General features: G+C 40.5%; 4 protein-coding genes across 5 annotated transcripts; 2 read left to right on the forward strand and 2 right to left on the reverse strand.

The window, feature by feature from the left end:
• Positions 1 to 6,432: 6,432 nt before the first annotated feature.
• On the reverse strand, positions 6,433 to 16,415 carry dctn2 (dynactin 2 (p50)). Its single transcript, XM_061687094.1, has 14 exons — positions 16,149 to 16,415; positions 15,796 to 15,864; positions 12,779 to 12,875; positions 12,625 to 12,686; positions 11,604 to 11,702; positions 11,339 to 11,499; positions 10,892 to 11,051; positions 10,049 to 10,114; positions 9,858 to 9,896; positions 9,644 to 9,721; positions 8,889 to 8,960; positions 8,702 to 8,804; positions 7,308 to 7,399; positions 6,433 to 7,055 (listed from the first exon to the last, which is right to left on the reverse strand). The coding sequence occupies exons 1-14, from the start codon at positions 16,182 to 16,184 to the stop codon at positions 6,969 to 6,971; spliced, it is 1,221 nt and encodes a 406-aa protein (XP_061543078.1). The 5' UTR covers positions 16,185 to 16,415; the 3' UTR covers positions 6,433 to 6,968.
• A 1,322-nt stretch (positions 16,416 to 17,737) lies between these two features.
• On the forward strand, positions 17,738 to 84,522 carry kif5ab (kinesin family member 5A, b). 2 transcript variants are annotated; one of them, XM_061687092.1, is made up of 29 exons: positions 17,738 to 18,157; positions 39,469 to 39,556; positions 42,962 to 43,035; positions 43,272 to 43,376; positions 43,636 to 43,684; positions 45,044 to 45,099; positions 46,528 to 46,615; positions 46,711 to 46,835; positions 48,299 to 48,403; positions 49,453 to 49,601; positions 51,185 to 51,333; positions 54,346 to 54,518; positions 55,930 to 55,998; positions 58,397 to 58,603; positions 59,740 to 59,886; positions 61,078 to 61,266; positions 62,848 to 62,965; positions 65,026 to 65,087; positions 65,816 to 65,925; positions 66,902 to 67,003; positions 68,409 to 68,469; positions 68,556 to 68,627; positions 69,566 to 69,670; positions 71,322 to 71,541; positions 73,056 to 73,272; positions 74,771 to 74,820; positions 77,819 to 77,846; positions 78,906 to 79,021; positions 79,892 to 84,522. In XM_061687092.1, the coding sequence occupies exons 1-29, from the start codon at positions 18,029 to 18,031 to the stop codon at positions 79,909 to 79,911; spliced, it is 3,183 nt and encodes a 1,060-aa protein (XP_061543076.1). In that variant the 5' UTR covers positions 17,738 to 18,028; the 3' UTR covers positions 79,912 to 84,522. The 2 variants fall into 2 exon arrangements, with proteins under 2 accessions (XP_061543076.1, XP_061543077.1); XM_061687093.1 differs by lacking the exons at positions 17,738 to 18,157; positions 39,469 to 39,556 and adding an exon at positions 41,172 to 41,246.
• A 1,744-nt stretch (positions 84,523 to 86,266) lies between these two features.
• Positions 86,267 to 98,998, forward strand: soat2 (sterol O-acyltransferase 2). The gene is made up of 15 exons (XM_061687958.1): positions 86,267 to 86,853; positions 86,975 to 87,033; positions 87,118 to 87,239; positions 87,752 to 87,796; positions 88,395 to 88,502; positions 89,634 to 89,916; positions 90,661 to 90,736; positions 92,253 to 92,337; positions 92,874 to 92,919; positions 93,010 to 93,139; positions 94,883 to 94,980; positions 95,913 to 96,011; positions 96,521 to 96,656; positions 97,617 to 97,762; positions 98,871 to 98,998. Exons 1-15 carry the CDS (start codon positions 86,769 to 86,771, stop codon positions 98,925 to 98,927), a joined length of 1,575 nt encoding a protein of 524 aa, XP_061543942.1. The 5' UTR covers positions 86,267 to 86,768; the 3' UTR covers positions 98,928 to 98,998.
• Positions 98,999 to 103,124: 4,126 nt separating this feature from the next.
• Positions 103,125 to 115,361, reverse strand: igsf8 (immunoglobulin superfamily, member 8). The gene is made up of 8 exons (XM_061688557.1): positions 115,229 to 115,361; positions 114,997 to 115,137; positions 112,376 to 112,756; positions 110,633 to 111,094; positions 108,145 to 108,323; positions 107,515 to 107,767; positions 106,691 to 107,134; positions 103,125 to 105,981 (listed from the first exon to the last, which is right to left on the reverse strand). Exons 2-8 carry the CDS (start codon positions 115,037 to 115,039, stop codon positions 105,854 to 105,856), a joined length of 1,890 nt encoding a protein of 629 aa, XP_061544541.1. The 5' UTR covers positions 115,040 to 115,137; positions 115,229 to 115,361; the 3' UTR covers positions 103,125 to 105,853.
• Positions 115,362 to 144,179: the final 28,818 nt, after the last annotated feature.

Consider the following 144,179-nt stretch of genomic DNA (forward strand, 5'->3'; position numbering starts at 1 on the left):
ACACATTATACTGGTATTGCTTGATTTGGTTATCGTATTGTAGATTTTACGTTTGGACTGATTTGCAATACGTTTCATCAAAACAAAATGTTAGACAAGACAGACCCAAATCCACTGCCAAATCAGCAAAAAAATAAAATAAATATATATATATATAATATTTGTACAACTAGTGCAAAATGGGAAGCATATTATTATTGATAGTGATATAGAATCATATATATATATATATATATATATATATATATATATATATATAAAATATGTGTACAACTAGTGCAAAATGGGAAGCATATTATTATTGATAGTGATATAGAATCATATATATATATATATATATATATAAAATATGTGTACAACTAGTGCAAAATGGGAAGCATATTATTATTGACAGTGATATAGAATCATATATATATATATATATATACATACATACATATAGTATGAACACTGAAACTTCTGCTGGTATGCATAAAACCGTATGCCTAAGAGTTGCAGATAGACATTTAAACTTAAAAGGAATTAAAGACCATATGGAAATGTGCTAAAAAGTAAATTCACATAGTCATATTTGACCAATGAGAGCAAATTGACAGTTAAAAAATATGACATAAATAAATCTAAAATTATTATTTTATGCTGGTATTTTTTCATTAAAAATATAGTAAGCCTAAGTGCTCAGTATTAAGTCATCAGTTGAACTTCGCATTTGTCATTATATTGTCATTACTGCTTATATTTGAAAATGCACATTCACATACATCAACAACATAAGTAGATCAGTTTCACCCTCCTGTCATGTTGACAGGAGATAAAATCACTTGGGAAAATAATAACATACTAAGTGTTAGCACAAAACCTTCAGGCTTACAATCATAATTCTGCCACTGCGGGGACCCCGGTTCAAGTCACTAACCGGCGGAAGAAAAAAAAAAAAAAAAAAAACAGAGTATGACAGGATGCGGCATCGTACTGTCCATCCTGTGGTGTCCTTGAGCGAGGGGCACTTCAAATCGCCCTCATGCTCCAGCGTGTGCCACGAATAATGTCTTTGCTGTGTCTGCTACTGTGATAGGTCAAATGTTCGCGCGTGTGTGTTCACGTCAAATAAGATGATTCTTTTTTTGAATCGCCTTCTTTCCTTCATTCATTCCATCCTCCCTCCTTTAAATACATTTACGATAAAAGTGTGCATTACCTACTTTTGCCCCAGCATGTATAATCACAGTTGTTTTACTAATGCCTACATTTTTTTTCATCTATGGTAAACAAAGCCATGTGTTCCCTATAAATGACGACACACACAAAAAAAGTGGATTTCAGTCGTTGTCCGAGGGCCGTAAAAGAAAAGCAAACATGAATCAGATAAATGTGCATTGTGTAGCTTTTGTGGGTTCAAATGCTTTTATAACCTGAGCTTTTGTGTGTTTTTAGGAGATGATTTAAGTGCTGCACGTGGCAGTCCACGGGCCGTACATGCTCACCTATGCTCTAGCTATTATTAATAAAAAATAACCTGCCTGTTATATGATTATCATTAATAATAATAATTTGCCTGTTATGTGATTACCAAAGCAATTAGACAACTACAGTGATCCGTTTGGCCGGACTTGGTTATTTCGAGTTCCTGTCACTTCTCGGACATTTGCGGTAACAAAGCTCGACGTAAACAAGCCGTTGACGCCCCGCAAACCGGAGCGCGCCAGGCAAATCCGAAAGCCTCGCGCGCTCCCGCGGCGGCAGGGGCGCGCGCCCCCTCATAGCAACAGCGGCGAGCAGCGAATCGCGAGCTCAAACACTTGTCTCCGGGACCGGCTTACAGCACCGGCAACGCGTCACGGCTCGGGTGGCTGTTGCTGAGTAGTTCGGCACACTTGGACCGCCATAACCCCCCTCCACTCTCCACCCTCCACCCTCCACCTCCACCCGGCTGTCTGTTGACTTTGTCAGGATCTGGGCTCTCTTCATTAGCTAGACCTTGCTTGCACCAGTTTCATTTGTTTTTAACAATCACACGCACGACGATGTTTACTTCATTCAAATTATTCTACCACGTGACATCCAAGTCAAAGGGACACTTTATTGATCCGATATACAATTTATAAAAGATATACATATATATCTATAAAAACAGCCCGAGAGTTATTCACTTCACAATTGCTTTATTGCTTATTATTTCGAGCTGTTTCTGATATTTTGACCCCCTTGTGTCACTAAATAACACGATTGAGCAAATTACTCCGTTCTAGGGTCAAAACTCATTTTAAAACTTTAATTTGAAATAAAATTGTGACATTCCAAGTGTAATAATAAGTTGGCCACTTATAAGCTACAATAAGACTAAAATGACATCTGAACCATCGAAATTGAACACTTGTCAGCGGGTTAATGTTCCCTATACCTTATGTTTTAAGAAATGTAAGGTTTCAAAATGCCACAAGTGTAAAAAAAAAAAAAAGTTATTTATAGTAAAACTAAAATACAGTAAAAGACAGCCCATGGAACCACCAAAGTTGAACATAATCGTGAAAATTAATCATTTCCCAAGTCTAATTCATCAAATCTTATGTTTGAAGTAATATTGTAACATTCCAAAATGTCATAAAAGTATAAACATAAGTTTGGTGCCATACAATAAAACTAAAAGTGAACGAGACCCTCGTGGAACCTCCAAATTTGACCACAATCAAGAAGTATTCCCGTCCAGGTTCAAACTCATTTTAAAACGTCTTAATATTTCAAATGCCACTGCAAAAATAAGTTAGGTGTTGTGAAATAGTAATAGTAAAAAAAGTAAAAAAAAGTAAGACACCCTGTAAAACCTCCAAAGTTGACGGTGCCAGAGTTATTCATTTAACAATAGCTAAAGGGCACTCAAGTGGAACCTCTAAAGTTGAGTTAGTTGCGCTTTACAGGTTGTAGCGAGTAGCCAGACGATTTCCTGCATTGCAGCAAGTTCCATTTCCTGCTGAGCACCATGCTACCTCAGTCAAGACTCACGCCACACCCAGTCAGCTCACCCCAGCACACACACACACACACGGGCACCCCCCCATCCCCTCGATCCCCCCCCCCCACACACACACCCACACCCACACCCATCCATGAATGCGTGCACACACAGCAGCTGTCGGAAAGCATCCAGGCTCCGAGCCTCGACGAAGCGATACAGCTGTTAATGTGGTGATAGGATAAAGCCTGAAGTCTAACATGGCTTCACAAGGTACAGTCTCCTCCAAAAGTATTGGAACGGCAAGGTCAATTCCTTTGTTGTTTATTGAACACATTTGGGTTTCAGATCAAAAGATGAATGAGACAAAAGTTCAGAATTCCAGCTTTTATTTCATGGTATTTCCATCTAGATGTGTTAACTCAGGACAGAGCACCTTTTGATTGTACCCACCCACTTTTCAAGTGAGCAAAAGTATTGGAATATGTGACTGATTGGTGTTTCTAGTTGCTCAGGTGTTGTGTTGCCTTTTAGAGTGACTGCCTAAACATTAGATAGTGCTTGTTTTTGGCTTTGGCTTTCACTTTTGAAAACTGCATTTGCTGTTAAGCAAACATGAATGCCAGAGGGAAGTCTATGAGAGAAAAGCAAATCATTTTGAAGCGGAGAGAAGAGGAAAAATCGATCGGAGCTATTGCACAAACATTGGGGATAGCCAATACAACAATTTGGAATCTACTGAAAAATAAAAACTACTGGTGTACTGAGCAACAGACATCGAACAGGTCAGCTAAGGGCAGTTGATGACAGAAACGTGAGAGATGTGAAGAAACACCCAAAGACAACAGTCAGTGACATCACTGCCGAACCTCCGCAGGGCAGGGGTGAAGGTATCACAATCCACTGTTCGAAGACTTCGAGAGAAGAACTATACAGGCCATACCACATGATGCAAACGACTCATCAGCGAAAAAGAATCAGAAGGCCAGATTGGATTTTGCAAAGAAGTACAGCGGTGAGCCACAAAAGTTTTGGAACAAAGTTTTATGGACTGATGAGCCCAAGATTAACCTCTACCAAAGTGATGGAAAGGCCAAAGTATGGAGAAAGAAAGGATCTGCTTATGATCCAAAACACATAAACTCCTCTGTAAAGCATGGTGGAGGTAATGTCATGGCTTGGGCTTGCATGGCTGCTTCTGGAACGGGCTCACGAGTCTTTATTGATGAGATAACTCATGATGGTAGCAGCAGAATGAATTCTGAAGTCTACAAAACCATTTTGTCTGGCAATTTACAGACAAATGCATCCAAACTAATCGGGAGAAGCTTCATCATGCAACAAGACAGTGACCCAAAACACACTGGCAACACAACAAAGGACTTCATCAGGGGGGAAAAGTGGAAGGTCTTGGACTGGCTAAGTCAATCACCGGACCTTTATTTGATGACCGCACCGCAGCTTTATTTGATGTATGAAAAACAATGACATCAGATCAAATAATTTTCAAAGCTTTTCAAAAAGTGGGCTTTGTGACCTATGATATACAACATAACTGTCATTTGAGGTTCCACACGGTTCAGTTTTAGGGCCGCTGCTTTTCACTTTGTAATCGTTGCTCCTAGGGTCTGCCTTGAGTAAGCATGGGATTTCCTTCCATTTAGAAGAAAGAAGCCTTCTCCTCGCAACCTCTTTCTGAACCCAGCTGTCTCAAACTTGGGTTTCAAGTTGGACAGTGATTTTTAAAATGGATTGCACCACTGTATTTATGTGGAATATTATTATATTTTTTTTTTTTACTAACTACAGTGGTGCCCTGAGATACGACTTTTTCAAGATATGAGCAGTCACTTGAGATACGAGGAAAATTTTGAGATACAAGCGCGCTTCAAAATATTGTATTTGATGTGGATATCTATTTTTTTTTTTCAATCTAAATAATAAAAAAAAATAATTGAAATTTTATTTGAATCAGTGCGTGTTTTAATTGGGATTTTTTTGGGAGGGGGGTAATAAATCCATGCGGATAAATTTTTGAGTGTGGATTAGTAATGCTTTTTTCAATATGGATGTGTATTTTTTTTTCAATATGGATATTTCAATGTGGATTTTTACATTTTTGTGTTTTAAAAATAATTTTTGTGGTTTTTTTTTTTTTTTTTGCGGATAGTTTAATAAATAAAATACATTTTCTTTAACGTGGATTAAAATTATTTTTGGAATATGCAGTTTTAATGTATTTTTTCAATGTGCATTCATTTCTATGTTAATCAAAAATTTAAAACATGTTCTTTAATTGTATGAAGCAGATATATATATATATATATATATATATATTTACAAATTCTTTAAAATAATTTTTTTATGTACTTGTTAATGTGGCTTTTGTTTTATTGGCAAGTATGGATTTCAATGTGGATTTTTTTTTAAAGACAATCATGGAACGGCATCTGTAAAGCTCAAGTTCGCGGTGGTGTCTTACGGATGTCAGTTTAAGTAAAACAGCTCGAATTTAGCTTGCTTTTCGAAAACACACATTGTGACATCTACACCAACAGGAAACCGCGCAAGGCTAGCACCAACGTTGGTTTTAAGAACCCATCCATCCATCCATTTTCTGAGCCTCACTAGGGTCGCGGGCGTGCTGGAGCCTATCCCAGCTGTCATCGGGCAGGAGGCGGGGTACACCCTGAACTGGTTGCCAGCCAATCGCAGGGCACATAGAAACAAACAACCATTCGCACTCACAGTCATGCCTACGGGCAATTTAGAGTCTCCAATGAATGCATGTTTTTGGGATGTGGGAGGAAACCGGAGTGCCCGGAGAAAACCCACGCAGGCACGGGGAGAACATGCAAACTCCACACAGGCGGGGCCGGGGATTGAACCCGGGTCCTCAGAACTGTGAGGCTGACGCTCTAACCAGTCGGCCACCGTGCCGCGGTTTTAAGAACCAATCGTGAGAAACGTAGCATTGGAAGTGTCCCAAACTTAAACTCACTCCTCAACGAGATTCATTCATCATCATCAGTCCTCCTGCTCTTACTTGACAGTAACAGTGTTGTGTGATCAAATTGAGTCCAGATGGTCTGGCAGTCTGATAGATGAGCACATACACATGATACACTGCATGTACAGTGAGGACACGCCCTTCTCTATTTTAGCTGTGTAACACCCTGGAGGTCTGACTTCCTTTACTAAAACACATTTTTTTAAAATAGACATAATAAAAAGTTATATGTCATGCGGGCCCAGATGTGTGCGGGTAGGTGATTATTTTAGTGGAGCAATTGATTTTTATTTTAAAGAAAACTGGACTGGCGACCAGACCAGGGTGGACCAAGTTTCTCTTACTCATGATTGATCTATAGATGTTTTTCCTCCATATAGTTTTGTGTCCTTTAATACGTGCTATGCTGCCACCTACTGCTTCTCAACGAGTATAACAGTTGGAAGAACTCTACACTTGGAATACATACAAATCGAGTTAATCTGTTTTATTGATCATATTCCGTGACCATTATACATTTGAATTGTAGGCAATGGCAATGCAGATTAAAAGTGTGTGTGGTGTGTCCCAGTCATAATATAAATACAAATAACCGACTGAGCTCAAGCAAACAAGGTAATTTGGATATATTTACACATTTTTCCTTCTGGGGCCCCACAACATTTATTTTTTTCCTAAACATCTCTAATGTATCCTTCCAACATTACTGTGAGCCATTTAACAGGATGAGTATAAACTACAGTGCAAATCCAGTCTCATCTTGAATCGTCAGTTCTACTAATCATAAAATCCAAGCAGTCAGTTCAATTAAATTGAGGAAATTTGGTCTTCTTTTCAAATCATTCCCAACATTCCACTTAGTGAAGAAGGCATAGGTGGAGGAAGAGAGCAGTAGGGGGGGGGATGTAAGGGGTGGGCAGAAGAGTCAATGTGGGACTCTCATTTGTCCATGTTGACACCCAAATGATTTGTTTTGTTTTTTTATTTTATTTATTTTTTGGGCCAGTTTTATTTGGACACCTTTTTCATCCGCTGGTCGAGCGTGGCGAAGTTCTCCTCGATGGCCACCAGGTTTTCCTTCATTGTCTGCTGGACCTGACACGAGAAGATGGGGAGGAGGACGTATTTGATGTGAAGAAGAGCAACTTTTTGAAATCCGACACGAGGGCTGTATGTAAAACTCACAAATGTTTGATGTTGATTGACACTGTCATAGAGTAGCTATTAAATGCTGGTTGACCGATTTTGAACGGTCACCATCACAAAACCTTTATCAACTGTGCATAAATGTTTTAAGTCACATTGTAAAGGTTCCAGTGTCATCTTATGGGGTGGTGCGGTCTTTACCTGTGTCAGCAGTGTGTTGTTGTCCTTCAGAGAGTTGTTGATCATCTGCTGAGTGGTGTCCAGATGTGTGAGCAGTTGACCAAACTGCATAGCTGTGTGACACACGCAAAAAAGATCTTCCTTAAACATTGACTTTTGAACGGCTTGTATACAAACACAGCAAGTGCTGTGACCACGCTCGTAAAAAAACAAATCACATTTCCTCATTGAAACTAAAATACTATTGAGCCATTCCAGCCCCACCAAACCCCCAATTTTTTTATTATTATTTTTTTTAAATAGGGAAAATAGCACTCTATACCATTGTACTTTATACAAACAGAATGACAAGATAATTAAATAGAATGTAAAGCATTAAACAGTTTGTGTATCAAGATTTAATGCTGCAATCCAATTCTGCTGTGTTGAACATCGGGAGGCATGAAAATTCTGTAGTCATGCACACAAATGAAGAATAGACTTCGACAAATACTCACTAGGTTGCTGTAAAATTATTCATTCTGTAGAGGATAAAGAATACATGCCTGTGAGTATTGTTATATTATCTGCCTACAAATGTTGGTCCACCATTTGTGTTCAAATATCCGTTGCTTAAAGGGTTGTAAAACTGCAACTATCGATTCTATCCGTTGACAGCATTTTCTATTTATGTTAGCATTAAGCTAGTGGGCTGTTCTTAAGGCAACATAGTTTGATTATTTTAAATACACAAGGTATAATTGTCTTTGTCTTATGTTTAGTTTGGCAGTAAACATCAACTGGAAGTGCCATTAAACAGCTTGAAACCTCTTTCCAAATTAAAAGTTCACTATTATGCCACATTGCTTACTGTGACACAGGTTGAACTGAGTTCACTGCCACAATACAGTTTACTCTGTATGGCCCGTCAGTATCTGGGTTGGGGTATAGAGTCGCTCATTTGAATGAGACCGGGCCCGCCTCTCAAAATGGGCTAATTTCAGCAAGACACGAAGTGGGGGTGTAAAGATTCTTGAGGCATTTTGACAAAAGGATGTCAAAGAGGATGAGAGAATTGGGAACGTTTTTAAATCGTTAAAATAAATAAATAACAAAACTCGCCTTTATGATGAGTGTAAACATCATCTTGACTGATAATGTGACAGCTCAAGGCTTGGTGATACAATGCCTTGTTTTACAATGAAATCATAAATACGCATTTCATTCTCACATTGTCAAGTGTTACACTCCGTTTGTACACGTTGCCTCAGACGGCGATGACGACATTAGTACGCATTTCCAACTATTCGCCCCTCCCCCGCTAACCTACATATATTCCACGTCGGTGAAGTCCCGCGGGTACCGTGGTTCCGAGCGACGCTACGCCAGCGCGTTGGCAATATTCCACGCATTGTTGGGTCCTGAGAATTTGTCACCTTGCTCGTGCAGCTCCTTGACTGTGACCAGCCTCTGGACCACCTGAGGCACTGATGTGGACGTGGCCTCCCACTTCTGCACCGCGTCATACAGCTGTGACAGCTACAAACACATATTCAAGCTTAACAAAAACAGCAAAACCTTTGACTTGCATGCGAGTAGATCCAAAGTCAAGCAAGCGCTCACCTTGTTTTGTGTGTCGGCATCCTCAATGGCTGTTTTGTGTTTGGCGATCTCGTTCATCTTCCCGAGCACACTCTTAAAGGGAGGAATACAATCCAATTGTACTCGTGTTAGATACTGTACATGACGCCCTGTCGACACAATTTCATTGAATAGACTGGAATCCTCAAAGTCAAATAATGTGAAAATAGTGCTATTTTCTTGTGCTTTTGTGAGTCTGTTTTTATGTAGATTCAACTCTCTATTCGTGGGGGTTCGGGACCAAGAATGGCAAAGATTGTTGAATAGTAGATGGCCCTGGCCTTGTAAACCTTTATGGGTTGTATTATTTCCTTCACACCAGGGCTCGGTCCCAGTCCACCACGAAAAGCGGGGAAAACACTGTGGCGCCTTTCAACTGACCCAATGATACGTAACAGTAACTTATTGGATGTGAATGAATGATTTTAATACAATAATGAATCATTTTGGCAAAAAAAAAAATGTAATCCGTTTTTTATTTATTTATTTATTTTGCCTACAAGAACATCCACAGTTATGAGGAATTACCTACAGGTTATAATTTATATTATTGGTAAAAAACAAAATTAAAAAAAATATATTTTGAAATGATTTATCTTGATCTTTTGTATCACAACCTGGCATTCTATCATTGTGTATAAAACAATTATAACTAACTTTTTCTTTATTTTCCTCATGACTGAATGACCTGGTATAACTGTCCATAAAAGTTTGCACACCCTTGGTGCAAGTCGTACCTGCAGCCTGGCCTCCACTTGATCCAAAGTAGCAGAGTCCAGCGCACTGACCCTGGCCTGGAGGAGTTCCAATGTATCCTGAAGCAAAAACGGGTCTGAGTTAATAAGGAAATATGTAGTAAACTGTGTGACAGGAAGTGATGTCATCTCTGAAGTGTGACCTCGTTCTTTGGCTACGGAGGGTGGTGACGACACAGTTAAGTGGACGACTCACCGTCAGACTGACTCCTTGCATGCCGGCGCTCAGAGGACCCTGCAGTGGAAACGCCGAGGAGGACAGAATACATCAATCACATTCATATAAATCAACGTTTGAGGTTACGTATCCATAGGAATGGGAGCATGAATACACTTTGCGTGTGAGGTTTGAAGAGAGGGAAGCAGACATGGAATCAGTGCCAGTACCTGCTTGTCTGATGCTGAGCCAACAGCCATCTCCAGGTCTGCCAGACGCTTCTCCAATTCTGCCATCTACAGAGAGAACGGCGTAGCGCAATTAAAAACACTCGTCCACTACTGTCAGTTCAGCACTGCCTTCCCAGCAATTGTTTTTTTCAATGGGTGATTCTCTTAAAGTGTGGTACTAGCACAAGTGGTACACAAAATAATTACTGAATTAAATGTTCAAACTGTGTATATAATGTTACAGTGGCTTTAAAAAAAAAAAAAAAAAAAGTTTTTTTTTTAAAATCCAGTACATTTGTTAAGTATAGTTCAGCTGTACTTAACTTTTAACTACAATGCATTTGCATTTAACCTTTTGTAACTGTTTGTTTTATTTGATTACATTTAGAATGCATTTTAATTGAATCATTTAATTTTTTTACTGATATTTTAGCACAGTGTGAATGTTAACTGCATCAGTGGCTTACAATATTAAATATACATTTTAGGAATAAAATCCCTGCCTGTGCTTACTCCACTATTCTAATGTTGGCCAATATGGTAGTATTTGGAGAGCTGTGAATTTTTGGGGGGGATGTAATTGTTGTAAAAAGATGGAGAATCGCTGCTGTAAAGTATGGAAAGCAAATGTTGAATAAATGCAGTAAAAAAAATAAAAATAATAATAATCAGTGTACATAAAATAGTGAATATTTAAGGAGTCTTGCTGGATTTTCATTCTCTTGGGCTCCGATTGGCTGCTGGTAACGGCACGGATTCTCGGACAAAACACTTTCAATTTCGTTTTCAGTCCTAAAATGTTTTATTTCTTTTTTTTTAGTTTTATTTCTTATTTTTTTTAACCTTGGCAGACTCGTTGAACTTCTCCTGCTCAGGTCTGCTGTGCAGCTCGTAGAGGACCACTCCGTCCGGGCCCTTGGCCGACGCCGACACCGGCACCTTGCCGTCTCCCGCAGAGCAGCTGCGACTGCCCTTGGCCGCCTCTAGTTGTGTGAGCAGGCGCCTGAGGAAGGAGACGCAGCCAAATGGTTACAAGGGGGTTCCTCGGTGTACGATGGCGTTCCGCTCCTACGGCGGCAACGTAGGACACGCTGTCGTCTATCACTAACGCGGTAGTCAAATCATCTACAGTAAATATTTGTTTGAAAAACATTTCTTGGCCATGAGTATAAAAATAATCCAATGAAAAGTAAGTTCTGTGTTAACCGAGTGTGCCTTCTCGTGGCACTTTAAAAAAAATGTTTTATAATTACTTCATTCTCGGCAGGCTGTACACGTGGGGCGGCTCACCTGGCCAGCGCTCCGTCCGGATCTGCCAGGTTGATGTGCGCCTGCGGTCCCAGCAGTGAGTCAAGGTGAGCCGAAACCAGATGCTGCTTGAGCTGGGCCGCCTGCTGTGCGAGGACCACCGGGGTCAGGCGCTCTTCCGCGTTGTTTTCCTTTGTGACGGCCTGGCGGAACAGTCAATACGTGACATTGTAACAGTGTCACACTAATAAGTGACTACAATTCAATGAGTGTGTGTGTGAATGTCTTAGTGTGTGGGTGACGCTACCTGGATGGTGTCCACCTCCTGACAGAGCTCCTGGATCTCGTTCACCAGGCGTTGGTATTTCTGCTGGGGCGTCTCCTTGACACCGCAGCCCTCTCCCAGCTGCACCACAAAAAGGGAAAAATACAGAAAATAAGGTTGCAAAGGGATGGAATTTATATGGGAAGTTAAGCTGCGGAATTGGTATAGGTCAAGCATAAATATAGACATTTTGCTTTGTTGTGAACATACATACATGGGAGAAAAGAAATTGGAGTGGTCCTGCGACTTTAGTGATAATAAGCAGTATGGAAAATGGATGGATCAATTGAAATGGTGCATGCGTGTCCGCAGTATGATTATTCCATGCGGAAAAATTATCCCTGTGAAGCTTCGAGGCAGAGGTTTTGACCTTTTCATTAAAATTGAAATATTCCAGTTATTCCAGTCATCGCTTCAGCCCGACAATCATTTTCATTGAAGAACAAAATCATGAATGTTGAGTTCAATATTAGGTGGCCCCCCGACCCAAACCATTCAAAACCTAAAAAAAAAAAAAAAAAAAAATGCAGACCTATCCAAAAATACCAACAAAGTCTCATTCACACAGTGAAAACTCAAAGGTTTACCAAAAAAATTGTCTCTTAGTTCTGGTAAAAAAATAATACATAACACTTAAAAATAAGATTCATTATCTAAAAAGTAACTTATTTCTAGACAATTTTCACTTTTTTCAACCAATTTAACCTGAAATTAGTAGAAAAAAAATTGCCAATAGTTTAAGGGGGGGGGGACTTACTCAACTGAATCATCAGTGCATGTGATGGAGAAATAGCATGAAATATGCTCGTTTTACCCAGATTACGCTAAAATGTATTTTCCCTAACTATATTTAAGTGCCCTATTAAGATTCAACCTTCAAAATCCTGGTTTACTCATATTTATTTGTGTACATTCCTGTTAATTACAATGGAAAGTTTACCTTCTGTCTGATGGAATGCCTCCTAACAGATTCAAAGGTGTGTCCCGAACAGACTGTACTCACAATTTCAAATTCTCCAGACTCGTAGCCCACTCTTCTGCTTTTACTAATTCTGTCTGAGAAGTCTGCAAAGGAAAGCGAGGATGAGACGAAGCCTAAATCAAACGCCAGAGCAGTTAGTGGACTTTTTGGGTTCATTCATTATGTAGAAGCTGACCCAGTCCCTTGGTGTTGACATGCTTGTCCTTGAATTTGTCGTAAGCTGCGTTTGGGTTGACCACAATTCTCTCCACGCTGTCGCTGCACAGCTCCTCCTGTTATCGGGGGAAGACAAAAGAAAGTCAGACGTGTGTACACAGAAAATATATATGCAGAGGGTCCTTTTTGAGGTTTACGAACGGTGTGTAATGAACTACTTTGTGCAGCAGGGTACGAATACATTGTCATGCTCATTTAGCGCCATCCCTACTGTTTATCAATGGATTGTTTTATATTTATGGCCTAGAAGTGTTTTTCACAACAACATAGGGCTTCTGCGTTGGCATACGTCAGTGATAGACTGGACGCCACATTCCATTTCACGTTTAAATTCAGGTTACGTCTCCAACGTAGGAATGGACCTTTCTAACCGTTGTAAACCAAGGACCCCCTGGATTTTGGACATCATAAAAAAAAAAAAAAGATAAACCTGGCAGCTCAACTTGATCACCGCCACCCAACAATATGTCTTTAGACAGATTTCCTTTGAAATTAAAATGATTGTCATAAATGAATCACAAATGAATGACAACATTAAAATGATGCAGATTAGTTTGGGGCTAAATTCCTTGGTGATTTCAGTATGATTAAAAAGCAGTGTAGGACTAAAACTCATCTTTAAAATGTTGAACTCATTATGAAGTCATGGAACACCAAGTACACGACGGTACGTGAATGGAACAAGGAAGCAAACGTGTTGACTGTTTTATAAGTATGATGATGAAGTGAAGACTTTGGATTAAAACACCGACAGACAAATAACAGCAAACGAGGCGACACTGGAAAGGTTACACTGATGCAGGTCGGGAGGGGAGGAAGCGGGATGGAGACGAGGAGGGTTAGTCAGGCTCTTACCAGCTCCTTGGGTTTCCAAAGAGAGTTAGAAAGAGCATAAAAACAGTTCCGGGTGGGAGAGAGAGACAACACATTAATGTGGTTATCACACACACACACACTCACACACACACACAAACACACACAACAGGATCAGCTTACTGGGAGCAGGGAAAGAAGATAAGAAAGAAAGCAGTGAATGCTTCAGTGAGCACCCTAAAATCATCTTAGGATGGCTCCATTTCTTTCTCTCGTCCCCCAGTTGTGACACAGTGTGAGGTAGGGGCGTTGGCGGGGGGGTTCTCTTTTTCACTCTATACACACTACAAATGCATTATTATGGACAACCGCCATGTATCTGGGCACACAGCTACAAGATTTTCTCATGCATTTCCAAACATAAAAGTGGAGCACATTATATCCGGATTTACACCGCGGGTCCAAGTGACCCATTCCAACTGAATGCCTATATCCGAGTCTATTTCCATGTACATTTCAAGTGCAGATGCCTAAATTACATGTCAATAACTCCACAAGCAGTAACACCAAGCAGAGGGAACAAGGAAGTAAACAATGATATATAAATAGTACATATATTAAATTTAGATGGCCTGGACTGACTCTTCCGCTATTGATGTAAAAATAAATGAAGGTCAAGCTTACATTGACAGGGTACATCCCATCTATGCGTTATGTTTTTTAAAACGGCCATGACGTATATCCCAAATGTGGCTCTTGAGCGCAGGAAAAAAAAAATCTCAATCGTTACTTACCCCATGCAGTGTATAGTAAATGAGAATAATTTGAAGTATCTTTCGTGACACCAGTTCTGGAACTTTCCTGATACACCTCGTAAAGTTCACGACACAGTTTTAGTGGAAAACACTTGTGTCACATGCATTACGCCTGATATTAAGATAAAGTGCTATTATGATGTAGAGCGCGTGGAGGCTTTTAAACAGCCAAGTTAGTCAGAGCGAGAAGTAACGTTGGCCATGAAGCAGCTGCTAGAGAGCATGACAAGTTAGAGAGAGGAGGTGGAAATACAATTTTTAATACAACACTCCTTTCTTTGAACACACACAGTTCATCCTGTCTTTCTGAAAAGTATAAAATAGCAACACAAACATTAAGAAAACTATTCAGCCCTTGCAATTAACAGTTCAGTCTCCTAATTCCCTTCAAATCAACACAAGGGAAGAGTGGAAGTTTGATTTATAAAATCATGCAAGTAAAAGCACAGCATTGAAGCCCACTGGGAGTATAAAACACAGTCAATCTTACTTGTAAAAGCTAGGGTCCGAGGAGAGGTGGGTTAGAGTCAAAACAACAAGGGTATTGAGAAGGGAAGACCAACATGGAAGGGAAAATGCCAATTAGGTTTTAACTCTTCAAGTTAGAAGTCCAAACATTTGAAATCTGTGCTAAAAAGCCCCGTTCAGAGCTTACGACCCCAACCAATATCATGGCATTGAGAAACAACACAAAACTATGCAAGTCCACCATACGGAACCTAATTCATAACTAGAAAGAGACCCAAAAGGTTAGTGAGGGCCTTGACGAGGTGGATTTATTCAAATTCACAAAAACACAACAAAGTATATTTGAATTGTAATATATATTATTTGGGAAATTGAAAATTAAGAAAATATCCATCCATCCTTTTCCATAACACGTTTACCTCAGAAATGTAAGGCAGGCGTGCTAACCTTCAGGCTACTGTGCTGCCCAGTATTAGAAATCAATACAAAAAAATTAAAAAGTGCAAGTGGTATGTAGGCAGGTACGGTACATTATTGAACTTGTAGGAAAATTCTGGATGAAGTGCCTTGGGTGAGGCAAAGACCCTGCGCTCTGATAAATGTCTGGTAAATTGAGTAAGACCACGACATGAGGAAAAGCGATAAGATTGGCAAATAAGACTTGGATGCAAGAACTCATTGCAACAGTAAGAATGCCTTCACATTCCTTTTTTCCACCTCACCATTTTCAATGGGAACTATTGGTTAATTTTTTTTCTCATGCAATCTTTCTACACAGAAGCATTTTGTTTATTTTATGACGAATGTGGGACGAAAATAGACACCCTATTATTATGATTATGATTATTATACAGTATATATTTTAAAACATGCGACTTACCGACTCGAACTGAGCCTGGTCATCTTCTGGCAGGTCACCCGTCTCGTACACATCCGGCTCGTTAAACGCCTATTTAAACAACAAAATAATAACAATTGGAACAAACAAAAAAATACACGGACAGCAACATCTTTTAGCCTGGCCAACGCCCCGGCTCATTTAAACACGATTTAGCTATTTCTTTTCCTTATTGTGGCTTTCAGCGCACCACAAGTACAACATTTAGCAGGTAAACTCTTACAGTAATGTATTTATAACTGTTTAGAATGCTAATAAAACAGCTGAGTCAAGGTTAGCAAAAGCTAGTCGTGTTAGCCGAAGCTAGGCTAGCCTGCTAAGCAATAGCCACTTACAATTCCTGGTAAATTGGCGTATTTGGGGTCAGCCATTGTCCGTGACAGTGACACAAGACGAACGACGGCGACAGAATGTTATTTATCGATTAACTGAGCCGAAATGTAACAAAAGGCAACAAGCGGACGCTTCGCAGGCTGATGTGGTCACTTGCTCGATCTGACAGTTTGGGCGTTCGGATTATGGCACGCGTTCGCGCAAAGGCGGTGTTGTCGTCGCTCCACCAAGAGTAAACGCGGGAGGCGGCTTAACCCGGTCTACAAATCAAACGCAAAGCTAATTGTACACCCGTTGCGCATGCGAAGTGTTTCACCAAGAGACAAATGTACGAATTTCGCGTTAAAAAAAACATTATCTTGTATTGCTAATCAGTATGAAAAGTCTCATTCAATATTTCTTTTTGTGTTTTTTTTTTTACAATTGTTAAAAATAACACTGACGTTTGTTTGCCTGTCATAGTCTGGTGTTGTGGCAAAAATTGCCACGTGATGGCGCTAAAGATCCACGCAAACTCCTCAATCCCATCAGATTTACACCCTTGGCCCATTTTCAGATTAGGTCCATTAATACTTCGATATAATGCCACCACATTTGTTACGCCTGCACATCTACGTAATAATATGCAGTGAAAGCCTTATTGAGCAATCTGAACACACACTCCAAGATACCCCTTCGAATTTAACTGTCATATTTATTTATTTATTTTTTCCACAAAAATGGAAAAATATTGGAAAAAAGACTGAGTTCTCCTTAAATGAATGGACATAATTTATCTATTTAACCCAAAATAAAACAAAAAAACTTTTAACTCTTTTACATTAAACATGTAAAAGGCTTCCTTTATCATATAGGTGGGCAATATATGGTTTATGGGTCATATATAGTTGTAAAACACAATAAAACCTCAGTGGAATTATTTATTTAACCCCAGAAATACTCTTAATATATAATAATACACATTTCTTTAGTTGTTGCATCACATTTTTTCCCCTTTTTTTTTTCAGACCAGACTATAAATATTGTATTTATTTAACCGTCAAACCAACGTAGTGTAGTGCCAACTACTCTCGAGGAGGATTTACTCGATGTTAAATTATTTTCTCTTAAGTATCGGTGACTGGTAACAGCGCCTTCACGAGTTCCCGATACCTTGAAATAAGGCCGGTATCGGCCTTGATACCAAAGCATCGTGGTTACATTTTCCTGTGTTATGTGCTGCATGTACCAAAAATATTAGTAACAAGCAGTGCAGCTCTCCAGCCACAAAAGATTAACACATTGTTAAACAAAGCAAAACTAAGCACTATTGTCTTTTCAAAAGCACATTTTTATAATTGCACCCCACTGGCTTTTGCAGGTGTTCCATATGAAAATTAAAATATCCTAAATTTCTAGAAGTGAACTTTCCAGTTTTGGGGGGGGCCAGATGGTGTCAGATCACTTCTTCTTCATCTAGTGGTGCTGATGAGAGGATGTCGAATGCCCCGCCCACTCTTAGAGAGAGCGAGAGAAAGAGCGAGAGAGGGGAAGGGAGAAAGAGGTGGGGGAAGAGAGGGAGAGATGCAAGCATGCTGCTTTTTGCAGACGCTGTCGACCGGACCAGTTTGGACTGTTCTCCCCAATGCAACCCTCCGCCATCTGTTCACCACCCAATTGAGCCTCAGGGTTGTTTTCTTTCTTTCTCTTTGTATTTTAACCCCTTTTCGTTTTATCCTCCATGCTTTTGAATTTAAATACCCCCCCCCCCCCAAAAAACAACAACAACATCATTGTAGATAGTCTAATCTTGCAAATGCATCGCCTTGTGTGTGCGTAAACCAGCATCCACTTGGGAACAGGTTGCAGGGAGCTTCATTTTATTTTTATTTTTTTTACAACAATGGCTGACAGTAATGCAGAATGCAATATCAAGGTGCTGTGTCGTTTTCGTCCACTCAACCGCTCAGAAATCCTGCGTGGAGATAAGTTCATCCCGGTGTTCCAAGGTGAAGACGCCGTTCTCCTTGGGGTAAGTTATTAACATGATTTATTTCATTTTTTTCTCATTGTCATTATGTCAGTTAATGCTAATTAATACTGATGACAGCTTAAAAGCTTCTGAAGAAGTCATGAATCAATATTCCAGTTTGCAAACTATAAATAAACGGGCATGTCATGTTTTATAACATTTTTGCTCTGACCTTAAGTGTCATGCTTTAAAAATGCACTTTAAAGCATCAGCTTGTGTTAGAATTGATCAAACTGAGGTCCCAATGCAACGCCTGGTTGTGAATTATGAGCTGCTGCCAGTCTAAAGGGAGTCCTGATTATACGTGTGGTTCCATTCTGTTCGGGGAGCTCCCCCCCCCCTCTTTTTTACAACTGTCGATTATACACATTGATTTGGAGCAGCAGACGGGAAAGCCACAAGAAGCTGTACACATCTTCAATTGCATGCAGATATGCACCATCTACCTCATGTGCCTGGGGATTGCCCATGTGACAGTGCAGGCAGCAGGTGGGGCATTTTGGGGGAGTTTAAATGCAAATGTCGTCATTGTTTGAATGGGAGGTCTAAATCTCACCCATCTGCTGTGAGGATGAGTGGAAGGGATGGTGGGGACTGCAGAAAATTGCAGTCGGTGTCCTCACACACGTACACCCATCAGCCATGATATTACGACTCAGCATCCATCCATCCATTTTCTATACCACTCATGAGAGTTGCAGGTGAGCTGGAGACTCTCCGAGTTGACTTTTGGCGAGAGAAGCGGGGTACACCCTTGACTGACTGACAATCAATTACGGAACACAATTATCCATTTTCTACATCACTTGCCCTCATTAGAGTTGCAGGGAACAAGCATATTGTAAGAGACTTTTGGCGAGAGAAGTGAGGTACATGGGGAGAACTTGACTTGCTACCCGGTAGTCCACTACACTGGCTTTCTATCAACTGTGGGATAACTATGTTAATTTCATTTTTTTTTAAAACACATTCCGAATGACTGTTTTGCTTTTTCTTTGGCTTTTTGTTCTCTCCACAGCAAGAGGATATCATATACACTCGGAGCTCTCACACAAAGTAGGCAGACTGTCATTCAAAGCAATCAGACTCCTGCATTTACCATCCACGACAGTAAAGAATGTTCTGCAACGTGACTCATCTTCGCATTGCGCCTCATGTTAACGAGGACATAAAAAAATGGACGTATGGTTAAATTAGCCAGCGGTGGAAGCGCCATTCTTTTGCAGTCTGGTAGGAGAGGTAGCTAAAATAACACCACAAAAGTCACAAGATTTATTGGTAAATTGGCAACACTGAGTTGTCGTTAACCCTTAGCTCTCCTCTACGGTAACAAAAGCCGCACATCGCGTTTGTATAAGACAGAACCGCCCCCCCGAAACAGATTGATTTGAACCAAAGTGTGACAAATCGATATACAGCAGTTCCTTGACCTACCAGTTTAATTCATTCCGTAACTCTCATATTTCAAATCATCTTTACCCCTTGAAATGAATGGAAATGCCATTAATCTGTTCCAACCACACATTATGCGCCTTTGTGTGTGTGCCTTGACCACTAGGGACAGTATAATACAGAGAAGAGATATACACAAATAGGACGCTTACAACTGCTCAGTAAGCTGCAGTAATATTAGTTGTTTTTCGCAAAGGGTAAAGAATATGCCTGTGAGTATTGTTGTATTGCTTGTCTACATGTGTTGCCGCAACACGCAAATGTTTTTTGCTAAAAGGGTGATAACTACTACAACATTGATGGTAGTTTCGTTAGCCCGTCAATAGTGTTTTGCATTGTGTGTTAGCGTTAAGCTAAGGGACTTTGCAATAAACAGCTTAAAGTCTCTTTTCTGAACAAAGAAAAGAGACTTTTTTGCTCGTAAGTCAAGGCACCACTGTACTGTAATTCTTATCATTTTTTTTTTAGTTTGATGGATAAATATCAGGGACCTGTTATGAAGAAATAAGAACTGTTTTAAATTGTGAAAAAAGGGCATAATACTGTATGTCTCCTTTAAGACTTAATTCTAACAGTGGTTAACTTATTTTTGGGTTTGTGTATGACCGTTAAGAAATGTTATTTCAAATAGTGCCTTTAGAGTTAATAATGGTTTTATGATGGCAACAGTTTGATCCTGCAATGGATTACTTAAAAAAATGGTTTTAAAAGCCAAGGCTAAGCTGTATTATTTATTAAGGATTTAGAGCCAAATGACTTGTGAAAGGAAAAACAGCCTGCAACAAATTTGCACTTTCTTCTCCATTCTGACAAGTGATCACAAAAGCATTTCCAGTGTTGATCTTTTTGCTCTCGTAATTACTTTTTTTGTGGGGCAAGTGGAGTGTGAGATGTGCTTAGTTCTGCAAAAAAAAAAAAAAAAAAAAAAAAAAAAAAAAAGAATTTTCCCTTCTGTCGCCTTCTGTATACTCCGAATTACTTCAGATTAGAACACACGTTTTTGGTCCACTTAGAGGTGGAAGAGGCAGTGATCTGACAGAGTTGTTGATGGCAGGCTTGGAGGATGCAGGCTTCCCAGATGTGAAGAGGAGTCTTGTTGTTGTGCTCGGATTGGATGGAAGAACGTCTCACGGGAGGTTGGGGGAGCCTTGGAGAACACGAGGAAGCGGTGATGCTTGACTGATAAGAAGTCTACATTCACAGTTACATACTGGCACACTCACAGCATCAGTGACTTTTTTAAAAAAATTTTTTGCATCTTTCTGCAGTGCAGCTAAATAAGGTAACCCCGCCCCATGTTTGAAAATTGAGCCCCGAAGCCAGTTTCAATTGGCAACATGAAATTCGCTACACCTGTCTATCATGAGCAGACCCACAAAAAACTCTCAAGGACCCATGCCTTAGAAGTCAGCCGTTTTTCTTATGAAGCAGCCATTTTAGGGTCATTCTGGACAGTTCCAGGGGCCCTTTAAGAATGAATTTATCCTAGAGATTCTATCCAATTACGACAGAATTCAAATTACGTACAGAATAAACATCATGGATTTTTGTATCGTACTTATGTTGCAGATTTCTTGCTATATCTGGATTTTGCTGGGATTATTTGTCACTGCAGAGCAGTGAGCGTGAGCCAGGAGGAAAGTGTGCGTAAAAGACACAAGTTTGGGATCATTTCATAGTTAATAAAATAAACTTGAGTAACATGTGCCTATTACAAAGTACAACTGTCTTACATACATAACTAACCACTAGTTAGAACAATTGGTAATCTGGACATTTCCAAAGCAAAAAAGATGAACTCGTTCCATAGACGTTGTCCCATTGCTACCAAATTTGAATTGCGCATAGGCTACTAGAAAGATGGCCCATGATACATTTTCAAACATTTGAGGTTTTGTCATTTCTTGTGGGTGGCGCATGGTGCCAAATTTGGATGACACAGGAAGTCATGTCAAGTAAGCGGATTCTCATTCTAAGCAGAAACACTCCGTCACCATACACAGCCTCACTTGTTCTAATAGTGAAGGTAGACTGTTTTAGTGTTTTTACAGTGGTTCACTTCTCTTTACACTTAAGAATGAAGAATGTAAACAAACTACTAAGCTACTCACCTTTGCATAGTAATCATTTCTACCTAGGAACTGATTATGACTTCCATTCATGCGGTTATACGAAGTATTTCATCGATAGATTGCGCATCGTGGACCTAATGTTGTGGCAGGATACGTGTTGTTTTTCACATCTCAGTTTTATCTTTTCATGAGTGAGGGGACTAACCGTGGCATGACCTTTTCAAATAGAACTGTCAGTCAATAAACCTGCCCGATGACAGCAGTGACACTATTGCCTATACTAGTATACACACAGCAACTCTCATTACGTCAGCAATGGAAAGACACTGAAATGCCACCTGAGTCCTTTTGTTCCCACGTAACCCTTCGGTGTAGCTGTAATATATTGAATATGAATTGACAGTCAACATTTATTACATATTCCGCCCATGGTGGCTGTAGTTTTACTGTGATGAGAGGTGTCTATAATATAGATTCTAAATAACGTAACCAAAATATAAGACACCCGTAGTAAAATGCGGTACACTGAACAACTGTAAGTTAACATTTTTTGTAACAGAAGCCCACATTTGATATGAGCAAAAGTAATGGAACAGAGAGACTTAAAATTGACATATTAGTTGCAATAACCTTAGCAAAACTGTCACCAAACATTTCCATTTTTCTTTTATGAGTCTTTTCCAGGCTTTCACAGCAGCATCTCTCAGTTATTGTTGTTTTTTGATCCCTCCAATCTCCTTTTTAGCAGACACTTGCATGCTCACTAGGGTTTAAATTTGGAGATTGACTTGGCCATCTATCTATCTATCTATCTATCTATCTATCTATCTATCTATCTATCTATCTATCTATCTATCTATCTATCTATCTATCTATCTATCTATCTATCTATCTATCTATCTATCTATCTATCTATCTATCTATCTATCTATCTATCTATGTCTCTGTCTGTCTGTCTGTCCATGTGTCTTTTGTACACATGTGCATCACATTTGTGCCTTAGTTGTGCTTTTCTTTTTTTTAGTAGTTGCCCTCCAAGTCAATCCGACAACCAAACCGGCAAATTTATTCGGCCTTCGCTCTACCTGTGTGACAAAAAGGTCCTGAACGCTTCTGTTATTAGTTTTGGTCTCCGTGCATGGCAGCCGTTCAAATAGCCGCACTCGGCCCGCGCTTTCCTCAGGCTGCTCAGCCTTTGTTTTTTTCTGCACTCTGCTGTAGCAACACAGCTGTCAGCAGTATTTCACTGTCTGCAATGATGCGCCATCACACAGGGGACCTTCTTCTAATATGCTGGTAAAAGGGGTTGCGGGTGGGAGGTGTGGGGAGATGGGTGCCGTGCTTCAAACTGAATGAAGAAAAATGGCTGCCTCCAGATCGCAGGTTTTCCCCCCCTTTCTGGTATTGATTTATTGCTATGAGTGGCTATACACTATGAAAATGGATTGTGTACATCACACCTGGAGCACTACACAACGACAAGATTTAGGACCGAGATGAGTGTTATTTCCCGACAGTCTTTTTACTGTCGACATATCTCAGCATCCTCTGGAGTCTTTTTTGCTGCGAAATGAAGTGATTTGATAGTTCGTTTGCCTGGCAATTGTTGCGGACCCTCGTGATTTAATTCCAGCGACATGCTTGAGTTGAGTGTAACTGAAGTGGCATCTTTTTTGTTTTTTTTGCGCAGTTTATAAGATGGAGAAAGTGTTGGCCAACGCTTAACATTTTCCGCTGTGGTGTAGCTCTGGTGGTGCTTTTAAAATATAGGTCACCGGCTGTGTGGACGCTCATTGGCAGTTGCGGGCCATTACTCTCTCAATTTAGAGGCTCACTTTTGATGCCCCTGAGGACGGCCCCCGGATCTTAAAAATTATTCTCCCGTAAAATTACATTCTCAGGTACTGCAACTTTTTTTTGCTGATAACGGTGTGTTTTTGTATTGTTTTCAACAGTGAGAATAGCTCAAAACTCATATACTGCAGTAGGTTTTACTTCCACACACTCAAATGCATTGGGATAATCCATAAATCTGTTCACTATAGTGTGAGATGAAGCCTATCCCATATGATTTGGGGAGAGAAGTGGGGTTCACCCTTGACCGGTCACCAGTCAATCACAGCCATCCATCCATTGTCTGTACTACCTATCCTCATTAGGGTCTCAAGTGAGCTGGAACTCATTCCATCTGACTTTTGGTGAGAGAAGTTGGGTCAACCCTGGACCGGTCACCAGTCAATCACAGGGCACATCAACCCATATTTTTTTTTATACCACTTATCCTTAGTAGAGTTACAGGTGAGCTGGAGTCTCTCTGAGCACAGTTTTGGGGAAAGAAGTGGAGTCCACCCTGAAATAGTTGCCATTCAATCACATGGCACGTCCATCCATTTTCTTTTCTGCTGCTCCTCAGGAGGGTCTCTGATGAGCTGGAGCATAGCTCAGCAGACTCTTGGTGAGAGAAGTGGGATCCAGATAGAAGTGGGTTGCCACTCAATCACAGGGAACATCCATCCATCCATTTTCTACACTTCCTATCTTCACTGGGTTGCGGGTGTGCTGGAGCCTTTCTCTGCTGACTTTAGGCGAGAGAAGTGGGGTCTACCCGGGACCGGTTGCTGGTCAATCATGAAGAATATCCATCCATCAATTTTCTATACCACGTCCAGTATTCTCATTAGGATCACAGGTGAGCAGAAGCCTAGCCCAGCAGACTCTTGGTGAGAGAAGCTGGTTCCCCTCTGGTGACTTTTGCTTAGCGAAGTGGGGTCCACCCTACACTTGTTGCCATTCAATCAGAGGGCACGTCCATTCATCCAAATGGTGGGCCGTGTTGCTATTCTAACCTTTGATGTGGTCATATAATGCTTTGGGGTCAATGGATACACAATACTTATTTTTAAACACATACAGTATATGCCAACAAAGTGTATTATGTTTGTTTTTTGGCTGCATGCATCACATTCCGCGGCTATGTAATAAAGTGCTGCCTCAATGACTGAAAATACAATCCACGCTTTAAGTGTCTTTTCGGGTGTCCAGTTTCCGCTAGTAGCAGCATACTCGCTTCATCGCAACCCCCAAGCTCCGCACCCGGTTGCCAGGGTAACAAAAGCCGTAGTCAACACTGGCCCCACAGTAGAGGGGCCAGGATGGGCAAAGGTATAAAGTGTTATGGGGTATTTGAGATTTAATTTCATTTTTGCATGTATGTTATTCGAGAATGTATTTTACTCCACTGCAACATTCCCCACCCAATAAATCAAATCTCTCCACAAAATAGCCCCAGTCTGACCTGTACTTAAGACAAATTAAACCATATATGTTTGACTGTAAACATCACTGGCTTGTCAATTTGTCAAAGAGCTTTTAAGGTGAGACTGTGAAGTGATTGCGAGGTGCTGCTGAATTGTTTGCCCTGAATTTGCATACACTAACCCGTGTTAACCGGTCCTCTGGAAATGTGCGCACAAAAGAGCTATTGATCCACTACTTTCTGCACGCCACTTACAATTCTATGAATTAGCTCTCCTTGGCTGCCATTCCCCAGCGTGCTTCCAAGACTAAAAAGCTGTATGTTCAGTAATGGTGTTAATTGACTGAGCTATACATGGCTTGGAGTTTCCACTAAGCAGTCCAGGGCAGTTTGTTATGGTACGGTTTGGGGCTGTAAAATAAATGGGGTGACGCTGTGCAACCAATAGGGATGCAGATTCGAACCACGTTTCCTTGATGGAGAAAGTGAATGAGCAATCAATTAATCATGGAGTTGGAGAATCTCTCTTGGAATATTCTGAACTCCTGTTTCCATACACATTTTTGCAAAGAGTAGAGTAATCCTGCCTGGAGGAATTGCTGAACATAATGGATGTAGTGTAGCTCACGCTCTGTTCTTTGCTCTGTAGACAGCAACGACATTTGAATTTGTAGGTAAGTGGCAATGTGCCATAATCTATCACTAACTAAATGTCTTAAAGAGGGGTTTGCAATTTCCCCCAAAATCACTTCACAGACACATACTGACACACACACCTGTGTCTCTGATGCACAAAATGGGGCCAGAAATATCAGATTTCTTTCACAGAGTAGTAATAGTCTATAAGAAAAACTCAAGTAAACCATGAGTAGTTGACCATCCCTAATGTTTTTTTTGTTTTTTTTTACAAGTGCCTACTACTGTATATTAATAGTTTAAACTGTAAATCTACCACAAACTATGATCCTAAGACACTTGAATATAATTAAAAACTCATCTGACGACATTACCTTTAAAAATGAATGGCTTACAGATCATTTAAATTTGACCAAATGCAGAGCAAAAACATGCAGCAAAGAATCCAATTTTTGGCAAACAACCTATAAGATAGACTTTGCTCCTTCCCGACATACAAAGAACAGTCGAGATGCATCACTTCAACATACGTTCTTGACAACAATTACCTTTGGCACCATTTTGAGGCATCTTAGGCCATTTTAAAAAAGCACAAAAACACGCAGAGAACCGCAAACCGAGAGTGTTTCATCAAATAGCTGCGGTTAGGTTCCTCAGAGTAAAATGCCAATTCATGAAAAGCAAAATGCGAATACAGCAGGGGCTCACTGTAACCTAAATTTGTACATAAATTGAAGCCGCTGTAGTCTATGACTGCATTAGCATAGGTCAGTGATAAAGTCATGATTACTGTAAATATTTGGATGAAAACACTTCTTGGCCATGAATATAGAACAGTCAAAAGAAACATGACGGCTCAACATACTGAGGCATTTTTAGCTCCACACTTTAGGCACTGCGGTTGATGTAAAATAAGTGGTACGGTACGATATGGATCACTTATTTGGGCACACAAATATACACTATCACGCCAGCTGATCTCATACTCCTCGCATCAGCCTTGCGGTGTCTGCAAACCAAGAGCAGAATCACAAATGGATTATCCGAGCCCCCCCCCCCTCCCGAGCACACTTAAGTGCTCTAATGCTCTCCTTACGCAGCACACACCCGATCCAATAAGGGCACTGTAATGGGATTGCTGTGCCGGGTCAAGACGTGAACTCATTTCTCCTGGTGGTTGCCACCGCCGCCGCTTGGCTTCGGGGCTGATCCGCTTCCTCCAACTTGTGGCCCGTAACTTTCGCTGTCTATAACACCTCGTACTCTACCGATATATATTTTTGGTCGTATTTCGTAGTGTAATGACTCCAGGGCTCGTGTCGCCATGACACAGTGGCCATTTTTTGAAAGTTAGGTTCTACTGGGCTTTAACGCTTCCAAAGGGGACGCTGCTATCCATCAAGTATGTGAGGCAGACGTGCTAACCATTGGTCAGAGTTAATTCTGTTGATGAAGTTCCATGGATGACAACTTAACTGAGGTCTTGTGAGGTATTAAATAGATAAGAATGTCGTTAAATTATTTTTTAAATAAATAAAAATGCATTATTAATGATACATTTATTATATTGATAAATAATCTAAACAATACAGCGGTGCCTTGAAATACAAGTGACCACAATTTAAAAAAAGAAAGAAGAAAAAGAGGCTTCAAGATGTTTATAGCCACTCCCAGTTCAAATTTACGGTCAAACTAAACAAAACGAGAAAATTACATTGTATTTAAAACAACCACCGAATGGGACAACATGGATTTAATTCTTTTAATTGAATTGTGACATTACTACATGTTTCTATAAAGTACAATATTATGGAGTGCCATTTTTCCTCATTAAAATACACGTTACAACAATATTTTTTTGGGAGGAGGATGGAACACATTAATGGCATTTCCATTCATTTCAATGGAGAAGCACCACTGTAATTGATGTTTTCTGTTATATAAAGGTCATCAAATATTGTATATTGTATATCTATATTATTATTAAATGTTATATATTTCACAATTGAACAATGCACGGAAAATTGGCTCGATTGTTTTGAAGTCGCAAATACAAATGCTGATTAACCTTTTCTGTTGGTAGAGGAAAAACCCGACCTACTTTATCAAAATATTTTTTTAAAGATTGTATATCCCTTCCCACGCACCGTAGTCTAAATAGGTTGCCAGCATCCCCGCTCCTTTAATAAACAGTATTATATTAACCCTTTTCGTTCCGTTAATGTTATTCCACTTGCACATTTGTCAGGCTTTGATAAGCTTGTGCCACTTTTAGCAACATGTACCCTGACCGTATCTCTCCCTGCATGGCAGAAGAGGGCATGACAAGCATGGCTCTGGGCTCGAGGGCGCATGAAGGCAACATCCTCTCACCCATTAGTGCATTGTGGTGCCGTGGAGGCGGCGAAGCACATGGTTTAGCGTGCGTATGTGTGCTACATTAGCTTGGCAACAGGCAAAAGTGGACAGGATAAAATGGGCATCGCTGCCCTCTATGTGCCCGACTGCTCCCTTAATTAATCACAGATCAATGTATTGAACGCGCTGCTTTTCAGTTTAATTCCCGCCTGTGTTTCTTTTTATTTTACAATCCAAATCAATCCACTAACCCAGCTTTTAGTTAACATTTGTCCTGTCTTGTTTCTGGCCCCAGAAAACCTTTTATCGCATATTTATTTTAATCCGTGGTCCCAGCCGACACCCCTCCAGGCTGCGGGCTGCGTGATGCTGATGTGTTGCGGCACCCAGTTGGCATGAAGTAGAGCGAATGTGCGGCCTTTTTCTTTTTTTTTCTTTTTTTTCTCTTCACCTCCTGTGTTAATTTATTTTATGCTAATGTTTGATGTCGTGCTTGTTTTTGGCCTTTTATGATCCACATGACCTCACTTCAAGGATCAATGATCATCCATAGTCTAATCTGCTTGTCCTCATTAAATTTGCACATCAACTGGATCCTATCGCAGCTAATTTTTTGGCGAGAGAAGCGAGGAACACCCTATAGTCATCGTCAGTCAATTGCAGGGAATTTTGTTATTATCTATCCATCCATCCATTTTCATAATGCTTAACCAAATTTGCGGGTGAGCTGGAGCGTATCGCATCTGAGCGTTGGCGAGAGAAGCGGGGTGCACCCCAGACTGATTGCAGGGATTATTGTTATTATCTATCCATCAATGTATTCGTTATAGTCCTTGTCATAATTTGGGTCGCCGGTCAGATGGAGCCTATCACAGTTGGCTGTTGGCGAGAGAAGTGGGGCACATCCTAGATCTATCACCATTATATCGCAGGGATTATTATCATCCATCCATCCGTCCATCCATTTTCTATACCGGTCATCATCATTAGGGTGGTGGGTGAGATGAAACCTATCACAGCTGACTTTTGGTGAGAGAAGCGGGATCAACACTAGACTGGTTGCCAAAAATCACAGGGCACATCCATCCATTGTAATAGAACTTGTCCTCAATAGTTTAGCAGGAAGATGCAGTCCAGCTGACTTTTGGCGACAGAAGCGAGGGTCCACCCTGGACTAGTCGCCAGTCAATCGCAGAAATTATTATCTATCTTAGTCTCCATCTATTTATATAACTACATCCACAGTGTAGCCACTAACATCATCGACAATATGTAATGTAGATTCTACATTATACGTTGTACATTCATCCCTTTTCTACAGTGCTTGTCATCAGTAGGGTCGTGGGTGAGAAGTGGGATCAACACTGGACTGGTTGCCAGTCAATCGCAGCGCACATATAGACAAACAACCATTCAAACTCACATTCACACCTATGAACAACTTAAGTCTTCTCTGAACCTCAAATTCTCCTTGGGATGTGGGAGGAAACATCCACACAGAAGTGTTCCAGAAAGTCAGACCCCGATCTCCTGACTGAGGCGTTGATTGATGAACCTTAATGTTACGGGGACAACACAGGATAGAGATTTTGAATAATTCAAGGCTTCCATCTTTTTGAGCGTATTTTGCAGGAAACCCAGTGCACAGTGCACAGTGCACAAGTCACGCTTGGATGAATTTGTTGAGGAGGAACTTTCCCGGAGACACATCTCCAATATAAAATAAAAAAGACCCGGAGGAGTGGAAGCAGTTCCTTCCACTTCACCTGTAAGGTTCCCCTCCATTTTTCTTAACCAATTCCATTTTATGCTAATTCCCATTGCCGTGCGTGTTGTTTTTCTTCTGCCCCGAGGCCCGATTATAATCCAAATTACCTCACGTCACGGCTCAACGACGACAACAAAAGAATAGTCATGATCCCAATGCTAAATTTGAGAATTACAGCTCGCAGTGCTATTTCTTAGAGTGATCCACCAGCCATTTCCCCCCCGAGTAGCTGCCTAAAAGGCTTCTAGAAATGAGTGACATGTTTATTATTTCACGATAGCATTTATCAGTCTTTGTATTATTCATCTTTAGCCAGATGTGGTCATCAGCAGGGCTCCCTTCTGAAGGCAGGAAGCATGCTTCTTCATCTGGTGGTGGAGGATGGCTAACGACACTATTGCAGGACCACACGCTCACACGATTTCATTCTCGCAGAGAGCAGTTTGCACTTTTTTGCATTATTGATCGACCACATTAGTCACTGCTGCCGCGCTAATTGAATTAACTGTGGAGGACGAATGATGCTTTTCTTAAAGGAGACTTTTTCTTAAATTACATTATTTACCATTTTGAAAAACTTTTCAGGTGTCTTAACAACAGAACAGCCCAAGGATCAAGAATTGTACTATACTACTATACACGACACTACACTATGGGTTTCACACTCCATGTTTTTCAATTTTTCCAACCTTTATTTAGCCAGGGCACATTTGCATTTACATTAGAAAAATCTCACAGCGCACCACCAGATAAAAATGTCCTAAAACTTATATAGCGAAAACCAGTGATTTCCTTGGAATAGGGACTGAAAAGCCACGAGTAATTGACGTCCCCACACTAAAAATGAAAAATGAAAAAATGAAACTATTGTAATGTTGTCTGAATGGCAACAAGTGGAGACAGAGGTTAATTGTAACTTCTGCCATCTAGTGGAAGAGCCTTTAAGTGTTTTGCCTGTCACTGTACATCGATAGCATAGATAGATAGATAGATAGATCAATAGATAGATAGATATATAGATATATAGATAGATAGATAGATAGATAGATAGATAGATAGATAGATAGATAGATAGATAGATAGATAGATAGATAGATAGATAGATAGATAGATAGATGAACAATGATACATTATATGTATAATTTCCAGACCAATTAAGTAAATTGGATAATTCCCTGCGGCACAGCTGATGATCTCTCAGAGCACACATAGGTGCTGCCACACAGTGGTTGGGAATCATATACACTTTTGCATGTGAGGTTTTCCTCTCAATGGTGCATCCCGTTTATGGCCCGACCAAAAAATGTGGCCTGGATGATTCTACCTTAGGACTTTGTTTCTGACTTTACACATTCATTTTACACACTCAGCAGCATGCTTTACAGATTGCAACCTCACGGTTACAGTCTAATAGCGTCTTTCCCTCGTACGGCAACAAAATCATTTATCGTAGGCTGAATTAAGCCACTGAATATGCGGCGTGAGATTAAAGCATACCATAGAGCCATTTGTCGATCGATATATTGGATGCTTTACAGTGTGCCGACATCCAATACGGACTCCCTCTCTGCGGGCCTAATGAAATTGATTGAGCAGCACAGAGAGCAACTCATTTCTGTCTATGTTAAATAAAACTTTGTGTAGGGCTTCTATAGGCATCCCTAGCTATTCCTGTGTGTGTGTGTGTGTGTGTGTGTACATGCTGGAGGGCTCCATCAAATTTGACATTGCGGGCAAGCCTCTGCAGCCGTCAGCGTTGTCACGTTTCATGATGAGACGTCTTAATCATCTCTGCGTCTCTTCACCACTGTCAGAGATGAATGGATGGATGGATGGTTGGTTTATAGATAGATAGATAGATAGATAGATAGATAGATAGATAGATAGATAGATAGATAGATAGATAGATAGATAGATAGATAGATAGATAGATAGATAGATAGAACACAACACCAATCCCCAAACTTAAACCCAACAAAGCACGAATTCTACCTGCTAAGGAGGAGACCGAAGGGAGTAAGCTCTGCTATGATGTGTATTAAAAGATAGAAAGATGGGCAAATGAACCAAGCTTTTATTTTTAATTTTTTTATCCTTTTCTTGTCTCGTCACCCTCAACTGAATGCCCCCAAATTATTCTTTCCACCGCCTTCTCCCGTCCGTATGTTGGCTAATATTAAGCTGATTTTATTGTGTGAAAAGTTAATAAGAAACAATTCTTGCTTCTTTTCCTCCCTACATTTCATTTCCTCCCCGATGAATTATGCAGCATCTTTCTCCCTGATAAACTCGTTTCTTCTCTGGTAGTTGTAGATTTTCAATGGGGAAAAAAATAATGCGAGAAAAGAAGTCAAATTGAAGCTGCGAGCAGCCTTTTCCATTGCAAATCCTCGACATGATCATCAAACTGTGACGCCATGCTCCACCACATTAAATGGCCTAGGCGAAAAAACTTTGCAATTTACCATTGCCCATCTGACTAGTGTTGGTTGAACGGCTAGAGATTTTTTGTAGTTTAGTTGAATATAATGTGATGAAAGTTGAATTGAAGTTGATTAATTCATGACTGTCACTGATATTGCTTCAGCACAGTGCAGTGGTCCTTAACCTTTTCTGTGCCACTCACCGGTTTAACATAAAGACATATTTCAACAGACTGGCAGAGAAACAAATGGGAATTTTTTTTTTTTTTTTTTTAAATACAACTCACTCTAAGAGTGAATATTGTTGCCTGCGCAATATTGGACATAATATTTTGGCAATGAAGATTGAGCTTCACTTTGTGCCGCAGTCCTCCTTCATCGCCGCCAGTCCCATGGTCACCATGGTACGAATATTTTAAGACGAGCGGTGATCGGAATAGTCAAAGCTAGCGAGACTAACCTCTATTCTTATCCACAACCAGCTTATTTTCGTACTCTCTGACCCGCGCAGATGTATGCAGACTGTCACCTTGTTGGCCGGACGTTTCGCTGCTCCTCAGAGCATTAAAGTCCGGCGACAGCTGTAGATGTGCGATCGAACGTCCTTCTTAAATTGGCCGACTGGAAGATGAGATGCCAAAAACATTCAATATTGCGATTAGCCGACTTCAGGCTTTACACTTCGATGCTGAGTAGTAACGTCGACTAATCGGTTCAACCGATACTCTCCACTATACCTGCTTCTGATTGTGGCTGATTTGGGCAATTTCCTTTGGAGGAGTACATCAAAGTATGAGTCCTGGAATTCACACAAATTGGCTGCTTCAAACCAAAATGGCCAACTTCCTGGTCAATAACTTGCATGGGTCCTTCAGACTTTTTTGTGTCCTGTTAAACTCGACATGTCCACTATGTTTCACGTTGATCGATGAAACTGGTATGAGGGAATACATTTTAACCTTCTAGGGGGCGCCATTGAGTGAGTTTTGGAAGTTCTAGTTCAGGAGCCCTAAAATACATAAATGTTGCGCTTGGCAAAATCTGTGAATTTTCTGGCATTTTATGCACTGAGAAAAAAGGCCATTCTTTCCATTCTTTCATCAGATAACTAATAACAAACACATGGATTCCAAGCGGCATCCACAGCAGTTCATTTTCCTTCTTTATCAAGCACCATGCACCACCACCAGTACACACTCTGCCCTGAAGCCTGTTTGCCAGTCAACGTTGGTTCGCTGGACCTCTCAGAGGACTTAATAAGGGAGAAAAAAGCAAAACTGAACCTTCTGCTAATCCACTTTGACTCGCAGTCGCAACGAGGAGAGCTGCTAATGATGTTGCCTGGTGTGGCTGCAAGCCTGATGAGTTTTTATACATATATATACATAGTAGCCAGTGGACATTGTGCAGCATGAACTCTTCCCAGCAGAGCGCACACACACGCGCAGTCACTGACGGAAACAAAGGAGCAGTCGGTCAAGACGAGGAGACGAGCCACTGATCACAAACGGCGGCCTCCTCGTCTGCTTCAGCTTGTGTGGGTGATTTAATCTTTTTATCTCGCACGGCTCAGCCTTTCAAATATTTTGCAATATGTCTTGAGGAAAGTGGAAAGAGGGAACGCTTTGTGTCGACACATTCCTCCCGCAGTCAAGTAGCGGTCCATTCCAGGACGCTGGGTCCACCTTCATTTGGTTCTTACCGCATTTCTTTCCATTCATCCGTTTTCTATACCTTGTCCTTAATACACACACGTTCAACAATTTTAAGTCTTCAATCCTATTTACAATTTTTTGGGGGACAATCCTACTTCTCCCACCTAGGGTATGCTGGCATCTCGCTGCCATCCGTGCTTGATGCCAGTCCTTCTTAATGAATACATAGAATAGAAGAATACAATATAGTACATGCAAAAAAAAAAAAAAAAAAAAAGCCAAAGGAAGAACTCAAGCGCAATCAGAATGAACACTTTGATGCATACTGAGGAGTTGAGGTCCCAATAGGTTTGCCCAACGAGTTTATTACTGTAGCTCCAACCAATAATTACCATATCCACCAGGTATTAGTGTCTCTTGTGTGTGTGTGTGTGTGTTTGTGTTTACTGTAAGTGGCATTTCAGTCTCGGGTAATTTGTCACCCTTTTGAAATGACACGTTGGCCTTTCTTGGCAAGTGACCTTTTGTGGCTGCGTAGATGGAAAATAATCTGTAAACAGATACTGATGATTTCATTTTTAATTAGCTAAATTACTTACGTACGATAATATGCATTCTAACTCACTGAGAGTGTAACAGGGACATATTTATTAGTAGTGCCTTACAATACAGTAACAAGCCATACTTACTGTAAACATAATGTATTATGGTGTTTCATGTCTTGTGCTCATATTTTCCTTTTATTATTATTTTTTTCATGTCTCCTGTCTCCGATCTCCTGCTTCATCTTTCCAGTCTCATGTTTCATATTTCTCCTGTCTTAGGATGTCTCATATTTCTTGTGGCTCAAGTTTCATTTTTCCTGTCTCGTTTTTCCTATATACTGTCTCCTGTTTCATGTCTCATGTATTGTGTTTCATATCTCATGTGTCATTCCCCTGTCTCATCAGTCACGTTTCAGCTCTCATGTCTCAAGTTTCATTTTTTATTTTATTTTTATGTCTGTAATGTGCTTCCCTGACTGTAATTGTAACAGGTCCAATATTCTGGCTGATTTATTAGTACCTGTAATACCTTCAATCACAGCCAAAAAGCACTCTTATTTAAGAGTTGCTCAAGTACTATGCTCCACCTCTTGTTAAACACATTTCTTCGTCTTGATGAGTCCTAATTAGCTCCCTTTTTCTTTTTTGGCAGCCGCATGCTCTTTAATTGTATTGATTATTCCCGTCACATGAAAATGACTTTTCAGCAGGATTATGCAAAAAGGATAAAACGAGCGTGCTGCGTTTCCTGAAACCTTCGGTCGAGGGGAAGGGGGATCCTCATTAAATGCAGAGGCATATTTAGACGTTAAATTCGTTTCTGAGTTCCTCGGCCGTTTCTTGTGTAAGACACCACTTTCTCCACTGTCTCGTGTGTCAAGTTTGATGTTTCATGTTTGGTGCGTCATGTCTCATCATTTCGCCTCATTTCATCATGGCTTATCATGTCACGTGACATAATTTCTTCCTATGTTTCATGTCGTCCTGTCTCATGCCTTCATGTGTTATCATGTCTAACGCTTCATGGCTTCATCTTACGTTTCGTGTCTCAAGTCTGTTTCATTTATCATGCTATCATTTATCATGTCACCATGTTTCTTGTGTCATGTCTCCTTTCTCATGTCATCCTGTCTCATGTTTTATGTCTAATATTTCATGCCATCTTATTATGTATCATATCAGAAAATGTTTTATGTTTCATTGTGTCTTGTTATTGATCCTGGTTTATTTCTCATGGTTCATGTCTCATGGCCTCATGTTTTATGGCTCGTCGTCACGTCTCTTGTTTTTTTTTCTTTCTTCTTTCATGTCATCATGTCTTATTGTGTCTCATGGTCTCTTGTCGTGTCTTATCACGTCTACTGTTTCATCATGTTTTATCCTATATTATGTCTGATGTGTCATGTTTCATGTCATCATGTCTCATGTTTCATCTTTGATGTCTCATTTTTCTCTCATTTTTTTGTACTCTAGCCTTCCTTCCTTCTCTCTCTCTCTCTCTCTCTCTCTGTCCTCTCTCTTCCTGCATCCCGTCTCAGGCTCACACCTCTTTGTCTCGTGGCAGACAGCAGCAGATTGTTGTATTTACTGTTTATCTGAACCTCTACATATAAATGCCAAGTTTCTGTTTTTTAATATAATAACATGGTACTTATTGCGGCCAGTTGTAGTGCATTTTTGCTACATTTACAAGAGACAGTTGCAACATAAATTTTCTCAAGGACTTTATGCTTCTTCGGTTAAATGAAGACTTTATATTGAGTGCGAATGGCGTTTTATCTATCTGTGCCCTTCGATTGGCGAGCGACCAGTCCAAGGTATGCGCTTTTGTTGCCAAAGCTTTACTGGAATAGGTTATCGATCATCCATGACCCTGAGAACAAGTGCTATATGAATGGTTTGATGGGTTGATGAAGCGTTTGGGGACAAGTGCTGTAAAGAAATGATAGTAAAAAAAAATGATGGTAGATCTAATGACAATAGATAAATGTGATTTTTCCGAGTATCCAATCGAAACTGAGCATTATCATTTTGTAAAGTGAGTGCTTTGGATAGAATAGAATAGAACAGAATAGAACTGTATTGTCACTGTCTCAGGAACAATGAAAATCAGTTAGGCATCTCACAATTTGCAGCGTTGAGGTAAAGAATATATTGTATGCACACAATGATCAAAAAGACACTTATTTACAGAACATGCAGTTATTCACATCAATACAATACAATACGTTGGCTCTCATTGGATTGGGCAAGTGTTGCAACTGTTGTTGTTGTTGTAAGGAAAAGCTGTCCCCTCCCTTCCGCCGTCTCCTCCCTCTGTCACAAGCATCAAATCCCTTTATGCAACGCAGCAGCTGTAAAGTGGGAGGTCATTGTGTTATGCTGCTCCCACTCTATGTCGAACTCATTCAGCTGAGCGGAACAAATCCCCCCCACCCACTAATGCTTGCTGTCATCATTTTTCATAGATTAGTCCCAATCCAATGCAACGCAAAGAGATTCTCCCTGTATAAAGATAGAAATACTCCATTTTGATACGTTTATCTAACAATATGTTTACCGTTGTGGTTCTAAAAGGCTTCCCTCGAAGCCGAGAAGAATCATGCAGCCGGAGCGGCCAAGTGACTCTTCAGGGAACGACGGGCGATATTGAAAGGGCGGCAAACAGCGCTTCGTAGGTTCAGGGAACGTTCGAAAAGAGACGATGGCTAAGATTAAGTAACAAAAACCATTGAGAGCGTCCTTTACTGAACATTTGCCAGAGTCATTATAAAATCGCTCAGTGGCAAGACAAACATGTTCTCTTGGCAGGCAAGAACATATTTGATAATCTGATTATGTTACCAGGGAGATTAAAATGTCAGTTATAATATTTGGGGTTAATATATTTAGCTACATAAGGGCGCAACCCATTAGGCAGTAGCACTACAAACTACAACCACAATGATAAACACATATAGATATGACCTTATTATTACTTCTGTCCTGTCTCATGTCATCATATCATCCTGTTTCATCTCTCATGTTTCATGTGTTATCGTGTCTCATATGATCATATTTAATGTCTCCTGGTCCCATGTTTCATCTATCACGTTTCAGGTCTATGTATTATCACGCCGCATGCCATCATCACGTGTTTTCATGTAGCTTGCCATTGTGTTCCATGTCTCGTGTGTCATTCTCTTGTTTTGTTTTTTTTCCACACTCCTTGTTGATGCCGCTGCTTCGTTTTGCAATAAGTGTTTCGGCAAAAGCTAAAGAAAAGTTAATTCTGTTGTGCTCACTGTTTTGTGAGACGTATGTAGTGAAAAAGGCTAAAATGTACTGTATGTTGAAAAAGCTCATTCCCGTTGACATATGAGATAAAAGGGTGTTGTTAAATTCAATGTTTGCCGACTTGACTCAAAATTATTGTCACTTCACCATGAATCAATGCCAGGCCTTCATTGTAAACAAGACAAATATCTCTTGTGACACAATTGATAAATAAAGACTTTTTTTGTGATTGAAAAGGCTCAATATTACTATGATTATTATGACTCACAATTGAGACCCGGTTGCCACATGCTGCGCGGCTCCTCTGTAGTATTACTGCGGGGGATTATCTGGTGTTCGCTGTAACTCAAAGGATGCAATCGTGGCTCACAGCGTCACCACGGATTGTATGGCCGTTATCGAAAGCACATACTGTTCAACGGGTCTTTATATATGGCAGATTATGTAACAATGAAAAAGATGTACAGTACTTGTCTAAATGAATATACACTGGATGAGTGGCATCAGATTTGTATTATTTAAAGGCCTATATAAGTATAGGATCACACTGGGAATTGAAGTGTTTTACATGAACAAAGGGGGAACATTCTCTCGTTAACGGCCACTGAACAAGATGGCAGTCCTTTTCCTTCTTATAGTTTCTTTCTTAGTTAGCTAGTCAGTCGTGCAGTAATTTACAAACATAGTCAGTAAATTAGTCAGTTTGTTAGTAAGTCAGTCAGTCACTCAGTTTCTAGGTTAGTCAGTCAGTTTATTAGTTGTTGGTTCGTTGATTGGTATGTTACATAGTAAGTCAGTCACTCATTTAGTCAGTTGGGTAGTCAGTCTTTTAAATTGTTTGGTTACTCAGTTAGTCATTTAGTTCGTTAGGCAGTAAACCAATTGGTTGGTTAGTCAGTCAGCCAGCGAGTTAGGCAGGTAGTCAGCCAGTCAATCATTCACTTAATTACCTATTCATGAATTCATTTATTTAGTCAGTTAGTCAAGTTGGAAATTAGTCAATTACGGTAGTTTATTAGTTAGGCAGCCAGGCAGTCAGTTTATTTGACATTGTCCTTTTGTCCGTTCATCAGTCAGTCAGTCACTTGGTCACGTAGTGACTCGTTTGGTTGGTTAGTTAATTTAGTTGAACGATTGAGTTAAACAATCAGTAATATATTTAATCAGTCAATTGGCTATTCACTTAGTTAGTCAATCAATTACTGTAGTTAGTTAGCAAACTAAACAGCACATCAATTAGTCATGGAATCCATAATTTAGGTACTCCCCCCAGTTAGTAAATCAAACAAAAGTTATTACTTACTGTAGCTTCAACTCTGCTTAGATCTTACGAAAGGAAATTACAGTTGTACATGTGGGCCTTTCTGTCTCAGACTCTTTCGTAACTAAAATGAGGGGGGGGGGAAGCTTCACTGGTTGTCAGAAAATGGATGAATAGATGAATGTATTCTGTTTTGAATGAGTGCTTCAGTGGCTTTTGACTGACAAAGAAACTCATTTTAGCTGTTTTCTGGAGTTCATCTCGTTTGTTTGGCTGCCTGCATTTCCCCTCCTCGCGACACTATCTGTCCTCCTCGCTTCATGGCTCAACAAGTCCTTGAATGCCGTATCTAATGGCTTCACCTCCGTGCCTTCTTGCTCTGTGCGGACTCACGATTCACAGCGCTAAAAGAAAACCACACACACACACAAGCACAGTCTTCCGTAAAGCATGTGCACTGAGTGCACAGAGGCAATATTTACAATACATGCTGGCAGATTTGATTGAAACATCTTTTATTGATGACGGCTGATGACGGCTGATGATGACCTGTTCCTTTTTAAATAAAGCAAAAAAATAAAAAGCGTGAATGTTGTGTGCCTTTTACAGGGGAGGTGCTACGTGTTTGACCAGGTGTTCGCCACCACCGCCACCCAGGAGCAGGTCTACAACACCTGTGCCAAGCGCATTGTCAAAGGTGAGCCCCTGAAACGCCGTTTACGCAGTTTATTAGTTGGTCAGTCTTAGTAAGTCAGTCAAGTCTGCTTTTTCTTTTTCTTTTCTTTTCTTTTTTAGTTAGCTAATCTGTCTGTCTGTTAGATAGTTAATTGTGAGTTTATTAAATGGTCAGTCATTCTGTCACTTTTTTACTTAGTTCCGTCAATATGTTTGTTTGTTAGTCAGTTAGTTACTTAGTCAGTTTGTGAGTTGCTCAGTAAGTATATTAGTTAGCCAAGCAGTCAGAGTTTGTTAGTCAGTCAGTCAGTCATCAGGCAGTTTGTTCATCAGTCACTCTGTCAGTTTGTTAGTCACTCTGTTTGCTAGTCACTTAGTTATTTTGCCAGTTAGTTCATCTGTCATTCAATGAGTCAGCCAGTTTATTTGTTAGCGAGTTAGTGGGTTAGTCAGTCAGTCAGTTAATCAATGAATCAGGCTCTCAGTCAATTGGTCAGTTTTGGTCAGTGGGTCAGTTAGTTAGTATGTTAGCTAGTTATTTTTATGTGTGACCTTCTACCTCCTCTTTTTGTATTGTAGCTCCTCTCTCCAGTGACTATGTGGGGGAGAACGACGTCGGCAGAGCAAACACACGTGTTTCCTCAATTACATGACTGCCTGCAGGACTGCAGTGAAACACTGTAGTACTTTATTGTAATTTAATGTAATTTTTCAATTAAATGAGGGAGACTGACATCATTACGGTGGCTCGAACGAGGCAGATGTCTCCTCTTATGCCGAGTACCTGAATTCATTCACTGGGTGCGGGAATTAACAGCTTATTAAAACAATTCAAGTGACGCACGCGTTTCAAAAAGCACACAGTGTTGATCACAGTCAGCCATTATCCATGACAGTCTTTCATCTGTCACCTTCCCCCAACAACCTGCATCTCTCTTTTATTTCCCACCTTCAGGCTCACATTTTTGCACCGCGTTCCCATCAAGTGGGACGCTCCATTTAACCAGACGCAGCTCGGAAGGGATTGATTTGTCAAGTTACATTCATTCTACGGCGTTTCGGGGAAGATGAAAAGTCAAACACGACTAGAGCATAAAAGTCGGAAAACGTGAGCTAAAGGATTTAGCGCACTGTACCACCGGAGTGGCAGGATCTTTGCAATTATTATTTTTTTTTTTCTTGTTGTTTATAGAATGTTTATAGAATTTCCACTTTAGTGAGTCGTCAGTCAGTTAGCTAGTCAGTTAGTTAGGTGGTTGGTTTGTTGGTTTGCTATTTAGTTGTTGTAATTAACCAACCAGTCAGAAGGTTTACAAGTAAGCTGCTCAGTTAGTCAGATACTTGGCCAGTCAATTAGTCAGTTAGTCAGTGCATCGGTCTGTTTGTTAGTCAGTCAACCAGTTAGTTAGTCAGCCAGTGATTCCCTTTGTCAGTCCTTCTGTACATCTGTTTGTCAGTCAATCTGTCAGTCAATTACTTAATGAATCATCTATCCATCCATCCATTGTCTGAGCCGCTTCTCCTCACTAGGGTCGCGGGCGTGCTGGAGCCTATCCCAGCTGTCATCGGGCAGGAGGCGGGGTACACCCTGAACTGGTTGCCAGCCAATCGCAGGGCACATAGAGTGCCCGGAGAAAACCCACGCAGGCACGGGGAGAACATGCAAACTCCACACAGGCGGGGCCGGCGATTGAACCCCGGTCCTCAGAACTGTGAGGCAGACGCTCATTTCAATTTTAATTTCAATTTTATATTTTTTCCCCCCTCCATTTCCTTTCAATTATAATGCATATTTTACTTAATGATGTTCCACAGACATTTTCCTGAAGTGGTCTGAGCTTTTAAATTTGTAATTGCAGCGACTCTAGGTTTTCGATTATCTGTAGGGCTTCATCACCTGCCAAGTAGCAATCAAGCAAGTTATAGGTACAATTTTGTGTGGAGTTTGCATGTTCTCCCCGTGCCTGCGTGGGTTTTCTCCGGGCACTGCGGTTTCCTCCCACATCCCAAAAACATGCGTGGTAGGTTGATTGAAGACTCTAAGTTGCCCGTAGGTGTGAATGTGAGTACGAATGGTTGTTTGTTTCTATGTGCCCTGCGATTGACTGGCGACCGGTTCAGGATGTACCGAAGATAGCTGGCATAGGCTCCAGCAGCCCGAGAACCTAGTGAGGATAAGCGGTAAAGAAAATGGATGGATGAATTGATGGATGGATAAATATTTATTCTTCCCGTTCTTTTCAAATATGATGCTGGAAGATGGTAAGAAGATCTATTGAATTTTGACCCAATACACGATGAAAGGGAAGCAATGATGAAAGAGAAAAATGTCTACTGAGGTAAAGATGTGATTGGTCTTCGGTGGGTTCACTGTGCAGTTCAAGGTGATGAGCTTCTTCTTCTTCTACTTCTTTGAGTCTTGTTTGGCCTTTACCCCTGGGATTTATTATGAGCAGTGGGAGACTCAGCACTGCGTTGCTAATGGTTCTAGTGTATAACTTTTAGACAGGCGGGTGGGTGGTTTTCAAGGCTGTACACATGCAGGGTGACCTTGTTTGAAAACACTTTTAAATACCATGCAATGTTTTTATGAGGCATTGTCAAAGATATTCATCACCTTGCACAGGCAAGGTCAAATGCAGTGTCATGTCAAACCAGGCTTAATCCGTATTTGATCCAGATTTAAGCATCAATATGAGAAAGAAAATCCCATTTATCGTATTCCAATCTCATCAGAATAGGTTCTAATGTGTGGGGTTTGTATAGGACTTCATTACATTTTGGTGTCTTGGACTAATCCACTTTCTAGTGACAAAACCCACACCGACTTAATCGCTTGATGCTTTGCTTATCAGAGGTCCCTCGCATGGCATCATCCATGACGGTGCTCCTTCTTTGTCACCGAAAAGCCAAAGAAAAAGCAAAACACGGTCTTAGAATGAATCTTTCAATGCTTCAAAAACATCATCCATGGCGGCAGTCATTCCCTTGGGAAAAAGTGTCTCCAAGAAGAAAGTGAAATGCACTGTGATGCTTGCTGATCTGATGGCTGATGTTAATGGCATGATAATAAGCATGACAATTGTCCTTCTTTTGTAATAAGTGTTGCAAGGAAGCACCTACGGTCGAAGGTTGTGTGTAAGAAAGGCATAAGAAAGTCAACGTTTGAGAGCGGAGATGACAGCTCGATTTTATACACTTGGCAGTTATTTTATTTTTAATCATTCAAATTTGGCAGGGTTGTTAACAACACTCTTTTCTGTCCTGCGTCAAATTTCTGTTATTTATTTTCACTTTACAAGGGTGTTAAGTATTCTCAATTTCATTCATTTTTAATTCCAATTTGTCCGACTGCTTTTTTTCCCACCACAGTTCAGTTCAGTTGTAAGCTTTCCCCACTTTCACGCGCCTCTGATCTCCCTCTCAGATGTATTGGGCGGATACAACGGGACCATCTTCGCTTACGGCCAGACGGCCTCGGGAAAGACTCACACTATGGAGGTACAGTGGCAGCTCATCAATAATTCAAACGTTACATCCCTTGTGGCGGCAAATAGAAGCGGACTTTTTTTTTTTTTTTTTTAATGACTGAAGCTGACTGTAAAGCCGCTTCAATCACATCACCTTTCCCCGGCACTCTGCGGGGAAGCGCTTTTTACCAGTCCCTACGGGAAGCAACTCAAAAGACTCCCCCACACCCTTCCACCTCCTGTTCACTCACATCTCATCTCTTATAGGGAAACCTTCATGACCCTCAGGGGATGGGCATCATCCCCCGGATCGCAGAAGACATTTTCGAACACATTTTCGCCATGGACGAGAACCTGGAATTCCACATCAAGGTCGGTTTCGACTTGAGGGACTGTTCACGCTTTGTCACACAAACAGTACACTATGTGCTCGGACCTGCGATGTAATAATCCGGCTGGAGCGTAGTCGGTCAAGCATCAATAATTCACCGTGTTTAATCCCCCAGTATGTGTTACGCTGGAGGAGAAGGCCGTGGCAGAACAGATGAGTCCAGCGTCAGTGTTCTATTATCACTTACAACTGTTTTTTTGTTTTTGTTTGTTTTTTTCCCCCTTAATGTCATACTTGCAGGTATCCTACTTTGAGATCTACATGGATAAGATTCGGGACCTGCTCGATGGTGTGTGTTGATTTTTAAAAATTTGACCATTGAGAGGAATTACATTTGTCATCATTGTTTAAAAGTCCTAACCATTTCCATTATAAACCCTTTATCAACTGTACAGGCGGGATACAAATAATGGTTCATCCATCCATCCATTTTCTATACCACTCATCCTCATGAGGTTTTTAGGTGAGCTGGAGTCTATCCTGGTTGTCTTTTGGTGAGAAAAGCGAAATGAATCGCAGGGCTACATCACAGGGCACATCTTTGTAAAACGACCATTATGACATTACGACAATATAGTCTTCAATTCCAGCTGCTATTTGGCGAGAGAAGCGGGGTTCACCATAGACACCAATTGCAGGGTACTTACATGTACACTTATGGACAACTCAAAGTGTTCAATGAATTGACCATGCATGTTTTTGGTGAGAATACCCAAAGAAACCCCATGTTAGCATGGGGAGAACGCACAAATGTGAGTGTGATTGTTTTGTTTGTTGAAATGTGCCAGGTTGTATCCCGTTTCTCTCACCAAAAGTCAGCTGGCATCGAATATTCTAAACTAATTCACACAAATGTGAGTGTGAATGTTTTTTTGTTGTTGTTGAAATGTGCCAGGGTGTATCCCGCTTCTCTCGCCAAAGGTTCGCTGGCATTGAATATTCTAAACTGACTGTAATGGTGAATGCATAGGTTGTTTTGTCCATATGTGCCCGGTGATCGACAGGCAACTAGTCCAGGGTGTTCCCCACTTCTCTCGCCAAAAGTCGGTCGGAAACGGCTCCAGCTCGCCCACAATCTTAATCGGGACAAGCGCTGTAAAAAATGGATGGATGGATGAAAATTCAAGCCATCACTGCACATTATTTACGTCTGATGCAGGCCCAGACAGGCTTTGATTAGCGACAGAAAGCCCAATCTGTATGAGGAGGAGCAGATAAGGAACATTAAAAAAGGCACAGAAAAAGAATGATGGATTTACAATCATCACACAAACACTGGCCGATGCGAGCGTCGTTGTGCTGCGAAAATGTAATCACAAGTGAGGAATGTGAGCCAGGAAAGTGTGGAAATGAGCATAGCGACTCCACTTAACCTCTTGTGATTTGCACCCCCACAAAAGAAAAGTTAATAATGAGAGCCACGCTCTTATTAACAAGACCATATTCTGACTCAGGCTCACTGTGATGCGGCACAGAGAGAACTACAACCACAAAACTAGACGTATTGCTCTGTTAAAACAATAAGCATTTAATACTGCGCTTGTATAGGTGTACCTAATATTTTGGCCGCTCTGTGCACAAGGCATAGCGAGCTGCTAGAACGACGCAATGCTATGACCTTGCTCTTTCTCGCCCCACTTCTCTGCAGTGACCAAAACCAATCTGTCAGTGCACGAAGACAAATACAGAGTCCCTCATGTGAAGGTGAGTTATCCTCCACGCGCTCAAATGTGGGTTTGATTTATCCCTCTTTATAATGCAGGTGTACAATACTTTTAGTGTGCAAGTCATATTCATATGACTTATAAATTTATTTACTTTAAAAAAGTCTTCATTCAAAAGTTTTTTGCCTCTTACTGCCTTCATGTGTGTCTTGATTGAGTGAAAAACACACTCTATTGAGTTGGGATCAGGTCACCGACTTGGCCATTGAAGAATATTCCATTGTCTTGCCTTTTAGAAGGTCTTCAATTGTTTCCTTCAGTTGTGTCTTAAGTGAAAAACATATTCTATGAGGTTGAGATTAGGCTAATGACTTGACCGTTTCAGAATATTTAATTTATTTGCCTTCAAACCATCTTCAGTCATTGCTTGTTTGTTGCTAACATTGCCATGTCTTTTGGAAGAGAAGAGGTTGAGATTATATTCCACTTCTTTGACTTCAAAAAGTCTTGAGTTGTTGCTTTTTTGAGGGTCTTGCCGCCATCACTTTTTTGTTTTCAATAAATGAAAACATACTTTATTTGATTAAAATTGGGCTACTGATTTTGCCATTAAAGAATATTCCACATCCTTGCCTTCAAAAAGTCTTATTTTGCTGCTTGTTTGTGCCTCTTATTGCCTTCACTTGTGCCTTCAGTGAGTGCAAAACATGCTATATTAGGCTGAGATCAGACCACTGTCCTGGTCATTGAGGAAAGTTCCCTTGTTTTGCCTTCAAAAAGTCTTCATTGTTGCCTTCCATTGTGTCTTAAGTGAGTGAAAACAATGCTCTATTAGGTTGAGACCAGACTTTCTTGGCCATTGAAGAATAGTCCAATTATTTGCCTTCAAAATTCATCATTTGCTGCTTTTTTGGTGCTGCTTGCTGTCTTCGCTTGTGTCTTTAGTGAGTGTAAAACATTTTCTATTTGGGTAAGATTAGGCCTCTGTCTTGGCGATTGAAAAATATTCCACTTCTTTGCTTTCAAAAAGTCCTTTTACTTTTCACTTCATGTGAAAAGTATGCTGCATTAAAATGAGGTCAAACCACTGACTCGGCCATCTCTTTGAGGAATATCCTTATTTGCCTTTAAAAGGTTTTCACATGCAGCTTGTTTGTAGGTCTTGCTGCTTTCATTTGTGTCTTCAGTAAGTGAAAAATATTCTCTAATAGGTTGATACTTAACCATATTTACACTTGTTTGCTTTCAAATGTTTTCACTTGCTGCTAGTTTGTAACTATTGTCGCCCTGTTTATTAACTGTAAGCATACTCTATTCCGTTTAGATCTATCTGGCTTGGATACTGAAGAATATTCCACTATATTTGCCTTCAAAAAGCCCTCTTCAAATTTCTTTATCGTGTATGTTCTATTTCCATGTGTGTGTTTTCTTATTAACCCAGACTTGCGCGTGTCCATCTTCCCCCAAGGGTTGCACTGAACGCTTTGTCACCAGTCCAGAAGAGGTGATGGACGTGATAGACGAGGGCAAGGTCAACCGCCACGTCGCCGTCACCAGTGAGTTGTACTTGTCCCGTTTCATACAGTAGAACCCCCGAATGTTGAAATAAAGCCATGAAATGACGTGACGGAGGACTCGTGTCGTTCCTCAGACATGAACGAGCACAGTTCGCGCAGTCACAGCATCTTCCTGATCAGCATCAAGCAGGAGAATGTGGAGACGGAGCAGAAGCTCACCGGAAAACTCTACCTGGTGGACCTGGCCGGGAGTGAGAAGGTACGACGTGTGGACATCTCTTAACCATCCATAAATCTGTGGAAGCCAGACTTCTAACATTCATACTGTATGACTACTCAAAATGTGTAAGTGAGAAAAAAGTGAGACAAATTCAGCAGGGAATCAATGTATAATTTCCCCACTGTAAATTGCTCAATATTATTAAAGAACAAAAAAGACATTGCAGTTGAGTAAAAAAAGCTCCCCTGGCTTACTATTTACTGTATTTTCTATATAAGTGCAAATAATAAAGCATGTTTTCACAGTGCAAATCGTTTGCAAGATGTTGCCTCTGTGGCCCCAGAGTTCATTTCGCATGTTCTGGCATCAACACACAGATAAACAACATTTCTGATCTTCAACTTGAAAAAAGCCGACACTTCGCGGCAGCGCTGTCAAAAGGATTACGAATGACAACATTTCCTCTTTGCTCACACACGTACGCCAAGGTCTGACTGGCTCTTATTTTTAGCGGGGGATTGCTGATGTCTCCCCGTAATGCAATATCATTTTCAGTCTTTTAGCAATGCAATCGGTTTCTCTGTTGGAGGCAAAATTACTCCTTTCAAGGGGAAATAGGATTTTTGACCCCCCCCCCAAAACATATTCTCCTTTCTGCTCAGAAAGTATTCAGATGTGAAGGAATCCTAAATAAGCCACTATGTAGGAAATAATTACTGACGCTGCACCTTCGAATGAGCAAGTGGCTCTTTTCATCAGATGTAAATATTCATTAATTGGACTTGCGCGTACAAGAAGCTGCCGGTCTGCCTCGTTATCCGACAAAAATAAGAAGCCTCTCATCAAGTGTTTCCAGTGTGGCATAATGAGATTTTTCATTCCCAATTAAAGATAAATAAAAAGAAAATCGCCTGCAGAAACGCTGAAAAGCTGCTTGACGCTTTGTAATTAAAAGGTTTCCTGGAAAATTAACTGTCGTTGTGGCACCAAATTCATTAGTCCATCCATCCATGTTCTGTACCGCTCTATCCTCACAAGGGTCGCGGGCGAGCTGGAGCCTATCCCAGCTATCTTTGGGCGAGAGGCGGGGTACACCCTGAACTGGTCGCCAGCCAATCGCAGGTTACATACAAACAAACAACCTAAGGGCAATTTAGAGTTTCCAATCAACCTACCATGCATGTTTTTGAGATGTGGGAGGAAACCGGAGTGCCCGGAGACAACCCACGCAGGCACGGTGAGAACATGCAAACTCCACACAGGCGAGGCCGGGATTTGAACCCCGGTCCTCAGAAGTGTGAGGCAGATGTGCTAACCAGTCGTCTACCGTGCCGCTAATTCATTAGTGATTACAATTACTTTTTGTCTGCAATACATATGAAACTACGCAAGCCATCAAATGAAACAATATAGCAAGACGAACAAAAGGGCCTCCCTACTTATATGTTGAAATGCAGCTTTTATGTGTGTCTTTAACGTTCAAATATGTGTATTTGTGTCAGGTCAGTAAGACGGGCGCCGAGGGAGCCGTGCTGGACGAGGCCAAGAACATCAACAAGTCTTTGTCGGCCCTCGGAAACGTCATCTCGGCTTTGGCCGAAGCAACGGTACGGCCGGAGAACAGAATTCTTTCACAATAAAGGAAAACTGAGCTACTTTTGCTCGAGTTAAAATTGGGAATTTATCACACTCACAATCAAAGCAGTACGCAGCGGAAACAAAAGTGATTAATGAATACTTGAAAAAAGGTTTTATTTGATTTTGAAACTTTAAAACGGCAAGTTTGACAGGCAATATAACGGTCGGGTTAATATTTTTTTCCACTTGGAAATGAGTCAATCTTTGAAAACTACTTCAGGCTAAATATGCAGTACATAATATATACAGTATTAATAAAAGACAGTGCTTTCTAAATGTTTGTGACTTCTTCCAAAGGAGAGGTTCGACATTGAAGAAACACACACACACGCGTGCACACAGTTGTCATTTCACTAGCAAGGAACCCTTTCATACAATAATAAAAGATGAAACGTTGCTCCATGCTTCGAATGGGGAAAAGTAACCTCAACGAGTGGGCAAAATACTTTATCTAAAATAAACGATTGGAAGCCACTAGTAGTTGGACTACTTGTGTTTTTCGACATCCTGTGAGCTGAAGCACGTATTTTACGTCACAGAAATCTCACTGCACATCAGGAAATAATGATGATCTCATCTCAATTTACTCACAAATTAGCTTACTCGATGTGTGCATGCCATGAATTATCCTGTTGTATGAATGGAAACTGGTTAAATATGTGCCTTATTCTGTCAGTGGAAGAGCATTTACTTGTTTTGCCTGTCACTATACATCACAGGTATAGCTAGATAAGCAAAGACACAATATTTGTCATAAATACTGTAAATGATCATTTTTGCACCAACTGAGGGACATTTGATCATTTCCCACTGCACAACTAATGAGCTCTCACGGCACAGCGGTTGAGAATCACTGACAAAGAATTGCATTCGTGTAGATTGAGACAAAATGTCATTTTCATTTGTTTTTCAGTGGGAAACATATCGTAAAATTGTGTCATTTTGACAAATGTAAGTAACTGAGATTACTGTTAAACCGCATTGAATCTTCTCCGTTCATTCCCTACCATCTGTGCAGAAGTCCCACGTGCCGTACCGTGACAGCAAAATGACGCGCATCTTGCAGGGCTCGTTGGGGGGCAACTGTCGCACCACCATGTTCATCTGCTGCTCCCCCTCCAGCTACAACGACGTCGAGACCAGGTCCACGCTCATGTTCGGCCAAAGGTAACAAACAACAAGCAACGGCCCGGCCGCTTCTCGCTCGGTCGCCCATTTGACATGCGGCACGTGTGAGATTACCTCCAAAGTTTTGGGGAATTCATGATCATCGAAACCTGGCCCAGGTTGTTAAAAAAGGGTCCCGGTCTTCACCTTCACCATGGTCAGAAACCAGACTAAGTCACATATGTGCAAGTCATAATTACGTCTCAAATCTTAAAGAGGTTTTTGTAATTTTGAAGGTTACACTTAAACTAAACATAAAACAAAGAGACTTATATGTATTAAATTAAAACAACGAAATAGCCGCCGCTACTTGTCTCTCAAGGCACGACTGTACATGGAAAATGTTCTGTCAAACATTTTTTAAAAGGTCAGGCCTCTCTGGCCCCAGCTTGTGCCTCTAATGTTAATCAGCGATAACAGGTGGGACTTGTCAATGTCAAGTCAAAGTCAAGTTGAGTCTTTTATATATTATACCCATGCAATATCCCAAGTCATCTCCATTTGCACCTCCATAATTAATTTAAAGGGTCGGCGCTCAGTTAATTACTTGGGGCGGAATGTTTAAAAACGTGAATCCTCCCCTCTTCGACTTCCTAAAAGGAGACATTTTTCTCCCCCAGCTGTCTTAATAAATGCTCTGTGACCTTTTTTGGTCAAAATGAACAAAGATAAAGAATTCCACTAGAAACACTCTGGTTGAAATCAAGCCAATCCAGAGTAGGGTTTTTGTTACCATGACGACTGGGGGTGGGGTGAAAGTTTTCAACTAGGTGAGTGACTTCTTCTCTATCAACCCAGAGTCTGAGGGTCCAAGCGAGCCCCCATGAAGACAAAGTAAAAGCATAATTTCTATTTTCACTTATGGTTGCAGCACTTCATCACCAAGATGCCGAATTTCACTTGTCAATTGTTTGCCGATCCGTGCGTGGCGAACACAAATAACCACGTCAACGACTTTGCCAAACGTTCGAGTTTGGCAACCGATTCCGCCCCATGGCTTGAAAATGCCGAATATTCACCCAGTCCAGTTGTCAAGTCATGGGCAGTTCAATCTGAATTAGCCCCACTATTACATCACAATCTGTCAAAATTAAAAACAGCTAGTTTGCAGACACATTTAAAAAAAAATTGGTTGTTTAATTTCACACTATTTGTATACTATTGCTAAAAAGTCAATACAGTATGTATTCCATAATTATTTCCCTTTAGTGAATCCACTGCAAGTGTCTCCTACTTTCCCCATTATAAACTAGTTGTCTATTAATGAGAGAATGTTGAGCTTGGTCTGTTAAACATTCTAACAGCCAACTTCTTTTTTTTTTTTTTTTTTTTTTGGGTTCTCTCTCCGTCTGCACTCCCTCTTCCCGACATGCACCGTCAAACACGGTGTTGGGCAGAAAGCCAATTTGCATGCTAATTAATGCCATGCAAGCTCATTTTAATTGAACGGCTCAAGCTGGAATATCCTCGCTCGTCTGTTCTCATCTGATCTTCCACTTTCGCCATCCCGTTTCTCCTTTTTCTCCCTGATTTCTTCTTTTTTTCTTTCTCCCCCCCCCCACACTATCCATCTATCCAATTAGGGCAAAGACCATCCGAAACACGGTGACAGTGAACCTTGAGCTCACCGCCGAGCAGTGGAAGAGGAAGTACGAGAAGGAGAAGCAGAAGAACAGGTCGCTAAAGGAGACCATGCGCAGACTCGAGGCTGAGCTGAGCTGCTGGAGAAATGGTAATACTGCACTCACATCACACAAAAAGCACCATATTTCTCCTGCAAGGCAAACGTTTGAAATCTCGTGTCCCTGATATCCCGAGGTGGGTCGGTTAGCCAAAAATTGTACTCAAGTGGGAGTACTGTTACTTTGGAAAATATGACACAAGTAAAAGTAAAAAAAAAAAACAAAAGTAGCCCTCCAAATAATTACTTAAGAGTAAATAAGTACTCAATGAAAAAAAAAAAAAACTCAAGAAAGAAAGAATATTATTCAACTCCATTACATCACAATTAAATCCCAGTATGTACATTTATTTTTGTAATTAAAAATGAACATAAATTACAATTTCGTTTTGAGGGGGAGGCTGGAACGGATTAACGGCGTTTCCATTCATTTCTGTAAACTCAAATCTCAAGGCATCACTTTAATTCGTGAAATTGAAGAGGACACATTGAAGCGCTTTTATGCTTCTCGATGTTTTCTTTTACGACAGGTGGTCTGGTAAATTTGTTCAGCACTGCATATAAAGACTGTCATAAAAAAAAAACAACAAGAAAACAACTATCTATCCAGCATCATCAAGTGCTGTACTGCGGACTCTTTTAATTATAGCGTGCTTGTGATGTTTTACCATCTCGAGCAGGAGTGAGCCCTTTCCTGGCTTGCAAAGCTGCATTATTACGGCTACTTAATGATATGTGTTTGTACTTCACAGAGCTGTAAAGCTTCACGGCCGCGACAGAAAAGCCATACGTTACATTGCCCCCACGGCCTATCAACACACGCGCGCCCACGCACGCATTTTGTTTTTTATTTACACCCTGGCGCACACACCTTTGACTTAAAATCAATGGCAGTGTGGAAGCCTTTAGTGGTCGCTACGTCGGCTCGACATCCAGGTTGTTCAATCGACCCCGTGCCTTCTTTCTCGACTTGAGCTGCTGCACACATCGCATCATTGGAGTCTCTTCATCAGCGGCAATGAAAAATAATCAACACCAAATTAATTGCACACCCTCATCGACACTCCACACTGGCGTGTGCGTCAGTATTGTCATGAGTATTTTTGCATTATTCATGCATGTTACCGTTGTCACTGGTATGTGGTCACGAGGAGCCGAGATTCAAACTTTAAACCTGTGCTCTCCAGAAAACATCCACCCTTCAATTTTCTATAATGTTTGTCAAATATGGGTAGAGTAGCCAAAAATTCTACTTAAGTAAGAGTACTGTTACTTTAGAATAATGTTACAGAACACCACGTTTCCTTCCAGAATAAGAAGACTTTTCATTTCTGTAATGGATCATTTTGACACCGTGTTTGGCTCCTCCCCACATAAACGTCATCCATGTCTGCTTTTGACCTCCATCCTCGAGCGCGTTGCTCCAAAACAGTCAGCTGTCGACGTGTCGCCTCTTTATTGATGATCACACCTTCTGGCGGGCCGAAGGAGCCGGTCGGCGACGGGTGTCAGCTGAGGTGTATTGTCATCCCTATTGATTCTTTGAACACTTCTCACGCGGCGACGCCCGCATCGATCGTCCAAACGGACATCAGTCAACTCGTGTGCCTCGAAAGAAGGAGGCCACAGCAACGCACCGCCTAAAAGGAGGCAAGGATATACAATAGCAACAATGAAAGAGAAAAGGCAAGGATATACAATTGTGAAGTGTACAAAAGGAACCCATTAGAGACTCTTAGTGGCAATACGCTCTGTGATAGTCGTTTCCCAAGAAGACAACACAAAGGTGACACTAGGGCTAATTGTGTGATTGCTGAACAGTTGATTGTTGACTGAATGCAAAGTCAGAGAACAAAGTGGGCTGTACCCCCCCCCCCCCCGCCCCCAGTCCAAATACATGTCTGTTTCAAAATATTTATACAACTAATTCTCACTAAAATATTTGTTTTACATTTTAAAAAGGACATTTTATTTTTTCCTGAATATTCAATATCTCTACTTCCAACAAAAATATTTTACATTTAAAGGGATTCCCCCCAAAATAATTATATAACAAATACATAAGAAAGTATGACTAAAATTCCAAAAATGTTAATTTCAATATTTTCCCTCAGAAACCTGAAAAACTAATACAAAAACAAAACTGCATTCTAACATTTTCCAGATAGTATTTATGTAACTAATTGTAATATTAAATACAATATGTAAACGGAAATATTTTTCATAGCAATATTATATAACTGATTTCACGTTTTATTTTCAACTGAAATATATGTTCTTCAAACTATTAATCATTCTCACAAAAATACTTAGAAAATTGACATTAAAATATGTATTTTCCACAAATATTAGACCAGCTAATTCTAACCTAAATATAAAAAAATATATATATTATTTTTTAATAAACTTAAACCTAAAGTAAAATGTAATTTGTTAATGATATTCGTATGATTTAAATTCTTAATTTTACAAAATATACGAGTAATAAAAACAGTAATTAATTATTAATTATACATTAATTAAATTACAGTAAACACACTTGAAATATACATGTTTGAATTATTTATATAAGTAATTAATTGCTACTTTAATATTTTAACATTTAAAACCAACATTTTGACATTTGTTCAATGGACTCTATGCTTGCAGCGTTTAGTGTAAGCAGGAATGTTAACATCCGGTAGGCATGCAAACGCGTAGAGATAACATAGGAAATTTGCTAAAACTCAAAACCGAGTTGACACTGAAGAAGACGCTCATACTTCCCCGTACTTTGCATCCATTCCAATTGCTCTGATGTCATCACTTTGCTGCTTTTCACCCACTGGCAGAGTTTGCCATTCTCTCTCCCTAATGGGCACTAGTATTGTTGATTCATGTACAGTTGGCACATACACCGCTGCTCACTCCTTGATGTTGTAAATATGTGCATAGATATTTAGGGATGTATTTGGATTATTTAATGTGATTACTCTTGTGTACTGCTACTGTCCACTTTGCTGCAGTAAAACCCGAATTTCCCCACAGACTAAAAAAGATTTCCTTCTTCTATTATCCCGACAGGTGAGGTTAGAGGAGGGTCAGAGGACAAGATGGTCCCGCCGCCCGACTGCGAGGAGCTGGACATATGCAGCCCGTGCTCCCTGACCTCCTCCATCGTGGTGCACATCTCCAATGAGGAGCGTCACAAGTACGAGGACGAGATCCGGAAGCTCTACAAGCAGCTGGATGACAAGGTGACAAATGCATTGCAGGGAGTTCAATTATGCAGTAATGACTCTCATGGTACGCACATATGAATAGTGCATCTGTATTATTCATGTTAATCAATTCAGCGTCACACGCATGTCGACTAATGTACCGGAGGAATTGAAAGGAGTAAGGGGAATATAGTGGGTATTAAGCGTAACATTTAGAACCTGTAAAGCTTTTACATTCATTCATGTGTATGCATAATGTAGTAATACCCATTTTTTATATTTATATAACATGCAAAAGAGGATTAAAAAAATATGACACACACTTACCAGCCAGTTCATTAGGTACATCCGCACACCTGCGCAGTGTGAAAGGTCCACAAAAAATTTCCACAAAAAGCTCTTTGAGGTGTATTTCACACTGAGAAAGGGAGCTGTTTGAAAGCCTCCTGCAGAGACGTCTCGGTATATCATTTTTCTATTTTCCCAAAGCTTGGGATCGTGTTACACCGCATTTATTATGATTTCCTCCATTTCCCCCAAGCCGTTTACGGTACAAGTCTGCCAAAATAGCACTCAGAAATCACTCCGCCGGCCCCTCTCCTATCGGATGCTCTTTCTGACATCAGCGGCAAACCCATCGCGTCGTATTCTGTGGTCCCGCCTACTCAGCACATACACAATGAATGGGTTTGTTGACGCCACGTTGTGCGTTTCTGAGTGCAGTGTGAAAAGGCTTAAACGGGATCCTACTTGATAACCAATAATTGATTAATAATTGATGATGAGATTAAGAGATTAGATTAATTATGAGATTAAATCTAGTTACATAAATGTTTATTTATAACAAGTATATTTGAAAATATTTGTATTTTATGATTTTATTAAAATATATTTTTTTCCTTTAAATATATGTAATTATAACCACAATATTCATTTAGTGTTTTATATTTAACCCTTTCAGTATTTTATATTTAACCCTTAGTATTATTGTATTATATTGTAGTTGGAATTGCTCATATCTGCCCCTCTTACTTTATGTACAGGAAATCATTTTACAGCCATGTTACATTCTCTAAAAATTTACATCATCAGTGAAGAAAGTAAAAGTGAAAAACAGGATTTGACATTGATTAAAAACAAAATTAGCGCATGTGCGTCATACAGCGATCCTACAGTAGCGGTCAGTATGAATCAACCTATTCTAACATTAATAATAATCTGTCTGTCAATAAAAAGCTCACCATTATTATCTTGTAATTATATAATTTATTAGATCGCGCAGTTGCATCTAATTGTACAGTGAGTGTTGTTCTCAATCGTTTTTTATTTTCAAAGTTCCTGTAGCTGCGTTGCAAATATCTCTTTTCCACTGTAGAGCAGCGCAGTGTGCATTGCTTATACATAACAGTGTAAAATAATATGTACTGTATGTATTCTCCCGCTGAAGGATGCTGAGATTGACTACCAAAGTCAGATGGTGGAGAAACTGAAGGAGGAGATGCTGAAGCAAGAGGAGGTAAAACAAAAAAAAAACACTCACTTCTGTCAGAAGTTTGAATAAATGTTCCCGTGAAGGCTTATTGGAGATGTATTTTGCTCCCCCCCCCCACAACAAAATTTGAAGCAATTTGAATTTTTTGTCTTAATAACATGCCACAGAGTGTCATCAGCAGAGATACTGAGAGACTGGTAGGAGTCACAGAAAGGCATAGAATTGGACATCCTACATTATTGCTCAATTCATGGATCAATCATATTTTTTTTTTTTGCCTTTCAGCTTCTTGTTAGAGAACAGCAAGTTGTAGGCCTGAAACACTGAAGAGTTTGACATTCAAAAGCTTAGACAAGCTTAGACAAGGTCAAATTAAGTTCATCTACAAAGGTTGTAAATAGTGTATTTTGGGTTCATCTTGAAATTTCACCCGAATTATCCTCAACAAACTTATGCTTTCAAATGGGAGACGCACAACACTTTCTTTTTCAATTGCATTAAAAGAACATCGAGCGTCTCGTGGCTTTAAAATGGCAGTGCTTCACTTTGAGCAGCTTTGATGAGCACTGCAGCGTAAACAGTATGCCACACAATATCGCAAGCTCTCAACTCCTCCCTGCCTAGGTTGACTAACCGCCCACATTAACTTCCATTTACATCCGTTTGGCCGTGCAAACAAGCCGTAAATGACTTCCCGGGAAGAGAAACACATACAGTAGTCTTATGCATTCATTCAATGGACTTTCTGCATGGCTGCAAGCGAACAACACTAAATGTCTGTTTGCGGACTGTTAAATGGCTGTTTTGTGCAATAGCGTTTGCAAATAAGTCTCGCCATAGTTTGCCAGATACGTGATAAACCCTCTAATTAAGCATCATTAATGTTCGCAAGTATGCCTTGTGAAGAACAAAGGGCTTTAAGTTTCAACGTAGCAGAGCCTAACAACGTGCTATAAATGTCTTTAAGCAACAACGTCTGCACTATCTAATCCAAGCGCTGTATCAAATGATAATTAAGCCTGTGAAAAACAATGTTTTTCCCGACCTATCTGGTAGCATTATTGCGCTCAATATGGCTTTCTGTGCTGGACTCTTGAAGCCGTCTTTACTGGAGGGCAGCAACATTGCTGAACTGTCTTCATTTATAGACAATCTGTCTCATTGTGTACTGATTGATAAACATCACGAGCTCACTGAGCTCTGAACTCCATATAAATACATTTTCCCTGTTGAAATTGAAATTCCATCAAAAGAGGATGTTTAATAAAGAAAAGAAAATAGCACTGTAAAGTATAAAAACTAGGGTTGTCAATGTTAAAGCATTAACTCAGGATTAATCACACAAAAAAATGGTCGCATTAATCATGTATTAACGCAGATTAATCGCACAATTTATTTTGCCCACACACACTCCTTTACCTTAACCACGGATGGATATCTAATGCGGTGCAAGTTGCTCTTGGGTCAGTGATCAGGTCAATGCTTACGGTAGTGCAAAGTGAGGAGACTCCGACTGGTGTGCGCGGCGACATATTTTGCTTTAAAAGACCAAAGGTAATTTACATATACAGTAATGCAGCGCGGCACTCTCTTTTGATCAAAGTACATATTTAAAATACCATCTCAACACAAAATGTGGTACTATGTGTGGTATCCTTGGTGCCTGTGATTAATCCCCATCAATCAAAATTCAAAAGTGTGATTCGTCGGATTATTCCGGTACCAGTTTTAATAAAAACATAATAAAACATAATAAAAGAGAATGTAAAGAAATCAACTTGCTTGTGTTCCCCACCCTGATGTGTGACTTTGAAGGCGAGTTCTGGCCGATTGAGTGTCATTGGAGTCGGCGAATGCAAGTAAAGAGTGGGTTCAAGTTACCGACTAGCTGCTAAGTGGCTAACTTGGTTAGCGTCAGTTTAAAAAAAAAAAAATCGTTTGTTCAATAAAGTAATTTAAATGCATCACAAGCTGTATCTATCCTTGACCACCTGTGGAGGGATTACAATTACTATAACTACCTGTGGTAGGCTACTGTATATTTAAATTAGCTAGCAATGTTTACTTTACCATAGACATTTTGTAAGCTAGTTGTGCTTTCCAGTCGTTGCACTTTGTTTTCTTTTTTTTTAAGTGTGAAATGATCTCAAATTTCTACCGTTCACTATTTTTTACCCACTATTTCCTTCTGGTTCGCGTTTATCGCTACACGAGGCTACAGTAACATTAGTCCGTATGGAAAAAATGATCACCGCAAAATTCCGCGCTGAAGTGAAAAATCAGGTATATAACATTAGATATGCACAATTTAAAATTTGTCGATACCGTGAGACTGAACCGGGACATTCGAATATTTGTTAACTGTGTGCATTTTGTCCTTTTTAAAATGGTTGTCTTACTGTGGCGTGCGTGTGTCACCCAGTTCCTGGCGTCCTCCAGGGGCGACGGCGAGAGGGTGCAGTCAGAGTTGGGCCGGCTGCAGACGGAAAACGAGTGCTCCAAGGCGGAGGCGAAGGAGGTGCTCCAAGCCCTGGAGGAGCTGGCGGTCAACTACGACCAGAAGAGCCTGGAGGTGGAGGAGAAGAGCGTGCAGAACAAGCTGCTGGCTGAGGAGCTCGCCAAGAAAATGGTGAATGGGCGGACGTTTATTAAAAGTTAAGACCTACACAAGTTGTGGGATCCAATTCAAGGACTGTCTGGCCATAACAATCAATTAATTGCTTGTGTGCAATTGATTACTGGATCATAATGAAGTGATTGAGGCTAAATGGGACTGCACTACTAGGCTGCGACCTGCAGAGGCGCTGTTGATGCACATGCTAATAGTTTGCTGTCTGAAGACGCAAATGACAAGACGTCAGCTGGGGCATTACTCTGCTCAGAAGGACACTGGCATAGAAGCAGGAGTTCAGAACATTCAGAGAGTGTTTTCTGTTATCCCATTAAATAATTATAAATAAAATAGTTACATGATTATTATTTCTGATTTCCTCTTGAGGTATCAAGAGTATGATGATTAAAATTTGATATTAAAAATACATGTGAAAAATGAAATAATTCTGTAAATATAAACATAATAACGTCATGAACCCTTGTATGAAAAAATAAATAATTCTGTAACAATAAACATAAGAATTTAATGAATGCTTTTATTAAAAAATGAAATAATTGTATTAGATGAATGAATAAATACCTTGTCCATCAAGGAATTTTGGGTTATCCATCCATCCATCCATTTTCTTTACCGCTTTATCCTCACTAGGGTCGCGGGCTGCTGGAGCCTATCCCAGCTATCTTTGGGCAGGAGGCGGGGTACACCCTGAACCGGTTGCCAGCCAATCGCAGGGCACATAGAATCAAACAACCATTCGCACTCACATTCACACCTCGGGGCAATTTAGAGTCTCCAGTCAACCGAGCATGCATGTTTTTGAGTTGTGGGAGGAAACCCGAGTGCCCGGAGAAACCACACCCAGGCACGGGGAGAATATGCAAACTCCACACAGGTGGGGCCGGGGATTGAACCCCGGTCCTCAGAAATGTGAGGCAGATATGGATTGAATGACTTTTCACTGAGAACAAAGGTTAAATGCCCAACTCTCCATAAAGCCTTCACAAATGCAGCTTTTGAATTTACAACAGTCCGGCAGGCTCATTCCAAATTTCCAAGGGAATTTTCTACGTATTATTATTGTAAAATGTATATCTATATTTGTCTTGAGTCTTGTTGATACTTCTCACCCCACTGTACTTTGTCCCCCGCAGACTCGCCTGGTGGCGTTGGAGGCGGAGCTTTCCCACATCCAGGAGGCGAGCCGCCACCAGAGGAAGCGCATCGCCGAGGTCCTCAACGGGCTGATGAGGGACCTGAGCGAGTTCGGCGCCATCGTGGGCAACCGGGACGTCAAACTGGTGAGACTGGACGTGCACGTGCATGGAAGGATGAAAGGCAAACACACACACACACACGCATTTAAAATTCTCAAAAATATTTCATATTTTCAAATATTCATCAGCCTCATGCACGTCAAGCAGTTGTATCAAAGATGCACACGTTTAATTATTTACCATACTGTACTTCCTTTTCCCAGCATGTGAACAACATTGCAACATACTCTCACAATACAGTATGTGCACAGATGGAACTCATAATTGTAGCAATGGAAATTAGGAAAATAAGTTCAATATTATTTGAATGACAAAATGAATGTCATTTTGTCTGCACTAAAATGTCTTTATATTGGATTTATAATATTGACAGGATATTTTATTGTCGTGCTTAAAACACACAAAAATAATAGGCAGGACAAAAATACAGACAAAAAAATACGGAAATAGGCTAACATTCTATGATATGTTTTTACACTGCAGCATATTTGTGTGAGTGTGTATGTGTGTGTTTGCGTGTGTTAACAGTGAAACACTTTAGTGACTTCAATTCTGTAAAAGGTCCTAGCTATAAAAATTATGCGCATGCATATGCACATTATGCACACTTTGAACATTAAGAACTGCTTTAAATATAGAAGGGGGGGGGGGGGGGGGGGGGGGGAAACTGTACTCAAATAATGATTCAATTAAAATTTACTGCACATAAAAGTTAAAGACAAACACACAGTTTAAGAAAAAAAAATGATGCAAATTTATTCTACTAAAAAGTGAAATACAATTGAACTGTACTGAGGTAGTGCTTCATTTTGTGTAGCACTAGTGGTGCTAGTACCACAATTTGAGAATCACTGGCCTAATGGCTAAATTAAGATCAGCGTGGCTTTAGCTTAGATAGGGAACAATAATCGTAGAACTTTGACTCATATAATTGGAAATGTCACACATGCCAACGTCAATCCCCCGCCAACTTTTGTCCCATAGTATTTAAAAATAATTTGAGTTTGAACTGAAGCCAAGGTGCTTGTCTTTGTTTTCAGGCTACAATGATTAAACTCAATATAAAAGCTGAGCGCAGGCTATCATTTTTCCGTAATTTCTTTGCTGTCGTGTGTAAATTTCTTTTTGTTCTTCCTCTGCGGTGTATTTCAGACTGCCCGTGAAAAATCCCGACTTTGCTCTCACTCACTCAGTCGCCTTTGCTTGTGTGCGCAGTCCACGGAGATCACGGACGTCATCGAGGAGGAGTTCACGCTCGCCCGCCTCTACATCAGCAAGATCAAGTCGGAGGTGAAGTCCATGGCGAAGCGTTGCCGCCACTTGGGCAGCCTTCAGGCCGAGTGCCAGCGTAAGATGGAGGAGACGGGCAAGCAGCTGTCCTCCTGCCACCTCCTCGTCGCACAGGTGGGCTGCGAGTAAATGTCGCCGCAAAGCAGCGTACCGCAAAACTTCATTTGTCTACTTGCAATTGCATTACGACATCAGGCTTCTAGCATGTACATAATTATGAACCCATGTTACATAAACAACTGTATTCAGTAGTTAAATTATTCAACACAAACAAGTATTAGCTCGCATATTAGCCTAATTGACACGCTAGCACAAACTGGCGTGACGTCACAAATGGGCAAACAACACCAAGATTCCACCAGAAGTAATCATTTTATCGCTTTGCCAACACAAAAATGGTGAAAATGGTGAACATTTTCAGAGGAATTAAAAAGCATAAATAAATAAAAAATGTGAATATGTGAATGCGGAAATGCCTAACAGCAAATATGTGGGACGCTATCGTATATGTCATTGCTTCCCAACCTGTAAAAATACCAATTGCGACTTTCCTATTAGCCATTTTACATAACAATTATAATTTAGCATTAAAAGTGTCTTTTGGGTTAAAGAGCTTCTACATACTGATGGAGTAGCCACTACATAATGTTTTTTTTTAAATGATTTTTCTAATGACCAATTCTGTTCATTTCGATTTTGTGCAATAAGCCTTTTATTATAGTTTAACATACAACTGCTGGGTTATGGTTAGAGGTGAGGGGTGATGGGGTGGGGGGGCACGCAAATGTTTGGCCCGCCCTGGGCATCAGCAATCGATGCCACGGCCAGGAAAGTTAGCAAACATGCGCGGCTATCAGTTTCCATATGAATTGGTCAGTGCGCCTCTCAGGAGAATGGCCGAACATCACCATTTTACATCACAAGCATGTGTCGAGCATAAATCGTCGCTCCGTCGGGCTGAGTGTAAGCAAGCGGCGTCCGCCTGACGCCGAGCCAAAATAATTCTGCAAAGTGGCTAATACATGGGAAACGTTCTCCGGCGATGATTGACAGCGGAGGCGTAACACACTCTTTGCGTTGTGACAGGAACAAGTGTCTTCATCAGTGGAAAAGGTTTGTGTTAATCCAGATAGTCACGGTCAGAAATAGGAGTCCATTGGCAAGTTGCAATCTACACTCATAGCGGCCTCCACTCTAAAGGTTTCCACTCATTGCCAGGTACAATATCCCCTTAATTATTTGGACACTTCACCCCAGATGCATTCTTACTACAAACAGATGTTTCGTACTCTCTGCGGTTGAGTAAATCAGAATCAGAATTTATTGGACACATTTACACCTCGTTCCTGTTCAAAATGGAAAATAGTGCACATTAAAGCACTGAGCGCTGTATAGTGCAGGGGAGGGAAACGTCTGTTCTTTAATCTGTCTGTCCTTAATCTTGCAATAATGTAGCCAATTTATTCCCCAAAATTGGTGAGTGGAAATGTATTTATTTATTTGTATTATTTTTGTTTTATTCATTTATCTCTTTAAATGAGTGGTTAGTTGAATCTAAATCTTACCTAAATCCTTTCCCCTCCTCGCCGCCGTAAATATTAGCAGTTGCTACAACATGGCTGTCAAGCACGCGAGGGTTCCCCTGTTGTCCGGGGGGGTTGGCGTCTCAAAGCGCTCGTTTCCGTTACTTCGCAGCACGAGGCCAAGATCCGCTCGCTGACCGAGTACGCTCAGGATGTGGAGCGCAAGAGGAGGCAGCTGGAGGAAAGCTACGACTCCCTGGCGGAGGAGCTGGCCCAGGTCCAAGCTCGAGGTACAGCAAATTGTCGTATTACGCTTAACGAAGACGAATGTTGGTCCTGCGATGTCATCGAATAGAACGTCTCAGCTTTTGAAGACGCCCGACATCCACAAAATGGTGGGGCGACGTGATCCTGTCGACTAGTGGCATTTATAGCTACTGCTGGAATGAATGACCCCTTGTGGTATTTTGTTAATTGCGCCGCTCATATTTATACTGAGCAGCCAGATCCATCATGTCGCGGTAATTTCCATTTTCTGCTTTGTGGAGAGTTAATCTTGTAAATGTTTTTGGATCTCTGATGATCATGATGATGATTGTGGTTGAACTCCCAAGTTTTGTTTAACTTTTGAAGTATATTTTTCATGGAGAAAATGTTGGTTTCACTCCAAATTGTACCACTTCTGGACATGTAGTAAAACCCAATACAGTACATGTTTCTCAAAAATTCCCTTTATAAAGATAATAGAGCTCAGTTTTTATTGAGTAATTTCCTCATTGGCTATTTAGCGGTAAAATACATATCCATCCATCTATTTTTCTAAAGCACTTGTCCTCATTAAGGTTGCAGGTGAGATGAAGTCTATCCCAGCTAAACTTTGGAGAGAGAAGTTGGGTCCACTACAGATTATTTGCCAGTCAATCGCAGGGGAAATACTGACAAACAAGCATTCACACGCACATTCACACCTATGGACAATTTAGTCTTCAATGAACCTAACAACAACCGCACTGCCTATATAAGGAATATACGTGTCAAAAATATCAGAAACCGATCTCAGTAAGGTTCACTCAATTCTCCACCACTGCAAAAAACACAATCACAATAATAAAAATAATGTTGAACCAACGAAAGCTAAACTGGGGCTTATTATTGTATACTAAAAGCCAGATGTTTTTCATTGGCGCTCAATAGATGGAGCACCTCGTACAGAATGCCAGTGAGTATAAAAAGTGACTTTTAAAGCACAACACAGCGACTCATTAGTCCCTGAAAAGCAAATGCAATTAAACCCGAGGGTGTATCAACGTTTACATTTCCCATAACTGTGCTTACGCATCTCAGCTTGACGGATAAGAAACGACAGAGCAGCAATCAAACACGAATTTACACTCCATAGAGGACGAGGGTCTCATCGATATCTCTGTCAAGTAGAAGAGCAGATTTAAGGTTTGTTAAACCAGCGCTGAGAGCAAATCTAATCCAGCCAGGTTTCTAGCAGAGAATAGTACAACGTGCGACATCCTTCCTAGTCAATTAGATACATGCTGTTGTCAAGCAGACAAAATAAAATATAGAAGGCAACAAAAGTCAAGAAAATGAAGAGAATAGTGACAGGAAAGAAAGAAAAAGAAAAGAAAAGCTGAACAGGTTGAGGCAATGCGAGTCTGCTTCATGAGGGCCTCGTTCACAGAACCTCAACTGGTGGATTAGTCAATGCGGAGCAGCTAAATCAATATGGTACGTGGCTACTCCACTACTAACTGGAGTCAATGCATCGACAAGTGCTTCATACGAATGTCGACGCAACAACATTCTTCCATTTTCTATAGCGCTTAACTTCATTAGGGTCACGGGTGAGCTGGAGCCCATCCCAACTGATTTGAGACAGTCAGACCACACTTTATGATCAATTTATTCAGAAATTAAGGTCATTCCAAAGGGTTCACCTACTTTTTCTTGAACTGCACGTTAGATAAATGCATACATGGACGAGTAGTTGTGATTGTGAGTGTGAACGGTTGTCAGTCAGCTTGATTCAACCTCCTCTAGCAATAGTCAGCTTTGTGTTGCGTTAGTGAGCGTGTGTGTGCATGCGTGTGTTCCTGTGGTATTGCCACATACGCGAAAAAAAATAATTCTGGAATTTCTCCGAGAAACGTGAAGATAACGCTGCACGCCGGGAAGGGGAGGGGATACATACCTAAAGCCGGGAGCCATGTCAACAACCAGAAAATCCAATCATGTTATTGTATGTGTGTGTGTGTGTGTGTGTGTGTGTGTGTGTGTGTGTGTCGATGTGTATGTTTGTGTGCCCGTATGTGTGTGTGTGTGTGTGTGTGTCTTACAGAGACCGTGTCACAGTTAGCCAGCGGGGAGAATGACTCTGTCCAGGGATGCTGTGACATCCAGGTAACCATGACAACAACAAGAGAAAGTAACCTCATGCGGCGGCCATTTTTCACATCGCTATCAGCTAACTGCAGACTGCCAGTGTATAAATGTGTGTGCGCTTTGCTTTACTACAACTGCATCGGCTTTGCTTGTATTCCACGTGTCAGATTCGCTGGTTTCAACTGATTCTCTGTTTGTTCAACATTGTGTACAAGGCACGGGCAGATAAATGCATGCCGATTTTTTACGTCTTAACCGATTTTTAAAACGTTTACGGCCCCACACATGATTAAGGAAAAAACGGTTAAGTCAGCCCGTACTGCTCTTATAGTGTATGGCGTATTCGAGATCACCAACAAAGTAAACCACGCTACGATATTTCCACCGACAATCGCGACTCTCCGCCCCCAAATTGTATGTCCATCGTAGTACCGAGAATGACCTATGAGAGGCAGCATGGTGCCTCGGGTAACAAAGCATGACAGTAGAAGAAGAATTAGTTGCCTGAAGTCGCTTCTTAATTGGGTATCATTCCCTTTCATTTGTAAAGCATGCATTCTTTGTGTTTATTGACACATAAAGATTTGCCGTCGTAAATATTTAGAGTTTAACATTTAAAATTGTTGCGCTATCAGGCCCATCACCTTGCGCTAATGTTGGGCCAGGTATCCCAATACTTTTGTCCACCAAGTTGTGTGCTGCCCACTTTTACCTGACAATGGCGGGTCTTCCTCCTCCTCCCTCAGAGGCTTCTGGAGCAGCAGATGGAGTCGCACCGCGCGGCGCACAGCGAGCAGCTCGGCCACCTGCGCGACAAAATCAATGAGCAGCAGGGGATCGTCAACGACTTAACCCAGTCAGTGGCTCAATCGTGACATTCGTCGCCCTCGCATGATCGAGAGGGAAGTAGGAGAACTGCTAATGGAAGGAGAAGTCATCTTTAACTATAAATTCATTAATCAAGTAATTACTGTTGGTAAAAGGGGTCACAGGAGGAATTCATTTGTGGCCCTCAAGGGACAATGACAATCTCAACTAGTCTCACCCTTGGACTCACATTTTTCCATTAAATGACACACATTTGTAAATCAAACCGTTTCAAAAATAGCCTTTGAATTGGAATTTATTTGGTTATGTTTTTACAAAGTTGCCCTTAATTTTATTTCAGATTTTTACAATACAAATGCATGTAATAAGGATTAATGTAATAATCTATTTTAATGTATTTTTAAAAAACTTTACTTCAATTGAATTGAATTTAAGGTAATTTTCTGTTTTAAAAATATTCTTTAAATATCCTTTGATTAAATGCATAGAATTCAATAATTAATCATTTAACAATTATTAATATTATATTTTATGTTATTTTTTAATTGTGTTATTATTATTATATATTATTTCATTTTCATTTTTAATAATTTTAAAACATAATGTGTCTAAAAGAATTTGTTTTAATTTCTCAAATATATTTTTTTTGCATTCAATCCAGCACTATTATTTCATTTATTTTATTCTTTAAAAAACTGCCTTTGATGTCTTTTAATTTAATCTTCCCCCCCCCAAAAAAAATAGCCTTTGAAAACACGTTTGATCTTTTGAAACTGAAACACACATAATTACATTTGCAAAGTGTATTTTCAAACCACAATATGAAAGAAACCTAACAGGAGCAGAAAATTGCACAAAATTAAATGAGGCCCCTAAACCAGACATGTCGCTTACAACTCTGCATACAGACTACATATTGAGAAGTAGTATGACAAGAGTACGTATATTAATGGTATGAAGTGATATAAAACGTCCGCATTGTGTGTGCGTGTGCATCCTTTCAGCTGGAACCAGAAGCAGGAGCTGGAGCTGGAGCAACTGCACAACGACTACGAGCGTCTCCGCGGACGAGAGCGTCAAAAGAGCAGACAGCTGGAGGAGCTGACGTGAGTCTCCGCTTTCTTTTTTTGGCCAGCGTTCAAACACTCGCCCATGCCGGAAAGACTGCGGGCCACCTGGTTCTTTTGTTTCATATCCCCCATCTTGATCCCCTTTGTTTTCTCATCCTGACTTCTGTCATTTTCGCAATAGTCGTGGGGTGGGCAACCTACTGACAATCATTAGGTTTGTTAGGTCATTAAATGGCGGATATTTTCTCCGATCTACACGTAATTTGGTGGACATGTCTATCATGACAGTGCACATGAAAACGTCTCAAGGACCCAGGCCCGAAATTGAACAAGAAGTCGGTCATTTTGGTTTGTAGCAGCCATTTTGGTCTCCAGTGAGCTCCATTCAGAAGCAGAAATCCTAGACAGTTGTGCAATGCTGAATTGCCACTCTTTTTGTTTGCACTTTCAGATGTGGGCGGAGCTTTGAGTCAAGGTTTAATGAGCATTTTGAGGATTCGCCATGACAAAGGGTGCGCAAGGGCCCATTCATTGCTGCTCGCAGTTTTAATTATTGCAGTGGCTGTAGTTAACAGTGGTAAAAAAAAAAAAAACCCTCATGTAGCTAAAGAATAAAACGTAAAAACATCACTTTACACTAAGCGTACTCTTGGCAAGTAGCTGAATAATGATGTTTATAATGTTGTAAAACATTAATAACCATTATAAATGGCTTTATACCGTTTCCAACAGCAGGTCTTGGCTCACTTTGACATATTATTACTCTTTCTCCCTGTTCTTTTTCTGCCTTACTGAAATTGGCCTTTTTTTGAAGTGGGAGGACTCTCTTATGCAAATGAGCCACTGCTCAAATTGTGGGGTCAATGCCGGGTTCGGCTTTCGTTACCATGACAAATAGGGGCGGAGATACTGACTGACGACAAAAATGTCTGTCTGTCTGTCTATCTATCTATCTATCTATCTATCTATCTATCTATCTATCTATCTATCTATCTATCTATCTATCTATCTATCTATCTATCTCTCTCTCTCTCTCTATCTATCTATCTATCTATCTATCTATCCATCTATCTATCTATCTATCTATCCATCCATCCATCCATCCATCCATCCATCCATCCATCCATCCATCCATCCATCCAGTATAGCTGTTCATTTGATACGGGCCTTGTATTGGACATGCCTTGTGTACCTAATAAAATGGCTGGTGTTCCAGACACAATGATGCAATCGGTGGTTTAGTTTAACTATTACATCTCTGTGAAGTCTAGGATTTTTCTCCTTCCGTTTGTCAGCTGCCAAATAGGCTCTGCCCTGACCTTTGCAGCATATTGCATCACATGGCAGATTTTTTCTTTTCTTGAAAAAAAAAAAAAAAGTATGAATTCTCCAGACATGTGCAGCACACTTTTGAATTCTCCATCTTCCTGGTAACTTTTAGATTTCTCCACGAGAGACACGAGCAGTCCAAGCAGGACCTAAAGGGCCTGGAAGAGACGGTGGTAAGTCTCTCTACTCGTATGACTTCTGATGTTGCGGATTGGCCCTGCAAGCTGATAATTGCGCTTCATTCCTGCTCCTGTTGGAGGCCCGCGAGCTGCACAGCCTCCACAACCTACGCAGGTTTTTTGTCCAAGACCTCACCACTCGCGTGAGAAAGGTAAGTCACACAAATCCTATTTGATTAAGTGTATTGCTCATGTTGTACTGAGAAGCGTTCCTGTGACACAGTAACTTCAATGTACTGTTTTATGGTTACAAAAGGCAACAACACAAAAAGCCAAATAAAAAGCAAAATACACTTGTAGAGTTCATCTTTTACAGGTCAGGCGCTTTCATGTATCACTTTGGAACAATGGAAGGATTTGAGGTAGAAGGGATTATGAAAGGATAGATGATGAAAGAAAAAAGGGAGGAAGATAAGATGGAAAGAAAAACAAGGATGGTATGGAGAGAAGCAAGGTAGCAAGGAGGGAAGGAAGGACAAAGGCACAAACAAAGGATGGAAAGACGAAAGAATCAAGGCAGAATTGAAGGAAGGACAAAGGAATGAAGGGGAAAAGGAGGAAGGAAGAATTTAGGGAGGCTGACGGAAGGAAGGGTGGATGAAGGAAAGAAGGAGGTAAGGTAGAATGGATGGAAAGAAGGATGGAATAAAGGAAGAAAGACAGAAAGGTTGAAAGAAAGAAGGAATGATGAAGGAAGAAAGGCAGTAAGGTTTCAGGAACATGGGAAGGAAGGAAGGAAGGAAGGAAGGAAGGAAGCAAGGAGCAAGCTCACCACCACTTTCAGGGTCCTCGCCCTGTCAACACGCACACAAATTTACATCTGGACTTGAAAACATCGTTGTAAACCTTTGAATCCCTTGCATAAAACCTTAAATCTGTCTTGAAACCATGATTTGAAACCCTAACTGCAAACCCTAACTTAGGTTAGAAACCCTATTTTGAAACCCGAACCCTGGTACAAAACCCCAATTAAACTATGTTTAATAAATGTATTTGTAATAAATATGAGTAAATGTATTCAAATGAAACAATTGTAAAGTATGTACCTGGCCCGGCATGTATTTAAAGCCACATGTTGCTGTTTTGCCAGAGTGCAGATATGGAGCGTGACGGCAGCGGCGGATACATCACCCAGAAGCAAAAAATTTCCTTTCTGGAGAACAATCTTGACCAGCTGACAAAGGTCCACAAGCAGGTGATCCCAACCGGCACATGTCCAGCAACATTTCACGGCGAAAGAGACAAAATAACAAAGTCATGAGCTGTCCTCTGCACTGTTAAAAATGAGAACATATTGCACTGTATGTATTGCTCTGAAGCTTGCAACAACTCCTTTGGAAAGCAAGAAAAAAAAAAACCAGGCAAATAAATTCAAAGTAAGCACGATGCGCCGCATGCGTTGTTGTCGTTCTCCTTTGGGTGCAAGCGCCTCTCAGGATCATCAATCAGCCGAGCGCGGAGACTTCACTTGAGCGTCTCCTTGGGAAAATAAATAATTAATAAATTCTTTTTTAAAAAAAAAAAAAGACAAAAAAAAGAGCAGCGGCAAGCGTTGGAGCAGCAAGGTGCCTTCAGGGAAACCAAGCGACAATGCGGAAAATAGATTATTAGATTTTAGTGAACGCACATGAATTCAGCCTCATGCACACAAACTGTTTTTCTTCCATAGGAATTAATGGAAATAATCTGTTCCATGGTCAGACCTCAGTCAACTTTGCTGAAGGTCAATATCAATCGTCCATCCAGCCATTTTCTAGAGCGCTTATCCTCATTAGGGTCGCGGGTGAACTGCTGTCAATTCCATCCATCCATCCATCCATCCATTTTCTGAGCCGCTTCTCCTCACTCGGGTCACGGGCGTGCTGGAGCCTATCCCAGCTGTCATCGGGCAGGAGGCGGGATACATCCTGAACTGGTTGCCAGCCAATCGCAGGGCACATAGAAACAAACAACCATTCGCACTCACAGTCACACCTACGGGCGATTTAGAGTCTCCAATTAATGCATGTTTTTGGGATGTGGGAGGAAACCGGAGTGCCCGGAGAAAACCCATGCAGGCACTGGGAGAACATGCAAACTCCACACAGGCGGGGGCGGGGATTAAACCCGGGTACTCAGAACTGTGAGGCTGACGCTCTAACCAGTCGGCCACCGTGCCGCCGCTGTCAATCCCAGCAGACTTTTAGTGAGACTACTTTAACTTTGATAGGAAATGGTGTAACCTCCCTTGTTGAGACTATTTCTTCTTTTCAAAAAAAAAAAAAAGAAAGCCAAAGAAAAAGCAATCGCAAGATTTGTTTTTTCCCCCTGAAAGTGTTGGTCAAATTCGCATTTGTACGACTTCCGCTGTGTCTGACGCAAACAAATGTAGTGGACCTCCGCCCAGAGTTGTTGTTAATGACTGCTGCAGTGATCTAATCCTACTGTGGCTTGCCTCCTGCTGATGCTGTAGGAATTGAGCACAAACTCACTGGTCATAAATCAACAAACTCCAGGACGAAGCACGGCGGTCTCTGCACTGCAGTTACACCAAAGCTGCAAATGAGCTTCACACTAGTATCCAGACCCACAATACAGCACACATGTACTGCACAGTGGTTCAATACTGTATGAAAAGGGAGTTTACCAAATACATATATTTATATACCGGAACTGTTCAATCTCCATTTTCTCTTTCAACTAATAAATCACACAGACAGCAAATACATCAACCTTTTTTCTACCATGGTCCGTGCACATGCACAACAGTATTTCCTGTAAAAATCTTAACAAATTGAAAAAAGAGAGAGCAATTACTGTAATCCATGATGATTTTACGAGTTGGTTTTGTTGTTTGTGTGTCGTAGTTGGTCCGCGACAATGCAGACCTCCGCTGCGAGCTCCCGAAGCTGGAGAAGCGTCTTCGGTCCACCGCAGAGCGAGTCAAGGCGCTGGAGGGCGCCCTGAAGGAGGCCAAAGAAGGCGCCATGAAGGACCGACAGCGGTACCAGCAGGAACTGGAGCGCATCAAGGACGTCATGATGAGGACCAGGAATCCCTTCCGACGTCCTCACGCCGCACATATAGGTACTGTACGTCGCCGCTTTGCATTTCAGGATGTGAACTGAGCTACATTATAGGAAGATGTCAAGGCACACACAAGTGACAAAAAAAATGGATGCAAAGAGCTTCATCTAAATGCTGTGTAGGTTCAATAGAACCTAAGTGAGGAAATGTCATTATTAACTTTTCACATGAGATGCCTGCAGTCTGCGTTTCATCACCTTCACACCGGATAATTGCTCTCGAATTGCACCGTGAGAAAGCCCCACATGTTCCTGTTGCGTTCGTGTGCGCGTGTGCGTGTCACGCTCTGATCCTGGTTATTCCGTCTCGCATGAACTCGTATTAATCAAATCTTCTTGTTATGAATTTCAATAAGATTTGCGAGGGAAGAACTCTAAATTGCTTTTTTTTTTTTTCATCCCCGCTCAGGGATGGACTCCAGTGTTGTTGTTTATTTTAAGATCCTATCCATCACCGTATTTTATTTCTGACAAAGCACCAACGGTCTGACAATGTGACAAACAATGAATAAAAATTATTTTTCCACGTCAAAGCAAGAATCCTGTTGATTTTAAACTTGGAGACATCACGTTTAAGACGACTGTCGGCACAATTATTAATAATTTTTTTTTAAAGTTGACTATTCTTTTTGTATAGCTATTATATTTCCTCAAATACAAGGGGTTTACAACGGTACTGTGTTCCCCCACTATTTTGCATTTTTCAGATTTTTAAAACTACCGTTTTTACAATATACTGACTTGCTGTAATGCCCTCACATGCGGGAAAGGAGAGCCGCAGTCGCCGGTGCACTTTTCAGCAGCTTTTCAGAAGAGTTAACACATAAACACAACAAGCTCATTCACGCAGGAGCTGCTGTCGACCACAGCTTTCGCCCAGGCACTCGCCGACGTCACACGCCACCCTGTTAGGCCCCGCCTTTTAAAGGCACATATCTAACACGTAGACCCTGCGATACGTACAGTATTTTCTATACATTTTATGTGTAGAATTTTTTTTCATGTTCAAAAATGTGTACAATGTGTTTAAATAAGTTTGAGTTTGTGTTTCAAGTGTAAGGGTAAAACAGAAAAACACCTATTGCAGGTGGGTCTGGAATGTATCCTCCTTGTCAAAAATAGGGGTTTACTATACTACTTTCCTATTTAGACGGGGTTTTGGCAGCATCTTAAATTATTTTAGAAAGAGTTTTAAAAAAACACAATACGTTAATTCATGTATAGTTAACTGCAAATATGTGGGAGATTACTGTATTTATTTGAGGTGAGATGGAGGTTTGGTTCAAGCCAGCCCCAAAAATGAAAAATATAGCTCCCTAGTTGTTTTGGCCTGGTTCACCACTGCAGTCCTTGGAGAGGTGTAAACAACTGCCCCTATGAGAGGACAATGGGCCCCAGGCTGCACCCCCCCCGCCACTAAAATTGGTCTAGAACCGCCACTGGTGTGTTTATTAGATTAATGGTGATTGTGTTTTTTTTGAGACTTTACATCAGAACATTTCTCATCTTTAACAGCTAAGCCTGTGCGTCCTGGCCACGCCTCACCCACGCACACCCTCTTCACCCGAGGCCTCAGCGAGCACCCTGTTTCAGTGAGTGACGATTCACCCCGCGGTGACCCGCCAGCTCCACAAGCTGCCACTCCGGCACCGGAGAGCGGTCGCACTGCCCCCGAAACTAACCAGAACCGACCCGTTGGATGCTTGGACCACCAAAACAATGCTCAGAACATGTGAGTCGCTATTGGCGAGCATGTTGTGTTTAGTAGGGGTGTAACGGTACATGTGATTTCGGTGTGGAAATTTGAAAGTTCCCACTCGGAATGTATTAGGTAAGGGACTGGAGGTGTAACTGCCTCACGCTCAGCCTCTGGCTGGTGGATTTGGGCAGTACGTCAAAATTGTTCACTCATTTGAAAGGGCATCACACGAACGTGAAAATCAGTGCAACATGGTGCTCAAGTAACTTCCAGCAGCCTCTAAAAAGCCTATCACAGGCTCTTCAAATGGAGCCAAAGCAATAACAAATGCGTTAAGTGGTTTTATAGCAGTTTAAACTGTTACAGTTGAACTTGAACTTGAACATGAACTACATTCATTCATTTCCTCATAAGAAAACAAACCACATGTTGCACAAAGATTTAAGATGTTACAATGCATCCAGAAAGCGCTTTACCTTTTCATATTTTATGTTACAGCCTTATCCCAATATGGATGGAATTCATCCCAAAATGACAAAGTGAACACATTTATTTATTCATTTATAGATTATTTCGGCGGCACGGTGGCCGACTGGTTAGAGCGTCAGCCTCACAGTTCTGAGGCCCCGGGTTCAATCCCCGCCCCCGCCTGTATGGAGTTTGCATGTTCTCCCCGTGCCTGCGTGGGTTTTCTCCGGGCACTCCGGTTTCCTCCCACATCCCAAAAACATGCATTAATTGGAGACTCTAAATTGCCCATAGGTGTGATTGTGAGTCTAAATGGTTGTTTGTTTGTATGTGCCCTGCGATTGGCTGGCAACCAGTTCAGGGTGTACCCCGCCTCCTGCCCGATGACAGCTGGGATAGGCTCCAGCACGCCCGCGACCCTAGTGAGGAGAAGCGGCTCAGAAAATGGATGGATGGATAGATTATTTCCAATTTATTAAAAATAAAAACACAAAAAACGAAGCAATCACATGCACAGACGCTCCCCTTCCAGCCGGCTGGAACTTGAGAGGTGCTGGCAAGCGCAACGGGCAAAACCGCCCAAAGCTACGGTAGGTGTGCCAATCTTGTGGCATGAGCTTCAAAAACAAAGCTGCATCAAAATAATATTGAGCAAAGCCTCTGAATACTTAGGCACATGATTTCCTAGTTTTTATTTTATGAATGAATTGACTCCATTTTGGAATAACACTTTTAATATAACAACTTAGAAAAAGTAAAGTGCTGTGAATTCTTTATGGATGCACTGTATCTATTAGTATATATTTATTTTATTGTATTTGTTATTTTGTTTATTTGAGAATTTACTACTTGCAGTTGGCAGTTTCATTTTGAATGTCATTAAATGTGTTCCTGTTTACACAAAAGCGCAGCAGTTTTATGTTTTTGCATTTTCTTCCCTGAATGTGAAGCGTGATTTTTGGCCTACCGTTACACCCCTGGTATCTTTTGCTCTGCTGATTCACAAATCAAAACCTAAGACGTTCTGATTGCTTATTTGAGCCTCTCTCCCCGTTGTTTGTAGGCCTCTGCCGAGTCAAGCCGACACCGCCGAGATGCTCGATTCAGAAAACGGTGAGCTCCAGCCTCACAGAGCCTGTTATGATAATGAGATGTGTCATCATATCTGTCGGCGGGGTTAAGGAGTCTCACTCAGGAAGTTCTTCTCTCCAACCTTGCTTCCTTTTTTTTGCTTTTTCCCCGCCGCCATAGTGAATAACGTCTATACTTTAGCGTGGTGCATGCGTGCCACCCAGGCACCTTCTATGGATGACGTACATGATATGAGGCTGGTAGATGGCCTCTGGAGGAGACAGATAAGGCCGGCTGTGTCAATCCATGTCAGCGTCTGAGCAAATGATGGCAGTTGCTCGGTAACAGTAACAACAGAAGCAAAGCTGGAACGCTGCAACTGGATTTTGCGTCTCCTGTGTAGCAAGACTAAGAAACAGCTCTCAGTGTGAGGCAGTGCAGTCCTACACTAATGCATAGTACATCCTCAATAATAAACATAAGAGTTGAACAGTACACAGTAATCCCCCATAGCGAAAATCCACAACAAATTGATGTCCCCATGTTTAAACTGTAAATATACCACAAAATATGATCCCAAAATAGTTTAATATCACTTTAAGATCATCTTAAAACATTGCCTTTAAAAATAAATGGATTACAAATAATTTGATTTCAAAGCTAAGACTCTCCTAACTTCTACTAACAACCCAGGTAAAACTTGGCTCTTGCCCGACTTACAAAGTTTGTCTCTCACTTGAGATCACGTCAACGTACTTCCTTGAGACCAACTACTATATTAGATAGGGCTTTGTCACCATCTTGTGGTTCCCCCCCAAAATATTATGGGTACATTTTCAAATAGCGAACCGAAAACGGAAGCACCGCGGGGATTACTGCAGTGCGGATTTCAACGCAAATTTTGGAGGGGAGGAATCATCAATAAGAGCAGTAAAAACTGTGCATGTGGTGTACCTCCAGTGCTCTTTTGGTGCATTTCAGGAAACGAGGTTTTCCTGGTGGATTTTAGAACTTCATTATCTGCCATATAGTTTCCCTACAAATGGAAAAGCCTGGATGGTGTAACAATCTGGACACCCATGAGGTTTCCTGACGATAGCCAAGTCGTTACATTTGTGCAAAGTGCCACGAAATTTACGACGGCTCCGGACATGAATAACAATGAGCCAAAGTCTATTACTGTCCACTGATCGGGCACAACATTAGGTACACCTGCACAATGTAATAATATTGCAGTCACCTTATTTAGCTATATGAGAGGGTCAAAATAAGTTTTATCTTGCCAAAAATAAAGCATTACTATCTTTGAAAAGGCTAAATGGGATGTGATAGGATTGCGCTTGTCTACCTAATGAATTGTCCAGTAAGTGTGCTTTTTCTTTTCGAGTCTATGAGAAGCTAAAATGGTGACGATTCTCCCTCGTGAGTAGTTCAGGGACACAGGAGGAGGCAGACATAGTTGCTACGTTTCATCCAAGCACCCAGTTAGGCACCCGGAAATGACTGAATTGTTCTCCGCTGACTGCAGCCATAATTTCTTGGGAGTGCTTTTTTTGTTTGTTTGTTTTTTACCCAGAACTGCAGGTGTTTAGTTGATAAAAAGTAATATTATGTAAAGTAGATTATGTGGTGGTTGTGATCTCAGCAGGAAAATGCCATTGTGATCATGGGAATTGACAAGTAGCCTTTAAAAGTTAGGATAATTGTGTAAACTGGGCTCTAATAGAAAAGCAATAAGGGGCTTGTTCTTTCACATTAAGTAATATGAATGAATAAAAAAGGAGCATGACATTAGCTGGGCGCTAACTGCCCCCTCCAGTAAAACAATTCTGCCTAAACGAGTCCACAAAGTGATGATCGCACATACAGTATGTTGTCTATCAGTGCTTTATTCATTTATGGTCACTATCCTGGTCACACACTGCTGTGGGGTGGCCCTCCACTCTTCAAACAGTCACTTTAACACGAACATCACGGCCAAGTTGATCCCACGAGTGTCCAGTGCAAGAGCCTCAGCAGTGTAAGGAAGAACCGTCCACAGTTACGAAAGCCTGATGCATTACGCTGGTCACACACTGCTTTGGATGGGATTCCACATCTCAATCCTGAGTCTTCAGTCAATGTGGTTGTGTCACTCATTACTGCACAAATGACATGTTCAAGCTTATCCCACACGTTTTCATGTAAAGAGCCTTAATTTTTTGAGAAAGATGCATGCACACCCACAATAGCCTGGCACCTCATGCTGGTCACACACTACTGTGGGGTGATCTTCCGTTCCTTCACCAGATGTCGTAGCAAGTCAGCCACTGTGGTTGTTTTGGTCTGTGTAACACGAGGACAAGAATCATACAGAGTCGCAAAAGCCTGACACCTCTTGTTTTGCTAGTCACACACTGTTGTGGAGTGGCCTTCCACTCTGCAGCCAGATGACAAATAACAAGTCAGCTTTTGTGGTTGTGCGAGTCTACCATGAGTCAGCACGAGTCAACCACTTTCATTGTTTTGGTCACTGTAGCACTTAAAGAATAAATAAGAAGAATCATACACATACGCAACAGCCCGATACCTCATGCTGCTCACACACTATGGTGGGATGACATGTACTCCTCAGCCAGGTTGTTATTGACATGAGCAGTAGACCCAAGTCGATCTCTGGTATTTTCAGTTAGGATGAGGTCTGGCCACTCAATTCTTTCTACTCCCAGAGGTCTCTCTGCTAAACACGACACTGTGGGGGTGAATGTTGTCATTTTAGTAGATGGGAGTGAAGACCAAACATTTAGTAACTTTTTGTTTTATCTTGTACATTCCAAACTGTTCAGGGCCTAACACAGATGTGTTGCAGTCCCTTGTGCATGCTCTGTAATTCACTCATTCAAGTGTATTGAAGGAGTCCAAAATTCAAGTAAACTGAATTTCCCCAAGGGATTGTCTAAGGATAACATTGCCAATGTAGTTGATGTTAAATGCATGTGTCACTGCTGCTCACTGTGCATGAGCCTGCGTCATCCCCTCACACGCCTCTTTATATCCACAGGAAACACCAAAGACATTATTGACAACAGGTAAGACCAAGCACCCAGTCTTAAAGATGACATCATACCGTATTGGAAATTCTTAGTCATTTGCTGAAACTTCTGATGCCTGAATTAAATCTATTTCCAACTCACTCAAAGTATTTGCTCTTGTTAAAGCAAGACTTCATCATCAAGACAAGTCAACTGTAGCGAATCTAAATTAAGCTAAATTAAGCTAGGCTAACCAAGGTAAGACATGAAAAGATGACAAACTCAATTTAACCAAGATAAGATAATGTCAAACAAAACATAAACTAGATTGCTCAAGCAACTCAAAACAATTTCCTTAATTAGCTAAATAACTAGCACGTAGATAGATATAGGTTGGACTCATAGCTAAGATAGGCTGAGTTTAACCAAAGAAAAACATGTCAAGCTAACCCAAAAATTGAAACCAAGTAAAGAAAAACTAAATTTAAACAAGACAAACCAAGCTAAGTTAAGCTAAAATAACATAGGCCAACCAAGACACAAAAAGACAAGACACACTTGACCAAACAAAGTTAAGAGAAAGATTAAACGAAAGTAAAATCAAGACAAACTGAGCTAAGCTAAGCTGAGCAATGCTAAGCAAACCTACAGACAACTCATGAAAGGACAATACAAATAAGCTAAGCTAACATAAAACGATAGATAGATAGATAGATAGATAGATAGATAGATAGATAGATAGATAGATAGATAGATAGATAGATAGATAGATAGATAGATAGATAGACAGACAGATAGATAGATAGATAGATAGATAGATAGATAGATAGATAGATAGATAGATAGATAGATAGGCTGATTGGTTGATTGATTGATTGATTAATTGATTGATTGATCGATCATGCTCATTTACCCAGCATGCAGCTTGTGTTTTACCATCACTGGTAAAACACAAGCAGATCTGCTTCACTCACTCGCTTCACTTTTCAGCTCTATCACTTGATGATGATGATGATGGTGATGGTGATGGTGATGGTGATGGTGATGGTGATGGTGATGGTGATGGTGATGATGATGATGATAATGATGATGATGATTGTGTTATTCGTGGGCCAGCATGTGTATGAACGACAACGCCGTGTCTACCAGCGACGTCTGTGACAATCGGGACCCGAGCAAACTCGACAGCTTGCACTCAAGAGGCCACCGCCAGCTAATAGAAAAGCTAGCAGGTAAGAAAGCTTCAGCTCTCCAGTAACGTCTTTACGATTTATTTGGCCGAGATGTACAACTCACATCGTCAATCAGCTTCGCCCTACAGAATCCATTAGCACATCTATTCCCTTGAGGGCCTGAAACAATGCTGTGTTTGTGTTCTTCATGCTGCATTGCATTACCACCAGTCATTTGCAGTACATGCTTACAAGCATGCAAATAACAACAAATGCTTCTTATTACCTACCCGCCAATGGAGGAGGCTTTGTTTTATGTAAGTGCCATCGAGTGTGTTGCTTCACTATATCACGTGAACAAGTTGTTTCACTTTATTGCATTCTGGAGTTGGTTGCATGTAAACAAAATATTCATGATCATGTTTGTAATCCAGATCCAGAGCCGGATACAGAATTTGAGTAAACATAACCTGATCTGGAACCACATTTGTTTTTTGTTTTTGTTGTTTTGTTTATCATCTGGCTCCAGAAATCGTTATTAAACTATACGGTGCTCCACATGAATGAGACCACCCCGATTCGAAAATAACATGGGATAGCAACATTTCATGAGTTTGGGGCAAACGTTTGCTGGAGATGTTAGTCCTTGGACTAACATTTTTCTGCTGCATTTGACACTGTGCGAAGACCGCACGTGTTCCCCTCGGAGCGCTATGTGCACGTTCCAACCACACATCCACATTTTCCCTGCGAAAGCAAATGACGGCTTGACACGTTCCCTCTGGCAAAGTGAACTCACTTAGTGCTGTCTCTTCTTCTCTGCCATCTGTCTTTTGCTTCGCTCTGATGTCTCTCACGTATGCTCTTTTCCCTTTTCTCACTCTCTCTCTCTCTCTCTCTCTCTATCTCTCTCTCTAAATCTGTATGCAGCTGATCAGCCGTCTTTGTAGCTTCGTCCTCACCTGCTGTAACACACCTCCATCTTCTTCCTCCTATTCTGTTATGTCCAAGGACTGCGTGTGATGGAAATGTGCATTACCAGAGGTCACCACTAGCAGGTGCTGTTTGTCATAAACTACTATTAATGTTATTTTTTTTTTCTTTTTTATCATTACCATATTTCCTCAAATAGTGTCCGTCCCTTACTCTAATACTCTAATCCATGCCGTAATTATTTGCAGTGTAGGTTGTTCCACTTCGTCAAATAGAAGAACTTCCTTTTCCGCTGTTTTTTACACAAAGACGTTCAAAAGTTAACTATTGAGTCCGTTTTTAACTCTGTTGCTCACATAAACAGCAGCACTTACCGAAGCACATAAACAGTCTCGCAGTTGGATTCAAATGTGGAGTTCTACCGGGTGTTGTAAATTCCTCGCGCGTTACTAACGATGTTGTTTTAACGTTAACTGTCTTACGTTTTGTGGAGAGAGCGCTTAATGTTCTCGTAGACGCTGATGTGCGGTCGCTCCACAACGTTGTCTGTGTCCATTTTTAGGCACCTCATTAGTGCTGCTTTGTCTGACTCAGCTGTTGTTGTTGTTTCTTTATGTGGAGACTGTCTTTAGTGGCGATTAGCAATGCAGTGGATACCAACTTGTGGTCCCTTCACAATGTTGTGTGCGTTCATGTTTATTTTTCAGGGTAGCTATGCAACTTATTCTTTTTGGCCCACCTGTCGCTGTTTTTGCTTGTTCATTATGCAGAGACAGGAACTTTGCCATGAATGTCGGTCCAGTCGACTCTGACTTGTGGTAACGCCACAATGTTGTGTCGGTCCATGTTTATGTTCTGGGAAGCTAGATGACTTGATAGGTCTGCACAGTCTGCCTTATTTCTTGCTGTTTTGTTATGTGGAGATAATATTTTTAGTTAATACGACTTGTGGTTGCGCCACAATGTTGTGTTCCGGGGAGCTACACAACTTAGTTTGTTTTAGTCTGCCTCATTTCTTGCCATTTTTCCATAATAATCATTTTTATTTTGTATTAAACGCCCAATTTCACTTGACAATAGAGGCCTCACCCAATCCCAGCCACTGTATGAGGAAATATGATATTACTATAGTGATTTCTTTTGACAACAGACTGTGTTGTTCTGTTCTGTACTGTATGCCCCCCACACCCCACCAACCCCTTTGCAGCCAAATCTCTACTGAAATAAAAATATATCAAAAGAGTATTTTTAAACATATACAAAATGATAAAAATATATGAGAATATAGTAGTTTCTTTTCCACTACTGGACCATGCCATTCTGGTTACTCAGACAGGAGTGAATTATGCATCTGTTAGGTCTATTTTTAGCCTTGGATGAATGCATGTTTTAGAGTGTAGTTCCGGCAGAGTGTGTGCTAATGTGTGTGCCTGTGTGTATGTATGTGTGTGCGCACATTGGTGTTTATAGTACCTTGTCAGGAGGATCAATGAATATATACATACACTGTATGTAATATATCAAATAGGATCAGGGTTATTCCCAAATGAGGATTTTGAAATGCTGCCAGGTTCACAACACTCACCTCCGCCAACATGATGTTCTCATACCTTTTTGGTTTTACACAAACTGATGCTATTTTTCTTTACACACACACACATATACACACACACATATATATATATATACATATGTCTTTCATGAAATATGAATAGATTTGTCGCATGTTTGGGATAACCTAAAATCTGAGGGAAATTATAATTTATGTTAAATCAAGTAATCAGAAGAAGTAGTTATTGCCACATAATCACATATTTATGTGGTGATTTAAATCCATCCATCCATCCATTTTCAGAGCCGCTTCTCCTCAATAGGGTCGCGGGCATGCTGGAGCCTATCTCAGCTGTCATCGGGCAGGAGGCGGGGTACAGTACCCTGAACTGGTTGCCAGCCAATCACAGGGCACATACAAACAAACAACCATTCACACTCACAGTCACACCTACGGGCGATTTAGAGTCTCCAATGAATGCATGTTTTTGGGATGTGGGAGGAAACCGGAGTGCCCGGAGAAAACCCACGCAGGCACGGGGAGAACATGCAAACTCCACACAGGCAGAGCCGGGGATTGAACCCCGGTCATCAGAACTGTGAGGCAGACGCTCTAACCAGTCTTCCACCGTGCCGCCATGATTTAAATCACTCTGATAAAAATCCCTCAGATTTTATTGCAGCCGTAAAAATTTGAAACCACTCCTGAAAAATGACAACAATTGAGTTAGCCCACTCTAGTTCTCGGTGTCGCAATTATTAGAGTTGTATAAGTTGAATGGCGTCTGTCAGGGTTTAAAAGTGATGCTATGATGCAAAAGCACGGGGTAAAAGATGTGAAGCAACTATTTTTAAGTATATGATCGGTACTTCCAGTTTGAGAGACAACGTATTATCTCTATTTATTTTGCTACTTTTTATTTATGAGCCGCTGTTTAATGTGCAACATTTGTTTTCATTGGCTTAGCGTTACTCTTTTGCAAAATACTCAAAGTTATCCCGTCAAAAATATATTTTTCAATTATTATTATTATGGTTAGTTAGGCTGATGATGACGCTGAGGTTACACGCGCACACTCGTACATATGACCTCATCCAACAGTCTGTTGACTTTGGACCTCAAATCCAAGTTCAGTGCACCCCGGATGAGTCACGCTACATGTGATTGATGATTTGATTGATTACTGTCGTCCGTCACGCTTCCTGATTAACAAGTCAGGAAGCGAGGGTTGTGTGCTCGTGTGTGCGTAAAACAGGTGCGCTTGTGAATACTTAGCAAGCTGTCTTTCTCTTTTAACTTTTTAAACAAGACTAGTGAGGCTTAACATATGCATGAAGCACTTTATTGTTATTATTCTGATGTGTCTGTGACTCGTTTTCTCACTTTGTTCCTGTGTCCCCAATTTCGCACCTTTTATTTTACAGTATTTGTACTGTATGTAGTTAGTTGTGTTTATTAATTGCATTTGTTTAACTTTTGCTTTATTTTTGTTTTTTTTTTCAATTGGTTTTAGTTTTAAGTGATTAGGTTTTAATCCCATTTTATTTTTTCATGTGGCTTGATTTTTCATTTTGTTTTCTATGCATTTGTTTTGCTTATTTTATTCAGATTTCTTTTAATTCTGTTTTAATTTGTTTACAGCAATTTAGTTCAATGCTATTTTCATTTTTCATTTCATTTATTTAGTTTATGTTAGCTTCTTTTATTTTTATTTAATTGTATCTAATTATTTTTTATTTGTTTCATATTTATTTTACTTATTTTATTTTATTTGTGATTTTTAATTGATTTTAGTTTTTAAAAGCCTGCAGTGATTCCAGTGGAATTTTATTTTATCATTATTTCCTTAGTTGCTTTATTTTATTCATTTCATTTTTACTTATTTGGTTTACTTAATACTGTGATTGCTTTGGAATTTCATTACATTTTGATGTATTACGTCAGCAGGCACCTTAAGCTTGTGGTTAGCACAGCCGTCTCACAGTTCTGAGGTTGGGGGTTTGAATCTGGGCTGCGGACTTCCGGTTTCCTCCCACATCTCAAAAACATGCTTGTTAGGTTCATTGAAGACTCTAAATTGTCCTTACGTGTAAATGTGAGTGTGAATTTGTTGTCAGTACGTGCCCTGCGATTGGCTGGCGACCAGTTCAGGGTGCACCCTGCCTCTCGCTTGAAGTCAGATGGATGGATGTTTTAGTTATTTATTGGACTTACTTGTCCTTTATTATATTTTGTAATTTCAGTTTAATGTAGTTTTCAGTGCCCCAGTGTGAACTCAAGCAAACTTTGCTTAATCAATTGCAATATGTTGACACAACCTATAGAAACCACAAGTTGAATGGGAATAACCTCTCATCAATAATTTAAAAAAGATAAATAGCAAAACAAGCATCCTGACATGCACTGTGATTGTAAACTGTGCAGTGTGCAAAATGACATTGATTTGTTTTTAGTCTTCTTGCTCTGTTTATCTATATGAAAATATTGCGTCACTGAGATGTTCTACCGTAGCGTTAAATATGCAGAAATAGAAGAATGACAAGAATGTTGGAGAAGTACAAACAAAACAAAAAAATGGTGACAAATTGTATGTTTGTATCATGGTGTATTGTTGCATTTATATCTCCCGTGTGATGTTGTGCATGCGGTGCTTTCCCTTTGTAGCAGAAGCTGGCAAACACACTTGTCCTCCAATTCAATCTCCTTTCAATAAAAAAAAGGACTGAGAGTGTATATAATGTGATTGTGCTCTGTTTGCCAGCCACAAGCCACACACTTGCAAAAAAAAACAAATCGATAAGTAGAGCAAGCTAATTGATGCTGGGTGCTGCTGCTGGCTGTAATTAGCTGCTGATATACTCACACCCATGAATCAGTGGTGTTAATTACATCAAGATAAAATGTCAACACCTATACTATATGGAACTCATTGAATTACTTATTGTCCCAAAAAAATACATCTTATCCCCAGAGTATCCCCATAAAATTATTATATGATACAGTCCCATTTTTAAATTATTTTACGCATTAGTTACATTTTATATATATATATATATATATATATATATATATATAGTGTGTGTGTGTGTGTGTGTGTGTGTGTGTGTGTGTGTGTATTTAAAAATAATATTACTTTTTGGGTCTCTGACATTTGCATTAATAAATTTTAGCTTAACAAAATGACCGACTTAAATTTAGATTAAATTTATTATATTTAGATATATATATATATATATATATATAGTTCTGATTTTAGCTCTGACATAAATTTTTAGATATATATTTTTATTATTTAAAATCTTTAGAAAAAAAGATTACATTAAATTTCAGGTCTGGGAAATATGTTTTATCTAAAGTAAATTAATGTATTATTACAATTATTAATTAATGAATTCGATAATTAATTAATCATCATCCTCAGAACTTAAATATATATATATATATATATATATATATATATATATAGTTTGACAAGAATTTGCTACAACATATTCAGTATAGATTTTATTTTTAATGTATTTAAAAAGCATTAAATAATGTTAGCTCTAAAAAAAAAAAACATACATATCTACCACAAACTTTTTTTATTATTACATTTTTTTAAAATAATTTTAGCTCTGGCAAAATGACACATTTGCTACACGTATCATCATCAATCACTAAACAAACTAAGTTTGATATTCAAGTTAACCATGCCAGAAGAACATCATCCTTCCGGTCTAATCTAATGTCATGCTACCAGTACCTATGTGGGAGTAATCGTGGGAGGTCGGGTGTGTGTCTGAATGCGGAGCCCAGGCCAGGACCCAGAAGGGCAAAGTGCAAACTCGTAGCCGAGAAATCCACTTTGAATACGCTCCAGTCTGACACACTCCAGCAAAGCTCTCCGCAGGAGACGCCAGGTGAAAAGGTGTCGCCCACCCTGACGACCTTCCAGGATTAGAACAAGGTGAGTATATATGTAAAAATGATGATGTATTAATATAGACAACAAAACTGGTATGAAGTCATGAAATAAATGATGAGCCCTCTGCTGCTTTCATCACTTTAAAAGCATTTTGTGAAACTGGAGATTGCCATTGATTTTGTGTATGGCACAATAAAATGTCACTAGTCGAATTCAAAAGATTTTGGGGGGACTATTTCCATTGAATATGACAAGGTCCGTTTAGTTGAGGACATCTTATTGTGCACGCTGACAGCTATTCAATTCTAATCTGATGTTTGTGCTGCATGATTTAATCTTCCATTGCCTGCAGAAGAAGCTCCTATTACAGTATCTTGGCTGCCACAAATGCTCATTTTTAGAGCTGTATCCAAAACAAAACACAAAACTTAAAAAAAGTGTCTATTTCTGTATGTAACAATGCTCACTTTTGATTGACGCTGTCATTTGTTTGCTTTGCTTACTTTAGGGTTATGTTTTTATGTTACTATTTTTATTGACTTTAGTTTGCAGTGATTTGATTTGAATGTAACTTCATTTGATTTATTTTTTTATTTTATTGTACTGTACCTGTTTTGACTTTATTGTATGACAAATAACTTTTGTTTATTATTAATCTTACTAATTATTAGTTATAGTTATAATTACTAGTAATTATTTATTTCACTTAAGTTTTTGAAACTCATTTTTGTTTTTCATAGTTTTAATTAGTTTGCAGTGATTCAGTTTGAATCTAAATGTTAAGTTTGTAATGTTTAGTTTGTTTTTATGTTTTTATTTTTTAAATTCTATTCATTTATTTTGCTGATCACATTTTTTTTTTTTACTTAATTCATAGTATTTATTAATTTATTACTTAATTTATAATAATTAAAAGCTAGGACATTATGACAAAGCGAGCTGCTCCTGATATAATTAGCATCTTTTTTATTGAAGTATTTTATGGAATAAATGAATTAAGAAATATAACAAATAAATAAATTTCCATTAAACAATTTTTCATTTTATTACAAAGCACTTTTCCATAATATGCCCCCGTTAAAATACAAGAAAATAAATACTCTACCAGCAAAACTAATTTCCCAATATAAAGTGAATTGCAATCATTTGGGTTCGGACACATCCGCTTTAACGTGAGTTGAATATTATTTCGCTGAAACTAGAGTAACTGCTGATAACAGTCTTTATCTCTGCATAAACACCAGGGCTTACCTCAGTTCAACAACCCTTGACCTTTTTATGTTAGGACACTGAATGGTCTCTGTGTTGATAGTCACAGTCCCGACAATGACACATGTGCCTACTGTAATTACTGTACTGTTTCTACTTTGACGTGAACATAATCCACTGGTGAAGACCCCGGGCGTTAAGTCAGCATGGCGACCGGACAGCCAACTAATGCTATTGGCGTGAGGCACAGGAGCGTCTTAGCTCATACGCCGGATGGGATGGCCAGTCTTGGTATGATAGTACATGATAAGAATATATAGAAACATATCAAATAATCTTGATGAAATAACTTTTTTTAAATGTTAATTTATTTTTTTGCTGGTTGATAATAAGCAAATATGCTCTCCTACAGCAGGTAGTGATTGCAGTGCAAAAATGGAGGATGTGGCGCAGTGGCACAAACATGCGCAGGTAAACTCAAAACATCAGCCAGCATGTTATATTGTACACAGTACGCGGTGTGTATTTGAAAATATGAATATGTGTATCCTGCAGAGGGTGAAGGTGAAGATCCTGCAGCAGGTCCAGGATCAGTTGAGTGATATTCTAGAAAAGGCGCTGACCGAGCCTGTCCATGCATCAGTCAATGGGAAGACGGCGAAAACTGGTTCATCCAGGTAATAATTTTTACATATTTACTACAAGCAATCTGTCTTTGTTTATCTCTCTATGCCAGTGACATGTAGTGACAGGTAGAACAATTCAATGCTCTTCCACTAGGTGGAAAAAGGCACAATTATCCTGTTGCCATTCTACCATAGATTTTTGTTCAAATAAACTGGCCCAGATTTCACACTGAGCAATTAATTTTGAGATGAAATTGAGTGGAAATCATCATTATTTCAGTATACAGTGACCCCAGACAATTCGTGGGGGCCGAGTGGCCGAGCCCTGCCACAAAAGCGAATCGCCCTGCCACAAAAGCAGAATCGCAAATACTGTATGTGGTGGTTGACTGTGTATAGTATTTCTGAGATTTTTGTTTGGTGGTATGCTGTGAGATTTTGTTTTCTAAAATACATGTCTGTGTTCAATAAAGGTCAGAAAACACTGTTCTAGACCTAAGCTAAGGTAATATCGCATACGTATTTCAAACATGTGAGTGTGTTTTTAATTTTACATCTCACAGGATGGACGACGGCAAAGTGTTTATGGACCGAGTGTCACTGCTGGAGTAAGCATGATTTTGCTGAAATATTTTTGCATGTTTCTAATTTTACCATAAAGGTGAACTTCAGACATCGAAGCCCATCAACATTCCAATCATTGTGCTGTTCTTCTAATATTAATTTAGCTTTTATTAATACAGTGGAACCTTGACTTATAATTACCCCAACTTTTTAATTTTTACAAGTTGTTGCTTTTGCGCTCACGCAGGCTAACCGGCCAATCTGCCTCCAGCTCCTGATGTCACTCACTAGGCCACACCCCTAAAAGGTGCACATCGCACACATAAATACTCCAAGACATACAGTTATTACACTTTATAAAAACATTTTATTTAAGTAAATTGAGCTACTGTGTGAGCTTGGTCACCAAAGGAATTAAACTTGTGAGTCAACGAACCACTGTATTCAAACACAAACACAACTTGACAAAAAAGTACTTTTAATTAATTACTGTCATAAATAGTTTTGTTTTAATTAAGTGTTGACTTTAATTTAGTATTTCTTAATAGCACTCGCGGACTCATAAAATATATAAACTCGGATTCTGACTGGCATGTGAAAATCGCTAAATGGAAAAAAAAAAATTTCTGCCCTCCTCGCCAGTGAGCTGTTTGAGATCAGCCACATCAGGACCATCTACCACATGTTTGTAGCTGTGCTGCTCATCTTCTGTGTCAGCACGCTGGCTGTCGACTACATTGATCAGGGCAGGTACGTGACCGGAGAAAACACTGCCAAAGATTCCGTTTTTTTTCTCAAATTAGCTTTTTTTTAATTATTTTTTTTTTTTTTTTTAACATAGTTCAATTCATCTGAGAACAGTCTGCCATCAGGATTCTGTTTGCGGATTGAAGGTTTCGCTCGCCTACGGGCTTGTTCTATATACTCACCCCGATATTATTGATTGTGATGTGGGAAAATTGCTGAGAAAAAAAGATGGGAGATGACCTTGATGGATGAAAAAATGCATCCTCTGGCCTGCTGCTATGAGGCGATATGTTTAAGCTCTTACTATTGGTGTCATTAAGGGCTCTTTTCGTATAGGAGTAAATTATGAAAACAAAAAACAGGCATGAAATAGAACAAATGTATTTTAGATGTTCCTGTGCATGAAGTGTCCAGTGTCTTTTAGCTTTTATTTTAGCTCGTTTTAGCAGAGCCTGTGATGTCATCTGAGCTTAATTTATTTGAGCTTGTTTTATTTCAGTTTCAATTAATTCACGTTATAATACTTTTCCTGCTTAAGCAAACATTACTAAGTTCTATTTAGTTTTGCTGGTTTATCTTATATTCACGTTTAGTCTGGACTCTTCTATTTAGTCTAGTGCATTTTAGTTTGTGTTAAGTTATCATGTCCTAGTTTTAACTTTATCTTATCTTAGTTTGTTTTGGTTTAGCTTAGCTTAGTTTAACTTTGGCTTAGCGCAGTTTGTCTTGCCTTTTTATCTAAGTGCCAGCTAACTAGCCATCTTGTCTTGTTGTGGTTAACCTATCTTAGTTCTGTCTGTCCAAGTTTAGCTTATCTTTATTTAACTTGGCTTCTTATTTTAGTCGAGTTTGCTTTGTATTATTTTGTCACCTTTTATCTTGGTTTATTTTAGCTTAATTTGCTTTAGTTTGTCTTGTCTTGCCTATCTGTGTAGATTGTAGCTAGCTAGCAATCTAGGGATTTATCTGGTTTATGGTGAATTTATCTTTAACTTGTTTTTTTTTTTTAGTTCTTAGTTTGCCAGTGTATTCTTGTCTATTTTAGCTTAGTTTGGTTTAGTTTGTTGTCTTTTTATTTGTCTTGTCTTGGTTTAGCTTGGCTTCACTGAATGCCTTTTTGTTGCCCAACGGCAGGTTGGTCTTGGAGTTTGATCTGCTCTTCTACGCCTTTGGTAAGATGGGAACGGTCACCTGGGTGTGGGTGCTCATGTTCGTCTACGCCCTGCTGGTTCCCTACTACGCTCTGCTCTTTTGGGGCTCTTTGTACCATCGCTGCACCTCCAAGCCGGGGCTGTCTCTGGCCACAGCTCTGGTCCTGGCCACCCTCCAGATCTCTGTTCTTGGACTGTTGCCCGTCTACGCGGTGGTGCGGCACCAGCTGCCGCCGGCCTCCCGGTTCATCGTTATACTAGAGCAGGTCAGTGCGCAAATATTGGCTTGCCAGGAGTGATTAAGAGATGTGTCGCATGGAATTTTATGACACTGTTTTATGACCAAACTGCATTGTTGGCAAGTCAGTCTGACATAAGAGATCATTCAAAATGGTCAGATCGTGTTGGCAATATGCATCATATCTACTCATTTATGTTTTTGCTACACTTCCTACAATTGCCTTCCGATCATTAAAATGTTTTTGCCATGTACTTTGAGACTGCTGCTTTAACTTTATCATGATTATCCTCACTCCACGAGGCAAGATGTTGCATGGAGCTCCAGACTGAGATCAACTCATAGTTATTTTGTGTCTACCACTGAAATAATGACGACAATAGTTGTCACTTTCTTACCAAGGTTGGTTTTGTAACACATTACAATCTTAATCCAGATATATTTGACAGCGCGTTAGTCTTGCCCACAGTTGTATGAGATCGGAAGGTATGAAATTGATTCCCAGACCACTTGCGTTTCAATGGAATAGTGGTAATCGGTGTACATGTATTGCACACAGATGTGAGCCACATGGCCACCAGGCACTTATTTTATTAAATGTGCAACTTTTTTTCTTGGGTGTTTTATGTGCACTTTGACTGATATGTCTATTACCACAATTAACAACCATAATGGGTGAAGACTGTTTATTTCTTTGTTTGTGAGAAAATTTACAAATTCAGCAGGGGATCAAATAATTATTTCTCCCACTCGATACTTTTCTTTTTTTCAGATTCGATTCCTGATGAAGAGCTACTCGTTCATGAGGGAATCTGCCCCCATCATTATGAAAAATGCACCAAAAGAAGGTACTGCTGGAAACGACAATACAAATACAAATGCAATACAATTACTCACACTGTAGTTAATAATCCAGTGTAAGTCCCAAAATTGTAAACACCCCAACAGTGGTACAGTTCAAAACTTTAACGAAATTTGGAGTTCAAACCATCGTCACGTGTTTTGCTTTTTTTCGGTCTCATGTGTAATGGTAACCTTAGAACAGTATATTGAACTTGCTGTGTACATTTCGAGCATTAAAATAATATTACCAAGGCTAACATATTTACATTTCTTACATGCTATTTACAGCAATACTATAAAAGGCCACCAGGTGACATTATTGCTCTCCAAATTCCCTCTCCATTATATTTGTCAGGTTTTCTTAAAACCGTGAGTAGTTTTGCTTTATTTTAGCTTTATGATACATTGGTTGACAAAACGATACTTTAAACACTGCTTGTGCAGTTAATAAAGGTGTTATGATGTTTGAATGAATGTACATTACATGATTTCCCATGGGATAAAACATAATACATAATGCATAAGCTAATACGTAACAGTTATAATCCATATTACTATTTGAAGTCAATTTGTATTAAAAAAAAAAATAAGGCACCGTATGTCTCTTAAATATCCCCAGCAACCGTAGCTGTAGATAAAAATTGACTGAAACATAGCAAATTGTTTCACAAAAGACATTAAAGCCTTTGGGTGGGTAATTTCACACCTCTAAGTGATAATGGGATGATAACTGCTTGTGAGTTTCAACAACAAAAACAGCCAATTTGGAGTTAATAAAGGTGTTATGATGTTTGAATGAATGTACATTACATGATTTCCCATGGGAGAAAACATAATACATAATGCATAAGCTAATACGTAACAGATATAATCCATATTACTATTTGAAGTCAATTTGTATTAAAAAAAAAAAAAAAGGCACCGTATGTCTCTTAAATATCCCCAGCAACCGTAGCTGTAGATAAAAATTGACTGAAACATAGCAAATTGTTTCACAAAAGACATTAAAGCCTTTGGGTGGGTAATTTCACACCTCTAAGTGATAATGGGATGATAACTGCTTGTGAGTTTCAACAACAAAAACAGCCAATTTGGAGTTAATAAAGGTGTTATGATGTTTGAATGAATGTACATTACATGATTTCCCATGGGAGAAAACATAATACATAATGCATAAGCTAATACGTAACAGATATAATCCATATTACTATTTGAAGTCAATTTGTATTAAAAAAAAAAAAAAGGCACCGTATGTCTCTTAAATATCCCCAGCAACCGTAGCTGTAGATAAAAATTGACTGAAACATAGCAAATTGTTTCACAAAAGACATTAAAGCCTTTGGGTGGGTAATTTCACACCTCTAAGTGATAATGGGATGATAACTGCTTGTGAGTTTCAACAACAAAAACAGCCAATTTGGAGAAGTATCTCCCATTGTGGTACCCTCAAGATGAAGAATTCACAAATGTCTGGAAAATATTTTTTAGCAGCCTTTGATGATTTCATTCACTACTTTTCAGGGGAGAAAGTCCGCTTCCCGACATGTTCCAGTTACCTGTACTTCCTTTTCTGTCCTACTCTCATCTACAGGGAGTCGTACCCAAGGTAAAGTGGCTGCAGTCTATTTTCACACATTCCCAATATTGAGAAAGCTGAAGTCAGAATTCCCATGAAAAACATTTTTTGAGGAAGAAAGCACCTTAGGCAGCACAATGGAATAGTGGTCAGTGGGGTACAGGCAGGTCCAATCCATCCATCGATTTTTGTCATCGCTTGTGGGTAGCTGCTGCCTATCCAAACTGTTGTTTTTTTTTTCCTTTAAGAATTCAAGGAATTTATTTGTCATGCCGACACACATTTACACATGATATGGCACGAAATACGATAACCGAAGTCCCAGATTAGCGCAATAAATCCAGAGACTTGCAAAATATAAATAAAATATGAAAATAGGATCAAATAAGATGCTGTTGGCTTGGGGCCCTGCCACCTTAACTTTGAGACACTCAACAACAACACTAAAGACTAAAATTGTACTAAAATCATAAAGTGGTTGGGATGTGGTTGATGACAAGCTATAAGTAAAACAATTAGGGCACGTGTTGCCTCTGTTTAGAGTACTATTGTGTATTTTCTTCCAGGAACACACACATAAGATGGAAGTACGTTGCTGTCACTGGAACGATGGTGAGCTGCGTTCATTACCCAGCGTGGCCCCCCCAACCCCACCCCTCCGCCCCTGCTTGAAATTTAATTGCCTCCATACTTCATTTGCAGATCTTGGGCTGCCTGTTTTATAGCTACTTCATCCTGGTGCGCCTCTGTGTGCCTGTTTTCACGTCGGCGAGCGAGCAGCCGTTTAGCAAACGAGCCATGGTCCTCGCTGTGTTCCACTCCATACTACCAGGTACTTCTTATCAGCACTGTAAACACACACACACGCAATTCCACATGGCTCCAGAAGCGAAACAGTCACAACTTCTCTATTATCTCTTATCAAAGTGAGTCAGTGAATGTTTAACTGAGCTATTATGCAAGTAGATCAGGTCAACAACACACTGAAAAGCTTATTACGAGAGTTAAAAATATCTCCTAATACATTTACAGTAGGGCGGAGAGTAGAGGGGCAGCATAGGGAATTGGTGGTTAACACTTGTGCCTCACAGTCCAGAAGTTCTGGTTTTGAATCTCCTGTATGGAGTTTGCATGTTCTCCCCGTGTTTGTGTAGGTTTTTTTTTCACACATTCCGACTTCCTTTCACGTTCCAAAAATATGCATGGTCGGTTCATTGAAGACTCGAAATTGTCCATAGGTTTCGAATGGTTGTTGTAAGATGAAAGTATTATTTTCTGATTAAAACAAAAAAGACATGATCTCTTAAAATTATAACTGTGTTTTGTCTAGAAAAAAAAATCTTTAATCTTAATCTTACCAGATTCAAATAAACAAAATTTGAGAGAAAAAAAAGACATACAAGATTAAAGTAGTATTTTTGAGAGTTTTTTTTTTTTTTTTGATGACATTATGATTTGAACCCCAACTTGCTAGAATATTGTTTAAACCATCAACCCGTAGTTCTGCTAGTTATCACAACATACACGGACGGGCAGCCTGCTATCCCGATTTCCGGGTTTGGTCATGTGATGTTCGCGAGGGCACTTGTGAGGTTGATTTTAGTCGACAGCAGAGCGCCATATTAGCCAACATGGCTGTCCCCTGGAATAGGTGAAAATTGATGAGTTTATTCTTAATTCATATTCCACAAATGCAATATTAATCTGAAAAAAATCGATTACTGGGGGAACAGACAACATATCCTTGTCCCCCAATTTTTTTTGTGTTCCGTTTTTTCCTTTAAACCATTTTATTTTATGCAATTAACATTTCTTTTAATGAGCATAGTATTTTTTTTGTGGGGGGGGGGGGCACGGTGGACGACTGGTTAGAGCGTCTGCCTCACAGTTCTGAGGACCTGGGTTCAATCCCCGGCCCCGCCTGTGTGGAGTTTGCATGTTCTCCCCGTGCCTGTGTGGGTTTTCTCCGGGCACTCCGGTTTCCTCCCACATCCCAAAAACATGCATTAATTGGAGACTCTAAATTGCCCGTAGGTGTGATTGTGAGTGTAAATGGTTGTTTGTTTGTATGTGCCCTGCGATTGGCTGGCAACCAGTTCAGGGTGTACCCCGCCTCCTGCCCGATGACAGCTGGGATAGGCTCCAGCACGCCCGCGACCCTAGTGAGGAGAAGCGGCTCAGAAAATGGATGGATGGATGGTATTTTTGGGGGGTGAGAAAAAAAATAACATTTTTCTAAGAGAGAAAGGCTTAATATTAGAATGTTAAAGTTTTTTTTTTGGGGGGGGGGCTATGAAACTGTGTATGCTTATGAGATTATTGTGACATTTTTGGGAGATGATCATTTTCTTAATGTTATGAGATAAACACACATCTTTCAGACACATCCGATAATCATGCCTTTGAACGTGTTGCAAAAGTCTGGCCCAGTGTGTACAACGCTTTAGTTAGCAGTCAATCATTTGCACCCTTGGGCGGGAGGTGGGCTCCAATGGCAAAAAAGCAACAATAAATTCCTGGCTGTGTAGTTTTTGTGTGACGGTGCTGCTCAACGTCATTGCGAACGGCTTTTCAGGTATCATGCTGCTGCTGTTGTGCTTCTTCGCCTTCCTGCACTGCTGGCTCAACCTCTTCGGGGAGCTCCTCCGCTTCGCCGACAGAATGTTCTACAAGGTGAGAACGCCATCACAGAGCAGATACAAAAAACAAAAACAAAATCTAAATAGTAATAATGAAAAAAAAAAAAAAAAATCTGAGAAACAAGCAGGGCGCCCGATGACCTTGTAACTGACATCACATTTCATTGATTCGGTGGCAAGAACCGCTTTAAGATGCCAGTCCTTCACGTGCCGACTCTTTGGGATCAATACCAATAGATCAATGAGTCCCTTGGCTACATTTCAAATCACCAACACATAAACGTTGGGTTTCTATTTCTGTATCAACCCTATTGATTTTGAATTGCGTTTGGTATGACAGCAAGAAAGCTATTGATCTTATTTGCTTTCTTATCGTTGAATGGCGTCTTGTCAAGCGTTTGTTTTGGTTCTAAAGAACGCTATTGATTTGGACCCAGATTTCAGAGTGTGCGGTTGTGTGTGAAAGCAAGAACGCTACGGATTTTATTTGCTGTCCAATCCTTGTCAAATGTTTGACAAGTCCTGTTTCCATGCTAAAGAATCTTATTGATTTTGACCCCTTTGCGTGGTTGTGTCTGTGAGTAATAACTCTGTTCGGTTTAATTGCTACAGAATGAGTCAGCTGAAGTAACAAAATGACATTTCTTGTCCAATGTTTGATTTATTTTTGTTCTTAAGAATGTTATTGATTTTGACTACGACTGAAAGCAGGAACTGTATTGATTATGATTGGAAGACAACAGAGGCAAAAATAAGTACACATTACTTGTCAATCGTTGACTTTGCTTTCTGTTCGAGAGAATGCTATAGATTTTGCCCGCCTGCGTGTCAAAATTCCGATTGATTTTGAATGATCTAAAGGTCGAGTAATTTAGTCCACGAGGGCTATTTGTAGGTCGTGTTAGCGTTTGTTGAATGCGAGACCCCACATGATTTTGAGCGCCGTCCGTTTTTTTTGTTTCGCAGGACTGGTGGAACTCGACATCTTTTGCCAACTACTACCGCACGTGGAACGTGGTGGTGCACGACTGGCTCTATTACTACGGCTACAGGGACTTCCTCTGGGTCAGGCCAAATACTGGATATCATTTCATGACATTCACGTAGCATTTTGGGGTGGACGCAAAGTTGGATTTCCGAGGCAAAAATGTCATCCATCCATCCATCCATTTTCTGAGCCGCTTCTCCTCACTCGGGTCGCGGGCGTGCTGGACCCTATCTCAGCTATCATCGGGCAGGAGGCGGGGTCCACCCTGAACTGGTTGCCAGCCAATCGCAGGGCACGTACAAACAAACAACCATTCGCACTTACATTCACACCTATGGGCAATTTAGAGTCTACAATTAACCTAGCATGCCTGTTTTTGGAATGTGGGAGGAAACCGGAGTGCCCGGAGAAAACCCACGCAGGCACGGGGAGAACATGCAAACTCCACACAGTCGCCCACCGTGCCGCCGCTTCTGGATATAATAACCAAATACATGCAGTATATTACATACATTTATACATACTTTTTTTTACTGTACGTCGTGCATTCTCAGTGTTTCTTATTTCTTGTGTTGGATACCCGCAGCTGTCTAAAAGGAAGTTCCGCACAGGCGCCATGTTGTCCGTCTTCATCGTGTCGGCCGTGGTGCACGAGTACGCCTTGGCCATGGGCTTGGGATTCTTCTACCCTGTCATGTTTTTTCTCTTTTCCATCTTCGGAGGTGACCAAGAAGTCTATTTTTTGTGTTTTTATTATTACATTACATTGAACTAGCTATTGAGTATTGCATTGTTGTTGTTTTTACGATCATATTCAAGGCTTTGAAGTTAGTATTTAATTCCTGCTTAATTCATTCTACGCCTTTAAATTTTGTAATAAATAACCATTTTAATTGATTTCACTCATTACAAAAAAATAATTTATGTAAAAAACACCAAATATATGACATACAGGAAAGACTAATAATAATATTAATGAGGAGATCAAAACATGCATTTTTTACAAGATATTACCAGATATCAATCTCAATAAAAATATGAATGGGAAGAACTAATAATAAAACAATAAAATGAATGAATATCAAATAAAAAGGTGTGCAATCAAAAGTATGTATTATTATTCTTGTGATTGTCTTCATATTATCTGTATTTTATTTTATTAATAATGACAAGATTTAATATTGTTGTTATTGGATATCAAATATCACTACCGATAATCGAGTTGCAGAAGAAATATGATAGAACAGGAAAATGATGATTCATTATTGATTATTGTATGTCATCTATACCAGTGGCTCTCAATGCTTTTACGCCAAGTACCACCTCAAACAATACTTGGCTCTCCAAGTACCGCCATTATGACCAACTTTAAAATACAATACTGTAGTGGGCCTTAGTGTTCATAAAAAAAGGAGAAAGTGGTTTCATTCCTTTAAAATATATTTATTATTGCAAGCCACTGTTGCATTAGGCACAGTTTGAACATGAACACCACTTAAATGTAAGAAACTTAAAAAAAACCTACTTAAATAATTATTCAATTAAAAATGATTCCGTTTCACTTTTATGTGAATGTTGGTGTAAATATTGTTGTGAATAGTACATATAATAAACCTATTATCGTACAGTTGACGGTTATTTTTTTGACGTGTGAATTGATCTTGGTGTTGTTCTCCTTTCAGTTGTCTTTAACTTCACCATGAACGACAGGCGTCAGAGTCCCGTCTTCAACATCATCATGTGGGCGTGTCTCTTCCTGGGTCAGGGCGTGCAGGTGTGCCTCTACTGCCAGGAGTGGTACGCGCAAATACGATGTCCTCGCACCGGGGTACGCAACACACGAACGCACAGCGAGCCGCATTGCACACTACATCCTGCGGGTGGCGCAACGCCGCAGTCTGCAAACAACTGAAATTCCAGGATTTAAGTCGTAATTCTTTTGAAAAAAAAATAAAATTAAAGTAGCGTATGTTGGAGACAAAAGTAGTCATTTTACTTTTACTATTCTACAAAATTTGAATTTGTTTTCTAAAAAAAAAAAAAAAGTTAATCTGATAAAATTTTAATTGTATTTTTTGAGGGAAAAAGTAATAATTGAACAAAAATTGCAATTGTAAAAAAAGAATAACATTGTATTGGAGATAACAATTTGTTGTCCAAGAATGTTATTTTCTACCAAATTAAATATAATACGGTAGTTTTAAGTATTAGTTCTTGTGGAAAAAAATAAATACATGAAACAAAGTTTTTGTTTTTTTTAATTGTCATTTTATAATGCTAATGTAACATTTTTGCAAACAAAGTTATAATTCTAAGTAGTTTTGGGGGGAACAATTTATTTTTCTCGATTTTATGACATTGAGGTTATATTTTTTTCAAGACAAAAAATCATAATTTTACAAAATTCGGATTGCATTTTTTCTTAAAGTTGAATTTTTTTTTTTTTTTTTTTTTTTTATGGGGAAAAGTTAATGAGATGGGATTAAAGACATATTTGTCCGCTTTGTACCCTTTTGTGGTGCTAATCCCCCACCCCCCCCCCCAAAAAAAAAAAAAAAAAAAGAAGCTGCTCAGTGATCTGGTTACTCCTTCTTGTTTGTGGATGATTATTGATCATTGTTAGTCTAGTAATCAATACTGCTATAACATGTGAGCCTCTTTCGACAGATTTGCCTATGGACATATGACAATGACACATATTTAAGTTTAGAAAGCCTCCAGTGTTTGATGAAGTGGAGGATTTACTCAACAGATGGCGTACTTAAACTCCTTTGCGACCAATTGTAGGCCGGCCCCTCGCTGAGGTGTCCGGCAGCGCCGTTGTGCAATCTACAATCAGATTAGAATAGAACATGCTAATAACAAAAACAAAATCTGGATTATGTGCATATGAAGTTCCTAGAAAGAGCCTTTTTGTTCTGTTTTGTGTCATACAGAATAGCTTTTGGGAGCTGGTGACGCCTCGCTCCTGGTCGTGCAGCCACCGGAAATGACCGGCGGAAGACGGAAAGTCGCAAGGGTCAAGAACGGTATGAAGAAGGAATGAACCATCATGGCAGTTACGACTGCCCCAATGACTTGAATATATATATATATATATATATATATATATATATATATATATATATATATATATATATATATATATATATATATATATTATATACGGACACATACTGTATATAATTGTAGCTTCAGTGGTTTTTGTATATTGTATTTTACCAAGCGAAAATAAGGTATAATTATATATAATAAATTGTGTTTTAGTGAAAAAGTCATAATGAAAATGAAGTGTTGCCATTTTATGAGAAGTGAGTAAAAAAAATTTCAAAATTCACACAGGTCCTGCATCTGCCTGAGTCCTCCGAGGGCCATGCCACCTTTAGGAAAAAATATGACGCAACCATGGGACAAATGTTTATCATTATATATTAGGATAAATATTAGGTTGCCACGCCGTTGATCTCTCTATTCTACAGGTTGCCGCATTGAAGACTTACTTCTGTCATGCTTACCAAAGCCAAATGTACTGTATATTCTTGAAAGCTCTCACACGTAATTGAGTACCAAGAACAGTACAGTACAGTATATATTTGCAAAGCACATCGTTGGAATAAAACATAGCTGTCATTGTTTTTCTACTTCATTTCGAGTAAATGTGATCTGATGACCAATTTCATACACGTCATATGTGTGTGCATGTGCGTTTTTAATCCAACACTGGTTGAGGTAGAAAAAGGTTGTGGAATCGACCTTTTTATCGTTTGTCACAAAGCCTCTGTGCGTGCGTGTTTTGTGTGTCTGTGTGTTGTGATTATACAGGAAGAGCGGGATTAGCATTGGTGCACTGTTTGCATTAGTGATGTAATGCTGTGTACACTGATACACTCTTAATTCCCTGTGCACTGTAAAACACAGCCTCTTTCACTCCATTCAATGTACAGTCGTTTTTATCTACAGTGTATGCTATTACTGTATATAACAGTTTAAATTGTCACTACTGTACGAAGGATAATTAAGGCCACACCGGTAAGGAAAACATATCCTTAAAGTGGTATTTAAAGGTTTAAAGTTGTATTACGAAATGATGAGAATCAAATTATATTAAAAAAAAAAAGGTAATATTCAGAAAAATGAAGTAGTATTTTTTTTAAGAATAAAATCTAAATACTTTAAAAAGTAAAGTTTTTAGGGGGGGGGCACAGTACAGGATTACTCTTTTGGGGGGGGGGGGGAGGTAGTAATTTTGGGGAGAAAATCAAGTTGTTTTATTTTCCTTTTTGAAAAATTGTGATGAGATGAAGTTGTAAAAGGTATAATATTAGGTTCTGTTTTTTTTTTTAAGATTGTAATAGAATAAAATGAAAAAAGGGATAATACAGGAAAATATTTTTATTTTTTCAAAGAGAAAATCTCAATATTACGAGAATAAAATCCTAACGTTACGAGAAGAAAAATATTTTTTTTGGGGGGGGGGGTTCAGATTTGTCAAATATTTATGAGATTAAAGTAGTATTTATATTATTTTTTTCGAGGCTGACCAAGAAGTCTTAAGTCTCTTTAAAATAAATAAATAAATAAATAAAAAAGTATGTCCAAAAAACACAAGAAAATTGTCTCCGGTAATTGGAGCCGCTCTAGTACGACAACAGACAGTCAATTGACAGAGAACACTTTTGAGACACAAAGACATTGACAAAAACAGTGACTGAGCAATAAAGGGTTGCTAGTTTTCTGGTAATGCCGATACATTTTTTTTAAATTTTTTTGACAATTGTGCAAAAAGATGCAGAGTCCTCTAGCACTTAGAGCAGTTCGAATGACTAATATTGCAATAGTTCGGTGCAATGACAATTGTGCAAAGGGCGCCGAGACTTCCAGCGAGTAGTACGACAATCTGGGACAATGTTGATTGTGCAAATGTTGCAGATACTCCTCAATCAGTGTGCAAATGGAGCAGATGCTACTCTGGCCTGAGTGGCCAGTATTGGTCAACAACAGATATGCAAATAGTGCAGCGTGGTGAGACTACTACAGTGAGTGCACGGGTAATATATAATTGGCTCGACAGAACAAACTCAAGACAAAAAATTGCCAGCATGTTACAATGGAATTGTAGGTTAGGCGTTTTAAGAAGTTGATTGCAAGAGGGACGAAGCTGTTGGAGTGTCTGCGAGTTCTAGTTTGCATTGATCGTCAGTCAGTCAAAAAGTCAAAATTACAAGAATAAAGTTCATGGGAAAGTCTTAATATTGTATAATGAGAAAGAAAAAAAAAAAGCCAAAAACCTTTCAAGGAAAAAAAAAGTTTCTATTTGATTCAAGTTGTTATAGCTCAGGATTATCCAAGTATTATTTTATAGAAAAAGTAAAATTACATGATTCAAGTTGTATTTTCTTTCAAGAACAAAATTCTAATACAATGACAAGCATGCTTATTTTTATTTTATTAATAACTGAATCACTAGTCGGGATGGGAATCGAAAAAGCGGTACTTTTTGAGAAGCGGTGCCCAGTAATGACATTCTTAGGAATTGTTACTTGTCGGACAATTCCGCTTTATTCGATTCCAATAAGAGTGGATTTCACTGATAAAGAAATATTGATAATGGCATTGAAAGGGTTCCTATTCCTAATAATTATTGATTCCAATCCAGCTTCCAAATGAAGGAGCGCAAAGAATGACACAATTTTTACGAGGATTCATTGTGACTTGATTGTTTGTTGCCGTACAAGCAAAAAAAGAGACTCCTGCACAAACTGCTGCTGAGAAACAGTTTGGCTCTGGAGCCCCTTACCAAATCCCATGCTCCCCCCACTCCAATATTTTCCAAGCAGCATCCCACAGCGCTCTGGCAAAAACGCAACACGTCCCGCTGCCAGGCTGCTTTTAAACCACAAAATGCCTCAGGAAGGACGAGGAATCCACACGAGAACATCATGTGTTGTTTTTGCAGAACATTCCAACAGAAATGGAAACTAAGTCAGAGCACGTGACAAATTCACACTGGTTTATTATTTATTCAAAGCACCATGAGAGACATTTTAAAAATACATTCAGGGACGGAACTACAACACCATGCAAAGTACACAAATGTAGAAAGAATGGATGAATTCACATTTTGGGGAGAAAATAAGGCAGAATCTTACAAGATTAAAGTTAAAATTATCCAGAAAAAAGTTTGTAAATTTACGAGAGAAAAAGAGGGTATTTTACCAGACAATTTGCTTAAAAAAAAGTTGCAATTTATCACAGTAAAGGCAAATTTTGAAGGAAAAAATAAATACATTTTACAAGATTAAAGAACACAATGTCTAATCTTACCAAATTAGGGTTGTACAAGTTTTTTTTTTTTTTTTTTTTTTTTAGAAAGAAATAATGATTTTGTGTCATATTTTTGGAGACAAAAACGTTGGAATTTCACCAGCTCAAAGATGCATTTTTTTTGTGATAAAAAAAAAAGTTTTCATTTATAAGATTTATTCCCCCCCACCCCCCCAGGAACAATTTTAGAGCTGTAATTTTTAGCGGATTTAAAAAGTCCCACAAAAGTTTAGGACACAAAGTTGCCATTTTACATGAGATTTTAGTTGCATTTTTTTCTTTTTTCGAGGTCAATGCCACAAGAAAAAAGCTCATAGTTTTATAAAATGAGTCATAATTTTTCAATATAAAAAAAAAGTTTTAATTAATATGAGATTAAAACCTTAATTTTGGGGAGGTGGGGGGGGGGGGAATTGAATTTTACGAGGTTAAAGTTTTTTTTTCAGAAAAAAAGATTGACTTCATGAGATTAATGTATTTTTTAAAAAGGAAATAAATGAATTTTTCAAAATTAATGTAGAATTTTGTGGAGAAAAAAAATCATGGTTTATGAGATTAAAGTTGTATTTCGTTACCCAAAAATCTTTTAAAAGAATTAAATCGTATTCTTGAAGGAAAAAACTATTTGACAAGACATATTTTTTTTACACAAAAACAACAATCTTAAAATATTAAAGTTGAAATTTTCAAGAAAAAGTCATAATTTTTTTAATTGTATTTTTTTCAAAATAAAAAATTAATTTGACCAGAATGAATTTCTTTTTTTTGGGGGGGAGAAAAAGTTGTCATTCATTCATTAGTTCCATCTTTTTTAAAATTTCTTTTTAAATAATGTTAATTGAAGTCATATTTAAAAAAAAAAAAAGAAAGAAAAATGCATAACAATTGTAGGAAATTAGAGTTGTATTTGTTTCATTGACAAAGTTATAATTTTACAAGATTAAAATTGTGGTTTTGTAGTTAAGAAAAGTAAGAAATTTACAAAATTAGATTTTATTTTTTTTTTATGAAAACCGGTCAATTTGTAATATTACAAGATTAAAGTTGCACAAAAAGTGCAATCTTAGAAGAGGAAATTCTATTCTATAATTCTATTTTTGTGATATTTTATGAGAATTTAGAATTTTTCAAGACACAAAAAGCCAGAGGATGCACGGGACACGACAATTTCCAGAACATTCTGCAACAGCGGATTAGCACCAGACACAAATGAGACATGGGAGCAAAAGTGAGAAATGGCAGAATGATTTATTATTAATCAAAAGCACCTTGAGAGACCTTTTCAAGATGCGTTCAGGGACAGCGGTAAAACACCCCGCAAATGACACACGAAAGGGTTTGACGCATTAAACACGTGTTCTTCTGGGGGCTGGGTGTGGACCGTTCTAAAGTGGGATTATCACCCGTCGCCCAGGCTGTGCGTGCTCGCGCAACTGTGCCAGTGTGGGGTGTTCCAGTGGGCTGGGGAAAAAAAATCAGCTTTAAGTGGTTGATCTGGAGCAAAGTGGCTCAGAATGCTGTGATTTTTTTCCCCCCCCCCTCCAATGTTCGTGCGAAACATTTATAATCAGGCTTTACGAGAGGACGCCAGAAAATATACAACACAAGCAGAGAGGACCTTTTTTCCCCCCAATGGAGGCTCACTTTCATTTTCATCCTTTGTGTTTTTGAGTGCCAACAGAGAGAGGCTTTCGTCACAAGTGTTCAGTGAAAGACAACAACAGCTTCTCTGTTACTTTTGTACAAGATGCACGCACACATACAGGGAATTGCCCATCGCAGCACCGTTTGTCCGCCTTAGTCACTTAACCAAAGTAAAGTCACCCGCAAATGTAACAAAAAAAAAAAAGAAAATATCAAACAAACATACGGAAAAAAGTGTATTTCCTCAAATAGTGGCCATATATACACCCTATATTCTTCCTGTCAGCTGGTTAAAAAAAAAAAAAGTGCATTATGATTATTATTTAGTATAGATGTACTGTTAATATTATGAGAATAAATTAATTTCCTCAAGAAAAAGGCAGAGATTAAAGTTGAATTTCTTTGAGAGAAAGATTATCAGGCCGCAATTTTTTTAGAGCTGTAACTAACAAATATTTTAATAATCAATGTCGATTATTTTTTCGATTCGTCAGATTTTTTTAAAAATAAATAAATACATTTTGATCAATTTATTCAAAAACAGGACCTTATTTCAAATTGAAAGTGCAGAAAATGGACAAACATAAACTGATTATGATTCAGTTACTGGTTTGCTCCATAACGTCACAAAAATGAAAAAAAATTTGATCACTGTTTTCCAAAGTAAAAGCAGATGTTTGCAAATGTTTTATGTTGATGCAAGTAATTAATTAATTAATTGTCAAATATAATCAGTCGGCTTTCATGGCGGACTAGAGAAATCTGAAAACATTTACTGTTGACAGGCTGAAGAAAATTTTTCATTTAAGCAAAGTTTATTAACAATGAATCAACTATTGAAATAGCTGTCAATTAATTTGAGAATTGTTTAGAGCGTATTGAGAGGCTGTAATCTGAACAATCTCCCATTCGCCCTCCTCATGAGAAAGAGAAACCAGCGTCTTCATTCCTTTTGTGCATTTTTATTGGTGTTGGGTGAGATAAATCCAACAATTAGTTGTTGCTTAATCAATTAAGAGTTGCACGTCTATTTTTAATGCTTTGAGGTTAAAGTCCCTTTTTGGGAGGGGAAACGTTATGAGAATAATTAATTGGGAGAAAAAGGGCCTAATATTATGAGATTCAAATAGTATGTTTTAAGTCATAATTTAGCATTTTACTGAAAAAAAAAAAAAAGATTTTACAACATTAAAGTGTTAGTCAGAAAAAAATAGTAATAATAATTATAGTATAGTAGTATAGTAATAATATTATACGGAAAAAAAGATTGATTTTCCAAAAGAAACTAATACAGCAAGTAGAAATTTAAAATAGACGCAGAACGCTTGCTGGCTTTGAAGTGGAAACTACTGCCCCTTTATTTCTCCAAATGTAGACCCCCTCTCAAACAAACACCGAGCACTATCTGCAAATGAGCAAATAAACAGCCACTATTGAACAAATACGCTAAGTGGTTTTGGTCCCATTTCTTTTTTTTTTTTTTTTTTTTTTTGTCCTTGTAAAGGAATTTGCAGAATTAGCTTCTTTGCAAACAAGATTAAACAGCATATTTACAGTGCAAACTTCTGCTCAGTGCATTTTAGCAACGCGCTTCCATTTGCCGACGAGAATCGCAGTCAGTACCTACTAAGTAACAAAAAGTGTCTTTGCTTCAATACCCGTTGAGTCAAGTCAGCAGCTGCTCGCGTGGCTTGCTAGGGGAAAACCATTTGGATGAAGAGCAACCATTTTAGTTCACAGGAAAAAAAAAATCGCCGACTCGTCATTGAAGCACAAACAAAAACAGGTGGAGAATGGCGACGAGCTTCGAACAGAGACCAACAGACCACCGGCGCGTTGTGACGCCGGTGGTCTCGCAAGACGATTACAAAAAATAAAAACGACACACATATAAAAGGTTTGGCATCCGATTCGGCCAGCATACCCTCAAAACGGCGGGCGGCTGCGGAGGCTACCTCCGAGCTCGCTGTTTGGCCAGACGCTTCATGAAGCAGCAGGTCACCGCGGCGACGATGACGACGCCCACCAGCAGGGCGGACGACACGCCGACCACCAGCGGGATGAGGAGGAGGTCGGCGACTGCAAAGAAGCCAACGGGCGGCGTTTTAGTATACAGTGATTAATAATACTTCATTTCGCTTCCACTTGATTATAGTTTTATTATAGTGGTTAACTTTGGACGTTATAGTACTACTAATAAGGCCTAATTTGGACATTTTCACTCGGGGGTGTGCTCACTTTTGTTGCCAGCGGTTTCGATATTAACGGCTTTAGTAAAATTACACTACCGTACTATACAAGCTGAACACTGACAACTTGAGTTGTAGTAGTACAAGGAATAAGAAGGGGGTTGTTTTACTTCAATATGGTTTGAGTGTATTAGTAAAATTCTCCTTCGTATACTCGTGTAATACTATATAATGCCTCATTTTTGTTTTGATTTGTAACAGCTTTATTTTGTTTGTATTACAGTGGTTAACGGTATACGTGTGTAGTTTAATGAGGAATGTGTCTTCAAAGGGTGAGTAGTTTTACTTTATTTTGGTTCCATTATAGTGGTTGATTTAGATTTGATCATAAAAGAGCGGATTTCTCGTTACAAATGTTAGTTAAAACATAATTTGAAGAGTTAATAAAGGTTTCATGATGGTACTTTTAGTTTGAAACAAATTCTATCACTTTACGTTTTTGCATGAGAAATATTGTTTTAAATGAGTTCAATTAAGGTTCGGAATGATCCTGAAAACAAATGAAAATGCAACGAGGACACGTAGTATGAGGATCTTACCTCGGGCGTACAAGTACACAGTCACGGCGTTGGACTCGGCCTCGGCCCCAGAGTTGTACCAGCCTCCGTGCGGATCTTGCCCCCAGGCCACAGCGCGGCACGCGTACATGCCCTGATCCTCAACGGTGGCCGCGTGGATCCTGAGCCGGTAGCTGACGGCGGACAGGCGGTCCACGCTGACCTCGCTGCCGTTGCCGTAGATCTCCACGACGCCGTCGTACGTGAGAGCGGCGACCGGCGTGGGTTCGGCCCGGACGGACGGCCCCGGCGCGGGGCTTTCGGGCGTCCGGATCTGCGGCTCTGGGATGGGCCATCGCAGCCATTGCACCTGAGCCTGCGCGGGGCCGGTGGTTGTGATGGTGGCGGTGCAGAGGAGGGTGACGGTGCTCCCCCGTTTCAGCAGCGGGCCTCGGGCGAGCTGAGCCCCGGCGGAAACCACGACATCTACGGAAAAGAAACATGTACTGAGCGCGTATGATAAATTGATATATTATATTTCAATATAGAAATACCCATCCCAATTTAACGACAAATACATAAATGTCTTTATAGCATTTACAGCGCTTACGTTTTCAAAGGTTTGAACAAACAACAAAACCAACACAAACACATTGAAACACATAATACGGTGTATTGAAAGAGAGCAAGAGCAATGGAGAACACAAAGATGCTGTCGATCATTTGGACTTTGAACGATATAACAGTCACACCAACGAGGTTATGTTGGGTCGTCACAATGAAGGCAGAATAGCTTTTGCGACTAATTCATTCAGACACGACTACTTTGCGCTGGCTCACAGACAAAGCCAAGCGTGGCTTCTCACCTTTGGTCTTGAGATTGACCGTGACGCCCTCGGACCTCTGCGTGAGTGTCGCCGGCGCGGAGGGAGCGGGGATCCTGCGTCCGGCGTACACGCTCACCACGCAGCGATAAACGCCCGAGTCGGAGGGCCGGGCCGAGAACAACTTCAGGGAGTACCTCGCCTCCGCCACTTTCTCCATAGAGCCGCCGCTGGCCCGGCTGACGTCGTCCCCCCAGCTCACGACGCCGTCTGGGCTCATCCTGGCCACCTCCACCTGATTAGACCAACAACAACAACAAAGTCTCAAAAACCAGAGAGCAGGAATTTTAGAGTTCTATTTGGCTGCTACCAAATTGGAACCACATTGGCTACACTTGACAGATTCACAGATGTTTAATATGCTGTCATTTTCAATAATGACAACTGAACAACTGTTTTGGAGTCATTCTAGTAATATAATAGAAAACCAACAAATTCACTTGAAACAGAACAGTGCAGCTACAGTTACAATGAACATTTCATTCTGTACGCTTTTGTTGTTTTAGGGACGGGGAAGTAATCCAGTCTTTGTCAATGATAACGATACTGCAGTTAAGACCCAGTTTTATTCATCACTTCCCTCATTCAAATAGCTTAAGATACGAGTCTTACCTCAACGCCTCCAGACCCGACAAGCTCGCCACCCGCGGAGCCCCTCTTCATCCACTGGACCTGCAGGCCCGAGTTGACGTCGGAGGGCAGCCCGTTGACCTCGCAGGTCAGAAGGAGAAGCGAGCCCACCTGCAGGGTCACCTCCCCTTGAGGCGAAGACGTCACGCTCAGAGACTCGGCTGTAGGGCGGGAGAGGGGAAAACAATGCTGTAATATAAGTTCAGATTGTTCTACGGCCTCACAGGTCAATCATTTCCAGTTCAAGAAATTTCAGTTTTGATTGGATGCTATTCGTTTTTTACCATGAGTGTCTTGTGAACATACATTCTGGTCAACATATATTCCGTTCCCAGCACTAATAGATGCACTGTCTTTACAAACAAAAGGGGAAGGTGCTGAGCGGGCACACACAAGAGAATGCAGCCATTGTTCCTGATTCAATTCACATTCAGTGCATTTTATTAGTGCGGGAACGATTGCGTCTATGACCTACATCTATCTACTGAATGTTATCTATACAAGCTAGAAAACACACTGATAACTTCACAGAACACAAGTTTGCTTTGTTGCCTTTTAACTTTCAGTTTAGCTGCAAAACTTGAGGGAAAGTACAAATCCCAAGTGTCGATAAGTTCAAGGTGGATGAAAAGAATATTTAATCCTCTAGATCCGCACGGACGCTTTCAGGCGTTAAAAGCGAGCCGGGCTGCGAGGGAAACAGGCCGGCATCCAGCTGGTATCGACCCGCCGCATTCAGCCGGATCATCGTCAACGAGAGAGAAAGAGCCGAGTCCGGAGCGTGTCAGGGGAGTCACGCCGGCATTTTGTGAGCCCCCTAAACTGGCCAGTTGGGCAAAGAGCTGAAGGAGCATGTAGGAAGCCAATTAACTGTCAACAGTTTTACAGCTGCCTGCCAAACAAGCAGCGGGCAAAAACAAAACAACAACAACAACAAAATGCTCGGCTCGAAAGTCTGAAAAGAGTCCAACGTAGCCGCAAGCTTTACAAGCCCAGGCTGACTCATTCCAAATACGAATCAGAACATGTTTGTAAAACACATACCTTCAATAAAGTAACATTTTTGTGTCTTCGGAGTTGCCGTCATTCTTGTGAAAGCAACATTCGTCAACAGTATTTGATCCTTATAGCGTTGCTGGAGGTTGGTTGGCTGGAAATCCGTGATGTGATACACGTCAGGTGTCATCACTGTTGCTGTCTGACTTGGCCAGCAATAATATGCAATTGCAGTTTACAGACAAAATACCTCAAATGCATCTCAATAATGGCAGCGTCCATGCTGCTGTGTTAATTCCAAATTCTGAGCCTAGCACCTGAGCATATCAGTCGAAATCGAGATGTGTCTCAAACCCAACACGAGGAAACGTTTCTCCAAGCAAGCCTGTGTGAACCGCAGTCATGATTCCCGGTACTCAGCTGGTCTTTTGATGCTCATTTCCATCAAGCTTTGCGGCATGTGTGGCTTCGGAGAGGCTCTTCCTTTCTATCAGCTCAAAACCACTGTGGCGTTTTATTGAAAGCATTTACAGTCAACTCTAGAGACGGTTGCGCAAACTCGGACCACCCAGCCTGGCAACAACACTCATTATCAACTTAAAAGTCACTTAACCAGTGCAGTGTTCAAACAAAAAAAACAGCACTCCAGATTCATATTGCCTTGTGGAGCCTTTTGTGTTGACTGAAATGGAACTGGCTCTTGGAATTTCAGAGTCCGTTTTAAGATTATTTTATTTGTTTTGAAATCTTGAAATGGTTTCGCCCTACCTTTTCCTCTCGGAGCTGCTCCGGCCGTACACTCGCGGCCCCGCGCCTCAGGTCAGCTGACCAGACGCTCCTGGAGGTACCGAGGACTAAGCAGAGATTCAGAGGGGATCGAGCTTTTTCTGTTGCCGCTCCATTTCTTTGGAATAACCTCCCCCTCAACATAAGGCATGTCCCCTCGCTGTCCATTTTTAAAACTCCTCTTAAAGCCCATTTTTATTCTTTGGTTGCAACTCAGCATCTGACCCTGCATTGGTTTTAATGTTGCTATTAATTTGTTTGAATTGTCTCATGTTTAACTGTTTTTAGATGTTTGAGTTTTGCATAATGCACAGCACTTTGTGCGAAGCTGTGGTTGTTTTTTTTTTTTTTTTTTTTTTTTTTTACTACTGTTGATTTTACTCTTGTACTGTTTCTTTTATTTGTTTTGTTTTGCTTTTTACCGCTCTATGAATTAAGTCGAGTTGACTTGAGTTGAGAGTTGCCTAACCATTTCCCGTTCTATGGTTTTAAATCCCTGCAAATTTCAAAGTGATGCTTCGTAACTGAAAAACAAATCCAAGTTGGTGCACTTGTAAATCAATATGCTTTGGCCCATGTCATAAGGAATTCTAAAAAAAACAACATTTGGGGGCAGCAATTATTGGCGGCGGGACTCGGTCGCTATCCCCATTTTGTGTGTAGGACTTTAGGATGTGATTGGACTCACAGAGTTGCTTAACAGTCAGGTTGCCGATGTCCAGCGTCCTGTGCGCAATCTTCTGCCACGACCGGTCCGGGTCCCGAATCCACTGCGCGGCCTCACAGAAATAGGCTCCCGTGTCATCGGGCTGCAGCACCCTCATCTTCATCACGTAGACGTCCTGGCCACCCTCGCCGTTGCGTTTCTCCAGCGTGACGTCGCCGCCGTCGTAGCGCTTCTTGTAGGCGCGTCCCGGCACGACTCCCAGCAGCTTGTCGATGGAGATGATCTCGCGGACGGTGCTGAGCTCCGGCCCGGCCGCGCCGTCCGAGCCCGCTTGGCCACCTCGCTTCCCGAAGGTGACGGACAGGTGCGTGAGCTGCTCCGAGCGGATGCTGGCCGAGCATGTTAGAGTTAATTCGGCACCTTCCGGGAGGGGCTGCCCTGTCAGGGAGCGGGTGAAGCTGATCTGGAGTGTGTCAGAAATCACTGCACGTGGACAAACGGGACAAAAGAGAGACATTTTATTGCATGAAGCTGACACAGGAAGAATATAATACAGTAGTGCCTTGAAATACTAATGACTCAACTTACTGGTTCGTAGTGTTTCAATTTTAACTGGGAGGTCTGTTGTTAATCTACCTTCAACATGTATCATTATATTATTACGTATATAGTATATTGCTCTCCATATTCATATTGGAATCTAGTGTTGTTACAGGCGCCGTTTTGATTCTGAGGTGGAATGTGACATTCCGTATGACCGAGCCAGTGAAAAGCGTAACCTGTTCTGCACGGTCGATGATTACATTTTGATAACGATGTGGATGTCCCGGTTTAACATGTGCAAAAGAAAAATCCCAGCATGTAGTTTTGAAGGAACCAAGAGACTGTTGTTCAGCACTGAACTTTACAACCACAATAATGTGCCTGTTTGTTAAATCAATACCTCTTTGACAGTGTCAAACAAAACTGAAGCTCTCTGCTGTAAAATGATCTCAGGGGGTCGGCTAACTGTCCAACAGAAGACCGGGCAGTTGTATCTAATGAAGCGATGTGTAATTTTTCCTCTTACATTACTACACCGTATAGGCAGATGGTGTGCACCACCTGTTTTGCAGTCTCACCTTTGACTAATATTAGTATATCTTTTTCATATTTGTCATTTTGTCTAGGTCCATCCAGCCATCCATATTCTTCCACTTCTCCAAGGTGAGGTTGCGGGGGCAGCGTGTTAAGAGGGAAGCCCAGACTTCCCTCTCCCCGGCCACTTGGTCCAGCTCTGCCAGGGGGAACCCGAGGGATTCCCAGACCAACCGCGAGACATGGTCTCGCCAGTATATCCTGGGTCGTCCCCGGAGCAATATTTTGCATTTGCCGTCAAAGATTTGTGCATTTTCCCTCTATTTGTGTGTATTCCCCTTTGTGTGATTTTTCCTCTTACATTTTTCCTCAATTTTTGTGTTTTTCTGCTGATATTTGTGTATTTTTCATCCAATATATTTATGCATTTTTAATATTATTTTCTTAGGTTTTTTTGTCTAATAGTTTTGGAATTTCCCTTTTTATGTGTTATTAATCTAATAATTTTATATATTTCATCCAATACTCTGTGTAATGTGTTTGTATTTTTCATCTAATATTGTTGAATGATTTTCAAATATTTTTGAATAATATTGTAATTTTCAGATTGTGGAGTTGTACCTAATAAAATGTCTGATGTCATACATTATGGGCAGATGGCGTGCGCCGCCTGTATCGACGTTTTACCTTTGACGACCACGGCGCCGCTGTAGGACCCCTGGTACACGCCGTCTGTGCTGGGCGTGTAGCACTCGTATTTGCCCTGGTCGTCGGTGCGCAGCCTCTGCACCACTAGCCGCACGTGATCGCCGGAGTCACGGTCCACCCTCACCTCTCCGTTCCTCACCCGGGCTTGGAAGGGGGCATAGGGGAAGCTTTTGTCTTTGGTGGACACCACTCCCATCTGCCTCCCGCCGGAGTCGTCTCTGTACAGGAACCACTCAAAGTCCTGCGTGCGCGGGCCTTCGTAGCCAGAGACGGCGCAGGGCAGGGAGAGGGAGAAGCCGGCCACGCGGTACAAGGGTCCCTCGGGTACAGTCACCTCGCGGGACCCCGCGTACTGGAGCGCTGTGAATGTGAGACATAAGAGAGAAAACAATAAATGTGAGGCTGCGGAAGAAGAACCCACCACACTGAACTGTGTGCACTTTCGCATGCCGACATGTTTTAAAACAATGTAGGGATCATACAATTTCAGACAGTTAGCATTACCGGTTCAGATTCTATTTAGACCTCCGGACAGTGACAATATCATTTCAAAAGACACCTTGGTTTTGTCATAGGAGTGTCCAGAAAAGGTCCTTCTGACAGTTACTTCTGTTTGACCCAGGTTTGTGTCCGCTTTGTCCATATTTGGCTAAGACCGCCCCCTTTCCTCTGATTGGTTGCCTCGATTGCTAGAAGACCCATCTGTGAGAGCACATGCGTTTGTTATGTTGACAGCGCTAGCTCTGTAGCGGAAAGGGAAGGCGGAGAGCTTCGCTAGTGACGTAGATAACCTTGAGAAATTCAAATGACCTGATTTTATGCTAGTTATTACATTATCTAGCATTTTATTTGTGTGTTTTCGTTTGGCAGTACGGCTCTCGTGTGTTTTGTCCTTTTTTTTTTTTTTTTTTTTTTTGGCCGCTACAATTATTCCGTTTAGAGGGACGCACATTTTTAACACTGGCTCCCCGCCCTGGAGGGGATTTCAATCTTAATCTGCCAGCAGCGGCAAAAGCGGAGAAATAAATTCACCATCACTAGACGCCAAATGCTGTTTCGCGCTCCCTTTGACCCCACCTAAAACGGATTACTACCTGAACAAACCCGAAAGACGGGACGTGTGCGTAAGTGTGTGTGTGAGTTTACACACACACAGCAACTGTTGGGCGAGTCGCTGCGTCACCGTGACACACCCGTGGATAATGACATGGGGGCCGAGCGGGAGGGGCTTAAGCGGATCGAGACCTAATTAACATGGGACTCGGATACGGATGCCGCAGTTTGTGACAATACTCAACACTGTCTGCATTAGACAGGCCAAGATGGAGGCCGAGCGGGTAGCTATGTTCTCAAATAAAGACATACCACAAATACCACAAACCCAATGTTGACTTTGCTCTTGGCTCTTATTAACGCATTTTGCTTGGCTTGAAAGCCGTACTTTTTCCAGAGGTCAAATTTAAGCATCTTTTTTTATTCCAAAGTGCTTCCATGCGGACTACTTCGATTTCGGCGAGCTGTCAACGTTTGACCATTTTGAAAAGGAATGAGGATTTTAAAACTGAATTTACCTATTCATAAACCAATAACTATAATTTGCCATGTTTGTCGAGAAATAATAATGTGCCTTTCATGGAGGAATATTATTAATTTTGTAATATTACAACTTTTTATCACAGAAAAATATGACATAATTCTCATATTTCAACTTTTTATCTTGAAACATAACTATAACCTCGTAATAGCATAAATGTGTCTTGAAAAACATCATCCCCATATTCTGACTTTCTATCTCAAAAAACACGACTTTATTTTTGTAATATTAAAACTTACGACGAAACTAATTGACATTCTAGAATCTGACTTTTTTATATTAAAGAAAACAACTTTATTTAGGTATTACTTGATATCTGGTCAAATGACAACTTCATTATCGTAACATTACGCCTGTTCTGACAAAAACTACGCTATTTTTTGTAATATTGAAACATTTCATCTCAGAAAACTGACAACTTTTTTCCCTCAAAAAAGAAAAAACAACTTTATTCTCATGACTTTTTATCAAGGAACAATGTGGCTATTTTTAATTTTTTTTTTTTTTGTTAAACGTTTTTCCACTAAATACGACATTAATATTAAAATATTCTGACTTTATCTTGAAAAAAATAGGACTTTATTCACGTAAAATTACAGCTACATACATAATAATCTGACGTTTAACAAAAAAAAAAAAAAAAAAAAAAAACCTTATCACAATGAGCCTCACAAAATTGGGTTTAAAATTCAAAGATCGCGCGAGACGCGTCTTGGAAAAAAAAACTCCCTGTACAAAATAAGCAATGATGTACTATTTGACACAGCTGTGGCTCAAATTTTAACTGAGCATGCTTTGGGCCCATGTTCCACCCATCCACCAAATTCGGCTCCGTAATTGTTGCATAATCCACACAGCTGCTTAGAAAACCGGCATCTTGCAAAATGGCTGCATCATATGACAAGTGCACCAATATGTCACCATGCAAAATGCGCGTGGCCGATGAGCGCTGAAACGTGCACGCACATACACACTTCATCATACATTTATTGGCAGCGTTGCTCACCATAGTGCAGACAGACGAACAAAGTGCTTTTTATCCCAGCCATGGCGCTCTTCGTGTTCCTCAGCGGATTACTCCCGTCTCGGGTGTTCCTTCCCCCTGTGGCCGGTCGCCGCTCATCCCGCCTCGAAGCTCCCGAACCGCCTGTTGACCAAAGAACACAAATGAATGACAGCAACACATTGGCGCATTCGGATTCGTAGCGCCATGTTTGCATATGGACCAAACTAATCACCTGAGTCGCACGCCGACGTAGCCGAATAAACACTCGTCGGAAATGAAAAATAGTCCAAATCTAAAAGTGAGATAATATTTCGCTTCGCTAAGCGCGGTTTCGTCTCAAAGTGGGACGCATCTTCATCGTCATAGTTGGTCTGACTGGAGGGAGGAGCCCAAATAAAGTCCCGAAGACGTCGACCGGTACCATTGGTCGGGGGAGTGGTCATCCACAACTGCAGGGGGCGCACTCGGGGAAAAAACAGTACTTACACGAGGCGCAGGAAGTACCTTATTTCCATCTCCGCCGTCGATTTTTTTTTGGTTCACTTTCGATTTGTATGTTTATTTTATTTAAAGTGATTTATTATTTACCATGTTTCTAATTCTTTGTCACGAGAGATTCACTATTCCACTATGATCCATTCAGGTTCCTTTTCATTTGTGTCCTCCATTTATTTGAAATGAGAACCATTACCTACAAATAAATTAATGCATAAGAATAAATAGTTAACAATGCTAAGGAGTACGTAAAATAAGATAATCTACAGAACATTTCCACTGGTACGTATTTCTATTTCTATTGTGGCTAAAGTTTGCTTCCCAAAATGATTTTTTGTTTTGTAGATTTATATACAAAAAATACAATTTACACAAATACGTTGACAAAGATCAACACGAGACTATAATACTTAACTCTTACTTGATGACTAATGGGAGTACAACCATTCAAGCAAACATTCAAATAAAAATTGTTTGCTCGATATCCTCATTTAATAGTGTTTGGTCTACAAATTGTGTGTCTGTATGCTTGCCACAAGAGGGCAGCAAACACTTGGAATTTAATCTATTCTCGACCCACAGCTGTACCTCAGCAGTTGTACAATAGTAGTACAAGCCCTTTTATAGTTTATAATCATACTATCCAATAACTAAATTAATAATAAAATTTCCCCTTGGTTCAGCACGCTCATAAATGCACATCAAAAACAAAAATAACATGCTAAAACTAAAAGTGGGTACAGTCAATGATTCTTTATTAAGAGACATGATGCATTTTTCGCAGTTCACAGTTGTTGTAACATGTCTGTGAGAAACTTTCATCAAGATAGCCCAAGAATTACAGGACGCTTTATGCACACTATTTCTTTTCCAGTTGAAATCAGCCCATTGGAGAGGGCAGCGCTGTCTAATGCAAGCGAGCCAGCCCTCATCCCATCCTACAAACGGTAAGGCCGATGGTGAGTAGGGATTTTCTTACCATGACAACAAGAGGCGGTGCTCGGTAGGTGTCCCTGAATGTAAACAAGTGACTACCACGTAATATTTTAACACTTTTACATGACAAAAAAAAAAAGATAATGAAATTGTAAAATAAATACATACAATAAATAACGGACCCACAAGGAGACTGACCAATAGTACCTATTTATTGAAAAATATGAAATTGACCAAATTAGGACATACAATAGGGTTTCTACTCGACAGTGATCATATTATGTAAAATAGCATATTTGAATAATTAACCATTTGTTGTTTTTTTTCATTTAATTATTCATAATAAATGTCATTATATTAAAAATACTGAATAAAATAAAAACATTGAAATTGTATATTTTAATACTCATTCTATAGGTTTAATAATACAATTAAAAGGAAGAAATGTGTTTTACTAATGTTTTGATTTTATTATTTAAAAATAAATCAATTAACCAATTATTTAATGAGACAAATGAATAAAAAAGACATACAAATTAAGAAATATATTTTTGCCTCTTTTAGGAAATAAAACTGCTAAATAAATGCAAATATTACAAGACGCCATATCAGTCATTCTCAAAGTGTGGTACTAGTACCAGTAGTGATATATGGGCTTCCTCTAGCGCTATGTCAACCAATCACTACATATACAGTTCAGTTGTATTTAACTTTTTTGTACAATACAATTTGCATTTAATCTTTAAGGACTGTTTGTTTTAAAACTTTTGTTTAGGTCCAGGCGACACGGTGGTGGACTGGTTAGAGTGTCTGCCTCACAGTTCTGAGGACCTGGGTTCAATCCCTGGTCCCGCCTGTGTGGAGTTTGCATGTTCTCCCTGTGCCTGCGTGGGTTTTGTCCAGGCACTCCGGTTTCCTCCCACATCCCAAAAACATGCATGGTAGGTTGATTGACAACTCTAAATTGCCCGTAGGTGTGAATGGTTGTTTGTTTGTATGTGCCCTGCGACTGGCTGGCAACCAGTTCAGGGTGTAGCCCGCCTCCTGCCCGATGATAGCTGGGATAAGCTCCAGCACGGCCGCGACCCTAGTGAGGAGAAGCGGCTCAGAAAATGGATGGATGGATGTTTAGGTGCAATTTTTATTCAACTGTACATTTTAATTGAATCATTTATTTAGTAAAAAAAAATTAGTAACAAAAAAAAGTTTCCCTGTATTTAAGTGCAGGGTTAATGTTCAAACTGTGTTTGAATTTAAAGTTACAGTGACTTAAAATAATATAAAACATACTCTTTAGGAATAAAAAAAATGTCTAATTTTTGATGAACACTTAGGCGTACTACGCTACGCCACTGTATTTTAATGTTGGTCATTTTGGCGGTACTTGGAGAGCCAAGTATTTTTTGGAGTGTGTAAAATGTTTGAGAACCACTGTTTTAGATAATATAAATGCTCGGTCGGCCGGATAAAAGAACGGAGCGCGCCGTATGTTGGTTGTTTTGACTTTTCATTGAAATACCTTTCCAGCCAAAACTCCCAAATTGTACCAATTTTGAGGTGTTTCCACTGTGGAGCTTCCAGTGTAGAGTTAATCAACCCAGAAACAGATCCTTTCCATTTCGTCTTTTCATATACAGGAGGACACTTAATGAGCACACGCTACACGCGTCCTCTCAAGAGGTCGTACGCCACCCGAGAATACCTCATTAGTGCGCGCCGCTTCGTCTTGTTCCCTTTCCGTTACTTTCCCAACCCCTGACGCGCGCTCTCTTCCTTCGAGCCTTCAAACTTGAAGCTACATGGAAAAGTGGATGACTTCACTCAGCGGAGAGAAAGAGCGAGGAAGTCATTAGGGTGTTCTCAGGTTGACGAGGCGGCTGGCGGAATATGCAGACTTCAGCACACGGGATGGCACTCGTGGAGAGTCAAGTAACTTGTGCAGACACAGAAGTCTAACCTTCAATAGTTTCATCTTTCCTTCAGTCATTGCCTTCTGTCAATACAGTAGGAGACAAATACTATTAAAGCGGCATCAGAATCATCTTTATTTTGCCAAGTATGTCCAAAAAACACACAAGGAATTTGTCTCCGGTCGTTGGAGCCGCTCTCGTACGACAACAGACAGTCAATTGCCAGAGAACACTTTTGAGACAAAGACATTGAGAAAAACAGTCACTGAGCAATAAAGGGTTGCTAGTTATCTGGTAATGTCGGTACAATTTTTAAAATGTATTTTTTTTAAATTGTGCAAAAAGATGCAGCGTCCTCTAGCACTTAGAGCAGTTTGAATGAGTAATGTAGCAATAGTCCGGCGCAATGACCATTGTGCAAAGGGCGCCGAGACTTCAAGGAATGTATGCAGTTTAAAGTGACTAGCCGTGCGATAATACAAACGTACCAATTTTTAACACTCGGGGGCGGGGGGTTAGCACACTTGTGTTCTTACTGCTCTTATGGTGTGCAGTGCACTCGAGATGACCGAACACAACACAGCACAACGATATCTCCGACACGACCAAGACTGACCTGAGAGAGGCAGCACGGTGCCACAGGGAATCCAGACTGCCATCAAATACAAAGAAGAGAATTAGAGGGCTTATCTGGGATCTACCTATATACAATGGTGCCTTGCGATACGAGTTTAATTTGTTCCGTGATCAGGCTTGTATCTTAAATCATCCGATAATCAGGCCTTTGCAGACTTCGATCGCAAACGGAATCAGTCATAGTTTATGTTTTAAATTGCATTGCCGCTTGATTTCATTTGATACTGTACTTGTGTGACTCCGCGCTAAACCGCTCACTGACGAGTGCGCAGGTAGTTGAAAATATAGCTTTAAAAGCTGCTAACTGCTGCTGCTGGAAATAGTTTATTGAGGGCGGTGTTTGCCGACCAAAACCATACGGAAGAATTGCAGGGTGGAAAGAGCAAATGGCCCATTTTGTTCACTGTTATAGTAACACTGAATATTAGTGCAGTTTTAATCTGTGATTGTCTTTTGCAAGTGCACTTAACCACTCCAGTTGCGTTCATATTTTCTTAATTCAACATTTCTTCTCCTGTCCTTGTTCTTTCTAGTGTATGTTTTGAACGGGGAATATTATGAAATAAATATTTTTCAATGGTTTGTATGCAAATAGTGGGGTTGGGCATACACTTCCCAAATGGTTTTGTGGAGTGTCTGTCTATCTCTTCTCAAGTGTGAAATTAAAGCACCAAGAAGATCTGGAAATGTGGCTGTGAGTGAGTCGTTCTGAAAGATTTAGTGTGCCAGAGACACAAACGTAATAGGGTTAAAAGTCCAATTTTTACCAAGCAGTACTGTTTGGTCCGGGTTGAGATTGCTTCCCCAAGATATTCAAACTAAAGTGAAGCCCTGGCCTGAATTGCGAGTTACTGACACCCACCCACAAAGCTTTGGAATTGCCTATAAATTCCACAATATGGCATCAAAGCACTTTTTTTTCGATTAGACAAGGCCATGGCCTAAGAAGTTCCTCCCTTCAGTTCAACATAGCTGCTTGGCACCAAGATGCCACCATGTGGAGCCAAAGCAATATTTCATTCTGGAGTTTTTCAGCAAACTGCTGGGGATAAATTCTCCACCAAAAATGAGCAAATACGTGAGCTTGCCAATTCTGAACTGCGAATATGTGGGGATTCAATGTACTGTATACCATCCCATTTTCAGGACACTTTCCCAGGCATTTAGATTGCAGGCCGGAGCTAAAAGTACTGGCCGATCAGGGTTCATTGATTAAAAACTGAACCCAAATGGACCTGAACTAAACGTCGAGGTGGAAATGTGGCTTAACCGTACATTCCCCCCCCCCCCCACGTATCTCCAGAGTCTATACACAATTACTACTCCCACTCTGTCTCTTTTAAGGCTACTACAGACTAAACTGTGACCTACAAGAGACTACCTCTAATTACTCAGTTACAGTCGCTACAGTCAGACACTCACACCCCCTACCGGACCCTCTTCCCCGTGTCATCGACGGACCTTACAACGTGTGTGGCATCGCTTAGTAAACATGTTCGGTTTGTTTCTTTATGTACATCCAGGAACACGCTGTCTGACTACAACAAATTCGTCCCGGGTTTATTTTCCTCATGTACAGAAACACTTCGTAAAGTTGTCATCCTCTCAATGCACAGTGACACTATACACAGAATATCACACGCTCACTCAGGCTGCTAGAAAAAATAAAGAGAGAGGGCGGAAGGGGGATCGAGGACACGGCTAAGTTACTGCTGAAACTATATTAGTGAAGTTCTCTCCGAGGAGTTTGGTTTGATCGCTTTATTAAAAGAATGCGACGACGAATGTTTAGCTAAGCTTCGAAGCGTGTCGTTAAAACCGGGATGTCGAACGTGAGGGTCCAGGAGGCAAAAACCAAATGGCCCGGTCACACGGAATTCACCTCTTTTACCCAAAAGAATCAAACATAACATTCAACCACTCCGGTTTATTTTTGCTGCTCAAGAACACAAGTAGAGTGGTACCTCGGCATACCACCGACGTGACTCCCTAGTATTTCGAGATATGAGTTGAGTTGCGCGAACGATTTTTGTGTCTTGAGAGCAAACATTTGAGTTACGAGCGCTAGATGGCGGCAGCGAACTTCACAACAAGCAGCTGATAGTGAACAATTTTTCAAGAGCTTAAAACTATTTATTGCCATTCCCTGTTGAAGTTTACTATGAAACTAAATTGAACAAAGAGAATTAAACATTGTATACTTAACCAATTTACATCGTTTGCCAAAAGTCCACTAGCTTAATGCTAAGACATAATGGCAAACACTAAAGACGAGCTAACAAAGCTAGCATGGATATTGCGAGTTATAAACCTTTAAAAAACTTCTATTTGAACAGAAGCAAGACTACCTGCGATTTTTCTAATAAAAACATGTTAAAAAAATGTTTGTTGGTGTTTTTTTGGGCGCTGGAATGGATTAATGGCTTTAAAGTACTTTTTTTTTTTTTTTTTTTTTTTTTTTTTACTTCACTCAAATAAAATTTAAAGAATGAAACAGCTTTTGCAAAAATTAAAGGTATCGGTATCGGTGCCAATATTGTACGTCTGTACTTGTACTCGGACCTAAAAAAAAATGCTCCAATACTAACATAACAATGCTAGCTTTACATAACTTCCAGGCAGGTGGACTCGGAGTCCTGTCAGTTTCGTGGAGATGCTTTAGGGTAAACATGGATGACAACACTTTGCTAGTTGATTGCAAATATGTTCTGCAAAATGGACGTTGAACTCCGCTGAGCCAGCCGCTGCAGCGCGGCACGTCCAGCCAAGAGAAGTAAGCGATGGCTTGATAAATGTATCACTTCAGTTGTCCTGTCACAGTTTTATTCTATTTAAAAAAAATAATAACTTTTTTCTTTACTCATTACAAAAAACAAACAAACATATTATGTTTAAATAAAAACAAAATTCAAATGAAGAATAAATCTTTATTTCTGCCCTTTTTTACAGAAAATGTTTTTTTTTTAATTTCAACAGTCAAATTTCCCTTTGGCATCTCTATTTAAATAAATTACCAAGTCTTGATTTTTAACCTACATTATTCTGCCGATCACTGTTTTAATTAATCATCTGAAGTTTTTGAAATATATGAATTGAGCTTGACGCTTTTGTTTGACTTCACCTTTCACTATTGTGCTCGTTCCATCACTTTAGTTCTAAATCTTGCTATTTTAAACAGTTCTATACCTTTCAGATTGTAGTTGATTACTCTTTTTCCAGTAATATATTTACTCCTTTAAAAGAGTGCCCCCTAGTTTTCAGGCTGTGACACCACATAAGTGCTAAGCTGCATTTAAGTTTGTGTGACAGGACTGAAAACATAAAGTGCGATATAAAAACGTCACTAATGACAAATTGTTACTTTAAAAAAAATGTTACACTTATGCGAAACTTTTGCCAGGTTCAGTTAAAGCTTGTGTTTTGCGTTTTTCAACAATATTAAGCGTTTTCACCGAAACGGCAAGACATAATGGCATTTTCAAATATCGGTACTCGGTACACGGTATCAGTGAGTAATCAAATGTAAGTACAGTAGTGTCTTGAGATATGAGTTTAATTTGTTCCGTTACCAATTAATTCGTTCAACATTTTTTGTCACTGTTTGTATAAATTGAATCAGCTTCCTGCAGTCACCCGTCTTGTCCAGGTGTGCCTCGTTGTCTGGTCAGTTAGCTTGTAGTTAGTTCTTTGCTTTCTTGATGTTGTTTTTAGCTGAGTTAATCTAGTCGTGTTATGTTTCATTTTGTGTTGAGTTTATTCCCCAGTGTCTTTGTTCCTTTGTTTCCTTTATTAATTTAGCGTTTGCCTTTTTGTCTTTTTGAAATGAATCTTTTTTGGGGTAAATCCTGAAATCCAAAAACCCATTCTGTGACAGTAATTTTCTTTTCCACTCGGGTCACTTGTATCTCGAGGCACCACTGTACTTGTACTAATAACGGGTGCATACCTACTTTACGCACATGTGGTTTTAGTTATTTTAGGTAGTGTTTTTTTATTTGAATACAGATAATGGTTTGAATAGCTGCCATGTGGATTTGGAATATATATATTTTTTAAAGTGTCTTTGCTTACTGTATTCATGTTGTGGCATTTTTTCATGCTTGTCGGCAGTGAAACCAAAGGCGGAGTTCATACATCATTCATGAATTTTACATCCAAAACGTCTGCAGCCTTACATGCACGTGTGCATAAAACAGGATCAAGTGGAGGGGGACCTAAATGAGAGAGTAGGGAGGGGGGGGAGATTTGAATACAGGGGTGTCAAAAAGGATGGGGGGGGGGAGGAGGAAGGAAGTAGGGGGGGCGCGACAAGAGAAGGAAAGATTAAACTGATGTGTTGCATGGATGCTGGAGGGATGTCACGGCTGGAGGGAGGGGGGAAGGAAGGAGGAATAGGAGGAGAGGGACGGGGGATGGAGGTGTGTGGGGGGTTGCTCATTAACCAGCGCGAGATTGGAGCCTCCGTTGCTCGCTTGCGTTCGACCACACTGACGCTTTGATGAGGCCTGCATCCTCCAGCCTCAATCAGTCCCACATGAATCCCACTGAGATGTCACAGAGACTGGGGAAGGGAGACAGGAGAGGCAGTTTGGGGGGGGGGGGGGGGGGGGGGCATTAGACGACAGGAAAAGAGTCAAGAAACAAGAAAGCTTTCAAACGGCCCAGCGGAAAGAAAAGAGCCATAAGGGGAAGGAAATGGAATATATACAGTGTATGTATATATAAAGAATGAAAAAACAAACTACTGTCTGGAGCGAGGAATAGTTTTCGCAATCCAAAAGTATTTCGGCAGACGCATGAGTCATTGTGAGAGTGGGGTTGATAAAAGAAGAAGAAAAAAAGGCAACACACAAGAATGCTGTGACTGTGCATATATTTGCATAGCTGCGGACTGGAAGCTCATGCCTCTTCTCCGGGTTAGCCTGCTAGCGAAGTGCAACGTTTGAAACTGTTTTGCGGCAGCACAGTGGAGGCGTGGTTCGTGGACTACAATGTTGGCTTCAATCTCTGCTGCAGTCTTCCTGTGAGAAGTTTGCATGTTAGCTTCATTGAAGACTCAAAATTGTCCATAGGTGTGGATGTGTGTGTGAATTCGTGGTTGTAAACGTGCCGTACGATTGGCTGGCAACCTGTCCAGGGTGGACCCCGCTTCTCTCGCCCAAAGTCGACTGGGATAGGCTCCAGCTCACCCACCAGCCTATTAAAGACAAGCGCTATAGAAATTTGATTGTATTTGTGTACAAATAGCTGGGTCTATGGAGTGCCTGCCCAGTACCCGATAAAAAGTGCAATTAAACAACCGAGTAAATCTTTTGCGGAACAGTGCAGCTAATTTTTATAATAGCGCCACCGACGTCAAGTTTCTCCAACCATGACTTGGCGGTTATGCCCGGCAAAGAGCAGACAATTATTAATAATAATAATTCCTGATCCTTGGAGTATTTCGACAAAATAAAAATAAGCACAGACCTGGAAACTGTTTTAATTGTAAACAAAAATGCACGTTTCATTTGCAAATATATTTATTGCTGTGGTTCTAGCGTAGTGTACAACTCATCATACTAAGAACTCTTCCTCGGAATCTATCCCGTCCTCATGTAGCGAAATATTCGAAACAGCTCTCAGTATCTAATGAAATGTCCAGTGAATAAAGATTTTGCAGATGAATGTGGCACCATTTAGTGGTACTACCGAGGCAGGGGTCACAGTTATTAACTGAATCAGAACGTGCTCTTAAATGGTAGCTACACCATGTCCAGCCTGCGTAGGGTCAAAGAGGACAATAGCACACATTTGAAAAAAAAAAAACAACAACTGTCTGATGTTATCTGTACGTTAACTCGAGCCTGAATGTAACTCAAGTCGTTTCCAGGCCCAATCCCCTTCACCACTTGGCAAACGTATAGAACTGAGGTTACTTTATTGGTTTCCCTAATTGGTGCCAGTTTCCATTTTCATTTCCAGAACCTCGCAGCGGCCTAGCGTTGGGTTTCTTTTCTGCACGCATCCACGCACACACTGGGGGGTGGGGGTGGGGGGGGGGGGGGGGGGACAGAGGACAGATATCAGGAGTAGAAACACACACACACCCCACCGTGCTGCTTATGTAAACATATTCCCAGACTGTTTGTGCTTTGTTCTGTTTACGTGCATGCACTGACTCATCAGTGATTGTGGGCATGGAGAACACTTTTACAGTAAGTGCATCAGTGGAAAAGAAGAAGAAGATCACCCTATTTCTACAGTCGTGGAGTAAATCACACAAGGAATACACAAAACTCACCACAAAGTGAGCACAAAAGCCACCGTGACGGAGGAGCAGAATAAAGAATCGGGGAGTGCGCTGTGTAAACACACGTGCAGGGGATGCGGGAAAAGCCGACAATGCAAAGAAAGGGTCGGATTTGGACATACTGTAAGAGGCTGGTAAACATACATCCATTTTCAACACCACTTATCCTGGTTAGGGTCACGGGGCGCTGGAGCCTATCCCAGCTGGTTTAAGGCAAAATGGCGGACTACACCCTGAACTGGTCACCAGTCAGTCGCAGGGCACATATAGACACGGACAACCATCCGCACTCACATTCATACCGTCACTGAGTGGGAACTGAACCCACGTTGCCCGCACCAAAGTCAGGCGAGTGCACCACTACTCCATCAGCGGCTTCTGCTGGTAAACATGAAGATGAAAATTTGTCAAAAGACACACGAGTAGAACTGTCCACAAACATGGTGGAAAACTGAGGCGCAGAACTGTCCACAAACATGGTGCAAAAATGCATTACCTTTAGTAATAGGATCACACAGAACAATACAAATACAATATAGTTGTAATGTTACTAGGAAAAAAGATGCTTACATTTCTTTTTTTATATATACTGTATATATTTTGGGTCATGTTGAATCACGTTAAAAGAGAAAAAAATATTTTAAAAGAGAAACCAGACTTTTTTAGAAAAAAAAAGTTTTAAAAATGAATGTTAAAAAAGTTAAATTTTAAGATAAAATGTAAAGAAAAAAACATTTTTGGAAGACAAAAGTTCACAATTTTAAAATAAAGTCATGTTATTATTTTATTTAAAAAATATACATTTTTAAAGTTATTTTTTTCCTAAATAGAAAATGCATTTCTTCAAGAAAAGAGTCATTGTTTAAAGAAAAAAAACATTTAATAGAATTTCTTTAAAGAAAAAAAATTCTCCCTCCATTTTTTTGAAGAGAAGAATGTATTTCTTCAAGAAAAAAGGTCAGTCTTTATAGTAAAACAATGTTTTGAAGAGGAAAAAAACTTTTCAGAAAGTTACTTCCCCCATGATGTTCACTTTCATTCATTAAAAACAATTCAAACCCCCAAAATGTGTCCCTTTTGTCCGACTAAAGTGAACTTCATTTTGTATATAATTAAATATTTTTTGAATATATTCTTTGTCTACTAAATTCTCAAGCCGCTCCTAGTCTAGCCCTGCTTATAGAAACAGTCGCTGTTCACAAATCACCACACTAATAGTCATAAAAGAGGAATTATGTTAGCCGTCGTCAGGATTCTCTTGCAAACGCACACACACGCATACACACACCGGGAGGGGCCCAATCACTGCGACGCGTTACCCCTCTAAACACACACGCGACCCATTATTCAGCAACGGTTCCTCACAAATGCGATAATGATAGGCTTAGGCCCTTGACAAAACGGCACCAACACACAAAGCGTGTAGCTTCTGTTTACTCTCATCCCATCCCTTATTATTATATATAGATTATAATTATATGTATATTTATCATTTCCCCTAACACCCTGCTGTCTGCCAAGACCAGTAAGCTCTTTCCTGTACACACTAATGCACCCCAAGCACCATTTTTTTCTTTCTTTATTCCGCCGTCTTGCTATGTGAGTGTAGCACCATTGGTTGGATTTTTCAGGCGCAATTATTGGACAAGAGACATGTCAATCATTATAAGTGTGCATATGTCTTTATGGGGAGGACAATGGTAAGGACCAGAGTAAGTAGCACAATGTTTGTTCAGTGTTATTGTTTTTTATCTGAATAGAAAGACATTTTAACAACTGAGTTTTTAATTGCATTTGAATTTGTGGCTATGAAAAAAACCTAACAGTGATTATTGGCCTGTTGGTTATTAAAAAATAAATAAATCAATAAATAAATAAGTAATTTGTTGTTTTGGGAACACGGAGGAGGTTTAGTGATGTTCTGGGGCTGCTTTTCAACATCCGGCACTGTCCGTCTTGAATCTGGGCAGGGTACAGTGAACTCTCAAGACTGTCAAGACATTTTGGAGCAAAATGTGCCCCCGAGCGTCAGAAAGCTGGGTCTCAGTAGTGTTCTGGGCAGGGTTCGATACTAATGCATGAACTGATGAAGCCTGCTAAGGTGAGAGGCGAAACATCTTCTAAGACAACCAGAACAGTCCAGTTACCATCGATTCAATGCCCCGAGAAATTACATTTGTAGACATTTCAGACATTTTTGTTGGTATCAGTGTGTTTACCAATAATAGTATATAGTATTCTTCTGGCTAACAAATCCCCTTCCCAATCGGAAGCAGGTATCCTAGACAGATGGTCAACGCTAAATTGAATCGGTTTTTTCTTGCCTATGCCATCTAATGTATGCGGAGTTTGATGATCATTTGGATGATTCGCCATGAGTATTGGGGTTAAGAGGCCCCAGGTTTAATGATTATTACTTTTGTCAGCTTCAAGTTATTCAATGACCATTGTGGGGTTTTTTTTTTTTTTTTCCCTCTAACGAAAAGGTAAACCAACGATTTTGTCCATGTGTGCAACTCTAGTTTCTTTCAGATGACAGGAGCTATGTGTTACAATTTGACACTTCTGATAAATGGAAATGAATTTCGAGCGGGTTATGTAGGTGCATAGGCAGTGCATGTGTGTGTGTGTGTGTGTGTGTGAGTGTGTGTGAGTTGGCAGGCCAAAGCCCCATTGTGCAGGGAAGACCACAGGGCCCCCTTCTTCTCTGTCGCCCCCACCAGTCAGCCACAACAAAGAGCAATTAAAGGCCGCCACGCTGCCAGCTGAGGGTCCGACCGCCAGCCACACTTCCACAAACAGGCCCGAACCAAAGGGGAGAGGCAATAAAAGCCAACCTTTCCAAACGCAAACCCCCTCGGAGCCCCCCCCCCCCCGCTGATTTGAACCAGAAGGTGACTGACTGCCTTTTTAGCCCTATCGTTTACTATCGCCGCTCAGGCTGCATTACCTCTCATATGTGCACATTTTACACGGAGAAGTTAACCCACACGGCGAAGCATTACACACGCACGTCAATAGTAGTCGGCAGGGGTGAAAAGTCCACACGATCAGAAGATTTGGTGCTTAACTCAAGAGGGAAATGTGCCATGAGCGCCATTCAACTCCTAAACTGCTTCAGTGACTGAAAACAGACCAGATTCTACTTAACCCCCTAAATCAGTCCAAACTGCTTTCAAACCATCAGCATTGATTATAGAACTGCTTTTAAATTGAGAAACTAAAGCAATATACTGGTAGTCAATGGCCCTTCGCAATGGCGGACCGCCAAACGTTTGTCGACGGGGGGAATGCCGGATTTCTTTTTTGATAGGATTATTATTATGAATTATTATGATTATGAATTAATTATCAAGTGTTGTGCCCTGATTCATTTTTTATGGATTTGAATTATTCATTTGTACTCTATATACCTTTTAAAAATTTTATTTGTATTTGTATGTATTTATTAATTTTGTATTTTTTATGTATTCATTGACAGTAATTGTTACGTATTAATAAAATGTTATGCATTCATTACAGTTTTATGTATTTATTTTTACCAATGTATTTGATTTTTATGTATTAAATTTATGTTTATCCTTTTTTTTAAAGGGAATATCCATGTGTTATTCGAAAGGCTATTAAAACATTTTTGCTCGGTTTGATTTCTATCTTTGTTATATTTCATTCATGAATAAATTAACTTAACATTTTGACTACAATTATAATATTTTTTGGGCACATATTGTAAACTTAAGTTAGCTGTAACCATTACATTGTAAAAAGTACTATACCTCTGAAATACATATATACCAATGTTACCAATAAAAATTGCAAAAGTATTTTTTAAAATAATGTCCAGTTTTGATTGACACTGAGATGTTATGTCAACATTTTTGATAATAGTAATTTGCCTTAATACTAAATCTTTGAAACAATTCTATACCACTGCCAACTGCAACCGTCATACAGTAAAAGTGATGCCTAAAATTCCAATACAAATTCCTTCACTTCATGATACAATGTGGCTGTAGTTTTTAATTGAAATATCTCATAGAGGAGCAATCATCTTGCATTAAAAGTACATTTTTGGATAGGCAATATTTATATACGTACAAGTGTATGCTTCTTTGTGCCCTGTGACCCCAGCAGAGGGCAGGAGCGCAGGGACCCGCCGCGTTGACGCCGAAAGTCCCGTCGACAGCGGCGTTGACCTAAGCCCAACCCAACCCAACCCAACCCACCCCGGGCCCGGCTCGGCCCGGATTCAGCGTGGGCCGCATCGCGGTGTCTCTGGTCAGGCAGCCTGGAGCCCTTGGGCGCTGGCAAGGGGCGCGGGCGTCCGGGAGGGGCCCCCTCAAAAGCCATCTACGAGGGGCCACACCCACGCGGGGCCATTACGGTGGAAGCTGTTCTGGGCTTCACCCGAGGCCGCCCGACTGCCATTTTTAGCGCAGCAGCAGAGTAGACCACATGCTGTGGCTTCGGGCTAGCGGGGGGAAAGACGCTTTCTTTCTTTATTTTCACTCAAAGCAACGAAGAGCTTTGGGGAGGATTTCGACATTTGCACTTCAGTTGACTCATCCGGCGAGAACAAATTGTTCGTGTCCTACACGCAAGTGTTTTTAACATCGAAAATAAAATAAAATAGGGCTTTGAATACATTCATTTTCATTGTAGAAACAACAGTGCGTCATAAATAAAATAAATAAATCACATCAATGCCTTTATTAGCTCCCGCTGAATGTAAAGTTTATATTGTGGATGTGGAGAAGAGCATAGTTATAGTCAAAATCCCACATTATCATCATTTTTGTGCAAAACAGGTTGCAGCGAGCACAAACACGTTAGCGTCAACCGTTCCAGTACGACCTGCGCCATTTTGTCTGGCTGGAAGAGGAGGAAAAAAATAGACCACGAGGCATTGTGAGGCCAATGGGTTCGAAGTTATTAAAGTATATCTCAACTGTTAAAACCCAAAAGCCAATTGTCCGAACCGAAGGCTTATTGAATTGGTCACCCTTTTGGTTGAACCTTAAGCACTTTTCACCTAGTTAGACAAAACAGATTTTCACTCACTAAAACACACTTTGCTTTCTGATGCACTTGTGTTGCCTTATGGGAAGCACAAGTAGCAAAGGTAAAACTCAGTTAAAGCTCAGGTGTTTCAACATGAACACAATGCAGGTCAAAATTGGTCACTAATAATGTGAAGAAACCAATAAAGGCCAGTTCAGCGCGCACTGGTTGTTGAAGTTCCACAATGGCTAGAGATAATCAGAGAGACAGAGGAAGAGAAAAGAGAGGAGGTATAAGACAAAGAACAAATACATATTTTCGATGAAATACGGGCAACTTTTGTAGCTCATGTTCTTGTTTGAATTCATCAATTTCCCATTACACTTATAAGCCTAGTACTTTTTTATATGTATATTTTTTTTTTACTACAAGTGCTAAACAGGATTTTGTTTTTGTTTCGCAAAATGCACTGCTATTGTGAACAATAATTGATCATTGTCTTTTCCTTTTTTCTTTGTTGCGTAATGACTGTTCAGTGGGGTTTTTCGTTTCGATTGACTCGGGATCTATTTTGAGGCAATAGTTTAGTATTGCGGGTCCGCAAGAGACGGGTTTTGTGAATGTAGCTTGAATGTTTATTTGGTGTTGAAGGAAGCCAGAATATGGGTGGAGTTTTCAAGAAATGTGTTTTTAGCGAGTAAGAAAATATGTAAATCAAATGCATACATTCAAATGTATATCAAAATGCTGTGGCAACAGACATTTTTGCTCAAGATAAGGTGCTTGAGTAAAAAAAAAAAAAAAAAAAAAAATCATTTAAAAGCTTGACGAAAGCCAACTTAAATGGATGTCAGAGCCTTGTGAATATGTTCAGTTCACATTTAGCTTGAAATTCTATCCTAAAGGCAGCATGGTGTTCAGTGGTTAGCATGGTTAGACGTGATAAAGTATGGGTAGAAAACTATAGTTGTATTGAGCAATTAATGACACAACGTGGGGAGTCACAAAAACAATTAAAAGGTCATGAAAATTCATTCAAGTTTTGAAATCTGAAGCACCCAATTTGATTCTTAATAAGTATCGGTAAGGTTATCTGTATCAGCGATACCGGTCCTGCATTTTGCACGGATCAATACCACATCTAGCACGGCGATGTGCCACTTTCACGAAATAAAGACTAAGTTCTTTTAAAATGCAGCCGTTTTACGTGAGCTGTTTGCTTGTTTCTCTCCGTTTCAAAAGAATAGGACGATGCCAAAGGATTCATTTGGATATCTTGTGAAATATGCCATGTTGGGTCCCGCACAGTCTCACTTGAGGAGGCAGCGTGTGGGCAGGAGCGCTGGGTGGTCTGACGAGAAGAAGTCGGGCTTCCTGTTGCCCACGCATATGGCGCAGCTTGGCCTTTTTTGTGTTTGTTTTGATTTTTGGGGTTTCAGGTTATAAGTAATAAAAGTCCCCTTGAGCTATATGCTTATTTTACCTTGCTTATAAGACCATTTCTATTTCACGACTGTTCCTACTCCGCCCGCCTTGTCTTTTTATTTTTTTCCCCAATCTGAGCTTCTTGAACTTGACAGCCTCCCCAATTTTTGTTCATCTTGATCCCCTTTTCTCATCTTGACCAGGAAGTGCCCACACATCAGTAGTCCCCTCTCCTCAAAAGGAAATCCAAATCAAGCACACTTCACTTGGGTTGCACCCAATCACTCAATAAAAGACGGGGACATCCGATACCCTCGGTCACCCGACTCCTGCAGACGAGGAGACTTGACGCGCTTGAAGATCCCCTCGCGCCGCCAACTCAATATGTCTCTGATAAATAAACGACAGCTCCCCGAAGATCCCCCCCCCCCCCCCCCCTCCAAACCACACGATTGCGGGCGCGAGAAGGGATCGAGTGTGAAGCCCTGAAAGATCCTCGATTAACAGAAAAGGCGCTTGAGAGGCCGAGGTTTTTTTTTTTTTTGTCTTGAAAGCCGTGGACCACAGAGCCGAAGAGCGTTGAAATATACGCAGCGCAGCCAGGACGAGTTAAAGGAGACATTTTATGCCATTTTTTTTCACAATTTAAACAATTTCCAGGTGCCTTAATAAAAGGTCTCTGACATTCTTCCATCAAAAAGACACAGACAAATAATAGCGTCAATATCACCATAAAGTATCTTTGAGACTTCCCCATTTCACTCCCAAAAAGTTTAGATTTTCCTTTGAATTTCATTGTATGAAGTGGATGTATTGTTAGTACTGCATATTGCCCTAACGTATTTTAAATAAGTTAACTGAAAGCAGACAATGTACATATCAATACCTTGCTGACAGGGTGGACAATGAGAGGGTTCACATTTTTGGCTAATGATATCATTTAATGAGCACATGGTAGAAATTCTCTTCGCAACACGATTCACTTAGCAAGCTGACTGTATACTGTTTAACACAGTGACTCCCAAAGTACTGTATGAGTACCGCTAGTGGTCCGCGAAAGAATCACTGAATTAAATCCAAATAAAATGTGCAATATTTAAAACACGAAACACAAACAAACATAGAATAAAGCTTGTAGCTGTGCATACAGCCTGTTTTGACTTTATTTTTTAATCTAGTGCAGCACAATTTACAGTACAATTTGTTTGTTTTTAACTTTTTAGTACAGTACAATACATTTGCTTTTACTCTTTTAGAACTGTTTGTTTACAAACATTTATTTAGATACAATTTTTATTTACCTTATGCGGAATATATTTTAATTGAACAACAAAGGACACTTCATAGTGATATTGACCGAAAAAAGAATTACAGTCCACTTCACAAAATCACGGTCTGAAATTTAACGGTTTTGCCCTCATGCAAATGCTGAGTACAATTTTCGTTACCATGACAATGGAGCCAGGAGGGCAAGGGCTACTCGATCGTGCCAATTTGGTGATGTTTCACAACCTTCTACTGACTTTTTTTTTTGTTTAAGTGACAAGGATGTGGGAGGAAAACCGGAGTGCCCGGAGAAAACCCACGCAGGCACGGGGGAGAACATGCAAACGTCACACAGGCGGGGCCGGGGATTGAACCCCGGTTCTCAGAACTGTGAGGCTGACGCTCTAACCAGTCGTCCACCGTGCCGCCCATTGGAGCTTATCCCAGCTAACTTTTGACTTTTCGCAAGAGAAGCGGGGTACAACTTGGCCTGGCCTCGTCAGCCAATCGCAGGGGACATATCGACAAACAATGATTCACACTCGCACCTACAGACAATTTCGAGTCTTGAATTAACCTAACGACAGCAGCACGTCTTTTACAAAAGTCAGTTGTTTGACAAGCAAGTGGATAAATGTGTAAAAAAAAAAAAATTTTAAGAAGGAAAAGTGAGGCCTTTTGACCAATCGGATTATTTGTGTGCATCCAGGATTAAAAAAACGGAAGTCATTCCATTTAAATTGGGGCGGGGGGGAACTAAAAATGACTGCTGGTGGCACACGCTCCACACATGGAACCGATCACGGCGCGTATGGCGTTAAGATTTACCCATATGAAATAAAGCAGCCCAAAAAAAGAAAGCCTCCCCGACTTTTGGCTTGGCTCCACCGCGGAGTAATGAGCTCCCACCAAAACCTCAGCAGCTGCTGTCAGGGTCTGGGGGCACTGACTAAATATATAAGAAACAGTTAAACGGGAGGGGAAGGTGCAGGTCCCCCCCCCTTTTAAAAGATGCCATTTTTCCGCCTTTATTCCTGTGAGGTAAAAACTGCACTGACACGAAAGAAGAGGGACACAGTCGACCTGGCAATTTTCCACCTTTACAGGTAGTATCAGAGGAGGGTGTGTAAGAGTATTCCATGACGCTGGGATCGGGGTGTGAAGTTCAAAGACCACATATTGTGGAGAATTTACTTTTTCATTGCTTGTATACAAACAGTTGGCTCTCTGGAGTGCCTGTGTACGCATCAAGTGTGACATTAAACAACCAAGTAAATCTTACAATGTTCTGCTCTGAATTTTGCCCGAATGTGACGGTAAATGGAGTGCACTTACGTACAGAGCGCTTAAACCTACACCATCGCCGTGCCCAAAGCGCTTTACAGAGGCTCACATTCACCCATTCACACACACATTCATACACCAGTGGGCGGCTGCTGCCCTGCACCTCAGTGGTAGCAAATTGGGGTTCAGTGTCTTGCCCAAGGACACTTCAACAGTGGATTTGAACCGCCGACTCTTCGGTCACTAGATGTCCCGCTATACCAATAGAGCCACAGTCACCCACATGTAAAAGTGCTCTAATTTACATGGTACTGCCCCAACACTGAGTTTCTCCACCCCCGTGACTTGACAGCTAGACTAGGCTAAGATTCGCCATTTTCATCTAATGGTCAGACCACACCCCTCCTTGAGCCGTCACCTTATCATGGTGCAGAGGTTTGTGTGTCCCAATGATCCTGGGAGCAAAGTTGTCTGGGGCTTTATGCCCCTGGCAGGGTCACCCATGGCAAACAGGTCCTAGGTGAGGGACCAGACAACGTGGCAGGCCCAAAAGTATTCTGAGGGTCCGCTGGAAACGTCTGGCAGAATCCCCTGTCAGAAGGAGTTTCAACTCCCACCTCCGACAGAACTTTGCTCATGTTCCGGGGGATGCAGGGGACATCGAGTCCGAGTGGACCATCTTCCGCGCCTCCATTGCTGAGGTGGCCGACCAGAGCTGTGGCCGTAAAGTGGTCGGTGCCTGTCGTGGCGGCAATCCCCGAACCCGTTGGTGGACACCAACGGTGAGGGATGCCGTCAAACTGAAAGAGGAGTCCTATCGGGCCTTTTTGGCCTGTGGGACTCCTGAGGCAGCTGATGGGTACCGGCTGGCCAAGCGGAATGCATCGTTGGTGGTCGCTGAAGGAAATACTCGGGCATGGGACGAGTTCGGTGAGGCCATGGAAAAAGACTTCTGGACGGCTTCGAGGAAATTCTGGTCCACCATCCGGAGTCTCAGGAGGGGGAAGCAGTGCACCACCAACACTGTGTATAGTGGGGATGGGGCGCTGCTGACCTCGACTCGGGACGTTGTGAGTCGGTGGGGAGAATACTTCGAAGACCTCCTCAATGCCACCAACACGCCTTCCCATGAGGAAGCAGAGTCAGGGCTCTCTGAGGCGGGCTCTCCTATCTCTGGGGTAGAGTTCACGGAGGTGGTTAAAAAGCTGGAAGAATGGAACGAGAGATCGACAGGCGGATCGGTGCAGCGTCTGCAGTGGTGCGGACTTTGTATCGGTCCGTTGTGGTAAAGAAGGAGCTAAGCCGAATTTACCGGTCGATCTACGGTCCTACCCTCACCTATGGTCGCGAGCTGTGGGTTGTGACCGAAAGAACAAGATCCTGGATACAAGCGGCCGAAATGAGTTTCCTCTGGAGGGTGTCCGGGCTCCCCCTTTGAGATAGGGTGTAGAGCCGCTGTTCCTCCACATCGAGAGGAGCCAGATGAGGTGGCTGGGGTATCTGATTCGGATGCCTCCCAGACGCCTCCCTGGTGAGGTGTTCTGGGCACGTCCCACCGGGATGAGACCCCGGTGACACGCTGGAGAGATTACGTCTCTCGGTTGGCCTGGGAACGCCTCGGGATCCCCCCAGAAGAGCTGGATGAAGTGGCTGGGGAGAGGGAAGTCTGGGCATCCCTGCTCAAGCTACTGCCCCCACAACTCGACCTCGGATAAGCGGTAGAAAATGGACGGATGGATGGATGGTCAGACTACACAGAAACAATATCATGTTAAAGCCAGAAGATAAGCGGAGCTGCAGTCTTGTGCTGTTCAGTAAGGTTGTTGACATGGTGAGACAGTATTTGCATTTGGCGACGTCTGCTGCATGCGCCACAAACACGCATCCAAGTCCAATTTGGCAGATTGGCGTTAAAGTGCTGCCTCCGTAATTGAAAATACACTGGATACATTTATTGTTTGCATGGTAGCGAAAGCCACACTTGAGTGATGCGGGGTAACTGTAAAACTGGCAATTCCCCATTTTTAAATACTGCATAGGCTCAGTCAGTTCTATTTTATTCGTCTCAGTGCAATACAAAATGAGCGAATGAAAATGCCTTGTAGTATGATGAAGTGCACTTCTAACATGACGCATATCAAGACAAGGAAACATACACGTGTTTCTCGCTCTCAACTCACATTTGAGTTATTGTCGCCCGCAGGACCCCACCGCACTCAGCTTCACGAGCTACACGGACTACTCGTGTGGCGGTTTTCTCTTTTAGCGAGTACAGCAACGTGTTGAAGTTTACTGTCGAAAGGAACAATCGTTGTCATTTTGATATTTGTGGGTTTCAGACCCCCTACAGACTTTTTAAAAAGTGTGTGTGTGCGTGCAGTTACCTCTGTCAAACTGTGGCGAATAAAGTCTGGCATGGGGGACCGTAACACACTGTAAAGAAGAAGAAAAAAAAGCTATGGAGATAGACTACAGAAAATTAATGATATGTGTCAATGCATTAGAAGAAATGTGAAGATTTAATCTGTGCTTGCTGTTGTTTAAAATCTGATCAATTGATATATATATATATATATATATATATATATATATATATTTTTTTTTTTTTAATGCAATTAGGATCGGTGTTAAAAAGCTCAAGATAAGCGGTTGTGTTTTTTTCTCTTGTACTGACTTTAAACAGAACCAATTTTTGCACTGAATCATGATTTTAGCACCCCTAATATTTTGAAATGAGGGCTGAGTAATTAACAGTGATCCCTCGCCTATTCGTGCGTAACGATTCCCCAAATCATCCATTCGTGTGATTTTCTGTAGAACCCAACAGTTATTCTGTGAAAAACCCACATATTCACGTTTATCTGGGTAGTTTTGTGTTCTTTTTGATACGTCCTTAGATGCCAACGCAACGCCTTGCTCCTTCTAAGGTTGCAAAGGTTGCTTTATTTTCTTTTTAAATCAAATAATCTGTCAGCCATTTATTTTAAGGATAATATTGTAAGATGGCGGCACGGTTGCCGACTGGTTAGAGCGTCAGCCTCACAGTTCTGAGGACCCGGGTTCAATCCCCGGCCCCGACTGTGTGGAGTTTGCATGTTCTCCCCGTGCCTGCGTGGGTTTTCTCCGGGCACTCCGGTTTCCTCCCACATCCCAAAAACATGCATAAATTGGAGACTCTAAATTGCCCGTAGGTGTGCATGTGAGTGCGAATTGTTGTCTGTTTGTATGTGCCCTGCGATTGGCTGGCAACCAGTTCAGGGTGTACCCCGCCTCCTGCCCGATGACAGCTGGGATAGGCTCCAGCACGCCTGCGACCCTGGTGAGGAGAAGCGGCTCAGAAAATGGATGGATGGATATTGTTAGATGTATTTTTGGGGATCATAGTTTTGTGTATATTTAGGGTGCATAATATTAATATAGCCAATTATTAAAATTTTTAGGTGGGGGCATCTATTATATTCACATTTTTGCGATACGTCTCTGTCCCTAACCTGTCCCTGCGTATTGCGAGGGTTTACTACTGTTTACTGTATTACAATACCGTATTCAGCTATAATGCAAATGGCGTAAGGTTCCAAAGGCTGGACGAGTTAGTGCCTCAACCGTGTCTGCAGTACGTTTAAGCCGCTTTGATAAGTTGACACGCTCATATTTCTCAAGAAAACTCTTTTCACTTTATTATGTTATAGTTGGCTCGTACGTTCATTGGGAAGACGTATGGCACCGAGCTGCTGCTGTAAGGTTCAGGCTTTCCATTTTACGGTTTGTTTTCTTTTACTTAAACAAGACCGTTACAGTTCGATTGTTTAGACAATTGCTGGGGTATAATATTTCTGCCATGTAAAAATATTACACAAGGAGATGTCTTCCAAAGCCAAGTGGATGGTACAAAACATAAGTCACTCATTCATTCATCTACGAAAAGTACCCAGAAATCATGTCCAAAACGTCCCCCCCATTTCATCCATCCAACCATCCATTTTCTGAGCCGCTTCTCCTCACTAGGGTCGCGGGCGTGCTATCATCGGGCAGGAGGCGGGGTACACCCTGAACTGGTTGCCAGCCAATCGCAGGGCACATACAAACAAACACCCATTCGCACTCACACTCACACCTACGGGCCATTTAGAGTTGTCAATTAACCTACCATGCATGTTTTTGGGATGTGGGAAGAAACCGGAGTGCCCGGAGAAAACCCACGCAGGCACGGGGGAGAACATGCAAACTCCACACAGGCGGGGCCGGGGATTGAACCCCGGTCCTCAGAGCTGTGAGGCAGACGCTCTAACCAGTCGCGCGGCGTGCCGCCCAGTTATTTCACACAGTCCAAATGAAGAGATAGTAAAGGAGACATTGTCATGCCATTGCGCCACCTGGAGCAATTGTACACACGACGCCCGCTGGGGGTCATTTAGGTGGCCGCAGGTCTCCGTGACAGACAGCCAGATTATAGGCCAGGACGACATCTCGTATACAGCGAGTCGGCGGCGGACCGCCGCTTGTTTGAGAGCACGTGGATGGGGCTTCACGTTAAAATATCGTAAAGTATCTCCACAAAATGACAGTGGAACATATGTTTTTGAGTTTCATAGGCCACTCTGGATTCTGGAATTACAAATGCAGTCTGGTCACTACAAAAATCTGGTTGCCAACCAATCACAGGGCTCAAATGGAACCGATTGCATTTGAATTAGGGCTGCACAATCAATTGAATTTGAATTGTGATCGTGATTTTAGCTACCACGGTTAAATGAGCCTGATGGTCGGCAACTTTTTACATTTAAGCTCTGGCACTGTGCTCCGGCACCAACTTCAAAATAAAAGCCTATAATGGCATTGATGTCCAATGTAGTAATATATGAAGCTTTTATTTGCCGTATTTGGGTTGTGCCAGAACGCTTTGGTGATTGGAAAAAACATTTTTTAATGGGGATAAAAAGTAACAGATTGTTCACTTTTTGTGCAATTTCCCACTAACATTTCAATGGAATTGCTATTCTGCCATTCCATGATTAAAAGCAGTATAATCAGCAAATAATGCAGTAAGCAACATGCATAATAATGAATTAGTTGGAAGAATTTTCTATCTTTGTGCAGATTTTATTAATTGAAGCTATTTAGACCGCTCTTCGAAGATGAGTTCAGCTATGGACCTTCCATTTCTTTATTGCAGTTCCAAAATATTTCTGATATAAAGATATCTATCCATCCATCCATCCATTTTCTGTACCGCTTATCCTCACTGCCATCTAAAATTTATGTAAAAAAATGAATGAATGATTATTTTTTTTAAATGAACTAATTAATGGACTGATTCATAGTAATTGACCATTTTACCCGTATTTGAGCATTGTTTTCATGCCTTTAATCATCTGTTTACGACACAGCTTTTCAGAGTTGCAACATGTTAAATGTTTTTTTGTTTAAATCTTGAACAAAAGACAGCTTTGTTTTCAATTTCTGACAAAAAGTGCAGTGAGCTCCCAGGCTCAGCAGCATGTTTTATGAAGTTAAATGAAAACTTGAACAAATAAATAGCTCCCTAAAATCTTATACAGTCAATAAAGTTTTCCAAAATGTCAATATAAGTGAAATGTGAATCTTTCACTTCTCTTTGTTTTAAGTTCAAACAAAAACAAAAATTGTAGTGCGTTCAAAGGGTCAGCAGCATCTCTTATTACGTTAACTGAAAATGTAAATAAATACATACCTGATGTTTACCCAGTTTTAATAGATCTCTTAAGGGCTGTCGGCGTTTTTAAAAAGGCAGATGCCGATATGCATTAAAATACGCAGTAACAGTGCCGATAACCGGTCCGGATGAAAATCGGTCTGTCCCTATCACAGACTTTATTAAGACGACTATTTTGTCTTAATGTGGCAGGTCGCACACAAATCAAGTTTTGAAAAGTCTTCCCCCTGGCTCAATGAGCAAAAAAACAACAAAAAGCTAATACGTAAAGAAAATACCCATGTTCGTGTGGACATGGCCTTAGTCCAATGCCTGTCCTTAGTCTGGAGAAGTGAGACCTGATACCATTGGAAACACACAAAGGGGATTTCAGTCTACTTCTTAATGGATGTCGTCTCCCCATTTGCATCGTGCCAGTCGGAAAAATCTGCGTTACGTGCTTGCCGCCATGTCTGCTGACTGAATATGTCCACTGGTTGCGCTGCAGTCTATTGGCGGTCGCATTACTCAAAACCGCCATCTTTGCCCCGAAGCAGAGAAAAGCAGCACTCAGCCTGGCCAGGTGTTTTTTTTTTTTTTGTTTTGTTTTCTTTCATCATAAAGCACGTGGTCACTTCTCATGTCTGAATCCCCAAAAATGAGGCAAACGTGACTCAGATCTGAAGCCACAATCAATGCATGGATGCATCTACAAATGGAACCCATCACTCTTGTCTCACCTCCCCACACTCTCCCCCCTCCAGTCTGTCCGTGACACCCCCCACCACACGCACGCACACACACACACACACACACACATTTCTTTTACTCGCTCCCATTTTCCGTTGACAAGCGCTCTCAATCTTTGACCACACGGCCTGGAAAAATAGCACAGAGTCATGCTGCAAGGCAAGTCTAACCCTGACCCTGATTCCCTCTCACCACATTTCCATCAAGCAGCGAAGTCAAACACATCTAATCATTTTGATTCCTCCCCCGCCGTCGCAGTATAGTGAACATTGTTAATTTTGCGAGGCCTGAAAGGGGATTGGATTCACACCGTGATGGTCCATCACGCACTTTGGTGGCGCGGTGACACCTAAGGACACGCAGAAGAGATGTATAAGGAGATTGGAGGCCAAATAACCTCTCGCGAGAAGTGCGTTAGAAACAAGCATGCGATGTAAATCCATGTGCCAAACCTCTGTGCTACTATTTCGGAGGAGAAGGCTGCTGGATGACCTTGCTAAGGAAGTCTATACGCCTGCAGAGCTGGCGAGCAGTCCCTGGAATGTCCTCTCAAGTTAGGGTGAGTTAGTTAGGGTGTAGTAAATGCTTACAAAGTGGAGAATTAACACAAAGGCTGGTATTAAAAGTCATTGTCAAAAAGAACATCAATAGATTCAAAGGCAAGTGAAAAATCCCATTTCCTACTTGTGCATCTGTACATTTGTTTATTGGCAGGGGTACTTCTGGTCGCTGGAGAATTACGAACAGACTGATGTGTGGCAACCATTTGCATTTAAGGGTGAGCAAAATTGAATCAACCTTCCACCATTTTTCATGGAAATAAGCCACACAATGCAGGTAGCATGGCGCGAAAGTGGTTAGGATGTCTGCCTCAAAATTCCGAGGTTCTGGGTTTGAATCTTGGCAACAGCCCTCCTGTGTGGAGTTTGCATGTTCACCCCAGAGTTACTACTACTACTACTACTCCGTCTTCCTCCCACATTCCCCCAAAAAATGCATGTTAGGTTCACTGAAGACACTAAATTGTCCACAAGTGTCAATGTTTGTTTCTCTTGACTCTACTGTATGTGCTTTGCTAGAGACAAACGGCCCACACCCCAGTCAATTACAGGGCACTTATAATTAAACAACCATTCATGCTCACATTCACACCCATGGACAATTTATAGTCTTCATAGAACCTAACATGTATGTTTTTGCAATGTGGGAGGAAGCCAGACTACCTGGAGAAAACCCACGCCAGCACCAGGAGAACACACAAACTTCATGCAGAAGGGTCTGAGCAGAGATTCGAACTCTGAACCTCAGTACTGTGAGGTAGATGTGTGCTGCCTCCATTGAGCAGTTTATTTCCACTAGAAATAGTGCAATTTGAGGTTGTACCAAAAAGAACCCACTCAATATCGCTCGAACCAAAATGAGTCTCCGAGGTTTATTCCCAACTCTTCATGGATCGGCTAAGATCGGCTCCAGCTCACCTGCCGCCGATGAGGACAACATCTGTCCAAAATGGAGGGATGGGTGTCTAAAACTATCCAAGTGGCGAATTTATATAGGTAAGAGGGAATTTCTGGTATATGCAATATGTGTGGCTGCATAGGGCTGCATTTCTGAGGGTACGGGAATGCAACTCCCCCCCCAAAAAAAAATATGATGTGAAATAGTTTTGTATTGGCATCATGACATTGGGGAGATGGCTGGTGTGGGTCGTCATTCTTAGAGAATCATTTAGTTATTTATCGTAAACACGGAGAATATGTCAAAACCATTGAGTGTGCAATTCCGAAAGAAACGGAAAGAAGAGAAGGAGATGCCAGGAGGCAGGTATGGAGTATGAGCAAGGCATTATTCCTGACGACTATAGTAGTATGTTGTTATTTTATGGGGAGGGGTTCCAACTTGAAGTTAAGCTCGGACTGCCACTGCATCTCATCTCGTGAGGGAAAAAAAAAGTATAGTCACCAAACTGAGCTAGAACTTGGAACTGGAGCGGGGGAAAGCCTTCTGAAAGGCCCGTTAAAGCTTTACGCATTTCTCTAATTACACCTCTCGCTTGCCTTCGTTTTGATGGCAGCTATAAATGGGGAACACGCCAAAGACTCAGAGCACGGCGACTCTTGTAAAGCTAGGGCGAAGCAGCTCGTTGTCGTTTTAGCCTCACCTGCCCTGTCATTTTTACTTGTATGTAAAACACAAAACATTAACAGAACGTTAAGGAGAGGGGAGACTTGGTTTAATGACTGCAGCCTGTAGCAGGCCTCATGCCAAATGAGAGGGGACAGATTTGATAAGCTTTTATAACACATCGGATAAGGTAGACCGGGGTCATTTGCTGCACAATTGTAAGTGGCCTACTGCATATTCTAATATTCAAATGACCATGGAGGTTACAGAAAAAAAGTTAAAATGTTGAAAGGCAGCACACTTTCAAAATAATAACTAAATAATACTTTGCGGTTCGACTATCGCAGATTCACGACTTCGCGAGTTTTTTCATATATATACATATATATATATATATACATATATATATATAATATGCAATAATGTGATATCCTGTGATATGATTATCCTATGAATAATATGATAGAGAGGGTTTTAAAAGGTCAAAATACACGTTAAATAATTCAGTCAATATGGTGTCTCCACTTCGAGGAAATTCGCTTATCGCGCCCAGTCCTGGAACCTAACTCCCACGATAAACGAGGGTTCACTGTATTGTTATATTATCCGTCTAAATGTGTGTCTCCACTGTTTGTGTTAAAATAGCCATTGCTTCTAAAAAAAACAAAACACGCAATTATCAACAATTGTTAGCATGGCAATAGCATTTTGCATTATTTTGCATTATTTGTTAGCATTAAGCTAAGCGGACTTTCCCAAAATCAAAGCGATGTTGCTGTAAACACACAACGTGTAATTCTGTTTGTTTTATGTTTAGTGTGACAGTAAAATTCAACTGGGAGTAGCATTCAAAAGCTTTAGGCCTCTTTTTTGAAGAACTGTTCACTATTTGCCAAACTGCTGCTTATTGTGAAGTAACTGCCACCATACAGCGCTCACATCTCAACTTTGAGCCCACAAGTCAAAGCAACAACAAAAAAACGGCGAAATTTTGAAAAACTCAAAAGTCAGGTCGCTCATGGCATCACTGTACTTTTTTGCGTTGTCACCGATTTCACAAGCTCAGATTTAAACTTTTTTTTTTTTCTTCTTTAATCAAGTTTCACGGCTTAGCATATATTGACCTACAACATATTGAATTGGTTTTCGCGCGTTTCACAAACACAAGGTGAAATGCCCCCGCTTCCTTCCATTTTTCTGTATTTGGCCTTCAGTGGAAAAAGTTTGGACATCCCTGGTGTAGACGGACGGACGGATTGACAGACAGCACTTGCTTTTGTTCTTGCACTCGCAGTCCTTCTTGGAATGGGAAAATAAAAGTGACGGAGGTTAGCCGGAGAGCAGACTCCCAAATATAGCCGCTGTGTTCTTGTGAGGGCCAGACTCTCCCCAA

Source organism: Phycodurus eques, chromosome 10 (assembly GCF_024500275.1).
Source record: "Phycodurus eques isolate BA_2022a chromosome 10, UOR_Pequ_1.1, whole genome shotgun sequence".
In the NCBI taxonomy this organism is placed as follows: domain Eukaryota; kingdom Metazoa; phylum Chordata; class Actinopteri; order Syngnathiformes; family Syngnathidae; genus Phycodurus; species Phycodurus eques.

What these genes read in the sequence shown, in the direction of transcription:
- dctn2 (XM_061687094.1), bottom strand. Translation starts at nt 16,184, where the DNA reads ATGGCTGACCCCAAATACGCCAATTTACCAGGAATT. An exon ending in ACGCCAATTTACCAGGAATT is followed by an intron (nt 15,865 to 16,148) that starts GTAAGTGGCTAT and finishes TTGTTTAAATAG; the next exon opens with GCGTTTAACGAGCCGGATGT. An exon ending in GCTCAGCATCAGACAAGCAG is followed by an intron (nt 9,897 to 10,048) that starts GTACTGGCACTG and finishes TTTCCACTGCAG; the next exon opens with GGTCCTCTGAGCGCCGGCAT.
- igsf8 (XM_061688557.1), bottom strand. Translation starts at nt 115,039, where the DNA reads ATGGCTGGGATAAAAAGCACTTTGTTCGTCTGTCTGCACTATG. An exon ending in GTTCGTCTGTCTGCACTATG is followed by an intron (nt 112,757 to 114,996) that starts GTGAGCAACGCT and finishes TCACATTCACAG; the next exon opens with CGCTCCAGTACGCGGGGTCC. An exon ending in GGTCAATCTCAAGACCAAAG is followed by an intron (nt 107,135 to 107,514) that starts GTGAGAAGCCAC and finishes TCTTTTCCGTAG; the next exon opens with ATGTCGTGGTTTCCGCCGGG.
- soat2 (XM_061687958.1), top strand. Translation starts at nt 86,769, where the DNA reads ATGGCGACCGGACAGCCAACTAATGCTATTGGCGTGAGGCACAGGAGC. An exon ending in GCGAAAACTGGTTCATCCAG is followed by an intron (nt 87,240 to 87,751) that starts GTAATAATTTTT and finishes TACATCTCACAG; the next exon opens with GATGGACGACGGCAAAGTGT. An exon ending in GAAAAATGCACCAAAAGAAG is followed by an intron (nt 90,737 to 92,252) that starts GTACTGCTGGAA and finishes ACTACTTTTCAG; the next exon opens with GGGAGAAAGTCCGCTTCCCG.
- kif5ab (XM_061687092.1), top strand. Translation starts at nt 18,029, where the DNA reads ATGGCTGACAGTAATGCAGAATGCAATATCAAGGTGCTGTGTCGTTTT. An exon ending in GCAACCGGGACGTCAAACTG is followed by an intron (nt 59,887 to 61,077) that starts GTGAGACTGGAC and finishes TTGTGTGCGCAG; the next exon opens with TCCACGGAGATCACGGACGT. An exon ending in AAAGACATTATTGACAACAG is followed by an intron (nt 77,847 to 78,905) that starts GTAAGACCAAGC and finishes TTCGTGGGCCAG; the next exon opens with CATGTGTATGAACGACAACG.